This window comes from Nesoenas mayeri (genome assembly GCF_963082525.1).
Source record: "Nesoenas mayeri genome assembly, chromosome: 12".
NCBI lineage: Eukaryota > Metazoa > Chordata > Aves > Columbiformes > Columbidae > Nesoenas > Nesoenas mayeri.
The window spans coordinates 23,336,202-23,480,380 of NC_137547.1; the positions used below are offsets into that span (position 1 = coordinate 23,336,202).

Below are 144,179 nucleotides of genomic sequence, written 5' to 3' on the forward strand. Positions count from 1 at the left end.
GAGAAGGCAGCTTGGAAAAAAAAAAATGTAGAAGTCGATAGTCCTACAGATAAAAGGTTTAGAGGAAAAAGTCTACATAATTTAGCAAAGCTGACCTTCTCTGGGTGCTGACATTTCTTTTGCTTAAAGGTGTATCTCACAGATACAAATATTGGCCAAAAAAATCAGTCTCACCATTATAACTAAATAATTGGACCTCCTTCAACCCGAGATGTCTGAGTCATTTTGTATACTGACATTGTCCAAGACACCCATGTCAAAGACTCGTGAGGAAACTCCAAACCTGCTGCATTAGGGCACCTAGCCTGCGACATCTATAAACTTCTTGGAGATAGTAGAGCTGACAAAAGTTGTCGAACTCTTCTGAGAACAAGACTCAGATGTCATCATGCTAGTTTAGGCCAATTTCTCAGTTAAATTTTGCAATTTAAAATGAACACTTGATGTTCCGTTTAAAATCAGAAATGACTCGAAATGCAATACCCCAAATCTGAGTTACTGGATTAAAATAGAATTTGGATGCTACTTTTGCAGGCTGAGGGCATCTCCACAGGTTACTTGTACCAAAATAAAACAAAATAAGAAACCTTAGCTAGGTCTAGATATCTCTGCTAAGCCAAAGGAAGAGGCTAGAGTTTTTCTTGTGTTGAACTCTTACTTATTAGCACAAAGACATGGATTTGATTCATACTGCTTGGTTTGCCATTGAAAACAAAACAGACAGTAGCAAAATAAAAATCCAGCTGCTCTTTTAGTCAGCAGGTCCCATAGTCCAGTGTTCAAATAACCATTCTTTCCAAAAGGACAATTAAAATACGCCAGGTTTAATATTGTCTCAGTTGCCATACCAGGAATGTGGAATAAAACTAATCTCCATCATTGCCTGATGGATCATATACATCCTCAGGGAGAAGCGGAGATTTCTCATCTCTCAGTCACTGACTAACACAGATGGTGCGGTGGCCACTTCAAGTACTCGAACTGAATGAGGTAAATGAGCCTTTCTGCAGCAAGGAAAACTCCCATGCTTTTTATTAGATTTGTTTGGGCTTTTTTGTTTGTTTATTTGGGGTTTTTTGTTTGTTTTGGTTTGGTTTTGTTTTCTTTTTTTTTTTTTTAATAAATGCTAAACATGTTACGAATGGACACAACTTCCATTAATGTCACTGGGAAACTGACGTTATGAATGTCATATCTCTAGCAGTCTCTTTAGCTACTTCTAAGAGCCTTCTGAATTTTGAAAGAAAATAAGGATGTGCTCAATATACTGACGTGACATTTCTCAGTACATGCTGTAGAAATAGGAGTGGAACTGTGCAGTTAAATGTTGCTAATTTTTCCACATTGCAAAATGTGTTATTTATGCGTCCCCTGGCAACTCCATGAAGTTTCGTATTTAAACACACGCTTCCAGGAAGAAGCTTGTTTTTCCCTGAATTGATACACTTCAACAAAAGGTCTCTTAAACAGATCTTGCCAGATATTCAGCGTATCACCATGACCAAACATGAATAGAGATAGTCAGTAGTACCACTCTGTAGTGGCCTGTTTGCCTGCATACCACTGCTAGGCCTAATATACTTTTTAGTGCATCTCAATTTAGCCGCCCCCAGGTTGCCCTCTGCACGCCCTAGCCACTTCGGATGTTTTGGACCATAAGAACAATGAAACCCATCCCGGTGACGTGGGAAAGAGTCCTGAATAGCCAGAGGGAGCACCTGGAGGCACCAGAAGTGATGTAGAATTCCCAGGCACAGAGAACAGCAATGATAATTAGCTACTAATTATCTACAGGGTAATTAGCTAGTAATTACCTGCAGGGTTTCTATAGGCCAGCAGTGACTGCCACTCAGGTCTGCAGCTCCTCTGCTGAGTATTAATACCACCTCTGGAAGGAAGACTCCTGTTTTCTCAAGACTGTGACTGTGTTTTTGAGGTTTCTGCCTAGTGCAACTTTTGATGTGGTTAAAATTGAGTCTCACATGTCCCAGAGCTCCCTCCCAGACGGTGAAGTTCTCAGGAAAGCATAGTGCTGCATGCCAGCAGTGTCCATCTGTGGTGAGTTGTTTATCTTTTAATGCTTTATCTCTTTGGAAGTACCGGTTGTCATCTGAGGCTTGTAAAGAGCTATTTGCCTTGCTGTTCCTTAAGAAAACAAACACTGCTTCTCACTGTCTTACCCTCTTTGGTGCTTGGAGGACTTATGATTTTGGGATTTTGGTTATTCTTTGAGGGAGGAAGCACTAAGTAAACTCCAGTTTTGCTTGAGTAGTAAGTTGCCTCCAGGAAGCTTGTGGGCTTTTGTTTTGAGTGGCCATATTACAGTTACAAGTTCTTGCTGAAACCAGATTTTAGAGAGGAGCCTGGAGTTTTCAGATTTGGAAGGGACAGGGTCTGCTCAAGGCTACTGCCAGCAGTACGATTTCCTAAGCAATACAGAACTCAGCAGAGAAGACGACGACTCAAGCTTTTCGATGTGCTAAACAGTCTGCAAGAAGAGGAGAAACTGCAGAATATATGTGCTGTAACCTCACATGACTTTATTTTAGGATTTCTTAATCTATAGTTATGCTGTGATAAGTTAAGGGGACTTGAATTTTTATTCTAACTCCTGATACGCAGTAGGTCTCATTGAATGAATGTAAATTCCAAGGCACTCTGGCACAACAACTATATTTACCCTATGGAACTTTCCAGCAATTAAAAAACTTGACAATATCAATGTCCACGCACTCTTGAATGGGAGCATGACTAGAGGCTGTGCCCAGAGTTACTCACCTCCTTACTCTATTAACAAAACATTTCATGCTGCTATAGGTGAAAGCAAAACTGTTTCATATTTTGAGAACAGAGTGGAAGCTGCTGTTAGAAATTTAACTCAGCAAATGGGGCTGTTTGAGTTCGGGCATAGGTTGCTTGAGCAAGAGGCACTTCAGTACATATACCCTTGTGCCATTCTAAAACGGATTATCCATATGGACATGTTAACTGGTGGTCTTAGAGCTCTGAACTAGGACTGTGTTCTTTAATCAGTTCTAATACCTTGTACGCAGCTGCAGACTTTCTCAAAAAGTTTATTTAAAGAAGAAAAGCATAGTATCTATGTAGGAAAAATATAACCTTAATTTTTCCTGCAGTGTTCATTCTTTGAGAACATCTATGATATTTCAGCATAAAATATACTTTGAGACTAGACACAAAGCAAACAGCAAGTGCAAAGGTCACCTTCTAATTGTTTACGTAAAAAGACATGAGAGGTAATTTTCTAATTGGCTGCATTTACTAACTGCTTGTATGACACAATTAGTAAAAATGCTTTTCTGAAAAATGGTATCAATAGCATCTTTCACCATGGAACTAGTGTGAGTGGTTAGTATGGGGGAAACATGGTTCTGCTGGTATTTGAGGAGAATGAATTTACCAAGTTAAGCAATTGTGCTAATGTTACTGATGAATTTGCACTAATAGGTGGTTATTCCTTCATCTTCCCTCCACCCGAAATGCTACATTAAAAGAGAAAGTGGAGGGGACTCCTGCTGCTTTTCAGTTTTCTTTTGTACTGACAAATGGCATTTGCTAGAGACGTGTTATCTGTGAGTCTAATTCCAGATATTTAAATAGATACTAGACGCAGACCTCTAGTTACTTACAGTGACTGGTTGGACAAGAACATCTGTGAAAACATTGACTGCTAGGAGCCAGATTTCTCATTCCTCTTTCCTCCTTCATCCACTACCTTTTGCTTTTTACAGTTGGAGGAGAAGACCCCGATGCAGTCCATATAAAGACCCATAAGAATACCCAGAATTTAAGGACTTCATTGTTACTTGAACACCTTTGGGGTCCTCCAAGGATTCTTCTATGGCAGTTACAGGAGGATGGGGGAAATCTGACGGCATGTCTCAATTTGGAATACGGCTAATGATAGCTGTTACTGACCTGGCTAAAAGTGTGTATAAGCAGTGTTTTTCACCATAAATGAGGCACGGAGATGTCTTGTTGTGCACTCCACCTTTTTAGGCTGTGGTGAATGTTTGTCATATGACTATTTGTGTATCAACAAGTCTGAGACTGTAAATGAGCATTTATCCTCCTCTCCTGTCAGCCTGGGCGAGCTGAGGTTCATGGCTGGGGCTGTTACCCAAGCGCACGGCTCTGCGCTGAAGCGGCGCTCTGCGGTCCCGGCCTGCGGGGGAGCCCAGGGCGAGGACGGGGACGCTTTACGCTTGGGGTGGCGCCGACTTTCATGTCCGAATCACCGCGGGCGCCCCCGCCCCGTCGCGCCCCGCCGTGTCTCCTCCAGCCCACAGCGCACGGGGCTCCGGGGTTGAGGGGCGGGGCCGGCGGGAGCGGCGCGGCGCCTCCGGCGGGGCCGGGCGGCCGCCAGGAGGGCGCGTGGAGGCTCGCGCCTCCCGCCTCCCGCCTCCCGCCTCCCGCCTCCCGCTTCCCGCCTCCCGCAGTACGTCGCGCCCCGGCCGCAGCTTTTCTGACGTAGGAGCGGTTCTGGAATCGGAGCTAGCTGTGTGTGAAGTCGCTGGCCAGTAAGTCTTTTCGACTTCGTGTGGAAGCATGTAATTTATTGACCTAAGAAAATAATGTAGGGAGTTAATACTGTTGACAATCCCAGCTCTAATTTTCTTGACTACTTGAGGTGATTTTCAATCTGGATCTAAAAGCTTTTACGTATGACATCACAGAAGCATCTTGTAGTGGCTTAGATTCATTTTTCATAAATTCCTGTTGTGTTCATGCGGTAACTTCGATCGTTCAGGAGACTGAAACGGTGCCGTGCCCCCGGCCCCGCAGGCTGCAAGTTCCCACCCCCGCATTTCACCACTGCCAGTTTTCTGGTGAGGCTGTTTTCCTGGGAACACCCTTGAAGCCAGATCACTAAAGTCATCAGAGTTGAACAAAAATGACATTTTGGGAGGGCTGCGGTCTGCGGAGGATGCGTGAGACAATGACCTGCAAGCCTGCTCTATAGACATAACAAATCCTGGAATGTGGCCTGGGTTCCCTACTGTGTACTGACAGAGATGCTTACAGTATAGTTTTTTCCATTTGTTTTAAGGCACTGAGTAAATTTAGCCTCATCATGAGTGCACCTATAGTAAGAAGGCATAGCTACAAGCCTCAAAAGGGTGTTCCTTGTGTTCTCCAAACAAATATTTTAAGTCCCAGCCTATGGAACTCAGTGCAATAAGGTGCAGAAGTTTGGTTTAAAGGTAAGTGTTCTCTGAATTGCAGTATGCTCAGGGACGTGTAAATTATATGGACACCAGAACATACAAATCCTCTTATGGCAAAAACAAACTAGTAGATGATAGGGTCTAATGGGAAGAAACAAATCCCATAACTGCCACTGTGATGTCTGTCATTTTTGCCACTGATGACTGATGGGATATCTTAAATTAGGAGTACTGGTATGTTCTGCAGCAGGGAAGTTTTTCAAACAGTATTAGCTTGTTTTTGTATATTACTAGTTCAGGCTACTATGTATTGGTCTGCCATGCTACTTACTGTTTTGGCCACTCTGTAAATATTTCAGTTGGAAGGCAGTTGGTTTTCTATTGGAAGGAATGTATCTCTCACTTTCTCTGCTGTCTCTTCTTAAGTGGTACCAATAGTTTTTGTTGAGAATAATACATTATCTAATATTGATCATGATCCAGCTAAGGAGTTGGTGGTTCTTTAAACATCTCCCAAACTTTAAATTGCTTTCTAAGGTTTTGCTTTAAATGTTTGTTCCAAGTTCATATTTATACATCTAGAAATAACAATTACTTAGGAATGACATTACTAAAAACAATAAATTAGCCAATTATATACTCACAACAGGAGTATATTTTACTACTAAAAACATGCCTTTTTTTCTTTTTTTTTTTTCAAATTGTTGGTGGATCTTGGCTGTAGACTGAAGTGTAACTGTTATGGAAAATTCCAGGAAAAGGTGTAAAATTGAGTGAAAAATGTCAAGGGTGATGTGTTTAATGTGATTTCATTCATATATTTATATCAGAAAATATTTCTTTAGACCATCTGGGAGTTGTACTGTTGAGTCATGTTAGCCCTTTTTCACATTTACTCCATTTTGTTTGTACTTCCCAAATCTATTTTATTTTTCTCATTTTCTTTTACCCTGCTGGTTTGTTCTTTCTTGGCTTTATTTTTAATTAGTTAAACATAAGTGGCCTTTGACATAGCAAAGATTATGAAAACAGTGGGACATTGGCTGCTGCTTTGAAAGAGTAAGGCAAATATTTTTGTGTTTGTTCTCTTCTGTCTGTTACCTCTCTCCTGGGGCTGTGTTGTCAGAGAGTGAAGTAAGAGAGCCAATTGAAGAGAGGAAAGGGAGTTTATTTAGAATCTTAGTTTTCTGTGTGTTATAGCTATCTTAGTTCCGTTCTGCTATGCAAAGCTACGAATGTGTAATGAGAGCCTCCAAAGCATGAAGCATTATGATGGACCAGACCTGGCAGGGAGAGAATATTTTAATTTTATGCATGCAGACCAACAAGCAAAGATTTGAAGCCAGCATCTAATCGTGTTTAAGATCTCTTGAGAAATCTGTCCTCATTCAATGGAAGCTTCTATATGGAGGCTAGCCACTGGAAGTCTCGCCTTTTATAGTCATTTCAAGGTCACAGGGCAAGTACAAGGATTCAGAGGTAATGAGCTTATTTACTGGCCCTGTTCATTCCAGAGCCTTTATCCAATTCACGTACCTGGATTTCATATTTCAGCACAATAAGTTTTTTGCTTCTGTTTTTCAAATAATGGCAAGAGAAAAGTGCCACTTTATCTTACTGAACTGGCAGAGAAGGCTCCCATTTAGTTTCTGTATGAAAACGTGATCAGTTCTTGCCTTAAACCTGTATCAGTCATGAGAGGAAGGGTGGGTGAAACTCAGGGCAAGGAAGGCTAAGAAGTTAAGTGATAATGATATTTTTCATTGGCATATTTAAAGAAAGAAATTAATTTTTATGACATTTGCGGAGACTGTAGAGGCTTCTTAAACTATTTTAGAAGATCACTGCTGTGGTTTCCCTTTTGGGAATTTAATCTATACTCAGTTCATTGTTTTATGACCAATAATGAAAGGCTTATTGTAATATTGAATGTAAATGACATTAAACTAATACTTTTGTCAGGAAGACACTGGGAAAACAAACGCAGATAAACAAATAATGAATTCAGTACCATTCTTACTTCCAGTACATATGCTTGTTTCACATATCCTTGTAATACAGTTTCTGCAGTATCTTTATATCTTATGGGCACCTGAGTGCCCATTTTAACCTAATAAATTAAAATGTCTGGAGTGAGGAGCCACTCCACAAGGTTTCCTGTCTACACCATTTAAGGTACTTAAATATTGTACCAGCAACTTGAAAGGTGTGTGAATGATGGAAATAAACACAATGTTTCAACTTTACCACTTAAGTGATGTTGCTAAAAGGAAGGTAAGAGTGAAGGTCAGACTCAACAGAAACATGTCTAACCCAAAACTAAACTTACTCAGCGCAGTGGAAGACTCATTCAGTTTTCTCTCTTCTGCTGCTCCAATGTAGAGGAACCGCTAAGGAAAAGGAAAGAAACATAATTATGAAGGGTGGGTTATTCTGAGAAATACCACCCATTTGTTTAGAGGTTTTGTTTCTTTTCCATCATCAGGGTCAAACCTCTGCTGAGCCGAAATGCATAGTCCATCGCAGAATATTTAATAAAATTAGTAATTTGTGAGTTTTGAAAAATAGTAACTGCATTCATATGTGTGAGCATTGTACATGAGAAGGGTAAGGAGGAGTTTGGCTTGCTTTACTGGGGTCTTATCCTGACCTAGGCAGCTATTATCAACAGCGAAAGACCTTACCAAAGCCCCGTTTGGTATTTTATTTCCCTTTTTCCTGTTCTGCTAAAGTGAGTGCATTAAGATTTCTTTTTAAATAAGTTTATTGATGATTACATGATTTTAAATTCTGATTCTAGATGAAAGATACAGATGTCTGTTCTGTACTCCACACCCAAGTATAATTTCAGTTTGCATTAATAAGATATGTGTGCATATATGTGGACATAGTACTTCAAATCTGTTATGAGTTAAAAGATACCACATGAAAGGCTATTATTTCTGACTTAGCTGCAATGATATTTTTAAGGCAGTGTTTCTCAAACTTTGATCCATAGATTAATAGCTGTGTTTTGATAACTTCTTGGGTTTGTCTGCTAAGTTACCGGGTAAGATTTTAAAACCCTTTGGTTTGGCATAGTTTCCTTGCTGTTGTTGGGACAGGAAGCTGTATTGTTACAAATGGGCATGTAGCTGGTTCCCAGTTCTAACTATATGAAAAGATTTGAGAGTCCCTGCTGTATAAAGGTCAGTATGAAATGTCTTCCCTTGGTGATGAAAAGCCTGTGTTCAATGATCTGAAGCTTCCCATTGATGAAACTGGGATCAAAACTAGGCATGTCCTCCAAGTCCTGATAAACAGTCTCATTGGAAAGTACCCTCTTGCCAGAACTGTTGTCTAGGGATGGAGGGGATGCAGGGAAGGTCAGTCTATGGAAGCTGTGTTACAGAGTCTGGGAATATTCAAGTGTGCTAAATTGACTGGCAAAACAGAAGAGTCTATGAGTGGTAGAATATGGTAGACAAGAAGAAAATGTAGTGGAGAGATCTGAATGGGAAAACAAAGTGAATGTAGCAGTAGGCAAATAGTTGGTGTTCATGCACACGTCTTGAACATGCTGAGGAAAGTGAGATGAGAACTGAAGTGAGACAGCAGTGTCCTGGCATCTTCAGAAGAGACTGTTGGGAGGGTCTATGTGAGTCGTAGATGAGAATGGCAGAAGACTGGCCATCTGGAAGTGCAGAGTAAAATATACACTGATGGTGAGGCATCTCACTGAGTGGAATCAGTGGAAGGGATCAGAATCAAATCTTGACATCCATCCTCTGATTTCTTTGGAAGAGAAGGGGTGCTGAGTTTGTACCTTCCCTCAGTTTCTGTACAATAAGCACTATGGCCTCTGCCTCTGAAATAATCTTAAAAATATGTAGCGATCATGTTCTAGTGCCATGTCATAGTTCTAGTTCTGTCTGGAACTGTACATAACTGGCTGTAGGGTCCCTGAAGTGAAAGCTGTGTAACTTTGAGTATCTTTCTGGCAAACTCAATTAGTCTCTTTCTTGAAGGAAAAAAAGCAAAGCTTGTAGCGTGCCTTCTGCACAGACTGAGGGGAGAACAGGGGCTGACAGAGACATTCAGGCATGAACGAGGAACAGTCTGTGCCTACAATGTGATGGAGGGAAGGCCATTCAGGCCTATTTAGCAAAGAAGAAGCTGTAACTGTATCCCTGCTTTATGCTGTTTCTCCCTTGATACTACTATCCCCTACCTTTCCACAGTGTTTGGAAGCCAACATAGCTGTGCTGCACTGTAGATGCGAGTGCTCTACGGTTATAAGGGGAACGGATATAGATAGAGATTAATAACTTCTATGGAACACTCTTTTGCACACACTGATTAATTGTGCTGTGTCAATGGCCTTGAAATGCAGCTGGAGACGCTGTGGTGCCTGCAGGTTTTCCCGGCAGCTTTAGTCTCTGTGTCATGGGAAGATTAATGCTGTGAGACACATGGCAGAAGAATATAAGCTGACCTCATATGCCCCATGATGACTTTTGGAATTGGTAGATAAAGCTGTTCTCCAGCTTTCTTATTTTTAATGAGCTATTATCTTCCTTTAGGGTCCTGCAAATAGTGCAGTGACTTCTCAGTAATGCATAGAAGCTAAAAAGATGTCCTATTATGGTAATCTTTTAGATGTGATACAGTTTCCAGTGAGGAGTTAATGTTAGAAAACTGTTACTGCTACAGTGGATCACACAGGCAAGTTTACTTTTTTGCCTTTGGTTATAAAATCTAGAGGAGAAAAAAACACTTGAAGCAAAGGTCCTGATGACATTAGCACCTACATGACCTACTAATGACAGGGAAAAGGGAGTGTCAGCCTGTTCCTTCAGCCAGAAAGAAGTGAATACAGCAGCTGTAATAGATTTTCTTCCTTGTATTTTCAGAAGGCCTGATCCAGCCTGAACCCTCCAGGGCCAAAGTTTTGGAACTTTGAATGTTCACCTTTAACTAGAAGGCAAGGAAGATGCAGCTTTTTCTTTGGAAGGCCCTCTTGGTATACTAATGAAATCCTTCTTTAGGTGCCATCAGTAGTTTTCTTTGCTTAGTTTTCTCTGCTTCTTCCTGTTGCCTTTTGAAGGAGTGCTTTTAGAGACGCTTAAGTGTCTCCTTCAAGAATAAGTATTCTGAAAACTAAGGTATATTTTCTGGGAGCCTTATCTATCTATTTCAATACAAATCTGTAGCTTCCCTTTGTGGTGTGGTATGTTTGTTTTGGTGTGTGTGGTGGTTGGTTGGTTGTTTAAGAGCGAATGGGTGGAAAGGAAAGGGTTTGGAGAACTAGTCACAAATCAGCATGTTTTACACTGTCCTAGAATGGCTTCCTCCAACAGACCTATTTACAGTCTGTGGTTTAACAGATAACAGTATAAATTACTTTTTTTTTTTTCAGAAGGTGAAACTGCCAGTTACAACTCTAGTTGCTATATAGTATGCAGCGGATTCTGCTTATAAAGACTCGTAAAACTGAGGAAAGCTTCAATATGAGGGGACCAAAAGTTGAAAAATAATTTTTAATTCAGAGTGCACTTTTGTCTTGTTTAAACCCATATCTTTTTGCATTATTTTTTCTTTTGACTTCATTTTGAACAAAATCAACCTGAAGTAGCAAGGTTTTTGCATAGTTTTATGTGCATTTTTAGAGCCATCACATTCCTTTGGTGCAAAAGTGCTTCCATATTAATATGAGGATGTAAGAAGAAATAAGACTTTCTTCATTCAAAAACATATTACAAAAGACTTGAAGGATATGGATTGCTATCCATTTTTACATGTCATGTGGCTTTGCAAATCTTATGACATCACTTGATTAGATTCTGTCTTCAAGGATATAGTGTTAAAAGTTCTTTTCAGAACTAAATTGTATATCGTGGGGACGTATTCTGAGGCTTCTCATTTAAGCCAGGAGAGTTGTTAATACAGTTTGTTAGGAAATAGCTGATTATTGACCCAGTCCTCCTGTTCAGCTCCACTCTGGCAGATGATAAGCTATCAGGAATTGAGAGCCTCAGTAAAACTGAGGCAAATTAATCCCTGAGGTAACTCCATTGAAGTCAGCGGGTTACAATAGCATTTGGCACCAAATTCCTTTCAGTGTACCTAACAAGTTTTATTAAAGAGGTAGATTAATGGGATATAATTTTTCTAAATTGATAGCTTAAGGGATATGTCCAGATCACTGCAAACAGAAATATATATAGTTCTGGCTTTTAAATAAATCAAACTCTACTGTGTTTCAGGCTCACCAAGGGAAAATACTAAGTGATTGAGGCTTGTGCACGGAGGAGGAAACTATGATGTGCTGTAGGAACATTAGATCTGGATGGGGTGATATACACCGATACTTTACTGAACACCTGTATGTCCAGACACTTCAAGCTGTGTGCATTCCGTTCCTTTTTAGTCTTTGGAATTTGAGGAGCAATGCTTAAGCTGAACCAAGCACAGATGGAATTTGTAAAGATCAGCCCCACTGGCTTTCTAAAAGTTTTAGTTATAATTACTGTTTTTCATTGCTGTTTAAGTGTGTAAAGTTATAAGCTTGTTCCATGTGAAAGTACATGTTACAAAACTGAATTACTTCTAAGTTTTTCCCAGAGTGCAAAATGCTTATTTCCTATCTATCTGCATTTTACTTAACTGTAATTATGTTAAACATACTTTTTAATGTATTTCATTGCTTCTGAGTGATTCTAATATTTGTATAAGTTTATTAGGCTTAAAATTACTTTTGGTTTTACTTATGTCATTCTGGAGCCAGCTGTTTTCTACAGCTGAACCAAAGTTAGAAGTAGGCTGTGTAAGTTGAGTAGGCTTGCACTGGGGAAAAAATAAGGTTAACAAACCTATTATAAGTTATTTGCAAATGTATGGAAAATATTAATGTTTATCATCTTTGGTTGTATGAGAGGGAAAAGCAGTATTATCCAAGTAGAAGGCTGCTACTGAAATGAATTGGGGATAGCAGCTGCGTATAGTGTATTAACAAGAAAGATGAGAAATTTTATTAAATTAACTGTTTTTCCTTTGGAGGTATCATAGAACTTTGATGAATAAGCTTATTTCTGAGAGGGAATTAAATACCACAGCATTCACTTTATAGGGGAAGAATGAGGTGTGGCAGGGTTACCTAAACCTGTGCTGTGAGTCTGAATGTATCTTCAGGTAATGTTATAGACCCTGGTGATGGACACCTAAAATTGCATAATACTTATTCCACATTAAAAAATAAATTAAAAAAAAATCTTTGTGCTGTTAGGTACTTCAGAGTCTTATTTAACACCAAACTTTGGTATGGGTGGGTAATGCTAGAGAGATGTGCTTCCTGTAGCTAAAAGTACTTATTTATTATTGCTAAAGAGCTCGTGCTGCCTCTAGATGTTGTTGTCTAAATAGTTCTTGTAATAAAAAGCCCAGTAGGTCATGTTAGGCTTGTTTATCATCATTAGGCATAACATTTCTTTGCCTGGCTTTCATAAAAATAACACCAGTGTCACAAAAAAGCTGTGGAGACCTATGGTGCTAAGAAACCCTGAAAATGAGTCAGCCTTAAATAATTTGGAACAGACAACAATTGCTCTGTTTTCCAAATATGTAAAAACTATTAGCAGCTGCTACGCAAATTAATTTTACATTTAATTGCATGGTATTTGTCTGTGAGCCAGAAAACATATAGAGCAAGCTTTGTTTATTGCCATGTCCCAAAATCACGTGTGTATCAGTTTAACCCTAGGATAAATACCAAGTTCTCCAGCAATGACGTTTCATTTGGTCCCCAAACCTACTCTATGGTGGAACTGCAACATTTATAAAGTTTTGCTGCATAGGAAACAACATGTGACTTGGTTTACTTATAGTTGGCAAAACATGGGGAAAAGGATGTATGAGTTGAAGTAAAACTGTGTATTGTGTTATTTTTGCCATGTGGATGTGTTTTTAGGCATCTGTGGCACTGTGCCTTAGGAGACAGTAGTCATAATGTTTGTGTATCTTGCACCCTGGTGTAAAGCAAATATATGTGTTGTGAGATAGGTTCTAATAGCAGATGTGAAGTTAGTGCTTTTCCTCCTGGTCTAGTGATGTCGCTTGTACCCCACAAGAGCTTATGATGGAGCCTGATTTGAAGATAGAATTACTGCCAGTGCTCCTTTTTGGGGCAGCAAAACAATTCTGTAGCTCAGCATGGCCCTTGGTAGTTCAGTTGTTTTCATATCTGCATGCAAGTCTTATTTTTTTCAGAAGGGAGTGGGCATTTTGTTTTACAGGTTACAGTTCTTCTTGTGCTTCAGATTTGCTTGCCAGCTCAGAGGCCTGAAATTCTTTGTCCATGTATAGCAGGAGCACAGTTTCTTTCTTTGTTTCTAAACCCTTTAAACATTTTAATCTGGTGACTCGGGAACAATTAATAATGTTTTGGTAATGAATTTTGATAGATATTTGACAAGGAAAGTGCTATTTATAGGGATTGTATTGCATATCCCATAGTAAACCTTGTTTGTAAATGGCTGAGGCTTTTTTCTTAGAGAATGCAGTCTAATATTACCAAGATGGGAAAAGGAAAGCTTCCTCTTAGAAGTGTAATAATACTGTATAAGATGAAAAACAAACAAACAAAATCCCAAGCCACAAACAAATATAAAACTAACTAAAAGAACCCAACTTAAAAATAATTCTAGAAACAACTAATGAAAAACTTTTATCTGTTTGTTAGCAAAATTATATGTCAATAACTGGATGCTGGTGTAATCCTGGAGATGTTTTTCTAAGAGTTTATATATACTTCAATTTGAGTGAGGTCATGAGAGGAGTCCATTTGCTTTCTCAGGGAAAAGGACAGGAAAAGGGTCATCTCTCTTTCAGAAACAGCAAAATAGGGTGCTTGATTCCCCAGAGTTGGGAAAATATTTTCACTAAAAACACAGAATAAACTACAGATGTTGTTTTGCTGCCTCAGCTGCCAAGCCAACAGTACAAGTTTGTTTACTATTTTATAATAGAATAGAAGGCAAAATATAGCCACATTTAGTGTGAACCATAGGAGTAACTGTGGGTTTAGATTAAATATTCAGAAATTCATTTGCTGTCTTATTGAATTGATGCCTTTTTCATGTAAAAATTTTTGTGTAAAATATACATTTTTATAATTCATAACTTTTAAACAAAACAACAGGTCCAAACAGAACAGAGTCTAAAGTTCTTCATAGTTAATAGAAAAGCATAATCATTGTGAACTGTTGGAAGCTCTGCTCGTCTGCTTCATATATTAGGCTGCAAAACATAGCTGTCAAGCTGTTAGTGACTCACAAAACAACTCCTCCACCCTTCCTTTTATTCCTGGTATGAAACTTGTGTTAAACAGATAAAATCCTTGAATTAATTTACTGTTCTAATTTCTAATTATGCTTTTCTAAATTTTAAAGTTATTTGTTGAAATGCTTAATGCAAATGTATGCTTATTTATCTGTACCGCTCAGGGGTACTTGTGCTCCCAGATTGTCCATATCAGAAGATACGTCTGCAAACAGTGCTTGTCTACACATCCAGCTTTTTCAAGAGAGGTGATGCTGGGTAAAGTAAAATTTGGTAGGATGCTATTCCATATAAAATGTGAACCTATCATACCATAACTGAGACATAAATAAAGGGTCTTACTGGTGAAGAACAAAGACAAAGATTCCAGGAAGGAATTCAGCCTATTAAAGATCTGAATCTTTGCTGCTGTATGGTGATGCATTTTTCCTGTAGAGGTTGTCTAAATGTGTATACATTAGTATTTGAATTCAGGTCAGGATGTGTTTTTAACACACATTTCTTATTTATGTCTCCTCATATGTTTTTGCTTGCATGGAGTGATACTGGAGCACTCTTCAGTGCGCCTTACTTTCTTTGGTGGTGTCTGCAGGACGTCGTGATCACAGCGTTTCCAGTAACATATTAGATATTTGCCTTTTCCTGTGACTTTAAAGTAATTAAAAAAATAATAATAATGAAGGCAACAAAGTCATCTAAGCTTGTAACGGCACTTGTGCCGAGGTGCGTGATTGCACAGCTTTGTGATCCTAAATTATTCTGTAGGAGTTTAACATATCCTATGGGTAGAATGGAAATTAGCCCCTCGGGAGCTTCTTTCAGTCTTTGAGTGAAAAAACTTGCATGTTTGCAGAGACTTGTCCGTTCAGAATTTCACGTTGAATTCCAGTAGGTATTCTGCAAGATGTTCTGCTGTATTTCTTCTGCCCAAAATTTTTCCCTGTCTTTGTGACCGTTTCAAAGGAGACTGGCTGTTTGGTGAATGACCAAGCCTGAGAATTTTCTGCACGTCTTCTGAATGGCTTTTGCTAAACAGATACGGATATGTTCACAGTTGAATCTGTTTATTTCGGGGTTGATATTTTCATGGAAGTATTGCTGCTGTGGAAATGTTAGGAAATAATGAAAGCCTCTTTTTTATAAATTATGGTCAATGGCTTTCAGTTTAGTTTATTATAGCCAGGTTGAATATAAGAATTGTCTCTTGCAGTAAACATACATCAATCTAGTTGCCACTGGGTGGGCACACTAAGTACGTAAACAAGAAATAAGGAGGCATCTATAACTCTGCATACTTGAATCACGATAGGGACAGGATTGGAGTTAAGTGTTCTCTGAGATTTGGTGAAAGCTGGAACAGCAACTGAGAGATATATATTTTTTTAAGTTCATGTTTCGTGGAAGTTCTCTGGTAAAGAAGCTTTCTATAAAACTGCACATTGCATTGCTTGACATCAGGCTATTCTGTTGTATTTTGTGTGGTGTATGAGTAGGTACAAGCTATATGAATGATAATTGTATAGAAAAAACACACTGCAGGGACTTGCTTTCTTGGATATTTACCTTAAATTTGGGATGGTATCTAATATGTATAAATTATGGGAAGGGCTTTTCTGGAAGTTTGTACAATAATCAAAATAGTGTACTTGCACACACTTTTCCTTGCTGGAAGTTGTTCGACAGGTTTTTATACGGCCTGAAAACATTCAAATAAGATCAAGTGCAAGTTTTTGAGCATGGTAGCTTTTAGATCGGGAACCAGACAGATTAATGTTTTGTGAATTAGATTAGAGTTGAAATTGTCTGAATGAGTTTGATACCAGACAGCTAAACAAAACTTTTTTTCCACTTGAATTGGATTAAACCTTTGTAGTAACAGCAATTAGGCTGTGGTTTGTGGCCAGTTTACTGATTTATTAGTTAAATACATTTTAAGGAATTTAAGTTTGACCTTTTGTAACATCAGGTAGCAGCAGGAGTTTGGAAGGAAACCAACTGACTGAAGAACTGTTGAAGTGCCAGATTTTCTCAAGCATATAATAATTATTAAAGATGGATTGTATGAAAACTGCAGAAGATCTTTGAAACCTCCCAAATAATTTGAAGGGATGTTTTTCTGATTTTTAGTGTTTAGTTCATATCAGTTTTTCTTTATTGGTATGTTGGAAATGAAGCTTTGGAAATTAAGAAATACTGGATGGTAATTGATACGCCAAATACTTTGATATCCTCCCGATACATTTGTTCTAGGCAGGTAGTAACTACTTATTCTGCTTGCATAGAAAAACTTTTAAGTAACCTTCTCCAGAAATAAAGGAAGGAAATCCCTAGGAATATCTAACAGTCTTTGTGGAACTCTCATCATTTTGACTCAAAATGGAAATATGGCAGGTAGAGATTTAAAAAGGGATTATGCAAACCTGAATTGTGAGTACAGAGTTGTTTCAAATACAGTACAAGTAGAGGAAGAAAAATCAGTGAAGCTAATAGCAATAAATTTCCACCAATTTTGTGCATACAGGATCAAAATCTGTATGGAACAGTTTTTAATATGTGCAATCTAACAAACATCCTTTTAGGTGGTCATTTCACTTTTGGCCCAGAAATGGGAATGTAGTGTGCATTAAAGGAGCCCAGTATCCAGTCAAAGTCATTTAAATTTCTCTCTCATCTGTACTTACTCTGCGTAACATATTCTGGTCTTCTTAAATATATGAGCAAAAGTTAGCTATTCAATATACGTAAAAGGGCTATTTTTGCTGAAATTGTAGCAAAATGTTATATACAAAGCAGTAAATAATCTCTTGCACACTTGGTAAAGAAGAATTTTTGGAAACAAAATTTTGTGAGGGCTAGCTTGGTTCTCTTGACAGAAGCTTTAACTTCTTGCCTAAAAGTACCAGTCCGTCTTTTATAAAACATTTAGCTTATCCATTTTTGTTAGACTGAGGCCCTCATTCCATTCTTGTTTTAATCTTATGGAGACTAGAGTTGCTAACAAGAAAATAATCCCAAAAGTCTGTTTGGTGCAGCTACGGTGCACATAGCTGGGACGAAGATATACCTGGCAATAGTTTGTGTTGCTGGTAGGTGCTAATGAAAACTAGCAGTGATAACTCATTCATCATGGACTAGAATTCAAAGCCCAGCGAAAAATGAAATGTCTCCTTAAAATATGAAACTGAAGTATCTCAGAAGTCTTTGGGACAGGCTCTATATAATGCCTAAAAAGATGTTTTGAGGCCTATTATAATACTTAAAGCAAAACATGTAGAAGAGGTGGTAAGTTTTGTCATACGCAGGATTCCTATGTCTGGGAAAAAACCCAAACCCAAAGGCACAGACCAGAGCCTGAACTGACCTCTTTCTGACCTGAACTTGCCTGCTGTGCTCATCTGTATTGGGAGGACGTCGGAGCAGATATATCTCCAACAGGGCTCTGCACAGAAGGGGTGAATGGGAGCAGAGCTGGTTGATCGTTTTTCCTTTTTTCTTTTTAGTTGCCTAATGTATCTTAGCTTTGTATGCAGTGACTTTTCTGTGCCACCTCATTCTTGATGACAACAACCTCATGTACTTAAAGGGTAATGTCACTTGAGCTTCAGAAAGCATCGAAAAGCCAGTGGGAAATGTGAACTACTGAACTGACATATTGCAAGGACAAAATCCTCAAGTCAGATGAGTAGAAAACAGCTCATTCTGTTATTGGATAACAAAGAATATTCTCTGTGCCTAGGAGGGACACTAATATTTCAGGTTTAATTTTTAAATAAATTTAAAAACAAAGAACAAAATAGGTCGAGGGATTCAGGGTCAGTTCAATGGGTGCACTCAATTATTTGCTATTTAACATGCTTAAGAAAAAGCAAAATAGCAAAATAGTGATTTAAAGACACAGTTTTAAATATCTGGGCTTCTTAAGTGTTTCACACTAGAGCAAGTTTGATGTGGGCTTCTAGCCTTTCTGTGCAAGGGCACTGGCACTCAATCAGCACCCAAGCTTTGCTTGCCGTTCTTTTGGATAAGTAGCAATTGAAAACCAGTTTGTTCTTTTCCCAAAATGGGAAATCAAAGTTCTTACATGGTCACTTATCAGCCGTATTTACAATCCCAACAGGAATGGAGCCACTGAACTGCACTGAAACAGGAAGCCAAATTTAATATTCACATGATAAATAAAATCAGTTTTTACTCACATTCAAACTACATAGTTTCCAAATGCAGAACCTTATTTGTTTCTTTAGGTTATGGAATGCTTTATGGAAAACTTAATGCTCGATTCAATTTCAAATGGGTAGCAGGTTACCTTTCTCTCCTAGGACTGCTCTATTACTTGTACTGGACCAAATGAGCTACAAATGGTTTAAATAGCATAGCTGACTTGAATGCTTCTGAGTAAAGAGGGTTTGGCCACCCATACACAGGTTGTGGAGCTGGCAAACCTGAGGTGACAGGAAAGTCAAGGCAGGAAACCTGCAGCCTGGGGCAGGGCAGCTGGGGGACAGTGTTGGTGGCAGCTAGCAGAGCTGATGCCAGGCAGCCTGTGCCGTGCCCCTACTTCGTTAATGCTATATGTTCATTTACAGGGCTTTGCTTTCACTATGTAAAACTCTTGGTCATCTGCGATTCTCACCACGCTACTCTATAATGCCTCTGTCCCCTTTGGAATTTTCATTACTGATGGTGAAAGCTTAGTGACAGCAGAATTAAAAATGGCCTGTAAAGTTAAATCAATGTACTCTTTACAATCAGGTTTAATTAACTTCAGGGTTTGAAAGTAGAAGCTTAAGGGAAGCTGTCAGTGACTTCTCAGCAGTACATGGAAGGCTTAATGTTGTTCAGATCTCAGGAGCAAAGTTCTGATGAAGACAGTAGATGGCAGAAAAATCAATCAGTTCTAGGAACTAAAGACAGGATGAGATCCATTATCCTGCAGTCAGCGTCTGCTTCACCTCAGGCTCAAAAATTCTGGTCTGTGGTTTTCTAATCTGTGTTCTGGAAAGAAGTCAGGAAATGGTCTAGATACAAGTGTATTTGGCTGCAAGCAAATCACCAATATTTACTTTCAGCATCGATTAAAGATAAGCTTCCCTTCTTGGGGAGGGAGGATTTAGCCTTAGTTAAGTATATATTGAATAGATAGCCTTTTTTTTTTGGTCCCTTGCATTGCACTTGCAGAAGGAACGTAAACTTTCTGTATAATTGGGCCACCTGTACTCAGAATATCCTTTGAGTCAGGTGTTCTGAGAGAACTACTTTAATTCTGTCTTTGTTTTGGTGACTCTTGCACCATAAACAGAGTAGGATTTTTGTAGGGAACTTTTCACATCAGCCTCCTAGGATTGTCTCATGCATGGTGGTTAACAGCCGTAAGGAAATCTTTGGTCATTTATTTTAGATTGGTGCAATTGTCTTGGAAGACTTTGTCAGTAGCTTCTACTTTATCTTACTGACTTGAAATGTCTTTTGCAAGATGCTTGTTTTGTTGTCAATTTCTTTCATCTGCCAAAGAAGAAAATAATTATTTGCAGGAAGAAAACATTGGTTTTCAGAAAGAAAAAAAAATATCCTTAAACACTACTATATTTATACCTAGGCAGTCCCTATTAGAACTTCTGTGGTAAAAGATCAGAAGTAAAATACCCAGAGTTGTTATAGTCAAGCTTAGAAGGATGTGTAGGACAGCTTTCTTAGTTGTAAAATCTTACTAGTTTAGATAGACATGTTCGTATTTTTAAGGTGGGCCAGCTGTTCATAAGCAACAGTTTCTCAGCTGCAATCACTGATGAGAAAAGATACATACTTGGCGAGAAAAGGAGTGCTGTTGGCACATATATCATCTGCAGATCAGGTGCTTCACTTGCTCTAGCACAGGTTTTATATGCAGGTAAACTGTGAGTAACAGGTAATTTAAATTAAGTGTGGTCAGCAGTAGTCAGGCAGCTTTGCCTGTGGAGGTGAGCTGCTTCAGGCCTTTTAAAAGGTTGTGCCAAATTTTGACAGTACTAGAACACGAGTAAGTGGCTTCTGCTTTTCCAATATATCAAATAATATTGGAAAGAAGAATAGTATGTGAGTTGGAGGAAAATGAATTCTGTAGCAAGATTATTTTGCGAAAGTAATTCTGAACATAATCTAGCACAATAATTTCTTTAGTCATGGCACCAACCGTGTGTGTTTGTCACATCTCGTCACATTCTGTTTGTACATCTGCCCACAACCGATGTTTTCCAATCTGAAGTAAAAGCAGCTGTGCAGATTATGCTTGCATTTGGCAGCTCTAGAATGTGCCCATTTATTTTGAATGTGCAAGTGGAAGATATGATGGCTGTTCCCTTCAGCAACTTATTAGTATATGCTTATGTAAATGATATTGTTCCTTTAACTGGGTCCATGCTGGCTCCAGATTTTCATTGTTGGCTGAGGTGGATAGTTAAAACTAATGAGCTTTGTGTAAGACTAGAAGATTGGTTCATTGTCCCATTACTCTGAAATCTGAGAGAACTGGGCCTCAATACTAAATGTTGTCTGATATCTAGAATAATTTTGTGGAAAATACTCAATATCTGGATGTACGTGCTGCCTGGGCCTATAAACTTATGATATTCTGTTATTTCTGTATTCTGAAGGAATACAGTGGCACTAACCTATTCTGCTGTGCCAAAGAATTATGAGTGTTGTAGTAAGAGTATAAATATGACTTTATGGGACATGGTTAGACTATTAACGGTGATAATATAGAGAAAGATTGTACTGATATGAGAAGAAAACTGTGGTAATCACTCTAAATGTGTGTGACTCTCTAAATCTCGAATTGGCACAGCACTTCCAATACGGAGGGGCACGTCTCAACTTGCATCTAGAAGCATAATGAGAAACAACACAATATAACTTGGCAGCTGCAGTGGTGTACTAGCTGAAGGGTTATGGCCAGCCGTTCTTTCCCTAGTCTGTTTTACACCGTGACTTTGCAGGTCTGTCACTGTCCTTGTGAGAGAAGTTCTCTTTTGCAACTTTGGCCGAGTTTGAGGGCAGAACCCTTGAGGGGGCTTGGCATCCCAAGACACAGTTCTTCAGTTCTTGACTCTCAGACCAGAACCCACCTCCTCAGAGAGGGAAGCCTCTGAGAGATGATGCAGTTCAGAGGTTATGGGCCACAGCATGTCCAAGGTGTCTCGTGGAAGAGGACCTTTGCCTGTGACTTCTCTAAGTGTCACCAATACCACGCTCTCATGAGAATGGTAGGAAGAGAAAGGCAGAAGTAGGCTACTTGATTGCTTTCAGAAGGATACTAAAACCCCCACAAAATTCATAGGTGACTGAAAACAGTGCTTGAAGAAAATGGGAGAAGCAGGCACTGTAATTTCATTCCTGAAAGGAGTTCAAATGTGGGTTAATCTGTTCACCGCACCCACTGGAGGCCAAGCAGATGTGAACTATCTCACGAAGGCTGAGAGCTGTACAGGGTTCCTGCTTTTGATTTCAGTTGTCTGCTGGCCTTTGCTGCCCCAGGCCGGCTGGCAGAGGCCCTTTCTGCATTTCCATCAGGCACCCTGCTCCAGAAACGCCTGTCCCTGGGGCCAAGCGTGCCACCCTGGGCACATCCTGCACCGCCAAGGACACACTGGCGCCATGGAGCTGTAGCTGGGAATAGTTATTGACAACAAGCAAAACTTTCATTTCAGCTTTTAATTGACTGTCATAATTAAATTCTTGGTACATAAGACTTTATACTCTTATGTGCATATTTGTCAGATTTTATTTAAATAATTTTATACACAATATTGGAATAATCTGTTACGTTAATGCACAGCTTAAAACAGTTCTTATTTACACTGATCACAGAAAGACAGAGGAATGAGGACAAATACTTTACATTCACCATCTTTATCAGCAGTTTAAGTATAGTTAACCAGCACACATCACACATATCCATATCCATAATGATAAGAAATGTAGTTGTTTCTAATTATACACATGGGAATCTAGGTGTCTCCCTTTAAAAAAAAAAAAAAAAAAAAAAATTGAAATGCCATTGCCCCCAGATAACCCAAAAAGGCAAATGGACCTGCAGATTGGACAGTTAATGGATCAGGCATGGAAACAGAGTGGCTGTGTTGGGACACTTCTGGTCGCTGGGGCACTGTGGAGAGTATTTTTACTAGTGGCAAGCTTTAAACTCCCGCGATAACTTATTCCTGAAAAGCTGCGATTTGATCTCTTGCTTTGCAAGTACACCAACTGGACAATAACATATTTGGTTTCATGTTAAGTCAACTAACAACACAAAATTGCAGCCAAAGGATGTTCTGGATTTTTTTTTTAAGAATATAAATTAAAAACACATTACTTCTTTCTATGACATTAAGGCAGCAATGGAGAATATTGTGCTACAATGTGCATTAGCTGTAGATAATGTTCTATTCTCCTTGATCACATTTTTACATTTATAATCAAAGCCCAACATATTACTGAACTGTCTGACTACAAAATCTTATAACGGAGAAATAGGTCTTGTGTGATAAGCTTGTTACATCAAAATTGAATTTCTCGCCTTACAATATACACTTATATTATATGAAAATTAAAAAAAACTGGTAAAAATATTAAAATATTTCCTATACAGAGGTATCCTTATCTAAGGTAAAGTAGTCACTGCTATAAAAAGGCAATAAAAACTAAGTAAAACATTGGTGTAAAACAAGTAAATGCTCACTATAAAGCTTTTATTTGTAAGGCAAATCTTCATCAGACCTATTACGAGTTATTTTTAAAACGTACTATTTGGAGATTCTCCCTTTGTAACTGATAGCAAACAAAAGCTGAGTCTTGCAGATAGATTCACAGAGAGTGCAACATAAACTGCAAATGCAGGTCATCTGAAAGTTTGAGGCCTCTCGGAGTGACCAAGGAACAACATGACACCTTTAAAAGAGCTAGCTTAAGCCTTAGTAATTTCCTTAGTTCACTGAATTTATTCTGTTCCCTTATTAGAGAAATGAAGCAGCTTTTGTTTATTATGGCAGCTAAAGGAAAGGAGGAAAGCAACGCACACAAGTAGTCCAATCTCGCCACCAGTGCTTGGGCAAAAAAGCCTCACTGTTCTCAACATGAAAGCTGATGGCAGGAATGGTTAAATCCCATGAAGGCTGTGCTGATGTACTCAGACTTAAGCCTTCTTCCCTGATCTCGGCTCCCCTCACTACTCGCATCTAGGCACCTACATGTTCTTCTGAGGACAGTTTCATGGAATACAGTCATGGTATCTGTGTTATAGTCTTCTGGCTGTCTGCCATTTCTTTTGAGTGTTTCTGCTAGGTTGGTTATCCAGTGACTGCAATTTGTCTAAATGTATTCTATTTTTAAATGGTGAAGGAAAATGGATTAAATTCTATACCTAAAAGCAGCTACATTACACTGCTACATTTTTCTCCTGGTTGAAATGTCATTATCAGCCATCTAGTTCTCTAAGGTAGTCTAGGAGTCTCTGATGCACATAGGTATATCTAAATTCAGTCTCAGGCAGTGAACAGTACCACCCTGCAAATTCATCACCATCTGAGGATATGGGTCCTATATTGATTTAATTTGTATTAGGAACGATGTGCAAAAATCTGGATTTTCTTGGCCTAGGAAAAGTTTTTCTGTGCATGGCATGGCTTGCAAGTCTTGTCATTCCACAGTTAAGCTTAAGCAGGCAAAACCAAGTAAATGTAAGTGTAATCACAGCTAAGGACCACATGTGTGCCAGCCTGCTGAGTCTGAGTGGGCTTGGCTGTCAGCAAAAACTGCCCTTCGAGAACATGGATTACACGGGGGCAAGCGCTTGGTGAAATGTTGCGATTGAAGGCTGAGTTACTACAGACTGAACAAAAACCTGTTTTCCACAGCAGAGAAATACTCAAATATGGACGTTTGAGTTATCACTATTCCCTGCATATGATCCTCTCTGAAACTCACTGTTGTGAGGTCACAGATATAACAGGGCTTAACTGAACATTTTACTGCTGTAAATTAAGTTCTAATTTTTTTTTTTTTCAGGCTGTTTTGCAGTATCCTGTACTCTAGTGTACCTTTTCATAAGGAAGCCAGAGTGTGGCTGGCTTTCTTATGTATCAGCTAATATTAGTTTCATAAATGAAGAACTGTAGTAATTCAGGTGCCCAAGCAGATCACAGGTTCAGTTGTGTATGGTGATTTCTGGCCAGCTTTGTTTAAAATAGTGCAGCTTGTGTATAGATACAAACCTGGTAAGGTCACTTCAAGGGCCTGTTCCTGACTTCTGTAATGCATTATAAACATTTTCACTTCATATTCTAACAGTTCAACTTTCCTCTGCTGAGCTAAGTGAGCCCGCAAGTCACCAACAGGAACATGGGAAGGTAGAGCGGAGAAACGTTTTCCTTTGGAGGACACTTTCTGGAAGTGCTTCCAGAAGATCTGCCTCCCCGTACTATAGCTAAGACTGCAGACTTAAGAGTCTTATCTGAAACACCATGTTGGCCTTTAAATTAAGGAGTCTGAGTTCTTGCATGAGCTGATCTGTGGACGGACCACAAATATTCTTAGCCCTGAAAAAATAAAGTGTATTAGAACAAACATATCCTATTTTACTGCTCTGAGAGATTCAGAATGGACACAAAATTTCTGTAGATAGATTCTATGCTGTCATTTGATGAGCTGTCACAACTGTCTTATGTCTGAGCCCTTCAGAGGCCCACCTTAAAGTGTTTTAATGGGGCACTGAAATAAAACTTCCATCAGTCTCATCTCCTTTGAAATTGCTGATTTATGGTTAAAATTTGATTCTTAGGAAGCAAATTCTTAAATGTTTGCCTCATAAAACACAGTGAATCAGTCCACAATGTGAATGAAAGCTATCTATTTCCATAAAAGCACGTATCCACTAATTGTCACATGAATGGGAAGAACTGCGAAAGAACTTTCTATGTGGCTTCCTACAACCTAACAGTACAAAAGAAACTTAATTAAATGTTAAAACAATAGTATAAGAAGTGGATGTATATACAAAATGTTTGGATTTGACCTTTTAAAATAATAGCATTTCAATAGTATTTTGCTGAGAAGAAATGACCACTTATGTGGAATTTCCTCTGGGAAAATTGCATACAACACACATTGCATGTGCAGTTAGGGAACATGTACAATAGTAACAGCCAAGTATTTCTCCTACATTCTGTATTTAAAATACCATGTTTGATCCTGGATTTCCTGCAAAATCCCTCACTATGGTAAGATGTCTTTCAAGTGGTGCCAGGGTGTTTGCCTGAGGACATGACAGAACACAAGAAGGACTGACAAAACCATGCAGTTCAAACGGGGGCTGAACACTAAATAGCACTGGTGCTTTTTCAGGTGTTGCCTATGAAAGACCCACTGTTTCTACCAGAAGTCTAAATCTCTGGAGATTTAGTAATGTAGCTTTAGAACAGTACCAAGTATATGAAGATTATTCTGCTGAATGACAACAGGAGTACAAAGAAAATGGAGAATCTCTTTCCTTGGTGCTAACTAACTTTCTATAGCTTGACAAAAAAATATGGATTACAGGCAGGTATTTTTCACTGATGGGAAGGTCAGAAGAGAGATGCTAATGTATGACAGCTCCTTCCTTTATCAGATTACAAAAAGGCTTTCAAGAAAATGGTTTCTAGAACTGTCAAATGACCTATTTAATTGCTTCACTCAATTCTCCCCACCTGCTTGTTATCAAAAAGCCAACATAATTAGGAAGCAGATGATCTTGCATCTTAAAAAAGCATGTATCAACAATTTTCTTATTTTGGAAGTGGGCTGCCTACTCCATCAGCATGTACTAATACTTGCCATCCCATGGGGACATCTGGGAGAGCACCAGTCCCAGAGCAGGTCTGTTCCCGCAACAGGTATAGCTGAGGGAGAGGGTGACCTGCTTGGCTGAAAATTCAAGACAGGATTAGAGGCAGACTTGCAGTTAAACCACGGGGGTGATAAGGACCTGACTGGGGGATGTTTTTTTTTTAAACTACCAGTGGTTGAACAGAAGGGAGATGAGTATCTCAGTGGCATTTGATATTTTCCATATTGAGAATGTACTAGGCAGTTCAAAGCAGGTGTCTAAGAGGAGCTGGATGTTAAGCTGTGGGTTCTTATTGGACTGTCTGTACCATATCACTGAGTTGAGGAAAATAATATAATATTCAGAAAGGTATTTATCATTTGAATGGATGCTTAAGGGCATTATTTGTTGTCTAAGAGGCATGAGGTAGTTGAGCATCTTATTCTGTGGAGAATTGAACACATTGTTCTTCATTTCTGGGACAGAAGTTGTATTATTTGTGGGGAGACTTCCTTTGGGCAACATCTTGACCTTAAAGCCTAGCTGTGCAGTCATGCAATGCACATTATCTTTCTTTTTCATTTGGGCTATTCCTAGTAATAAGATTCCTGCTTTTCTCTGATTTGCCTAGTGTCTTCTGTATAGATTGCACGTTCTTTGACCATAAAACCTCAGAACAAGGGGGCAGTAGTGCAATGGAGCCCTGAGCTATAAATACTACACTAAACCTAAGAAATTACACAGTGATAGAAATAAAAAAAATGTAGTAGGTAATTGCCACAGGAGTTTGTATTAAAAATGCAATCAAACCCTCACATGCTGGATGAAGCTGATTTCACTCCATGTGAAGATCCTTCGCTCCTGTTTCGGAGCTGGGTGGTGGCGATGCGCGGGTGGTGGTGATGGGCTGTGTCGCAAGGGAACATTGCTGGTTGTTAGCATTTCCGATCATGAGTAAGCCGAACAATGTGTAATGTGACATTAACGCTCCGTGTTAAAGAGCCCCCAAGAGCTACAAAACTTGTTAATTATCTGTGCTAAGAAGCTTTCGAGCCATGCCAAGCCAGTGACTGAAGCAGCCGTGTTACTGAAGGGTAAGATTTAAAACAATGAAAAGATTCATGTGTAGTTTAGCAAACAATTAAAGTGGGATTAACTATAAAGTTGGTGAGATGGCTTTTTTGAAGCCTTCAACATATTTTCATTGTTTGGTTTCCTGTGTTATTACAGAACTAGAATAGCAACATTTGAAATTCCTTTATTATTGAAAAATATCAACAGGGTTTAAACAGCTATTGGCCATCAGCTGGGCCAGAAAATGACTTCCTTTATAATTAGAAGGAAGTATCCTTTGGTTTTAAAACCCTGTTTAAATAAAACTACTGTTCGTCAAAGAGAGTCTTTAAGAAAAGGATGATACTTGATACGTTCCAAAGTATTGATTATGTTAGAGGAAAAGGATAGACATATACATTTCCCTTCCATTATTTTGAAAATAAATCAATGATAAAGAGTAATGAAAAGACCCAAATCATTTGGGACTTTTAAATTGGGCTATTTTAAAAAAGAAAAAAAAAAAGTATTGTAAATAATAAAGCTCCATCCTTTTAAATAGGCTTTTGAAAAAGAAGCAGCACTACATATGTATAAAAGACAAGCTGAATTGAATGTACAAAGGCAAAAAAAAGCAGAGGTAAGGTCCAGAGGTGAACTCTGGGCTGGATTCAGCTGAGAAGCTACTGCCTCTGCAAGCTACTGCAAGTTACAACTAGTGATAAATAAGTACAAGAAATAACTCAAAGCTACCAAATCTAGTCATCACTGGGAAGATACTACAGTGATAAGTGACCACAGAATAAGAACAGCACCCAAATGCAGAGCTTGTTCTGTATTTTTCACCTTGCATAATGCTACCAGAGAGAAGAGCTGGAACAGGCTTAGAGAGCTGAGTGTGCCTAAAAGGACCTTCTGCGTTATTCACCACAATCTTACAGTGGCTTGGTAGGTGAATCCAGGTTAGATTATAATAGCATGTTCACAGCAGGAGAACGAAGCCTAAGTTTGGTGTTTTGGTGCCTCCGGGTAGATTATGTAGTTCTAAAAAATAATTCTCTCTTCCTATGTATTTTGCATTCTTTATTTGCAACAGAATATAACAACAGGTGAAAATCTGTCTATTTGTATGTAACTTCCATACTTAGCTCAAAAAGTCTGTGGAGTATGGATTGTATGATAAAGCCATTTTAATTCTTGCTGTAAGGGAATATATTTTTTTCATTAAGGACACTGTAGTGTTAAACAGTATTCTGTATTTAGCTATAACAGGAATTCTGTTCCTGCTGTTCTTCAGCTTGTATAAGTTAACTGGACAGAAAATGGCAGGGACGTATACAGACAGCAAAGACAACCTTCTTCACCGAAAGAAGAAACTAGTAACAAACCACTGAAAATGAAGAACTGAGTCTTCACTTCAGAAGGATGCAAACTCATATCCCAAAGGATACTATGGCAAGAAAGCTAATGACATTAGTACATAGTTAAAGTTGCTCTTTCCTCATAATTGAGTTGTACTGCTTCCTTAGATCTAAGAATGTTCAGGTGTTGTTGGTTTGAAATAAGTCATGGCATGAATATCTGAAGTAATTATTACTGTCAGAAAAATCTAATTTGCTTCTTCACAATAAAAGAGCATTTAACTTATGTTGATTGCTTTTTTTTTTCCTCTGCTCCTCCCTCCTCCACTTCTGCCAATAGCAAAACTCACAAGTTTTGGTCACGTAGGGATCTCATGGCACCAAAGGATATAAGAAAAATTAAACCAAGTCTTTAAAGACTGTTTGAAGCCAAGTAATAGAAGGGAGGCATTGAGAATGAGAGCAGTTGTCTTCCCTCAAAGAGTCAGTGCACAAACTCTGAGCCAGCCTGGTCCAAGCATAGTTGAGGGAGCTTTGAACTTTTCTGTATTCCCAGTTTACCTTAACGTATTGGCTTTTCCTCAGCCTGTTGGTTGTCATATTGTTAGCCAGTGTTGAAGCTGTAAGGAAACAGAAGTAGTTGTTTAATAACATTATTGATTCAAATGACTATAGTGAGGGATGGCATAAATACATTAGTTGACAAATTTAGAGCTACAAAGAGGTTTCAACATAACTGCTAGATTATAACTATATTTCTGTGCATTCCAGTCTGCAGTGACAAATGTGCTCAACATGCAGGTTATTCAGTCAGCTCTCAGTTCGGTTTAGAAATTCAGAATGGCTGAACATACCTGAGAAGAACATTTTAATACTTGTTTGATTACAGTAGTCAGTGTTTTGTTTACAAACTGAAACATCATGAACAAATCGCTAACTATGCTTTAGCAATAACAAAGCTATTCCTAGCTGTTTGTTGAAGACAGCAACAAATTACTATGCCCTAGTGTTTTTCATGGTTTGAAGTATCATTAAGAATTTACTTCTGAGTATAATCTTTTCTAATCTAAGTGATATTATTTTTTTTCCTTTTAGCCATTATAGATTTTGGTTCAGATGAGTGGTACAGTGTAGGAATGGCTGTTTATAGCCTACTCACACAGGAACATCTGCCTCTGGAAAAATCAAGTTATTACAGGTGGAATATTAAATCTTCAGACAAGTGAGGGCAGGAGAGAAAAGGCAGGAAGAGGTGCTGTTTTGCTACATACTCTTGGCCACATCAAATAAGCTGTGATCATGAAACAGGAATCCTTTTCTTCCTGCTTCCATTCTGTGTCCCATAAATCTACACTTGCTTTAAAATTCAAAACTATACTTCAAACATTATTTTTCAGAGTAAGCAAAAGGCAAATTTCTTTTTTCAATATCAACATACAAACCACCACCATAAAATCTGGGTCGTGTTTTGAGGTGATATGCATAATTCTAGTTGCTTTCAACTTTGAAGACAAAGTGGTCTGGCATGAATGCTGATAAGTGTAATAAGCTTAATATTTGCATCCTTTTTATGTTCGACAAAAAGGACTTTAGTTCAATAAGCTCATTTTATTTGCTAAAAGGAAAGCAGTGTTTGGAATCCTATAGCACATTTTTCATGGCTGCTTAAGAAGTCTCCAGCAGTGTTTTCAATCAATTGTAGGCCTGTGGGGAAAGCCTCTTCCATATAACCTAGCACACTATTTCATTGCAGACATTATGTCTAAGCTCCGACACTGGATATTTGTTTTGCTGTTTACCATGTTTTGTGGTATGTAATTGGTGTTTAGGAAACATGATTTCAGATTGTTGTGCAATAAGTGAGGGAGAGGCTATGACCTGTTCAAATGCACATGATAGTTTGGAAATACCTTTACCTCTTGGTGAGATGTTACTGTATTCAGATAGAATCTAAAATACTGGATCTAGGTGACCTGTAACATTGTGGGTTCTGCTTAGTTGAGGAAGGAAGGTGTCAAAAGTCTTCCAACTGGGCTGATGACCCTCCTGCATCTTAACATGCTGGTGGGGGTGAGGGGGAAGAAGGAACAACAGACCTGCAAAGGTACCCGATACGAGATTGATGCAAACCTGTAGTTGTTACTAAAAACAGGAAAAGGTTGGTATCAGGACAGGAAGCATGGTGAAAGGTGTACAAACCTTAAACTGCTTGACATTTCCTTGTGCCACGAGTTGGTGCTCATTTTCAGGTGTGATGCAGTAAGCTAGTCTCTAAACCAGGTGGGAAGAAGAGGAAAAAGTCAGCCATATGAAGTGGGATTACCTCTGTAATCCCCAATCTGTAATGGGGAAGTAGCATGAACTTTGTTTGAAATGGTAACTTAAATCTTTAATATCACTGCATCAGGTGCCTTCAGCTTGGTCACTGAGAGAACAAACTTACTATAAGCCCCTTGGTATTAGCCTGTAATATAAGAAACAACAGTACAAAGTTTATGCAAATACTAAGTCCAAATACTGAGCAAGTACATATGGAAAAGAACATCAGGAACAAGCTGGCATCACAGGCCTTGCATCCCCTAAACTGACACTTTTCTGTTAGTGCTGTAATGAGGTTGACGAGTTCCAGTGCGAGAGGGAGGAGGTACTGCCTGTTTCCCAGCTCATCTCCCGTGTCTACCCTACGCTGTGCCATTTGGGATCACGTGTAGATTTTGGTTTATCGTGAACTTTCAACCAACTTAAGGAGTTCCCATTAGACTAAGAGCATACCTTTCCCCATACTTTCAAGAGCCACAATTTAGGGCATCATGTCTTACAACAAATACCTGGATGTAATAGACTAGCCTTTTGGTATATTTCTCATGCGGAGACTGAAAAAAGCAGTAAAAGACAAACCAGAACTTGCCAACACCTAAAAATGAATGAGCAAATGTGTTTGTGACCAAAGGTTTCTACATCCCCATATCAGTGGCAAAAGCCTGTTGGGCCAGTATAAATTACTCTTTGACACTTAGGTGCCACTAGAAAATGGCTTTGTAAACCCCCGGGAATGAAACAAAGCAAAGGGCTTATGGAATTGGTGAAAATCAAAGCTAGAAATTGTGCACAACATTGAGATGTTAGAACTGACAATAAATAGGGTGGGTGAAGAGGAATCTCTACTTTGGGGTGCTCTTCTGAGGTGAAGATCAAGTGAGGTGCTTGTAACATTTCAGAAACAAGGTGTGTGTCTCTGTAGGCCTGCCAGGTCAGAGTGAGGGGATGCACCCTATCTAGGTAAGGCATGAGATCCTATTTTCTGCTTAATTCTCTGTAGTGGTGGTGGTTCAGTGATTGGCTTTAGCGCGTCAGTGTCTTGCCACACCACTGTGTAAGTCTAGCTGTAGGAAGGAGAGCAGTAGAACTAGGTTATAAAATTATGACATCGCAGGACAAAAGTTGATGCTGTGCAGTGGCGAGGAGTCTTACTCCTGAGCACCACTAGAGGTTTGAAGACTCTAGATAACTTACTACGGCAGTCACGGTAAAATTAATATGTACAATGAATCTTAATCCTGTGCCATTTTGAACTGATAAACAAAGAAAAGTACAAGAGGTTGAACTGTAAGGTAGTATGGATGCATTTTTCCCATAGAAACAGGTTCGTTTAAATAGAATTAATATATTAATATTACACATGAGTGCTCTTTTAGCTTCATTTATATGTTTAAGGTTGCAAAGTTAAACTTCTTGCTTTTAGGCAAAACATTAAAATAAGCTTGTCAGAAATTGTTTCTACCTCAGTTTCTGCTTTATTCAGTGCACAGACCAGGCATATTATGCATGAAGTGGGTCATTCAGTGCAAAATGCTGCTCTCAAGTACTCAGGTTCTTTTACTGAAGTAGTTAGAAAGCAACAGGCTAGATGAGAGCATAAGCGCTGCCTATATCAGAATTTTCTTGATTTCCAGATCTATTTCAGCACCTTGGTCTATCTTGAATATTAAGTTTCTTCAAGCATTCTGACATTAGTGATAAACACAATAGAAAGTTCTGCATTAATTCTAGCCTGGGGAGAATGGTGAAATAAGTCCAGTAAACAGAGGATAAGGATACATACTGGGCAGAGAAAATCAAATACGAACTGGCTGCTGTTAAAGACAGAATATTGGGCTAAATGGATTTATTACTGTGACCTGGTAAGGCGTTTCTTCTGTCGTTGCGGGATGCTCATTAAATGAACAACAGCTATCCTGAACACAGGGCTACCCTGGGGGCAAATCCCACCCCCCAGCATGTGGATGTATGTTTAGAGACTCTTATAATGCTAATATAGGAGAGGTCTGAATAACCTTTGCGCATATAACCATTTACAACACTCCACTACAGAGTGAATAAAGCATCCTTTGGCTTGAACGCTGTTTAGGTAGAACTGTGTGAAGACCATAACTCAAAACTGAATATGAAAATACCATAATTTGTACTTTTTTGTTAATAGGGAAAAAAATAATCTCTTCAATCGGATTAATTACATGCATCAAAAATAACTTTTCAGAATTATTATGGTACTTTCTGGAAAGCTAATTTCTTTCTAGAAACTCAAATAGCATGCAGTAATCCTACCTCAAAACTCCAGTCCATCTGACAGTTGGATCCAAAAGGTCACTTATAAGTAGTAAGTTTCAGGAGTAAGAGAAACTGCCAACTTAGATCCAGTAATTTCATTTTGTAGCAACGTTTCATGACATTTTATTAGTGTTTCACTTACTTCTTTAAAGGTCCCACGCACATTCATAAATTTATAGATAATATAGGCAGGCACAAGTATCATTGAGGATAATGCTATTCCCCAGCCAATGCGATTTGCCCAGAGAGGGAAGGTGTAGTCATCGTAGGTCAAAGGTTTGAAATTTATTATGCTGACTATCACGACAAACTAGGGAAGAAAGAATAAAATGAACCACAGTTTTGAGATGAATAATCTTAGCGGAAAACTGATATAATGTGTTTTCTTAGGCAACTACCCTAAGGTATATTTCAATGCAGCTTTACCTTCTACCTTCATCCTGTTTCATTTGTGCCTCTTACTGCTTAAACTGTTGAAGTTCGTGATGCATTTCTGAGCACTCAGTTCATTTTTGATACTTCAGCCACAGATTATTTGACATTTTGTTGGGAAGATGAGGCAGTTGTGTGCTACGGCCTCATTTAAGCTAGTGTTACAGATATAAAAAAGAGATTCTGTAGTTAAGAAAAAACTCCGCAGGATCTATTGTTATTCCCTTCTGTGTTTCCCAGAGGCATTAGGCTTCATTTGGAAGTTTTGTATCATTTCTGGGCGAGAGGCGTGATGCAAACTCCAGCACGATACAATTACTGAGGAAAGGTCAATCAGACTCAAGATCTGGCAAACAAAGTGGTGTGTTTTGGTGTGGTGGTGAGGTTTGGGGGCTTTTTGGTTTGGGTTTTGTTTGTTTTCTCCTGCTGTTGCACCGTCCCAAACTAGATACAAAGAGTGGGTACCACCCTGTTTCCCTTCTGTGAAATCCATAGGGATTGCGTAATATGGAGAGGCTGTTGATTTGGTTCTCTGGGCCTATACATTCTGCTCCATATACTAATTTCAAATTGCAGTATTTTGAGCCTAGGATTTCAAAGGCTGCACAAGGAGAGTAATGATGTGGGTTAAAGGAAACTGACAGTGTAAAATGCAGTTAGAAAAATACTAATTCCATGTTGTGATTTTTCTTGAGATGATCTACATAGCTGCAGACAGTAGGGGCAAAAAGCTTCAAGGAGATATTTCTTGATATCATGTACCTGACCAGCCTCAACTTAGCTTTATCTTACAGAGAATTGTATTCATCCCTAGGAACGGCTGTAATACATTACCAGTCCCAAACAGAGGCCACTTTGCACTAAGCATGCATGGGATCGTTAGAGCAAGGATTGTACTGAAGTATGACAATTCCGTAGCCTTTTCCAAATGATCCTAAAGGATACATATCAAAGAAACTATAGCTGATTTTTCTTTTTTTTTTTTTAATTTGTATTTACTGTGCTTATGGTCTTAGTCTCTTCTGGTGGGGCAGTTTGTATGCTTCATCCATGTGATGTAAAAATGCTGTTTCTTAGATTAAGCGACCTAATTTAGAGAATTTGTAGTTTTAAATTCTGCAGGCTAATGATGAACTATCTTATTCATGCAAGTGGCCATCTGTATAGCTTTCATGTATAAATTACTAAGTTAAAGCATTTTGGTCAGTTTAACATAATTTGGTTTATTTTCTTAATGTATTGAATAAAGAACCCAAAAGATAAGCTGTAAGAAGGTAAATCTTATTTACTTTCCCTCTCTAAATCGGGATTGTAATGTACATTATGCCTTTTAGAAAATCAAGAAAATGTGCAGCTATGGCAAAACTGCCCAGTGTCCCCTGCCCAGTGTGATATAATTTCCATGGGTTTTAAAAAGAAATCGTTACCCAGTAATTAATTTGATATGTTCCAAGTTTAGCCCTTGCAGCTGGAAAAAAATGAGTGTATTGTGATGGCTGAAAGATGCGTTACCTGCAGATCCATTCTGACCCTCATGTTTATAGGCTTTGGTAGGAAAGTATCTGAGCCATTTCACCAAGCACTGTTAAGCTCCCTGCGGGCTACCCTGGCAGTAACTGTTTCAGGCGAGCTCGCTAGAACTCTGCTCTTTGTGAAATTTAAATTTTCAGCAGTCTCCTGGTGTGCAAAACCTATGGATGCAGCCTTTTCTATTCTACTTGAGTCAGCCTGTTGGAAGTACTGCAGGATATAGTTCCATACAAGCTTTGCTATAGAACAGCGTTTAAAAGGATAATTAATACGTGCTTGGTAGGTACTTACTGATGAATTTGGGCCAGAAACTTATATATAAAAGAAAAAAAGTGGACGTGAAGGCTGTTGTAAAAGCTTACCCAGTGTACCTTTGGAATACCAGTACTGTTCTAAGAATGCACAGCTTTAATGCAATGAATAGTCTCCGGAAATCATAGCCAGATCAAATTTCATATTATTCATTCTGACCTTTTGATTTCCAAATCTGGATAGGAAAAGGTCCCAATCTAAAACTGTAGTTTAGATCTGAATCTAACCTTTACACAAAGCAATCAAATTCACACTGTGGGATTTTTTTTCCCCCAAATGTAATGAGGCACTTGTTTTTCACATCAAGCAGCTCACAAGGTGTATTTAATACATCTATTCAGTGTTTCACGTAACTAATTTACTGGGTATAGGTGCATATTAGTTATTCTAAGGTGTCACTGCACAATTCAGGAATCTTGGTATCCTCCAGTGAAAAGTAAATTCTTGCTAACACAATCCTTTTATTCCTGGTTAGTATATTTTCCCAACAGAATTATTTATATTTAATATGCATGGATGCTGGGGGGACACGGAGAAGACTGCCTAGGTATTCTGTGTTCCCCAAGCAAAGCTGCTTTCTTGAAATCCTGCTGAGGAAGATGACCACAGCTACAACTAGCTTCTCTTTCACAACTGAAATGTATGATACAAAATACAACCAATGCCACTGAGGAGAAAAAATGATTAAATTGGAGTACTCGTCTTGTATTCATCCTGACAAGAGCAGGTATAGCAATGAGTATCTTGTTCTTGGTACCTTTTGTATATTCTAGAAAAGAGCATACTGTCATTCTTTCCGCGATGAAGTAATTATCAACACTTACCAGTAAAAAAGCAGGGCTAACAAATTTCCAGCACAGTCGCCAGTAGAGTCCTGGCTTGAAGCCCATCATTTGCTGGATATCTTCACTGAATCTGTCCACACCTAGAAGGGATGTGAACATCGGATTGGCATAATTCTAAACTGATGAGATGCTGGCATAGCCCAAAACATCTGCTTTCTCAGCAGACAATAATGACTTCCAAGTCATGAGACACATAACAACATGGATCTCTTCTCAATGACTAGATGTGTCTTTGACATCCAAGATTTAAATGCCTATGAGCACTTAAGGTCTGTTGCAAATAGCATTACCATCAAAAAGTGGCATTTCACAAATATATAGAATTTGGACTATGAATAGGACACATTTTTTTAATAGCTGTGAACTGTTGTAACCAACTTGCTCAATACTGTTAAGAGTACACTGAAGGAGAACCCAGACCCTCACACAAGCTGCTTGCTGATAGGGAGGCTGATTTGTATGATTCTTAATTTGTCAAAGGAGGCTTATTTGTTCCATTTAATGGCATGCTGTACTTTCAGTGTTTCACTGAATACCACAGATGTTCATTATATCTGACTATGTCATTTCACCTTTTATCACCTTCCCAAGGAACTGGGTAGATGCTGCTTCTGTTTGGTGTAAGTACGTACAAAAGTACAGTAGCTACACACAGGTGGCCTTTTTTAGAATATTCTTTGTGGTTTTGGAAATAATAATACCTAGAATTTTCTAAAATTGTTACCTCTACATGCATCTAAATACCTAGTAATGTAGCTGTTGTAGATACCTTAAAAGTTACATGGTTTGTTCATGTGAGTAAAAGCCAAGAATAGTCAGACACTTTACTTGCTGGAGTGCTTAAGACAGCAGAGAATAACAAGAAAATCATTAGATGAAGACATAGATCAAAGATAAGTCCCGCTACTTGTATGAGGAATATACAGTATGGGTTTAGAAACACGGATGGCTTGATTGCTTGTTTATTATCAAAACCTCGAGAGTAACATAAAATACTTCAGTGTAAGACTTTGCATATTAGCATGCCAGAAGTAATGTGCAAGATATCTGTTGTCAGGAAAACTATATAACAGTATTCTGTTCAAAACCAGTCCCTCAAATGGTGAGCTACCTGCAGTGGGATTCACCCACCAGAACAAGTGTTTAGTGGCATCATGGCCAGAGGGGAGAAGAACGGCATGCAACATTTTGTTTGTTTGTTTCTGTTTTTCTCTAGTACTATTAATTCACATTAACCTGCATGCTGTGGACTTTCTGCAATATTATAGTCTTCAGTGGAACATTTTCTGTCTTCAGTATTTATTGGAACACTTGTTTTTCATTAAGTAACTTACTGTAATTTACTATCCAAAGCAAACATACATTTTAATGGTAACTGTAGAACATCCATTTGAATGGTAGCTCCTTCCCGGTTTTTTTAATTGATTCTATTTTGGTTGGACTTACCAGTGAGAGGTATCTTGCAAAGGTTTAATCTAAGACCATGCTGTTTTCCACACTGTATTTTAGAATGGGATTATTATTGCTGATATAAAACCAGGGAAAAAAATGTCCTTCTCCTTTTTCTTTGAAAAGGAAACAGTGTGTAACTTTATGCCTTAGACACATTGGCTCAGAGAGAAATAGTTCTCTTAGTACAATCTGTCATGTCTTTCTACTAATTTGTAATTCATTATACTTGATGTGTTCAGGAAGTTTTCTTTTAATCCTGAACCCTATTAGGTAAACAGCAGAAATGCAGCTTTTTGCCATGTGTATTTGTTTGTTAGGGAGGATGTATAGTTTACCATAATAATTGTTTCTCTTCATGTGGATCAGTTCAGCAGGATTTATTTAATGTAAATAATTAGGATAGCTTGAGTTAGTCTTTTACATGCAGTCAGGATGTAATGTATTTACAAGGTCTCGATATTTGAGTGTAAACTTGTCTTTGATTTCCTCCCATCCTCCTCCTCCCCTTGTTATGTACAGGTGAAGCAAAGTAGCCAAAAGGATCTGCAAATGCTCTTTAAAGTTCACAGAAGGCATTGCAAATAGAATTAGATTAAATTTAAAGTGACTGAATTTCAACTGCTATAAATACTGAGTGAAATTTATCATTGTGCAGAAGGTCAAAGACGAGGACTAGATAGCTCCAAAAATTTTAGTTATTGGTTTCCAGATAGACATACCCAGAGCTCAAATAGAGCTTTGTGTTATAATTTCTACTGAAAATGTGGTGTAAGTAGGCCATGCTCTTAGGCAGCCTGTTCAACAGCGTGCCTTTTCAATACTGTATGTCTTCAAATAATCAGTCTAAGAATCAACCTGTAAAGTAGAACATAGCGATAGCTACAGGCCACGCTACCTGTAGGGCTTGGTTTTTTTCCACTTCTTGAAAGCGTTTACTTTTTTTTTTTTTTTTTTTTTGCGATTCTGTAGGATAAACCAAAACTGTGGGTGACTTGTTTAAATACAGGAAGGAACTGGTGTACCGCAAACATAACTTGAGATTGCTTGCTGGAGATCTGGTGCTTAATATTGAAATAATCTCCTTGCTTTTCCAGGGAAAAATCAAGAGATACGGCAAAGAGCAGTTGGTGTCAGTGAGACAAGTGTCTGGCCTTTCTTAGACTCTGCATCAGAGGGATGATGTCAGGGTTGTGCAAGAGGAGAAGTGGTAACAAGCTAGCAGTCATAACTAAAATACTTGCATATAGTCAAATGAACTAGCTCTCCCTTCTCTTACACACAAGTGGACTTTTCCAGAAGAAACTTCACAGCAAATGGTCACAGATATAATTTGAACTAAATTTCCACATTTTTGGTCTGTGCCAAAATGTCAATGCTTGCCTTCAGGTTGGCTTAATATTCAAGTGGGTCATTAAGGCAACTGGGGTCTATCAGAAAAAAGAGGTAGACAAGACAATGCCAGATTGAATAAATTCAAGTGGAACCTGGGGCTGTAATAAGGTCTTTATAAAGCAACAGGTCACGCTGTGTCAGTAAAAACATCTGTCAGCTGTTTAGGACAAAATAGTAGATATTTTTTCTGGTTATGGGGAGGCAGGAGGGAGAAAGGAAAGGATGATGGACACCAGGTGCAACAAATGAACAAAATTGTACTTGCCCTGGCTTAGTCTGTGAACCACATACACAGCCTAGCTACTGTAAAGTGTAGTAAATCCTATTTTAGTAGCAGCAGATAATAACTTGCCCTTACTAACTGCAGAATATGTTATGCCTCTGCTTCCAAGCTAAGCTGTGATCACATTTGTGCATTCAGCTCTTTTACAGGGGTGAAATCTAGTGTCTCTCCTATTTTGAGAGAGAATAGCATATGAGGTGCTAGGTTCGTACCCATGTTGGGGGACAGAATTAGTACATTAAAGCTAAAAGCTATTTCTTTAGTAGATTAGACAGCTTTACATGTAAATGCCATTCTTTCACCTCATTCACTCATCAACAGTTTTTAACTGCAAGAGGGAGTTTGACGAGAGGAATACGGTGGCACAGCATGGATGGACAAATAAATGACTGAGGGTGGTATACGGCAGTGAGAATGATAATGTCTAAGAACCTGCTGAATCCTATGTTGCCTATAAACACTGTCTCCAAATAGAAATGAAGGATGACTTTAGGGGGAAGAACACTCATACTGGGAATCAGGGCAGCCAGTTCAATACAGACTTTATAGGAAAGAGATTTGCAGGCTGCTGTGGCATTGAAACCTGGTAATAATGGAGAGCTCAAGAAACTTGATTAATCTAGCAATGAGCAATTTCAGATAGAATTGATAGTTAGCACTATTGCAGTGAGACGACTGGTATAAGACCTGAGATGCAGAATGTTTTTGCTTTATTTAGAGAAAAGAAGATACTCATTTTGGGATCCTTGTAATTTTACTAGCCTGTCTGTGACAAGGAACTGACAGCATTCTCCCCCAAAGCAAGATATGCCTAATTCAGATTAAATTCTGACTTTTTTTTCCGCCCGCGTTTGATTTGGTGACTTAACAGCACTTTGTAATTTCTGCTCTTCTGAAGGTGGCATCTTTTCCAGTGAATAAGCTATGAATTGCCTGACCTTCCCACGTGATAGGGGAAATTTTGAACTCTGGGTCAGTGATAGAACATGAGAAGAACTCCTCTAGAATGGGGACACAGAGGAGAGAGGAAATATTTGGAACACTGATTTCAGATATTTAAAAACACCTCATCTCTCAAATGCTGCATTAGGGTTGTGAGGAACTGCCCCAGGCCAGGTAATCTCTCATAACTTTATAATCAGAGGTTAGCAGGCTGTGCATATAATCAAATATTCAAGTATTGCTACTGTATGCAATATTCAGTTTAAGCTTTATTTCGCTTTGAGAGTAGCAGTAAACTTCATCACTTAGAGCAGAGGATTTTCTTTTCTTGGTGAAGTTAGACAATATAGGACACTTCACAAGACTGGAGCTCCTGCGGGCTGAACTGAGCTCGGGCACACTCAGTATCCTGTTATGCTGGCAAAGTCAGTGTTGTGGCGGAAAACACAACTTCAGTTTGTTGGGTTTTTCCCAGTTAAGGTCATCCAAGTGCATTCACGTGGGTTTAGAGCAGTGAATGTGGCTGTTTGCCATCACCATGGTCATTTATATAGTGGGAAAGAAAGAGATGTTTTTCTTCATTTTTATGAAACGTGTGTATCAAGTGTCTTGCTTTTTATTTATTTAAATTTAGTGAGGAGAAATATATTAAAGACCAAATAAAGCCAGGCAAATATATAAATAAGCCGGGCACATCTTCTGAGACCTGACTTAAACTGTGAGCCACGTTTTTGTCAGAGTGCCGTAGCGTACCCTGCGCCGTGGCTGGCATACAGTGACTGCAGTGGCAGAGGGAAGCTGTGCACTCCCAAAGCCTGCCGTGTTGGGGATAAAGCAAATTACTGCACCCTTTTTCTGGCATAAGTTAGTATGAAATACCAGAAACGCTACTATTGCTGGTGTCTAGGGTGTTGGGTATTCCATACCGTGCTATAAAATAAATTTTACATTTAAGTAGAATATTGTCTCAAACAAAAGGGACTAATGTATGAATTACTGCAGCTCTCTAAAGACAAAGGACCTTTACTTGTATTGCATGGGGGGATCTTGAGATTGGCCCAGGGGAGATAATGGAAAGGAGGAAACAGTGAGTCTGTATTTAGGTTAATCTACTTTCTGTGAAACTACCGGGTATAAACTTGTTACTGCAAGTCATCCCTTCTGTTAACAGCTGTGAAGCACTGGCAAAAGTAGTAACATTTCCATCCCACTGTGGTCTCCTTCACAGGGCAGTTTTCTTTGGTTTTGTGCAGGGTTTCAAAGTTTGGCCCACTGAACATCTGCGTTCCTGTCACTATCCATAAATCAGATTAAAATCACGGTACGAAACCTGGCTGGTCATGGTTTCACGTGTACAAGGCTATGCTGTCTTCCCTTAACAATGTGTGCGCAAGCCCGTCATGAGCACTTGGAATTTTAGAAGAGATTTTGCAGGTGCAAAATGAAGTGCTTACCATAAAACCAGGAAACTCCAATTGCCTCCATCAGAACAGCAAACAGTATTGAAGTCCCAGCTGCAAATGTGTCCAGAAGTGTGAGCACATAGATTCCACCCTGGCATCGGGGAGTTAAAAGGTGCAACAAAACAAAGTCACAAATAGAATAATCTCAGTAGTTTAGTATCTAATTAACAGAAATCTGCTTTACTGGAAATGTTACCTTAACCCAAGTATTTTAATATGGAGCCTATGCTGCAGACACAGGTTCATATTTGCCTACAAAATAGTGGAATCAGACTTGCCACTCTTTTAAAGATGCTTCTTTTCACCTGTGTCCCCACTGAACTGGGAAACTGAAGCTCCAACTTAGCGGGATTAGTAAGTGCTCTGACGGCACTGGCCGTTCAGGAGAATGCTCAGCAGCTGTCGGACAGGGCCTGTCCACAGCAGTTAACGAACATCTCCTAAATGACTGGCAGGAATGGAGTGCTGCAACTTTCCACAAGCCATTCTCACTCTGTTCCTAAGGCAAATTATTCCGTAGTCAAGTGCACCTGCAGCCTTAGGCTGCTGTCTGCTTTCCCAGAGTGCCTGGATCCCCGTTTCCAATGTCCGTGCAAAGGGAACAGCTCTGTAAAGTCTCTGTTACCACCCCAGCACGGACGCAGCTTTTCCCTGTTCAGTGTCTTTACTGTGGCATTAGCAAGGCTTTGCTCAGTGGAGAGAGCGAACGAGATCATCTTCCTCTGCAACAGCACATTTCTGTTCCTCAGTGGTGCATGACTGAGGACTTTTTAGCTGCAATTTGTCCCATTTTACAATGTGGTATGAATTTGTGTAAATTACTGCTCATTTTATTTGGTTCAGGCTAATGAGTAATGGAAGACCATGATATATTCACGTGTTTCAAGATGAACGTGAACAGAGTGTTCCAGGACTTTCTTTGTCACGTGTAAACAATGGATGTCTTTGCGGTTGCCCCAGATTTTCGTTAAAATATTTTTTTACAACCAAACTTAATCTATGTCTGCTCACAAAAGGAGGAACATACAAATTATTTTCCATGTTTTACCGATGGTATAAATAATACTTGTACTATTTAGATCTCTAGGTGATTGTAATCTCTGCAATCCATCAGTTCTCTTTTTTTCTTATAAAAAGATGTTGTTTTGAAACAGCTGTGTGTATTTACGAAAATAGAGAGAACAGTACTTAGGCCTTGTCTAGGTTTTTAATTCTGTGGGGACTAGTCCGGAAACGGAATGAACTCTGGCTGTTGTGTTAGAAAGAAAACGTTGCTTATTGAATGACATTTGTGTTTGACCTCTTGTTTGTGCTCCACACCTGCTCTAAATGAACGCCTCTGCTAGCAGACTTTGTAAAGTGAATGACAAATACAGTTTTGTAAGAAACGTGTTTTGAAAACACAGCCTTAAAATTTCAGAGGACAAAATCAAACAGATTAATTCAATGTGATGGTATCACAAGGGTTTTTCTTTGTATTTTGTACACACTAGAAATGTTCTTCTGCTATGCAAACCAACACATTTGGCCGGGTTTGGCCAGTTTTGTGCATTCCAGCTGCTGGAGCGACCTGGAGTCTAAACAGGTGCTGTGATTGAAAAGCTAGAGCTAGCTTGTTGTCTTGAACGGCTTTAGCTCGCTTGAGGGCAGTGGAGTTGCACCCACTGGCACCCGTTTAGGTTTTTAACCACGGAGTTCCTTCTGATCTTGTATTTCAGGAAATGTTATTCCAGTTGAAACTTTGAATAAGGAAGGAGCATGTTCACTTTAGGTAACAATGGAGAGAGCGTGGTGTTAAAAGGACAGGTATTTTAAATGATATGTCTATTTTTAGTGTCTCAAATGTTTTCCAGGTTGAGGAAACTAGGGTATTCTTTGAGCGTAAAAAGAGCTCTGCTACTTATAAACGTGCCATTTCAGTCATGTTGATAGATCTGAAAAGGATTTCTAGGGACGGGGAGAGGTTCGGCACATCTGCTTTCATGGATGCCTCAAATGACAGTTGTTTCCTGACGCTTTTGGCATATTTGCTTACAGGGCTTGCTTTCTGTTTTGTCAAAAAAGAAAATAAAGTTCTCTCCAACCTAGAACACTGTGATTCTCATCTTTTAATTAGCTGTTGAATCCTAGTGAGGCAAATCATTTAGGCCGATGGTAGTAATAAATACAGGTTACTGAATGTTCAGGGTAAATTATCTGTGTGCTTTCTATGGTGCTGAGATAAGATCTGGGTACATGAAAGAACATGAAGACATACACGGTGGAGAGGTCGTTATTCCAAACTCCTTTCCCAAGAAGTGAGTGTTGCTTCTTTGTTTGGAGAGTGGCCAGATGACTAAGGGTCTGGGCACTTAAAGTTCTTAGTTCCTCACACAGGAATAAGCACTCAACACAGTTCCATTCCATGTGATTTAAACAAACAAACAACACCACCCCTACGCTCCCCCAACAAACCAACACACACAAATAAACACCAAACAAACAAAACCAACCAGAAACCCAAACAAAACAAGTAGTTCGACAGTTCTTCTGGAACAAAGGCTTGTAGGTTTGGTTGATAGCTCATGATCTCGTGCAAAAAAGCAGAGAAGTGGCATGCAGATCAGACTAAAAGTAACGTTCTGACCATGACTTGTTTAAGAATTAAAATTTATAACAAAAAGTCACCTGAGCCTATTGACACTTCTGTCTGATCAGGTTAAGTGCATTTTTAAGGTAGCTTGTTGATGGAAACTTTAGTTGTACTTACATTGGTGATGCAAAAAAGGGCAAGTAGGAAAGTGCCAAAAGAAACCCCAAAAGTGAAGAGCTTTCTGTGCTGCTTCAGAATTTGGAAATCATCTGCCAAGCCGGTGATGACGGCCTCCATCCCGCCCATCTGAGGAGGACAAGGCAAGAGGCCTGGTTAAATGCTGCTGACTGCTCTAAAGGCAGACCAGAGAGTGCAAAGCAGCTTCGATAATTAATTCACAACCACTGCATGATTTCTGACATTTCAGCGCTGGCGTTCTGAGGTAGAATTTATTTTCTTGTGCTAGAGACCTGAGTCAGGCAACTGGGTATCAATTGTCATGGTTGTTGTCTCAATAGTCAAATCCTCTGCAGGACCTTTGACTCACCGGGGTAGTGAGACTGTACTTTGGGGAAAATAATATACATTTTAATATACTTTGGAGCAAAAGCTGGTAGCTTAAATAAACAAACTCCTTAACAGATGTCCAGTACAAAGACAGATACAACAAGCATTTAGGGGAAGTGTACTGAACAAAGATTCAATTTAGGCATTGTTTAACCAAATATAGTTTCACAAAAACCTGCACAGACCTGGAAGAATCACAACAGAGGAAGCTTGATGTAATTTTTTTCTTGTTGTTGACAACATGAAAGAATTCAATCCTTCCTTCTAGAAGTTAATGGTGAATGTTAGCCATTGTTTTGCAATATACGAAAGGTACTTTTCAAGCTTTCCTTGAAACTGCTGGGTCATATAGGTGGTTATGAGTTTTTAATTCCTTTCACCAAAGAAAGCGCTCTGCCTCCCCCTCCACCAAGAAGCTGGAAAATGAATTCCAGTCTCCTCTCATAATAAATACATTTATTTAATATTTTGGGGAGGCCAGATTCCATTCTTTTTCAGATGCTGAAAGAATATGGCAAAACCTAGAGTGTTTGGTGCAAGACAATAGTTGGTTAGCAGGTGCTGACACAGCCTGTCCCTTTTGCATAAGAATCTGATAAATCACCATCTCTGGTTGGAACTGGCAGCAGAGGATCAGTTCCTGTCGAGAGCCAAACTGCTGGGGCAGTGGACCTCCCTCCTTTTTGTTTTCTTTTTAAATGTAACTCATGTTGACAAGTAAAATGTCCCTAAACCTAGTGTAGGCTTGTAGTTCCTCGTGTCTTGGGAGAGCATCAGTGAGTGCCCTGCAGTTAAGAGGGTTTAATATTTGATGTTCCCTGAAGTTGTTACCGTGTTGGCACTTAAATGGTCTTGAAGAAGTTGAAAATGGAAAGAGACGGCTTGGATTATTTTGGCTAGGGACTACTTCTTAATGCGTCATGATTTATTCCCGTTGTTAATTCTGTATGCCAAGCTTGATGCTCCTCCAAAAGAAATGTTTGCAAACATGTGTTGCGTTTTCTGTCATTCTCATTGTTGCTTGCTTAAAATTGCATGATCAGATTTCTCTTTGCTTAAATATTTTGACACTTCTGTTTCTGTACAGATGTCTGTATTTCTGTGCCAGTGCAGACTTACATGCATGGATCAGAGGATTCATATATATTTTTTCCTCTATAACTATGACTTATTTGATTTTTAGCTTTAAAAATTTTGATTTTCCCTTCAGTCAAATGTAGAGGGAGAGTTGAGAAGACCACCATAAAAAATACTGCATGACCTGAGTTTTCTTATCTGAATGATGCAAAACCCCGAACAAAACGTGAACAAGCAGTTCCTTCAGCTTTTAGAAAGAAGAGCTAAGCTTGGCTGCAGTTTATCAGTTCAAAGTATTTTAATTAGCTCTATAAGAAAGAGCCTTCTCCACTGCAGGAAAAGTGGGATCTGCAGTCTAAAGCCCTGTGTCTTTGTCACTCAAATGTTTCTTTGCATTGCCTTAAATTATGTCTGTGTTGCAAAGTTAACTGTTTTGGATCTAGACACTTTTGAACATGTATTTTCTTCTTAATTCTTCCCTGTTCATGCCCTTTCACTGTGCTGAACCCTTCCTTTCCATCCTTCATGTCTGCTTACAGCTGAAACAATGGCCAGGCTATAAACTCAGATGTAATTTGGTCTCAACCTTTTGAATAAGGATCCAGATCTTAGTGTATAAAGATAAACCTATTTGAACCTGAGCTGGAATCCAAAAATCCAAACACTTTGGAAACATTTAGACCTGAATGTGACCTTTACAGCTCAGAGCTCACTCCACAGGATCTCATTGAGCTGTTTGCCAATGATTATCAAAGCTTCCTGCTGCAACCTCATTTCTTGTAGTTTTATTCTCAGTGTCAGTTCATTCCTTCCCTTTCTTGTCCTTGAAAATGAATGAAGTTTTCTGAAGTTGTAAGCAATGGAAACACTTGTTTTGCCATTGTACATTCAGAACGACGAAAGAGAGTTTTATGCTTTAGAATAGTAAGGAAACCCCTACCCTACTAAAAGTGATGACTTTTTGTTCATGGTTCACTGTTCCTTAAAGACTCTCTGTTTTTTCCCAGAAATTACTCAACTTTTAGCCTAAATATAACAGGCTGTCTTGATGCCTCTTTGGCAAGAACAAAGCAGTACAAATGACTTGGGATATTTTCTGGGCCGAAGTTTCTGTGATCCTGAATATCAAGGTACAGTAAAAGTCATCACATTATGGAAAGAGCAAATACACTCATTAGAGCAGACGTTTTGCAGTAAGATAGTAGTAAAATAAAACCACTATGGGAATATTCTGGTGTGATTTTACAATTGACTAAATTTACAGAAGATTCTGTAGCACTGCTTGCAGAAGAAATCAGACTGCCTTTAGATATTGTCTGTCTTTCAGCGCATGTAAAAACGTCATCCAGAAACTGCCCTACTGAATGTTTTACTGTGGCTTGTGTTTTGCAAGTTGGGTTCCAAAACCTTCTTGCAGCTTGGTGGTAGTAATAGTTCTTAGCGGTGATGTTTGGTCATACCTTTAAATTGCAATAACGATGATGGACAGCCCCTCTCTAGGGGCATTCTGTAAGGTCATTAAAAAAACCCCAGCAGTGAGTAGCTATTTGTTGGCTTAGAAAAGATTTCGTCTTTTCCTAAACATCTTAAATATTGTGAGTCTTCAAATATACTGCCAGGTGTAATACTATTGGTATGCTGGCTGTGACTGTGGAAACAGATTCAGAGAAGGTGCAGAACATTCACTTGAAACATAATAAAACCCCTGTTTAAGCGCTTCAGTTACAGAATATAAAAGTAAAGGAAAAATGTCAGGGCTAGAAAGAGAAAATACTCACAGAACTGTCAATGCCAAGAGTAAGGAGCATGATGAAGAATACCACAGCCCAAAATGAAGATCCTGAAAGAGTTGAAATTGCCTCTGGATACAGGATGAAAACTAAACCAGCTCCTGAAATAGAAAAAGAGAAAATAATGTATTACTAAATGAGGTTTCTTATCTTGAAAAAAGTGTTAATTTTAAGATAAATCACGAGTAAGCTGACTTTTACATCAGTCCACATCACACTGAGTAGCTGAACTTGTGAGGGGCAGGATGCTGGGAAACCTCAATTCAGTGGAGGTGGGATGGATCAATACCATTTGGAGTTCACATTTCAGCAAGGCATTTATGCACAGAGTTATAGTTCCAAGTAATTCAATTCACGTCACTTCCATGAGATTTTCAGACACTTGTTTAAAACAAATATAAACACATTTGCCAAGAAATGGTGGACAAAAGGGGGTAAAACTAGTGTAAAATTAACTTCTTACCTTCAGTGGCTACATCCTCAATTTTAACTTTGTGCTCATGAGCCATGTAGCCCAAGATGGAGAAAATTGCGAATCCTGAGACGAAGCTTGTGACACAGTTAATGGTACTAGTCAGCAAAGCATCCCTAATGATGGAGAGAAGAACAGCCCAGTAACAACCACCACAAACCAACGAAAATCCAAAACCAAGCCAAGAAAAAACAACCACCAAACTAAACACCGCTTTAAGAACTAAATGAGGGTTGTCTTATAGGAAGGTTCTTGTGGAAATGCTAATTGTGCAATTATCCTGATGACCAAAAGCTCATATCAGCATACTATGCTAGAAAATGACATATTTTTACTATTTTGATTTAAAACCGAGTTCTGTTCAAAAAAATCAACAAAGCTATATTAAAAAGTAATGTCATCACCCTTGCTGGTATCCATAACATAGAAAGAGAGTGGCCTGAAGTGAAAGAGCCTTACTATTCATTAGTTCACGTGCGCGGTTGTTCAGGAGCGTTTTCAGACGCCTCCAGGAGGGCACATTTCAGCAAGCTGTGCTGCCATCCAGATGGCAGTGGATAGCCATCCTTAACCTGTGTGGAGGCTCCTTCATCTGTGCAGTCAGCTGCGCTTTTCTGAGCAAACACAGCTCTTGTTCATCAGATTGTTACAATAGTGAATTTAGTTTAAAGGTTAAATATCATACAATGTGCATCATATAGCGATGATTGTACACAATTCTGGGGTTTAATCTGCCATGGTATTGCGATAGATGTGTGGGTTTCCATGGGTGTTCCTGGTAAACAGCTGTTAGCAAACCCAGCTGTAAGACAAGTGGACCCATCCGTCTTTAGATGTGTGGTATGTAATCTTTTGCTGCATCTGACCTTTAAAATAGAGGACATGGCTTTGTGAACATCAGTGATATTTAATAAGCAGAAAGTCAATATTATTTCCTTTATCAGTTACACTACCCAAAATCATAGGTGCCATACGGCAAACTTTATCCTTTTCTTTATATTACTTTATTTTGATAGCCCTGAAGAATTTATGTCCTGCAATTCTTAAAGTGTGTTCCTGGGGGAAGTCTGCAGGATCAAGAGAGACTGGATTGGACTCATAAACTCAGATTCTTTTCATTTATTAAAGAAGAAAATTGCTAGATATTTGTCACTGATAAGATGGCAATGGTATTTCTTGTTTCCCACAATTTAAAAAGGTTCTTAGGCAAGTGAATAATGCTTCTTTCGTCTAGTCAATAACTGGATTAAGTGATGTTTATCTCCTTAAAAACTGAGCTGAGCTAGCTCTCAGTATTTTGCATGTAAAACCGGATCATAATTTAAGTACAGATTCTCATATCTTGTGGCCCTGATTTTCAGGATTGTTACCCTACCTTACATTACTGACACTATTCCTCTCAAGGAAGGTGTGCTGAAGCATAGATGGGAGAGCATAGTGCTGAGTTATGGCCTTCATTTGGCAACAGTACTATCTCAATTTGTTCTGTTTCAAGAAAGCATTTTGAACAACATATGTCAGCACATCATAGAGTTATTTGACCAAAAGAAGGATATTTGTAAGTCTTGTAAATGCTACTGAATTGGAACTTGCTTTTCGGGTTAGACTAAAACACAGTTTTAATGAAACTACAGATTACTCTTATAGGGAAGGCAAGACTTATGAAGCAAAACTGAAAAATATAGTAAGCTAAGAACTAAAACGTGATTTCACATACAGTCTGTGGTGTTTTCTTAGTTTCAAGTGGATTTTTTCTATTTCAGAGCAAAACGAGAATACAGAAGCAAAACAATTATAGAGGGAGTTACTATGAGATTAATGCAAAATTATTTGCAGAAGACAATAAATGATATTCTGGCAGACTGCTATGGCCAGCATTCCGAGAGGCTCTCAAAGCTGGTAACATTGCCTACTGCAAATCTGCTGGCAACCCAAGGTTGGTCTGGGTTAAGTATAAAGTTAGTGGCAGTATTCCACAGTTTTGGCTTTCAATCTGTTTAGAGCAATTCAAATCTATATATTTTCTTGTAGCTTTTCACTTTTTTTTTTTTTCTGCCATCCTTCAGTTCACAATGTATTTCTAATACACGTTGTTTCTGAACTTATATTTCATGGGAAATTTTTAAGTGATGCTTGTTTTTATTTCAAAATGGAATGTTAACAAAACCTCTAAACGTTGGGAGTTCTCAGGAGGTGCAGAGCAGTTCTGGTTTAATTTCTATGGTGGTGATTCAGCAAAACACAAGCAGACTTAAGTGCTTTCTTGAATTGGAGCTCAACATAAAATACCAGAAATGTAATGCTAAGGCACAGAAACGCTTCTGGAAACTGGAATCCTTCTGGTTTTAGTTCTTGGAGCAATGAGATTTCATCCAAGTCTTGCTCTTAACAGTACTTTTGAAAGGCAAACAGAAGCACAGTTTATACAGCTGTCTATAAAGTCCAAACCTAATCCCATTCTGTTTTGCTGTAGAACAGATATCTTGGCAGGTTCCTGTTGCTAAAATTGCAGTAGGGAGGATAGTGTTTTGAGATTTGAGTTTGTTCCCATGTCTGCACGAGACCAACCAGCATGAATAAATGACTGAAGATAAAAAGGTAGCATAGTACTTATTCCAGCTGCAGTTAGAGTAAACAAGTATCATTCTGAAGCGGTAATGAAATAATAGGCTGTCTCACCTGTAACAGTTGTTGTCAAACTTATTGTAACTGGCAAATGCAATTAAAACGCCGAACCCAGCTCCTAAGGAGTAAAATATCTGAGTAGCTGCATCAATCCATACCTGCATAATGACACCAACATTGTCAGTTCAGTCCAAAAGACACATCAGGGAAATGCAAGAGTGTACAAGGCAACTGGCTTGTGAGAAGTGACCAGCACTCCCGCTTAGGGGAGTGTGAGCTCCGCAGCCCCACGAGAGGTCGCGGCGCGGGGCGGCCTGGCCCGAAGCGGCAGCGGCCGGAGCAGCGAGCGGGTTCCCAGCGCACACGGCTGCCCTGGGGGTCTGGGCTTCTGAGCTTTTACTGAACACTGACATGGTTACTTTATTTTTCTCCTGGGTGAGAGAAATACACTGGCAATAGTTTCTGTTCCAAGTCAGTTTGGAATGTACAACTAGAAAACTAAAAATAGTTAATGGGTCAAGTGTTAGAGGACACTTTGTTTCCCATAAGAGAGCTTGCTTCATGAGACGGTTAGTGCACTGCATCTCATACTTTGTGGTTTCAGAAGCCGAAGCACGACTGACATACTGTGGATAGAACCATGCAGATTATCTGTCACCTTTCCCACTTAGCTGGAGATGGAGTTATTCCTGTGATAGTCATTAAATTTCAGTGTAGATGCAGTTTAGTAATTTTAAGAATTGTCCACTAGGGAAAACAAGTTTTTAATGCCCTAACATTTCCTAAGTGCCTCTGGAGCCCAACATCCACTCTAGCTGCGCAGGCAGGGTCAGGAACGATGCCGCAGTGCTGGGCTCCTGAATCAGAAGCCTGGGGCGTGAGGGCTTCTTCAACAAGGGTGATGAAATCAATGGAGTGAATAATGCTCAGTATATCTCAAAATGAGATTTTCAATGTTTGATTAAATCTAACAAGAGCTCCAGACTATGTAAAGCACTGGATTTCATATCCATGGGCCTCTACAAAATCAGGTCTAATGTATCTATTCAGCAGCAGCTTTCTCACAGATCTAAGCACCTTATCAGTTCCTTCTACACTGGGATTTTAATGCTAAGCTTTCACAGTTGGCCCAGTGGAAGGAGAGTGCCTTATCCCACCATAACATGATATATGAAAGCACTTATCCTAGTCATCTATTTTTTTCTCAGCAAAGATGATAGATACTTTCAACTACTGCTTGCTGAAGACTGAACCATTTTATTGAGCTCTGGATTTGTAGGGAAACTTAATTTTGTGAACTGTTGAGAGTTAATTACTTGAGAGGTAATATGAAGAACAATGTATGTTGTGTTTATTGCAAAACAATAGATGGGTAGATATGATTTTTCTCAAATTGCATTTCATACAGGGCTTTTGGATATCATGGATTTATTTTAATAAATAGCAAAGCAATCTTGTAAAATTAGTTCCTTGTTCATTCCTTTTATAGACCATATACTATATACATATATATACACACTATATACTATATACATACATACTATATACCATATCTTGATGTTCTATCTCCACACAAAGTTTGAGAACAAATAGGGTTATATTCTCTGAAGGGCATATATGTGGATAAAAGCGCAGAAGGAGAGATGCAAAGCCTCCTATAATTTTTCTTGTTTTATAAAACTTGCCATGACTTGTCTTGTTAGTGAAGTGCCTGAAATTTTTTTAAATTAATTTTGCCTGAACTATAACTAGGTCTACATGTTGTCACCATAAGGCACTTGGTTTTTGTGGTTCTCTAGTGCTTTTGAGCCAGGAGAGTTTTACTCTTTCTACTTCCCCTTTCGTACCATTCAAGCACTGTTAAGCATCTGCTTAGGTCCCATTGATTCAAATAAGAGATCAGCACCTGCTGCGTACCAAAGGAGTTATGCATATGCTTGTGTATCTGTTGAGTAAGAGTCTTGGCTCATAGTAGCTCATTAGAAAACAAATTTAAAAGATCAAGGTGAAAGGAAAAAAGAGCAGAAATCAGAAATTCCTTTAGAACCAGGATTAAGTGCAAAACATTCCCTTTGTTATAACAAAGCAGGATGTGAAACAGACAGTGGGGCTGGCTCCTCTGCAGTTTATGCTCATGTTCTCTGTTCACTTCAGCTGAACAGCTTCTGATTGATGCATAGGCTTACATCTTTTATGGTAGGATATTGGTTTTATATGTATAAAAAATGAAAAAAACAGAAGCGTTTTACAGGAGGCAGTCATTAATCTTTCCAGCTTTCTTCATGGTTGTCTATGCCATTATAACTTTTGGGCATATTTTTTCTTGTATATGTGGACTGTGCTGTGTGGAGAGGAAACGTGTGCACCTTAGATGTTATATCATCTCCAGAAAACTTGTTAAGGTGTATGACAGAGGGAGAGTCTTCCTCATGTGTGATTTAACTGTGTGTTTAATGCCAATTCCTTTAGCAGAACAGAAGTGTAGCTGCTGTTTACCTAGATGTTTAATGTATCGATACATGCAGTGGAGATGAGTATTAGTGGCTTTGTAGCTTCTGGACTTTAGGCAAGGAACATAGTTAGGCATTGGTCTAGTTAAGAGGTCCTCAGATGAATATTTTTCTCATCTTTACAGACACTCTCTTTGTGGATTCAGTATTCCTGAAAATGAGGAGTCTCGGGGCTTGCTCAGTGCTGTGCAGTGTGTGGCCATATAAAATAAGGCAGACGCTGACACTGATCGGGGTGTTCTAAGGTCTTTTAGAAGAGCATTGGCAGAGCCTTCTGTAGGTCATTACTGCTGTGACTTCTGTTTTTTTGCTAGATTCTTCATTTGGGAGAAAAACAAATCTGAAAAATTCGACATAGAACTGAAGCAGGAGTTTATTCTTGGGAGCCTGAGGACAAAGACTAAACACACAGGGCCTATTGTAGTGGCAGGTATCCCACTCTCGGTGCACGAGAGGGGCTGACATGACAAAGTAGTTTGTGAAACTTTGCCTCTTAACTGATCTTTAGTCTTTTTTTTATTCTAGAATATCTTTTTTGTTGTCTGAAAAATTTAGTCATAAAACCAAATAACTTTAGGGTCATCCAAACAGCAGCTGCAGAAATATTCAGCCAAGAACGAGCAGTGCACAGAATAGCCTTCCAAAAGCAGAAGGCAGCTATGATTATAGAGGCCCAGATTCTGAGCTGATGCAAGCTGGCACAGCTCCATAGACATCTAGTGGAACTTGTGATGCTTTTTTCCAAACAGTGCTTAAAATATGTAAGAAAAATTTAAATACCTCCTTTGTTCATCCTTGCACCTTTGTATTTATGTATGCGTGAACCACTGAGGTGCTCAACAAACTGTCTTGGTTTGGGTGTATTTACTGATGAAGACTTGCAATACTGTTAAATGATACAGTGAAATGTACATTCATTTCAACAGCAGGTTAAGAACACTATACTATTTAATATCTCATTTTTATGAAGGACCATGATTAAGTGAGTTAGTCCTGACTTTGTATGTTTAGTAGGGTTTTCTTCAGCCAGGATCATTGTTTACCAGATTAGTGTTTAACCCAGTGATTCAAAAAGCCGTGTGTTCCTTTTGTTCTTGAGGGAATTCTTAGCCTTTTGAGAACTCAATTTTTGTATGACTCAATGTTCACATATAAAGGATACCACAGTTCACAGAGTGTACAGGCAAAGCATGGACTTCAAGGGACTGCCACAACTGAAACTACCCTCATAGAGGTTCTTTTTGCGATCAGAACAGTTTTGGTTCAGGCTGCGATACTCCTGTTACGGACAGGGCTGTAAAGTCAGACTGCTGGGGACAGTGGACTGGTGCTTATGCAAAAGCTGAAGTGTGGCTCTATAATTTCAGAAATTAGATCTGATATTTTCAGTTTTAGTAGCAATAGCAACAGGCTTAATAATAACAAGGGAATAAGGGCGGAAGAGTACACTTACTGTGGCTTCTTTTAGTCTTCTGAAATCTATGTGCAGGTATGCATTTATTCCATTGTATGCACCAGGCAGGGTTATTCCATGTATTAACAAGACAAATAATACAACATAAGGCAAAGTGGCTGTTATCCAAACAACCTGTAGACAACAGAGATCCAAAAGGTTAATCAGCTGTTACAGAAGACTTAAGAATGTACGAAAAGTACAGCTGGCACTTTCCTGGTGTTTTCCATTCAGTTCGATGGAGCAGCTCTTTACAGAATGTCTTGGGGGAAAATGCTGTTATGTGTCATGCATCTTTATGGATGGATGTTTACAGATACTAGTAGGAGACAGTTTTGACAAACAGAAGACTTGGACTGCTTATACATTACCAGCGTGTGTTAGCTGATTAGCTGTTCGACTATATATTTTATTACTAAATTAGTGCAGTTATTGCTTGATGTTAGGTGATGCTCTCATGAAAAGGTACAAAAAGCTCTCAGATGTATCCAGCCCTAGAATTTCTGTTGAGGTGTTTTCTGAGGGTTGTCAAAGAGTTATTTCAAATTAGTTTAATAAGATATTTCTCTTGTCATGGTATTTTATATAATAAAACCTAAGCATCTTAACCAATTGAAACATTAGTACATTTGGCTAAGAATAGGAGACATGTTTAAGACAATTCAAAGTATTTAAAAATATTTTCTGGATAAGACCACTAATGTTGAATTGAAAATATGCTAATAGCATTTCCAGTTAGAACATCGCACAAGCAAAACTTGTAAATAAAATAAAGGCCGAATCAGGACTGTGGATTTCCACTGTACGTATATGAAAGCCTCGCACATGGTTTGGTCCCGAGGATCCCTCAGAGGCAGTGTTTTAGTCTTTTGCTTTCTAAAATTAGAAGACTTCTTAAAGGAGACAAAGAATGTAGTTGAGATAGAAGGACAATATTAGCTCTACCTTTCCTGAAGTCTTCACGCCTTTCCACAGACTAAAGAAAAGAATGATTACCACCACCAAGAGGCAGAGGGAAAGTTGCCAGCGAGGCAAGCCAAGGTCATGGATCCCACGGCTTTCGTGCAGGTGCAGGACTCCTCGCCTACATACCAGACACACAGAAACAAAGCGAAGTCACGGGGGGAGAAGGGCTTGGGCACACCTGCTGCTGGGGCCGCGCTGTCAGAGGCCGCGCTGCAGCTGCCGCGGCCGGCAGGCAGTGCAGTCGCGGGGAAGCCGTGCGCTGTGCTGCTTCCCACAGTGCCTTCGTGGGCTTGCGGGCCCATCACTGTCTGTTTAGCACCATAGTGCCATAATGATCACGCTCGCCCCACTGGAAGACACTTTGAATTCCTTTTTGAAAAGGCTATTGTGAGGCTGCCAAAAATGTGGTTAGGTAGGAGAAGCAGCAGTTGGAAAACATAAATTTGATATAGTGCTCTGTGTTGTTCACTGAGACAGCAGAGTGATAGCAGAGGGAATTCTGTTGCTTATCAGGGCAGGCTGGTTCTTTTGAGATCTACACAATTAAATGGACTGAGGTGTAGAAAAGTGTCCTCGTGACTGGTGATAGCCACAATTAGAGTTGCTAAAACACATGGTGTGCCACATGCACAGGGATATGCGAGAGATGTTATAGTGGATCTCCCTGCTTTAACTCAGTTTTATGCTACTGAAGTGTCTCTTGCTGCTTTTACAAATCTAAAAAATGCGAAAATATTTTGCTTTACTGAAAGCAGTATTTGCAGAGGAATGGCGTGTGCCTGGAGCCCTGCACGAGAGGAGAAGTGCAGAACCACCTGCTCACTCTGATATGGATCTACGGGATGCCGGCTAAGGGGTTCCGCTCCTTAGTGTTTCACTGCCCATCCAGATAAAATGGTTATGACCTTCCTTGTCTCCTCCCCGTTCTCTATTCCCTTCTGTTTGCCATGCACTGCTTGGGTAAAATAGAGAGCTCATCTCTGTTGGCTTCTTTTTGCACCATGGCAGTATAATAGAAACAAATCAAAGAAGCCCTTTTCACTGGAGGACCTCGGCATGTTTTATGAAGATAACTACACTTTAGAGAAACTGAAGTACTGAGTGATTTGCCCTGAGTGACTGCAGACATTAGAGATTAAAGCCTAAGGAATCTCATTCCAGCTCCATGGGCTGTGCCCATACAATCTCTTATCAGATAGACGGTGCTTCCGAATTAGCTTAAGCACTTGTCTTATCAAGTCAGAGACAAGTGAGATAGTTGAATAAGTTCCAAGATAGTGCAATGCTGTGCAACTTAAATAGGGGAAACTGAAAAATGTCTCTGTGCTGCTTAAATTGTTGAAACATGCTGGGAAAATTAAGGCCCGTTAGAATGATCCATCTAGTAATATGAAAGAGTTGCGTACAATCCCCTTTTGATCCCTAAAGCATCAAAATATGATTTTCTAAGAGTTGTAATAGTTCTGCTTCTGTAGTTCCTCATGTTTAATAAGAAATGCTGTATTTTTTTAATTGTTTCTATGATTAATATCAGGTTGGATAAAAGACACCTGTAGAAAGCATCCTTCTAAATTAAGCAAATGATCTGTTTCTGCTGCATTGTAAGGCTAACAACAAGTGAGGCATTAACAGGGTAGTGACCATGTGTATATGGCATATTTTCCAGAACGTTCCTATTTAGAAAATATGAGGTGATTTCAACTCTTACTATACAATGCAGCTGTATAACAATATAGCTGTTACCTGTGGAAACAGTAAAACATAGAGACAGACTTCTTGATCTCTCATCTAAAAACCTATTATATTTCATTTAATGTAAATACATAGGTATGTCTCATTCAACTTGTTTGGAGTGTGAATGGAAGCTGCTTGCATTTCTGCTAACAAAGTATAATTTGCCAAAGGACCCACCGTTAGGGATTGGAAGGGACCTCAGTTGTAAGTTAATCCTGGGCAGGAGTGCCTGAATCCATTCTAAACTCGGGCAGTGGTAAGTACAGCCGGGCAGGAGCTTCACAGGCTTCTGATCAGAACATTTGTCCAGCATCTTGGGAGGGTTTTGGCAATCTGTACTATCACGCTTAGAGTGCTATCACTGTTGGAACTGGATGTTTTAAAGAAAATCCTTTGGATTATGATATGTAGATGTCTGCTCAGGAAGACAATCTGAAATTGCATTCTTTCTGCCCATTTAACTTTTTGTTCTTCTTGCCCAAATATTCTTCTGGATTTGTAAAGAAGCCTGCTTCCCTTGTGTGTTTGCTTTCCAAGAAGCAGCCAGCAATGTGTCTTACTGGTTGGAATGCTTGCCAGAGCTGCCATTGCAAATGTGGGATTCCCAGCATTTTCAGGAGAATCTCCATTCCAAGTGTTCTGCTCCCTTAATTAGGATAAGGGATTGTAAAACAGGAAGAGGAAATTATTCTTATAACCACTCAAAACAGCTGTGTAACTGGGCAGCTAAACAAGGAAATCTTCATAGACAGCTGCTGTTTCTGAGCTGTAATTCTGGTGGGTTTTGCTTCCTTTTCCTTTTTTCTTTTTCTTTGTGACCTCTGAAGAAAAGGCATAGAAGCTTTCCTAAATATACCCATTATGAGGGTTTCTGGGAAGTAGTTAGTGAATGTTTATGTATTAGAAGCTAGATTTCTGTTCCAGTAGCACCATCAGGTGTAAAAGATCTAGTGCTAGACTGATTTAGGTTGTGTGCTGACATCTGAAGAGAGGGAGAAGAGAAGCAGCAGCAAAAGTGTTAGACTAAACCTTCTTGATTTTAGGGATGTAGCTCTGTAATGTTCTTCAAAAACCAGTCATTTTTTGGAGCAGGGCAAATTTGAAAAGAGCTTTGCATTCATCATGTTCTTTCAAGTTAGCATACACCAGTGATGCTATAGAAAATCCAGTTAGCTCAATTATGCCCCAAGTATTCTTGTTTCACATCAAGGAGTAGTCATGTCAGGAGCAGCCGAGGCCGTTTTTAGCCTGTCTCTGTTAAGGCAGGTTGAACGATAAATACCTGGCTGGCTGTCACTTGTAAGGGTCACGAAAAGTACAATGTGAAGAGATACTGCGAGATTCTCCATTCAGGAACCTCTGCGGTCAAAACACCTGAATTTCCAGCCTTTTGATATTATAGCAGAATAGTGGAACGTGGCCAACATCTGTTCCTGAAATGAGGATGCCTTTGCTAGCTGCAAGATTGTCCCATTTCCCAAGGCAAATCATAGACATAATGGCATAAACTGATCTCCCTTAAATCCCTGAGCTAGGGAACCAGAAGAGATACAGGGCTAACTAGTATCAGCCTCTGTTGTCTGTCAGCTTCCTTAAATTATGTCCAAAGCTACTGAGAATGTCTTAGGTAAAAGCTCCTGGAAGTGATTCTTGTTTCTTAAGTATATGGATTTGTCCAATTCTGCTAACAAAAGAAACCCTCATAATTCACAACCCTGAGTCAGACAAAGAAAAAACAGGGGCAGTAAGAAAACTAGAATTAGTATTTTGCCTGCAGATTGTTGTTATTGAGAAAAGAATGAAAGTAGATGAGAAATATATGCAAAAAGGAGAAGAAAATATTATGGGGAAAAGATTGAGAATAAACATTAACAGATGGAACTGACAGAAAGTAAACCAGGGACCTGTTATGCTGAGCAAAAATACAAGAGGAGCTAATAAATTGTTTAAGCTTTCTGCCAATCTAGTCAGAGCTCCAGCAATATTTCGTTTGTAAAGCACCAAGAATCAAAAGACGTGGACTAGAGATAAGAAATTAACTTTTTTTTTCTTAAATCAGGCTTGTACAAAGGAGCCTGATTTGCGCTAAGACTGCTGTCCGTGTAAGGGAGGGTAAATTACGTGTGCAATGAGCTGGAGGCTGTACGTCACTGTAAAGAGGGGTCACAGGAGTCTTTCTGCCTGTCTGCAAGAGGAGCAGGAATGTGAAGGGATTGTGGGTTGAAGCTACATTCAGTGATTCTGATTTCTGTGTTTGGGAGATTTTATTCCAGTCCCCTCCTTCCCTGTGCTCTCTGCTGGGAAAATTCCCCATGCCACCTAATAACTGGCACCAATTCTGGCCTGACTTCCACCCTGCATTCAACTGAAGGGAAATAGTTTGCCTCTGTTGAAATCAGCAGTGATTTGTTTGCTGGTACCACTGTCTTCTGTTTTGTCTTTGTGCAGCACTTGGGTCCTCTTTAGTGTCAGATGACAAAGAGGCAACAAGAGGGCGATCTGTTTGGTGTTCACACATAAACCCTCCTAAAGACAAACTATTGGGGAGGTGGGAGGGCAGCTGCTCAGCGGGACTCAGTAAATGAAGGACCCAGTCATAGTTCTAATAGTGGGTAATGTTGCAACCAGAAAATTATTCTCTGCACCTTAGTGTTTCCATCTGTAAAATAAGGACTATTATAAATCTTTGCTTCGTCTCCACTCTGAGCAATTCAGAACATATTCCTTCTGGAAGTGGTGAGTATCTGAGTGTAAACAGGGGAACCAAACCAAAGGGAAAAAAGGGCCAAGTAATCTGAAAATTACTCTGTATCTTGTTCACTCCAAAACGTTTACTCCTTAGCCAGAAGACAGGAGGTAAGAGGTTTGGGTGTAGGATGCTCCTAGACATTTTGTCAGACTGGTACTTTCTAAGGAGCCTTTTGTGTTATTCACCCTTAGGGAGATTTACATAATTGTATTTTTGAATTTTAGGAGGTTCTGTACAAGCAGATTAAGTTAAAGGTCTTGGAGTAGGCGTTTGTTTTTTTTTTTTTCCCCCAATCCTAAATCAATTACAATCTTAGTTTTCAATCCAAACATGATTACATAGCTCTACAGGCTCATTCTCTGTTTCTTGCCTAAATCTAATGTGATCAATAGAAGGGTGTAATTCATCTAAAGAATTTTTAGATGTTGTATCAGATTTGTTCAAATTGCAAAAATGCTGTTAACTTGTCGGCAAATTAGTATGTTAACTAGCAAACCTATTTGTTAGTTAACACATTAAGTACTTCTGAAAACTTAAGTACCTCTAACAACTTCCAGGTGCTTCTGAAAGTTAGTAGCCACTTTTACGAGATCAAACCCAAATGGCTCACATAGAGTAAGTATCAGCAGATATAAATAGATGCAGTCCTGCTCTCCTGAGCTCTGTTCCCTGTTCTGGTAGTTACACTTTTGTTTTTTGGTTTTTTTTTTATGATTTAAAATGTCATGCAAATTGTAGATTGAAGATGCTAAAAGGACTGTCAGTGTATATCGTGTGCAATCTATAGAAATCAAATTACTCGATTTAGAAGGCAATTTGAAGCGTGATAATTGTACACAATTGGAAGGCTGTCCTACATGCATCTCTTGCGTTATATATTTGGGCAACCATAGTTCAGTTGTCATTGCTGACAGTTTCCTTTGGAGTATAAAATACAGTTAGTTCTTTTATCTATGGAAGGTTAGGTTATCTGGAGTTTGCCAGGCTCCAGGTATTTTTACATGAGGTACAGCACTGCTTAGATTCAGCTGTACTGTTTGCACAGTAGTTTGTGTCTACAAGGTGCATACCCACAGCTTCGTGTGGGGCAGTTTACGGTACAAACCCTGCAGACGTGAGTTGGCCCGTGCAGACGCCCCGCGGGTGCAGCAGGGCTGGCTGGCTCAGACCCCGTCCCGAGGCGCTGCCGCGGTTCAGCCGGGCGCACGCGCTGCGGCTCTGGATGCTGCGCTGTCTTTCGACAACGCCTTTGCTGTCCGGCTTTTTCTGTTTCTCAGGGCATTTATTTCAGCTCTCTCTGATGTTGGAGTATGGAGCTACGTAATGAACTTAAAGAGAAAGATAATTTACCAGTGGCACCCTGGTTGGCATATTTATTGTTTGTATTGAACGAAATGGTATTTCTTTTTGAATCATGGTAATCCTGACATTATACGTGGCTGCTAGGACTAAGCTCTTCATTCACTGAGAATGTTTATCTTAACTCACTCAAGTCTTTAACCAGCTTAATTCTTCCATTGACTTAAGAACTTCACCTTGAGGGTGCCAGAGCACTGGAACAGGCTGTGGAGTCTCCTTCTCTGGAGATATTCTAAGACCTGCCTGGACACATTCCTGTACAGTCTATTCTAGGTGTACCTGCTTTAGCAGGTGGCTTGGACTAGATGATCTCCAGAAGTCCCTTTCAACCCCAACCATTCTGTGATTCTTTGAATTGTGACCTCTTTTGCTGTTTGTGCCACACTTCAGCACATTCTCAAGTCTGCACAGCGCTCTGACAAAAAGAGTTTTTCAAAATCTGCTTTTGAACCCATTATATTGGGCAATGAAGATGATTAAGGGAGTGGAGCACCTCCCTTATGAAGAAAGGCTGAGGGAGCTGGGTCTCTTTAGTTTGGAGAAGAGGAGACTGAGGGGTGACCTTATTAATGTTTATAAATATATAAAGGGTGAGTGCCACGAGGATGGAGCCAGGCTCTTCTCGGTGGCAAACAATGACAGGACAAGGGGTAATGGGATCAAGCTGGAACACAAGAGGTTCCACTTAAATTTGAGAAGAAGCTTCTTCTCAGTGAGGGTGGCAGAGCCTGGCCCAGGCTGCCCAGGGGTTGTGGAGTCTCCTTCTCTGCAGACGTTCCAACCCACCTGGACATGTTCCTGTGCGACCTCACCTGGGCGTTCCTTCTCCGGGGGGATTGCACTGGATGAGCTTTTGAGGTCCCTTCCAATCCCAAACATACTGTGATACTGTGATATTGAGATTTGCAGATAAAATGCAAATGCTTGAATTTCACCCCTCTGTAGATCTAATGAATACTGAACTCCTGGAAAAAAAAAAAGTTTGAGTATATGTGGCAAAGCAGTCAGAGCACATGCGCTCCCAGCTGCCCCAGCCCTCAGCGAGTCCAGTGGTGGTTCAGTCGGCATGGCCAGTGGGCCATGCACTGCCCTGCACCAGGAGGGCCATCGAAGAAGAGCCCCAGGCTCTCCAAAGGAGCTGTTGAGCTTCCATGAAGCTTTACTGATTTCAGAGGAGCTGCACTGAAAGACACGATGTTGCCAGAAGAAAGTCAACCACAGGAATAGGCCCACATGCCACAAGCTGAGGACTGCTGACATTTAAACAAATGAATGGTCACTCTGTGGTTTCACATCTGTTATAATCCTTTACACAGTGAGGTTAAGTTTGTAACCTTCTCATGGACTAATGCTTAGATGTGGTATTATAGCTTTGGATGAGCAAACACTTCATCTACAGGGAGCAACATGTAAGACACTCGTGGTGATACTATGTCAGTACTGTGTCAGTGAGAGCACTTGGTGAGAAACAGGTGAATAGAAATAAACGAGTGTTTAGTCCTGTGCAACACCTTTATCGGCTTTGCCTTGAGCAATATGTGCTGTTCAACAGAGAAAGGCTCTGTTACTGCTTGCCAGGATTTCACATGCAAGGTAATGAAGAGGAGGGGCTGCAGCACTGACCTCAGCTGCTGTACTTATTGATCAGAGCCTGGTACCACTACCAAACTACACAAGGTTCTATATGTAAAGAAAAGCAGTTAGAATTCCTCCTACAAGTTAGCACAGAGCAATACAATTGCACGTAGCATAACGTGCAGCTCCTGACATCTGCAATATCTCACAACTCCCCCTGCAAATGCAAGTTTGCAAAGTGGTCACTCTTCCAGCCTTTTGGACTTACCACACAAGGGCCTGTTGTGGTTTAGGAGTCATTTCCATAAAGCTGTCCAAAGCCTAAGAACATGTGTACACACTTAGATGGACTGATGCAATTCCTACACAAAATCTTGGGTCAAGTTCAGCAGTCGTTCAAGCAATCATGCAATATTGTATAAGGACACCCAGTATTCTTAAAAGAATATTCAGCCTTTACTTAAACGGATGTTCAGAGGGAATGCAGCCAGTCCAGACCCTTACTTGAACTATTACTTAACAACACACTGTGTCCAAAAATGGTGTGTCATTCTGTAAACCCACTACCCTGATGCAAATGTAGCATTACATCATCACTTCTGTTTCCTGACCTCAGCTCTCCCTGTTGTATAAAGACCTTGGGAATCATAGAATACCAGGCCGGAAGGGACCACAAGGATCCTCTGGTCCAGCCTTTCTCGGCAAAAGCACGGTCTAGAAAGATGGCCCAGCTGAAGCTTAAAATTGCCCAGTGTTGGGGAATCCACCATTTCACTGGGGAGATTATTCCAATGGCTGATTGTTCTCACCATGAATGAGTTTGGTTATTTGATATAAGAGAAGAAACACTGTTCTCTGAATTGGGCTGTCTTTACTAGGTTGGATTTGAATGCGCTAATACTTTACACAATTTTGGGTCCATACCTGAGCTGTACAGCTGTACTTGATAAGCTAAGCCAGATACTGGATAAGTGAACATAATGCCCCACGTGATTCTCTGTTTTTACAGCTGGGGAAGCAGATGTTATAGATTGTGTTACTTGTGTGGTTATTCTCATTTTTGCAGTATAATCTAACTGCACCTTGAATGTATGTCATGGTAAGGACAGAACCCTAACATTTCAAGTTTCAGTGCACAGACAGAATCACAAATTGAGCTGTTCCTCAGATCAGTGGAACTAAATCCAAACATTGTGAATAGATGCTACTACTACCTCACCCAGTACAAATTCAAAACCATAGCCCAAGCATGATGCGATAACAGAAAATGTGTAGAACCACGTTAAATCATAAAGCAGCAAAGCAAGAATATGGAGATTGTATGATGCTTTACAAAGGCTTAAGCACAAGAAAATGAAAAAGAAAACCTTCAAATGCTATTCACATGAAAGTTCTGTAATAATGCAGTTAAGATGTTGAATGTATAACTTCTTACATGTCACTTCAAAGTCAGGTTCTACATGGGTATATAGCCTTATTTTGTTATTATTAACGCATCATATATTGCCTTGGTAAGGGCAGCAGATTTCCTAGCTGTCATTATTTGCCATTGTAGTGAGTTCCAATGAACTCAACCTCCCTTATTGATTTCAAAGCACTGAGTTTACCCAAACCCCTGCCGGCAGTTTGTATATCACTACTGATCCTTCACCGTTCTGTCTTCAGAGCAGAAATAGCAGCCGTAAATGTTGCAGAGCTATAAACACAGACCTCAGGATCCCTGATGCAGCCAGGCGTGGTGTAACACACACTAGGCTTTTTATGGGAACAGTGGTGTCCCTTTGTTTCTACAGAGTAGAACTTGCTGCTCAGCAAGTGTGTGCCCTGATCTCCTTCTATTCCGAGCACAGGAATATTCACTGATTATTCAGATTAATTCAACAGCTGATTTCATTAGCCTGATGCCCACCCTCCTTTCTTTCTCCCAATCCAATCCCCTTTTCCCCTGAAGGTCAGTAATGCCCGTTTTTTGACAACTGTGGCTCTCTTCTCCCTGCTCAGTGCTTTATTTCACTTCATTGAACTATCGAAGCAGCTGAGCAAACAGAGGTCTGCTCTGAGGTATTTTGCAAGTGGAGACACAGGCCAAGCCTGCTGAACAAATGATTATTTTAAAGCCTTGAAGTCAGCTCCATTTGGCATGCAGTGGTCTTTGTCAGAATATCACTGTGTTTCCCTGCCCTGGCAAAGTTGGTGCAAACAGAAATGGAACATCAGGGAAGATCTGTGTCTTGTCCATTCCATGTTGCTCAGTGGCAAGTATTGCATTTGTACTGGAAAAAAACGAAAGCCTGCAGAGACAGCAGTCTTAATCACATAGGAGTACAGATCAACATTGCAACTGCATTTTAATCTTAGTCTTATGCTTATTTTAGAGGCTGGAGGCTAAGCTGTTTTACCTTTCAGAGGAAACACTCTTAGACATAGAATTTTGAAAAAATAGCAAAGTCAAGTCAACACTTACTCATAAAATTCAGCTGCAGGAGTGAGCTTGTACTTCGAGTATTTGGTACCGTTGCCAAGCATTGATGCATTGAAGAGTTTGGGATCTGTACAGTTTGGGCTGTTCCAACTGTTGTCACAGTTTGTCCAGGGGAGCTCAAATGTGAATGATGAAAATAGATAATACAGAGACCAAGCTATGATAACGTTGTAGTAGAAACCCACGTAAAGAGCTATGAGTATCACTGCATAGCCTACACCTAAAGACAAAGGAAAACTAGATTATACATTGCATTTTACATGCAACAGTATATGCAAATACTGCAGTTAAACTCAGCCATACATGGTTGTAAATTCATTTTAGTTCTTCAGACCAATAAAAGGAATTTGACATTTACTCATACACATGTGGACACAGTGTCACTGGACTTAAAACAAAAAATTACAGTAATGATTTTGGAAAATGACTGGCTTTTAGCAAATCCAGTTGTTTGCCAGAAAAAGAAATTAGGCAGTGCAATGTAGAAATTTGCTCTTGTGCAACTCCCTTGCTGATTTGCTTCCAATGCAGAAGATTGCAAGCCCATATTAAGAGGGAAACTCACTTCATTTTCATAATGCCAGAGCCCCTGGCAACTTCTATTGGAAAAGTGAAGCTCAAGACTTCAGTGAAGTTTCCATATGCCTCACATTTCCACCCTGAGGTAGTTTGGAACAGACACTGATCCCTCTCCCGTTTCTTTCTCGTTGTTACTGTCCAAGTTGGCTTCTGTCAGTGTGTAACTAGGTCTAAAACATGCATGAAACCGCCTGTGCTGTTCCGCTGAGGAGCTCCAAGCGGTTCTTGGGCATGCCAGTGAATCTTGGTGAAGATCAAGCTATATGGGCTATATGGTGTGTGGACCTTCAAACCATGTTGTTACCTCCCCAGGATTACAGGATCCCCACTGGAAGCATTCTGTTCTGACTTGGAACATGTGGTTTTTATTTCTGCCTGCTGTGAAGTGTGCTTGGAGGTGCCTGCAATGAGGGCGCCCAGAGGGTGCATGTTCTCCTCGTGAAAATGGTCCTTTTTCCAACGGCTTAAGAATAAGCTTTGGTACTAATGTCAGAGCAGAACACTAGTTTGTTGCCAGAATTGTTTGGGAAGCTTACTTTACCTTGGCTTATATTAATCTCATTTTACTCTGCATGCTGTACTGTTCTCTGAATCCTACCCAAAAGTGGTATGTATCACATAGAACAGGTAGAGACTACAGCTGTTTTACGGTTATCATCACTGTCAGCACCTAAATGTAAACTTCTGTTTTTCTTCAGTGTAGTTTTTTGGAGATCCTGCATTGGAGGCCTAGCAGCTGGAGATGATTAGGCTTTCATATTTCTTGATAAAGCAAGGAAGTAGCATACATTTTGAGTATTAATCCTTGGTTTTAAAATTTGCCTAAGGAACAGATGCTGACCTTGAAGGAGTTAGCAGTTAGAAGACTTAATATACAAGAGTTACTCTTTGCTCTTCAGGAGACTTTAAATACATTGACCAGTCTGCTCATGGACCAGTAAAGGTGGAACTGTATTTTCAAATCCTTGGTGCCTAAATGAATCCAGTTCATTAACACTCAAACTCTAGTGATACGTTATGATCAATGCGGGGGTGGGGGAGGAGGAATCACCCAAGAGGATAATTCTTAAATATTAAATGTTAAAATATTAAGTATGAATAATATATGTTTTACTGAAGTTGGATGATTACCGTTTAAAAAAAGTGCTCCTAGAATTCCTCCAGTTCAGGATGACAATGATAGATATTTAGTATCAAGATTCTAAAATACTGGATCAAATGTGTCTTAAGTGTTACTTCTCTGAAATAATAAGAATGTTCAGGGATGACTTTGCTCTTCTGTTTCTAGGTCTGGCTTTTCTTAAAAGTAACACTGTACCAGCCACACTCTAAAACAGACCTTGGAAAATGCGGAGCTGAAAACAGACTGTTGCAAAGGTTATACAGGGTGTATTTTTAATTGCATGCATTGTAAGAGCATCTCATAGTAGAATCCTTAGAGTTCATAGCAATAATATTCATAGCTAAAATTTAGAGAAGCTGTTCTAAATTTGTGTAGACTGTGTACTTTTCATTTGAGAGATTTGAGTTATCCCAGAAACAACTCAAAAGCATCATGAGTTTAGCAGTAAAATGTGTTTGTATGTTTTCAAAAGATTTGGTCAAAACTTTAAAAGGACTGAGTTTCTACTCATGCCAAGATGCAAATACATCTCAATGCTGATTACTTTTGAGAATCAAATAACTTATGCTACTCTATATCCTAGTAATAAGAACACTTACAAATCAACAGTCATGTATGTTTAGTCCGCCTTGAAAATGTCAGCTTAAAAACACTACTGGAATGTCAACACGACGAGACACGAAATAAGCTCTATTCTCCTTTCTCATCATCTTTTCAGTTCTGGAGTCAACAGACAGAGTACCTCTGAGCCGCCGGGGTGTTTGGCTCCAGCACTTCGAGATCTTTCACATCTAAGTTTTGCAGTTTGGTTTTCAAAATCCTCATTGTCATCCAGAGATATTAACTGACACCAGCAAGAATTTTGAGCAAGGGGCTTTGGATTCCCGGGTGCTGGGATGAATTTTGCAGAAGGGCCAGGTAAATCTATATGAATTAATTTTAAAATATTGGGGCACGTATTTTATTAGCTCTCTTGTTTTTTGTTATATCTCTCTAATTTTGCTGTGAACTCTGGGTTTGGCTGATAAGAAAAAAAGCTGCAGTTTTCCTCTTCTGTGACAGTAGCCTCCTTGAAGAGGAAAGCTGTATTTTGAGCAAGAAGACTAACATTTACTTAGTGTAACCTATACCCAAGCACTGGATCTGCTAAGTTTGGATTGCTGTTGTTAAGCTCTTCAGCTTTTGACAGTCATGGGTTGAACATGATCTGAATTTTAAGCTTCTAGGATCAGCTGAGCTTGAGTGGTTTCATTTCAGATAGCTGTGTTGAAAGGGCTTGTACATCAGATTTTAGATATAATCTGGTATAGATGTAGGGGAGCTATTTTTTTTTCTCTCGTTCTGGTAAGCAATGCTTAAGAAAATTCTTGACAATCCTTAAGGAATAGTTGTTTCACGTACAGAAAACATACAGCTTCTTTCACCCAGGGAGATCCCTTTATCCCTGATCAATGCCAAACGCCCTGACTGGTATCCAAACACGTAACCTTGGCTATTTCTTCCTTGCAGAATGATTTCAATTCAGTGCACAACACTCCACAGCCCTTTATTCGGTGACAATGGAGAGTTAACCCCAGTGGAAAACACTCAGTAGTATTAATCATGCTTAAGTTTTAGTAAGTGCTTTTCATTGCTAGGTTTGAAAAACACTTTACAAAGTCTGTCAGAATCATTGCTCCTGTTCCATAGTCAGGACAATGAGGTACAGAGCCACAGGTAACTTGTGTGATGTCCCAAGCCTTGTGACTGAACTGCAGCCTTCCCAGCTCCATCTGAGTGTTCCAGGCACTGTGGAACGTGGCCTTGTGCAGAGACTAGAGTCTGTGCTTATCTCGGTCGCTGGGGGAGACGGGGCTCAATGACCTGATGGGATTTGCTATTTCTAAATGTCGGCATTGCCGATCTCTCCCTCCAGCTAGACGTACCCAGTTCCTTCCGCCCCCTAGTATGCAGGTGAAAGGGAGAACAGGGCTGAACCGCTCACTGCACTCCTCAGCAATAAACCTGAAGGAGATTTTTGTGGCTTTTCCCATTTTGTGCTCCACCTGTGATAACAAAAAGGCTTGTGATTTCAAGGGCCGGGGAAAGGTTAGCAAATAGCACGCTGTGTGTGGGAAGAGGAGAGACCTTTACTTAGTGATTGTGGGCGTGTGGCACCCTCACGGTGCTATGCAAGCGGGCAGGGGGATGGCCACTCACCTTTGAAAACTGGACAGATTTTCCATACAGTGGCAGCCCCTTCTCGGTTATACTGTCCCAGTGCTAGTTCCATATAGAACAGGGGCATTCCAGCAATGATTAAGAAGAGGATGTAGGGAATAAGAAAAGCACCTGAAAAGAGAATAATTAGAAATTGTAGTCTGTGTTTTGGTTATATTTTCCTTTCTCTGTTTCTTACCCGTACTGGCTAAAGACAAAGCCTTTGGGAAGTAGAAAGGAAATATCAGGAAGGAAGAACCTGTGTTCTCTTCTCCCTTTCCTGTATTTTTTTTAAGGTCTCAGAGACAGAACCCCTGGAAAAAAGCTGTAGAGCATAGCTTTTATTTCCCCCTAATGTTTCCTTTCTGCTTTTTGGATCCAAAGGGAAAAATATGTTTCCTTGAAAATTAAACCCTAACTGAAGAAGAAATGATGCTGAACACACTTGCAGAGCTAAAAGGGAAAGGGACTATGAAAAATTTTATTCTTTTTTTCGTGTAGTATGTTCCAAAGTGAGCATGGGGGCCAGAAACAGAGGAAAAAAAGTGTGTGAGTTCCTTTAAGTGCGGTTTAAATTCTACTGGGTAAGGTGTCTGCAGGAACCTCTGACTTGAAAAGGAATTGTACTGGTCAGTCATACAGAATTTGGGCTTCCACGGCATGTTTTAGGTTTTGCTGTAATAAATTCCCTTATTCTTAAGAAATGTGTTAGACAGTGCACCCCTTCTCCACCCCAGTGCTACTCAGCACCATTCATGTAGAATCAGTACTAGGACTGGTCTGGTTTTAGTGCTGGGCTCACGTACAGCTTCTCTGCATTGCAGCAGGACCGTGCTGGGGCTGCTGGCACCTTCCTAGAGTACATAACATCTACTTGATTGAGGGGTCTCCTGCAAGTTCATTCCACAGAAATGGTCAGCTATGGAAAAGTCCTGATGTATCAGTGCTTCTATCATAAAAAGTATTGCCAAGTGAAATACAAAAGGATCATCTAATGTAGAAACTATCTGAAAAGTTCTAAACTATTTTATATGATCCAGATCACAGAAAGCAGACTCCCCCACTGCATGACTACATATGATACTGTAAGACAACTCAAGTTGGTGTCATGTTTAATAACTGGATCCTCTGTCAGTCCTCTGCTTTGTGGTACCTGTAAAGTGTAGTTTTTACTTTACTGCATAGCTTACTTGGTCCAGAACAGTTCAACTCATGTAAAATTTGTATAAACAATTATTAGATTGATTTGATAGATAAGGAGCTGACAGAGTAACTACATGTTCTGAATGACAGCTCTCCTTAGGACAGCTGTACTGGTTTAGTAACTTGGAAACTTCCCTTGTAAAAGGAAATACCGTTGCACTGCTTCTACATGTATAAACTTAGAGAAGGTATGTGTAGTCTATATAAGTAGTCTATCAGTATGGCTGTATCTATCTCAAACATGCCAGTAAGCAGAGTGAACTGCGTACTTAACAGTGATCTCAGAAGTACTTTTTGTACATTTAAAGCTCTGAATAGTTGTTGCTTCTTTACCTTCCATGTTTGCTTTCCACAGAAATTACCAGTGTGAGCTGCCTAGCAACACTGTTCAGAGGGGGAATTTTCAATATACACTGGAGAATAAGAATGGAAAACCAAACTGTTGTCTTAGTCATACCACGGATTGACTTCTAGAGGTAACATGCTGTAACACAATGGTGAAGACAACATATTGAGCATGCAGTCCTAAGTTTCAGCATTTGAAAGCTGAAATCTTGCAATGAAACAGAGAGACAAGATGTGTCAACAGAAATAAAGAATAGCTCAGAACTTTGCAAATGTATTCTAAAACCTGAAATATATTGAAATATCACTTTGGGGGCACGAATCTTCTTATTTATGCTGTTCATATGGAGTGTAGTGTGAAGGCAACCTGCATTCACATAAGCTACTACAGTACCAGTGATAAATGTTTTAGTAATATTTGTGTCATACATAAGCTGCTTTCTATGACTTTCATGTTGAACTGTCATATGTTGGAATATTGTAGAGAAAAATGAAATGTATTCAACAAATATTTGCTACTCTGCAGTTCTGAGCTCTCCTCAATGTTGAAACATAGCTGAATCAGTCTGGGATACTACATTTTCCTTTTGCTATATCGAGTATCTAGAAAAATTACTTTAGTTGGTTTTACTGTCAGATTTCTTGCAAGTGACAGCCTTTGAAGTGCTATACTTATCTTTCTTCAATAGCATTAGTGTGTGGGGCTGACTCACAGACCTAGCTTGTCTCGGGGAGGTGTAGAGTCTGCAAAGCGCTGTTTGAATATGTCAAGAGACTGTGGAAAACGTGATGCCACAAGCTGAATGGGGAAAGTTTTGTTAGAGTTAATCCTGGAGATGTGTAGTGGACATGCCTACTAAATGCTAGCTTAAAATGCGTGTCTTCTAAGTATGACTAATACCGTGGTGAACTGTGAAGTGCACTTAGGCACACTGGCTTAAGCATCATCTTTTTGGCTGCGAGTCATTCCAGGGTTTAGTTAAAAGAGGTTTCTTTCTATTTTTTTTCTTCCCCCGTCCTACCCCCGCAAGGGTTTAATAAGATGTGGTGTAATTTTCAGCAAAGAGCAGTTAGTGTGGCAGGGTTTTATACCTGGATTACTTTTTGGGTAACTAAATGATTGAAGTGTTTTGATACCCAGATAAATATCAAAGTAAGGGTGCTTAGTCACATTAAGTTGACTTAATGTTTTGGAGATTTCTGGAAATGTCTGGTTGAGCAGCCTCTGATTAGGTAAAAAAATACCAAAAGTCAGGTATTTTGTAAATGTCTTGATATTTGCTCTTCTCCTCCTAGCAAATATCCAGAATCAAACTTCAGGGTGTTCACTGAACCCTTTTGAGATCATGAGCACTTCAGCAGAAAATAAACAATGGTCAAAGTATAATTCAAATTGCTGCAAATTAGAATGGCATGCAAATGCTGATGAACAGCATACGTGTGATATATGATCAGCCTCACTCTGTGATTGCACAGGAGCTCCCTCACAGGACTGGTTTGTGTATGGGATCTTAGGAACGAGGTGTTGTTTGGAAGGAGACTTCACGCTGTCCTGCGTGTGTGTGATTCTAATGTCTGTGGGCCAGCAGGTACGCAAACCCGTGTCCTGGTGGGCCTCTTGCTTTAGGTCTGCTGGTATGAATTTGAACATTGTACCAGACTTCTCTGCAGGAACAGCCGCGCTGTGCCTGCCCGTGCTCGCAGGGTGACGCAGCGCCAGCTGTGCCACTGCCCACAGAACCTGCTCTGCTTCAGTCACCTGGATCCGCGGGGCCCGCCGGGTTCGTAAGGCCCAGACAGCTGAACCCCTGCAGAGCTCGCAGCTTGGCCAACGTTTCAGACTGGTTTGCCGAGATGTACCTGCCCCTCGGAGACGCAGCAATGCAATCTGTGGAACTGCTGCATTGGCAGCAACGTGCTGCCAACGATTCCACTCCTCCTGTGCGATGGGATGGGGCTGAGGACACAGCTGCATCCCTCGAGGGAATAATGGTCTCAGCAATCCCTGATGGTTCCTCATTTCCCTTTAGAGCTAAAATTCTGGAGTAATTAACATCTGTAATACAGCCCTGGTGTAAGAACTGTACTTGACTTGCTACTGAGCCACATGCAGCTTAAAAGCCACAAGTTGGGCTTTGACTGTTGCAGACTGCTACATCTCTCTGAAAACAGATCTCTAGATCCATACACATCCCTTAAGGTACCAATGTGTACATGGAATTAAGACAGGCATGTGTTTTACACAAAACTGGATTAGGTCAAACCCTCAGCTTCTACAAAAACCATCTGTGTGAAACTTTGAGTGGAAACTCTGGGGGGTGGGAAGCAAAGGGGAAAATGGATCCTCCCGGCCTACAAGGAGGTCTTGTTTCACTTTTAAATAACAGAAAGAAAGAAGCACTGATTTACTAATGACTGAGAAAAGGTCATTTAAACAGCTGCTGTCATCTTAAAAGGATTTGTTGATGGGCAACAAAGATAATTAAGGGAGTGGAGCATCTCCCTTATGAAGAAAGGCTGAGGGAGCTGGGTCTCTTTAGTTTGGAGAAGGGGAGGCTAAGGGGGGGACCTTATTAATGTCTGTAAGTATATAAAAGGTGAGTGCCACGAGGATGGAGCCAGGCTCCATTTGAGAAGAAACAACTTCTCGGTGAGGGTGTCAGAGCCTGGCCCAGGCTGCCCAGGGGGTTGTGGAGTCTCCTTCTGTGCAGATGTTCCAACCCGCCTGGACACCTTCCTGTGTGACCTCACCTGGGTGTTCCTGCTCCAGGGGGATTGCACTGGATGAGCTTCTGAGGCCCCTTCCAATCCCAAATGTACTGTGATACTGTGAAGCAGGGCAGGGGTAGTTGAAACAACTTTGAACTATTTGTGCTGGTTAGCCTTCTGCATTTGTTACCATGGCTATTCTAGTCAAAATGTTAACTGGCAGGGAAGTCTGCTAAAACAACAAACTTTGAGCAAATATCGCAGCATATTTTCAGATAGGAGTGGTTCAGTATTTGTGCGGGAAAAGGGTCTAAAAACAAGGATCTCTTAACTTGTGAACTGAAATAGAAGCTAGTCTCTGTAACTGATCAACACTGCTTGTTTTTTTCATACAGAATAAATAGTACTTCAAATAATATCAGCAAGCAGTTGATAGAATGCCAGTAATTTTGCTTGAACAATGAGCAATATTGGTGGAAACTCTGAACTTTCTGCAGAATCTTGTGAATAAAAAAACAGAAGTCCCTAATGCAGAGTTCTTGAAATGTAGATTGTGCAAGATCACCATAAGTAGAAAAACTAGGCAGTTTGAAAGGCAGGCATTTCTTAGTGCATGAACATCAGAGCTGCTCTGCTTTGCAGAAGGCACCTCTGACAGAGGCGACGTTGGGGCTGCTGCCCATTCCTGGGAAGAAGGGATGGAAGGGTCGACCTAAGTCTTCAATGACCAGAGGTGAAAAGCAATAAGCGTTTCTGTGGTACAGCAAAGAGAAGCCAGAGATGCAAAAGAGCGCGATGTAACCTCCGTGTCAAAGCCAGGCGGATGGTTTTAACAGCAGTTGTATGATGGTGCTGAGCCCAGCCAGCAAGAGATTATAGTACTCAAAACCAACATTTTTGTGCAAAACAAATCTCATGACATACTGTAAAATCTTCAGCATCAATTTGCACATATAAAATACGGCAAGTGTGCCATAAAATCTCCCAAGTGTACAACCGTTTTCATGGAAACTATTTCTGAATCATAAAACCAGTGGAGCTATACCATTGTGAGTGACATGTTTCTTTTGAAGCCCTTATTTAGTTACACCCTTTAACAAACCATTGCTAGATTTAAACCTATTTATATTTCTACTCTTAATTTGGGCTCAGAGTCTTCAGTTTTTCCAGAATTTGAATTTTAATAGTGTTCCCTACACTCAGAAGAAAGTGAGAACAGACAGTTTCCAGAAATGGTTCAATGCTGTTCATGGGTTGATGCCAGCTGAAGCCTGCGTTTTCTGTCTTAAGCTGTTAACCTGTTACTCCCTTGAAGTCATTTGAAGTGACCTGAAGTGCAGTGTATTTATAAGCTGATCACTGGGTTGTAGCAGAAAGGGTTACCCAAGCCCTTTCATGCAAACCCAGTCATCTCTTTGGCTTTTGGTTACAAGAGTAATGATCTAAAGAAACCCATTAGTAGCTATTTTCAACAAATTAATGAGAGTTAAATATACCCAGCCACGCAGAGCAGCATGATTCATTCATAAATAACACCCAAGTCATTGGCTAAGGTCCTATTTACGTAAATTAATGAAAGGGTCACGTTTACAGCAGTGTGTAGTTTAAAGATAATCACAGGAACATACAAGAAAAGAAGCCTGGCCTGTGTTGTTTGATAGGAAATTAAAGAATAAGTAAAGAGACATGGTGAGTTTGAGAGAATCTAAATCAGGTTGGTCTGAGATGGTCAGTGTGGCAGTGGGAGACCTGGAGCTTTGCAGGGGGTTCCTGCTGCTGACCTTCCAATACTCTCACTGCTGCTCACTTAGGAAATGAAGCCATTCCCAACTACTGGCATAAGCGTGACTGTAGAAAGTGCAAATATCTGCTTATGAAGGTTGCAGTGATTGCTCTTGTTTGTACATCGTGCCTGCTTAGAGCAGAGTTGCTACTGGAGCTGCCTCCTTTGTTTCTAAAAAATTTAAGTGGCATCAAGGTGAGTTTTGACAGTAGCTTGGTATGTAAATAACCTGGAGTTTGTAAGAACAGGGAAGTCTCGCTACTAACATTCCTGCCCAAATCCATTGTGTTGATTTTGTGGATTTTTCTTTTTTAACTACCTGGCTGGTTTACACAGGAAATGGGAGAGTAAGTGAGCTGGAATGTGGAGCCATCTTGCAGGCCGTTGTGTTACGTGATTTATGAGCCCTGTTACTAAGGTTCAGCAGGTTGTAGGAGTTGTGGTATCCTTTCCTGGAACAGCTGGCGCTGTTGGGAGCCGCTGGCAAGCTCCTCGGTTCGCAGGCCCGTCAGGGAGCGCTGCTGCTGCGCGGCGGGCGCCCTGCGCGCTCAGGGAGCTGAACGGAGAGCAAAACATACCATTCTATCATTTTATTAGAAGGAGCGTGCTGTTAGTGTTTTTCCCCAACCTTGCGATTAATAAGGGTGACACAAGGAATATATTCACCTGCAACTTAATATCAACAAACCATCCAGGTAAGGTGTAGGCTGTACTTGATATGTACAAAGTCAAGTGTCTGTCAAAATTTACCCTGATTTATTCGTGGCAAAACATCCATGGCCAAAAATATTTGAGTGAAGACATCAGAAGCTCTTTGCTGTGAGATTGCGGGTCAAGATAAGCAGGTTTTGCTGGATTCCAGCACTAGAAAGATCCATAACAACTCACGTGATAAGTTTTCTTCGAAATGTGTGAACTGAAAAGATTTCTGTAATGTACAGAATATAGTAATGTACACAAAGGGAAATACTATTTCATCAGCATTTGTTGTCTCTGAAATGTAGGGAAGTCCTTGCTTGGTGCCAGGGAGATTTTGGCAACTACAGTTTTACTTCAGTTCAGATACAGACTGTTAGTCATAGTTTTGTCTCCCTTCTCAGACAACTTATCTTCATTTGTGTTTGTTTTGGCTCAGTCAGCTGTAAATGAAAATGAATGTTTTCAAAATTCATGGATCCATCTGATTTTGATGCCACAACGGATTGTTAGATACTTTGATCTAACTTCCTGTCTAACATAAACCAGAGTTTCAAACAGATACAATCCTGATTTGAAGCTACCAAGCAGATACTTTGCTTTTTTTGGTAGTTTATTTCATAGGTTAATAACTTTGGTGTTAAAAAATATTTTTTAAAATAATTATTTCTAGTGGGAATATATCTGACATGGATGGTGGCAGTTTTCCATGATGAATTAAAATACTTTGCAATACTTTCTGTTTTCCTCCTATGAAGATGCTTAAGTGCTGCAAGCAAGTGTTTTGGTCTTTTTATAATCTGAAGATGCTGAGTGAATTACAATGCAGTAGTGATTCCTGCTTTTCTGTCTAAAATTGCCGTCTCGCAGGTATTTCTTGGTGTAGCAGGTTCACATACTGAAAGGCTGACGAGCTATGTGGGCGCTTTCAGTAGCCACATTAAGTTACGGTACCCGCTTTCTGAGCTTCAGGAACGCCAAGTTTATATGCCTGAGATGTTCCTCCACCTTACTGGAAAAGAGCCTGGGTTGAGTCCTCTGGGTTTCAGCCCCTCGTTTAGGCACTGTCAGTCCTTGCTTTGGTCTCAGATTTCTAACACCCTCGGGGTTGCCCTTGTGGGCGCTGCTCACTGTTTGGTGTACATTGTTCAGGGTACACAGGGGGAGGCTCATCTCTGAGTTATGCCACCTGCGTTGGGTGCCTAAAGTGAGGTGACAGGACTGCCCTGGCAGAGCTAATTGGAGCCACAGTAGCAGTTACTGTACACAGAGAGACAAGTCGTGTTCAATGTGCTTTGTAATTACTGGCTCACAACACAACCTCAGGCAGAGGGTGTTTCTCTTAAAGACTGCTTTTTCAAAAAACAGCCCCGAAGTCAAGCATGCTCTGGAGAGGAGCCAGTACCTATTTTAGGCAGCATGAGGTTCGTGACTGTGCCAGGGTGAAACAAAATGCTTAAGACATCTTAAATCCGTTCTAGACAAGCGCCAGGCAGCTTTCAAGAGGATTAATGTACAAACCAATAGGAGGTAAATGCCTTGAAATTCTGCTAGAGAAGAATTGACTATAAACACTGTGAGGTGCGCTTAAAACTTGCATTACCATTTAGTGATTAATCAAATTTTAAGTTGTAGCTCCAATTTTTGGACTTAATTACCAAAGTGAAGCATTCCTTTTCCTTCTAGGCTTTATTAGAGATTTATTTGTAATAGCATAATACTGTATTATCTTAACATTTACAAACTCTTGCACAACAGAATCCTCTAAATTCTTCCTGTCAATAAAGGGTTATGTTCCATCACAGAAGTATGAGACAGTCATACGTTCCTCTCTATAAGAATTCTTAGCAAATCAAAGCTTTACTCTGTCATTATAAATGGAGCCTTCAGGACGAATGTTCTTTCTGATGCCACTGCAGGAAGCAGAATAACCGTACTGTAAACTCCATGTAACACATGTTTATACAGGGCTTTAAAGCAGAAGGCAAACAGTTACATACATTATCAAGCCATTCTTCATCTATGTTTTCTGTTAACACTACTGGGATGTGTTCTTTATGCAACATTTTCTGGTACATCTATATTTCTTAGACGTGCTATGTAAACTATAGAGTACACATTTCACATTTGAAGTGGATAGTATGCTATCAAGCCATAAAAACCAGTTTCTTATACAAGACAAATGTTGCATCAATTTAATTTATTTGTAAACCTTTATGGCTATGTGTCATGCTCTTAGCAACAATTTTGGCAAATTTACCATTACAGTGATGGCTACTACTGCATTACTGCTTAGAACAACACAAACCCCTCTACTCTTATCAAAGATTGTAGTTGCTATCAGATCGTGCTAAAATTTTAGAAGGTGTGGGCAAGAGTAGCTTCCAAATGGCTGTGGCTTCTTTACTTTGTGCCTTTCTGTTAGCACTGACCACAAGGATTTCAGGAAAACTGTCACAGCATTCTTCACAGAAAACCTTTCCATTTGGAAAACAATCTGTGTTTGGCCAAGGGTAGTGCTGATAATATTCTGTATGCAATGCAAAGCCGTCCGGCGCGGTCTCTTTGTGGGCACAAAGCAAAACTTTTCGGTAGCACCCCTGCAATGGGAGGACTATCAGAACAGCTTCTCCTGAAGTTCCCTTGCTCCAAAGGGTAAACCGAGCCTCGCGTAGCCCAGTATGAGACCACAGCAGCGCTGCAGCAATCTGGCTGCACTGGCCAGCACCGCCCGTCCTTCGCTTTCTGCCCCACTGCTCTCCCTCTTCTGTGGGGATTCTTTCAGACAAGAGTTTTTATTTGTGTTTGAAACCTGAGCTTTATGTTTGTTCCTGTTTAGTGGACTATCTTCCTAACAGGCTTCAAGCAACAAAGCCCGTTTTCCCCTCAGCGCAAGCTGTCCGGTGCATACGTCACCGCTGCTGCTCTGCACGGGGCCTCCTGGCTTGAAATGTCCTACAGGACTGTGGAGACGACCTCAGGCCCGTCTGAGCTCATTGCCAAGAGGGACCAGAGGCCTTTAACAGTGCGAAGCAAAATCCTTTTTGATCACAGTGCAGACTTTCGCTAGGGCAGGTTGTGGGGCAATTTTGTTCACTGATTACTCAGACCTTATGATAAATCAGTGTGGCTCAGCTTAGTGTTTTCAACACATCACACAGCTACATATTTTTTCATATTTCTAAACAGCTTCTAAATATATAATACCTCATGACTATAAAACAGGATTTAGAAGAAAAAATGTAGATGATTTTGAAGATATCCAAATCTCTTAATTTAGGGTTAGAGACCGTGGCATTGTCATCAGCCTCTGTATGTGTCAATGAAGGACTAACCTGCAATTTAAGAAGAGCCTGGTGACTGTTTTCTGTCACTTCCTGTTAGAGAAGAGTTAATGACAGTAAACGAAGCCAGCTATTTTCCTCCAGCCGTCACGAAAAGTTCAAAAACCATGGGTTAGGCCCCAGAATAATTTAAAACGTCTTAAAATGTAATATCTTCTAATCCAATCCTTTTATTTGCCTGCTAGCTTTTAGTCTTGTACTTGCTTTGTATTTTCCCACCTTTTTAATTTAGCCTTGAGAGCTAGAAGGAGATTCTTGGTTAAACATTTGCCTCTATGAAACGGTGAGAATAAAAAGCACTTCTTAAAATAGTACTTTGTTTCATTGCTTGAGCCCTACACCGGAGAATGCGGAGGTCATGGTTTAATTCTCGCTGAGTAAATTCGATTTGTGTAACAATGACCATCACCTATGTAAGTCCTGACATTTTGCTCATTAGGTGAAGTACTGAGCTATTGCATTGAGTGAACTTAGTCAGTGGAAGTCTTCTACATCAGTTTAGTCTGAATAGTTTTTTATTACTTTAGTCTGTTTTCCTTCTCACATAATTCTCAGTCTGGAAATTCTGTCTACTTGTGAGCCCTTAAGAGAGAGACGTCTGTTATTTGGGCTGAAATCCTGACTCTGGTGACGTCAATGGAAAAAAAGCACCCATTTGACTTCAGCTGGGTCAGGATTTCTCCCTTGTGGTTTATGAATCTATTCATTTTAACTCAGGCTGTGGAGCCACACATAAAAGAGAAACAAACTGCAGAAACGGAGCAGTTCCCCAAAACAAAATCCTGGAGTATCTCCGGTCTCACCAACACCTGCCTCGTGATCTCATTGACACATCTGCCTTTCTCTTTAGAGAGGAGACAAAAGCACTGCACGGCACAATCTGCTCCTTAGTGTTTCGGTAATTCTTATAAATAAGATCCCTGTGTACGGCTACAATCATCCCTTAGCTGGGGGCACCAGCTTCTGAGCCTTCTTCTAGCATCGGTGTCATCGGGCATCTGTTGACAGATTGTCCTGCATGCTGACAAAGAGTCATGTAGCAAAGATACTTTTGAGTAGCTTCTAAGCTGTGAATTTGATGTTTTGATAATACTTGGCCTTGAACTTTCTAATATCATAGTTCAATATAATTAATTGTTCTTGCTCGCTGAAACTCTCTGCTTTTCGTTGCTGTTGTGAAATAGCGAGGCCGTGCCAAGAGGCGACGCACCGAGAGCTGCTGGGGGGCGCGCTACGTAATGGAAGAGGAAAAGGAAAAAAGGCATGGCTTGCTACTGTAGCGTGGTAGCGGAGGTCTGTGTGGAGCTTGTGTGTTTCCAAAGGTAAACCTTTTGAGAGGACTACAGAGAACAACCTCCTAAAACTACGATTTCAGGAATTACTTCCTCCTGTATCATTCCTTGTGGGGGAGACTGTATCTCCATTTTCATGTGGCACTTGTTTAAAAAAATGGTATGTTCAGGGGGTAGTATCTTGTTATCAAGGGACTGTCTCCTTGCTGTCATCATGAGCATGCTGACAAGTGAGCTCTTGATGTGAACTGACATACTAAAATCTGCCTCTCATATGATGTCCTAACAGATGAAATGCATCAGGAAATCCAGGAAGGTTCTGCTTGGGAGCAATCGTTGCTATTAGTGGGCAGCTCTGTATTTGAAAGTCATGAGCCACTCTGTTAGGTCCTCCAGTAATTATTTTTTTTTTCTATAAATGCAGAAGGTTGCTGTTACATTAATGAGCAGGTTAGGATCTACTAAGATCTGTAAGGATCTACTGCTCCACCTTGTGGTCTGAAAAAGGTTCTGTTATTCTGCTCCAGAGGGGTGTGTCGGAAGTCCAGCCTCTCCCCCTTCCAGCTGGAATTTGACTGGAGTCAGTATAATATTACTTTTTCTCAAGCTATGGATCTTAAGGGCAAGAAATGTGTTGCCACCTTTGGCATGTTTCATTACAGAAGGGGAAAAGAGAGTGAGCAAAGTAAAATCAGTGAAGAGTGCTATTTAGTACACGTAGTTCACAAGGTGCAGAGTAACTTACAAATAGCTGGCAAAAAACAAGATACGCAATACTCAGCTGCTTTTTTCAGTACATACATTAGGCCCGTTGTACCAGCTTGTTCGCATGGCCAGTAAGGCAACCAGATAGTGTATATTCTTCCATGCTGCTGATGGGCCAGAAAATCAGTGGTTTCCCACCATTCTGCAGACTTGAGTAAAGGTGAATATTACACAATTACCTGGCCACAATCCTTCCTATTCATCAGTGCCACAAAAGGTGCTTCTCAAACTAACAAGACTGCTGCTATAGCAAGATGTGGCTTTTTACTCTATCACAAACTTCAGAGCTTGCAAATCATACAACATTTTTCTCCAGCTTTGAAGCAAAGACTGTAAAGGAGTAATATTCTTCTGTGGAAATCACAGCTCCTGTGGGGTGGCATCAAACTGGTACTGCTCTCCTGAAGCTGCATTTCTTCTAGGGAAGCAGTTTGTAACAAAGCAGTCCAAGACAACTTTATACTTGCGTAGTCTAACACCACCGGTCTGGTAGTCTATCCTATTTTGGACATTTAAATTAGCATATATCCTTAAACAATAGCCGAACAATAGCAACCAATTAAGACCTACATTAAGAGCGCAGCTTCTGCAAACATTCGTACTTTGGAAGTGAGTGGTTGTGCTCATGAAGCCTTAAAGAGTAGGAGCACCGGAAAAATTACCATCCTCTATAAAAAGGCTTATTGTATAATAAGGGCAGCTTGTCTTACTGCATACCAGCAGTTGGAACGCTAGTCATAAAAAACATTTATGGACTGGCAAAAGACAACTGCCTGCCCAGTCCTGTCTGAGTTTAGCAGTATTTCATCACGGAATTCCGGACGCTGGCAAGGTGGTGGTGTGCTTTGGGTGACTATGAGTGTAAAGAAGTACGTGGCTGACGTGGCCAGACCTCCCTGCTGACAGTTTCTGCTCCTGAATGGTAGACCCTGGCTCTCAAAGTGAGGGACTCTGCCGTCACCTTTGTCACGCTTCAGGACACAGATTGCAAAACTTGTTTAAGTAGAGAATAGGGGGAAAGAGAAGGAAGAGTGAAAATAAAACAAAGGATAGCTTTGATAAGTAGTTTAGAGGTTCTTTCCTATGGTCTTTGTGAAAAATATGTCACAAGGCAAGGAACTTAACTGTTTCCCTTCCATTCCTCCATCTCCTTCCCCTTTCTTTATGGATTAAAGGTTTCAAAATCTGTATGGCTAAAACTAAGTATGTTGAATCTATATAGAAGCTAAGATGCTGTATTATACTACAGTTATTTGTTCAGAGTTTTCATGAGAACGGGGATTGTTCAGCATTACTGGAGGTCTATGCACTTTTGGTGCTGATTTCCAGAAGGACTCAGATGTCCTTCTTTAGGAAGTCATTTTGAGTATCAGTGAAGCTTTTCATTTGAAACCATTCTGACTTGGCACCAGTGCATAAGATCTACACAGTTAGGACGAAATCTTGCCACGAAAGGTTCAAGACTTGATTTGGAGGCAGGAAGAAAGACAGAGGAAGACTAAGAAGCTGTAGTTGCAGGAGGGAATTCTATGTTGTCAAGACATGAATAACAGAATACTAACATGGATCCTTTGTCTCCAAATGCCCCGAGGAGGGAAACTGAAGGTTTATAATCAGTGTGATATTCCTGGAATCTTTACATAGTTTTCATTGAAACTGGATTGGTGCAGTGGAGGTGTCCTGAATACAACTTCTTTCAACTTGAATAATAATGATTTCTGGTTGTCAGATGTCAAGTCAAGAAATCAAGAGTTAGTTGCAAATTAATGATAGCACCTGTCTTTTTCAGTGCAAGATTCCCCCAAATCCATTATCATGGGTTTGTATAATTTACATGAAGGATATATACAGAGGGAATGGAAAGTACGAAGAGCAAGGTAGTACTAGAAGGTCTAGAACTGTATTATAAAGATAATCTACTTAAGTTTGTCTCCTGCCTCCTGAATCACAATATTTTTACATAAATATATCTCTTAAGTATAGAGTTCATTTGGTTATGTTTTTTTGTTTTGTAACAGTGCTGAGAGCAGCTAGGTACAACATCGTTTAATAATTACCATGTGCAGTTTACAGTGCAAACTGATATTAGAGAGGCATGCTACAGATTTTAACTATTTAATCAATTGTTTGACCTGGGACAAAGTCTTTAGAACTGGGAGTTGCTGATGTGCTTCGCATTAGGCGTAGCAAAAATGAAGGCATGAGATATTTGATGTTACTCCTCAGAAGAGCTCAAAATTCTTTAAGCCATTTGTTTCCATTTTAATTTACAGCAAGAGGTTCAGTAATTTGTGGACTGATTGAATCAACATTTTCCTCACAGACATTGGCTAAAGCTGTACGTTCCCTCTGAACTTATGTGTAAGTAGTTGTATTAGCATTCTGTTTCATATTGGTGTAAGTGTCCAGAGTATCTATCTTGAAATAACATCTTTAGGCCACTGGAGCTGTAGTCACATATCCACTGAACTGACAGAGAGGTTTGTGATATTTTGCCGAAAGATGAAAGGCAAATTCTGCCCCCAAACCATGTAGACCACGTCTCAGCATCCTTACAGATATTTTGGTTCCTTCAGTAAAGAAGGGCTGTTGGCTGCTATGCTCTTAAGATGGCCTTTCTATATTCCATTGCTCCCAGCAAATTTGCTACTTTCAGAATGTACTTGTTCGGGAAGGATATGTATCCTATTTGAACAACTATGGATATTTCAGTACTTCAGTCTTGAAATAACTGAGAAGGGCATACAGGAATGAAGGAGACAGTGGTGATGAGGAAGAGCTTAAGCAGAGATCTTTCATTTCCAAACAGTGGAACTAAGTTTACCATAATAGTTATTGCCTTTTCTGCCTCTTACTTCAGAATAAAGTGCTTCTGAGTGATAATCAAAAGGTGTTCATTCAGCGTGCTTAGAAAGAGCTAGCACTGCTTTTGTGAGAACAGCTCATTAGGTTCACAGCAGGTTTTTTACTGTCCTGGTATTGTGGCGGAGCTGAGGTAGAAAAGCAATTTTGGTGATTGATTGGAGCACCCCTTAGATCAGTTCTGAATGTCTCACATTAATCACAGGATGGTCTTCTTAAAATGTAACCTCAAGATAAATACTATGAATCTTGTCTAGAGCCTTTCTGTGTTCGTATATCTCTAGGACCTTTGTAAAACTGTCAATCTCAGGGTTGCTAGAATTGTTCAGGGACAAATAACTTCTCCACCCAGCCACGTATTTAGCTAGGAGTCCATCTAGTGTACCACTTTTACACTGTTTCCTGACATGTTACCCCAGAATCAGACACTAGAATTTTAGAACTAACGAAAGGTTTGAGTGAGAAAGATTCAGTTCTTCCTTCTCAACTATTCATAATGCTTCACATGTAGCAGGTCTATGACATAGGATCTTACAACCCTGCAGACATTATAGTCCCAAAGATGTATTTTGCAGAGCCAACAAGACATATAGAACAGGGAATTTCAGACAAGCAGCTGGTAAGTGGTGTGTGAGCTACCGTGCTAGTGAACGCGGGTGAGTCCATGCTCTGTATACAGCGGTGGTTAATGGCTGCCCAAGGAGAGGAAGGAGCAGCGATGGAAGCCATGCGGGAACAGGGAGAGAGCAACGCGGCTGTGAGCTGGCCACCGAATCCAGCTCTGGGGAAGGAGGTGCTGTCACACCCCGCGACTGAACAACGTCCCCAATGTCACACAATGCCCAGCAGCCCAGAGCTCATGGCCACAGAGTGGAGATCAGCATAACAGTTTAACCTGTCTGAGGTCACTGGTTCGGTGTGCTAATGGGAACTGAAACCCTCTTATTAGGAAACCAAAATCACTAGATTTGCATCCAAGCTTTGACTGATTGATGAGTCAAACTCTTGGCGTAGGCTTTGCAGTCAGATTTCTTCAAAGTTGGTTTATTATTATCACCGTGAATGCTATTTTGGAATGTAAACTCTGATATTACAAGGCAAAGGTCATCCACCTTTGAAGTGTAAAGTGCCAGATGATATTCTTTCTCAAAAGAGATGAAACTTGCTGGCAGACACTTGGCAGCAGGCAGGGGGCAGAGCCCCGCGGAAAGGCAAGGTGCTGCGGGGCGGCGCGGCACGGCACGGCGTGCTCTGGGTGAGGAGGTGGCGCTTTCGCACGGCTCGTTCTTGGTCTGCGACAGCTCTCAGCTCCTGCCTTTGTGGTGGCCCTGTCTGGGGATGTCCACATTTGGTTGTGTGCTGTCTTTGGTACCTATGGTGTGGATTGCTCACTACTGCATTACAGGTTATGGAAGTACTGATTGCTAGTGAACTGTTCTTTGAAACAAACTCTTCTAGAAACACTGTGGTCTAAAAACACATTAAAAATGCTTCCGAGTGGATTAAAGGTGTATATTCTGATAGCTAGAGAACTGTTAACATATTTATCTGCAGCTATTTGTAAATTCATGAAAAGCTTAATCTGATTCTTATGATACACTAAGTCTCCAGTGACTAATCCGACAATGACATGCTTCCTAATGAGTACTGTGAACATGACTGACCTGGCAAGTATTCTGTCTCACCAAAAAAATAACTTTATGTTGTTAAAGAATTTTTCCACAAATTTCAACTGGAGATATTAGTTTTACCTATGCAGGAAAACAAAACAAAAATGAACATCAATACTAAAAGTATCTTGTCCAAAAACTACAATAGTTTTATTAACTAAGACTGAGCATCATCCTCCCCCACTGTGAGCACATCAGTTAATCATACCAGGCATTACTCAACTTCATTTAGCATCAGTAAAATTTTAGATGTAATTCAAATATCAGGGCAGAACTTGCTGTAAGTTGATGAGAGTCTAATTTTAATACTCTTCTTACTCGTTAATTCAACATAGCCTCCTATAGAACTGGGGAGCACTTGAAAGGTTGGCTATGTTTAATGACTTGTTTTGAGTACGTTGATGTTGATCACTTACAGCCGGACTCATGCAGCTAGGGAGTCTCTCTTTAAAAAAAAAAAAGAGAGAGAAATGGGCTCTTGCCAGAAACGAGTTATAATGAGGATATAGCACTTATGAGAACAGCCAGTAGAAATGACAGTAGTTGATGATTTCTCCATACCCCACTCCTTGAAACTCTCACAAATGGATTGCACAAAAAGTACTTGATTTGCTACAAACAGTGCTCTTCCTTTGTGTTGTGAGGAGCAGTCAGATACATGTGAGCTGTGGTGTTTATTGATCAGCCAAACTGACAAGGCGATGTTTGAGAATTCCCCCTTCTGTAGTGTTGCCTCATCTGCTCAATGAGAGCTTGCAAAATTTTACCATCTGTACAGAGTCTCCCCGTCACTTTTGAAGCAGTTTAGAGCACACAGTGGGCATATCCTGCTTCCAAGAAGTCAGTGAGGGTGAGATCTCATCCAGTCTGTTCATACTAAACTGTTCTGAAAGTTCTCTGTGGCCCGTTTCATATTATAATATAGCCATGGGATCTGCCTCTGTCCTTGTAAGGCAGGCAAGTCCTATGGAAATAGGTAACTGATAAAAAAATAAACGCTCTGGCTTTTCAGATCTTACTAAGGATTGGGGATTTTTTTTGTTTAATAGCAGAAGAATGTTTCCCAAAACCACAGTAACTCACAGAAGGGTTACATTCTGCCATCTATCTTTGTGCAGAAGTCCCATTGGGGTCTCTCAGCAGGCTACTCCCAAAACACAGATGTTTCTGGCTGTTCATTCAGCATTTTAGTGCTGCTGGATGATTCTTACTCTCTAGCTTTTACTATTTACTGGGAGCTTGCTAAAATACAATTTTTGTTAGTTTGGTTGGTTTTTTGTTAACACCATCGGTGCCGTTTCCAATGTTCCTAATGTTAAGAATCTATATAACTACCACAGGGTGGTGTACGCAAAACTCACCAAAGTAAACTACTGGGCGTTTTCTGTGTGTGGAACTTGGAGATCTAACCCAAAAGCCTGTACGTCTAGTTTTTAACCAGGAAATGTCCCTGGAGCTTATCAAAGAAAGCAACTCAAGGATTTGACTAGTAAGGTGGGGGTGTATACACATCCACGTCCTTGTAAAATTCATCTTTGAGGGAATACAGACAACAGGGTGTATTTATACTTTCTTTCTGAGTTCCTGTAAGTTCTCACGCTTTATTGAGAACCACCTATTTTTACAAGCATGGAAAGGCCCTTAGTGCTTGCATCTTGAGTTAATCACAGCCAGCCTGAGGAGCGTGACAGTCCATGTCACCCACGTCACTTTTTTCAGATGTAAAAGGGGATGCCATTTTCTGCTGCTTCTATGTTCTTAACGCTGTTGTTCAACATATTTAAGAACATTTGTGGTTGTAGATTTTGTGGGTGTAGATTTTGGAAGGATAACAGAATTTCTGTTTGCTAGATGGCACAAGCTATTCTGAAAACAAGTGTTAAATACCTTAGTGGCCTAGGACTTGTGGCATTGCAATATGCTCTCTTTTCACTGCCTATTTGGTATCCATCTGTTGAAGATAAACAAGTTTGTAACCAACATCTGACTGTCTTTGTCTAAAGTCAGCTCTAGTTAAATTGCTGAGGCTGAGTAATTGCTGAGGCTTTCAGAATAAAGAGAAGCTGAGGGAGGAAAAAGAAAGGAAACCTTTTTCCTTCTGCTGGTTTACTTTATACGCGCAACTTAATTCAAGTTAAATCTCTTTTGGTGCTTTTTTTGCTTTATCGAGTATCTCCTTTTGAGATAGCAAAACTTGATGTAGTGCTAAAAAGGTTCCTCCTGCAGTAGCAGTGTGCAGAAAAAAATGTTTAACAATATCTGTGATTTTGGGCTGGAAGGATAGCGATGAAATGTGACAGTATCCCCTGCACATTGCCTCATGTTCTTTGCTCTTGTAGGAACATTTACCTAAGCAAACAAGCTCCCAAACCCAGTTTGACAGAGAAAAGAGACCGAGTAGGCTTGAAACTCAGTACTTTTAGAGCATCAGTCTCTTACAGGAGATTCTGCAAAACAGAATGGATAAATATATATAAATATATGTCAAACATGAGAGGCAATGAATGGAAAATTTTTAAAGATAGTATAAACACAAGTTTTGTAAAGCGAAAGAAGAGCTGTTATCTAGTCCCTGGCTGTATTTCCATTCCCTGCTTCTCAGTGCAAGGTCTGTCCTGGAAATTCTGTTATATACTGGTAGACACACTCTAACAAACAGCATAGAGATAGAAAAATAATCTCTATATGTAGAGCTGATTAACCTTCGTTAAGCCAAACACAACCACGTTGTAAAAATTAGTTTGTCCACTTATTAGGCACAGCTGTGCATCTTTGTCCAACTCAGCTGGCTGATGTCCTCTGTGAGAACACCTCCCTAGGAAAAGCCCTTTGCTGATGGCTTTTGGCCATTGGGATTATCCCATCTTTCATTCTATGGTAAAATAAGACTTAAGTGCCAGTAAAGGATGTTGTGATATTGGGTATGTGTTTGGGAACATATGTATGTCCTAGGTTTTGATTGAGATGCTTCATACTGCAGTTTGTTTTCTTTTGAAGAGCAGAGTAAATGAATGTTTTATAATCTATGTATCCGCAAGCAGATCTCAGTCATCCTATAGACTTTGATGGCACAGGGCCTCCCCACCTTTGCTTGTAAAGGTCTGATTTCACTTTGATAGCATGTAAGAATTGGTGCAAACTTTTGACTGAAAGGGCGCCTGTTTTAGCTGTGAAGTAGTTAGCGCTCTCTCCACTTCAGTTTGCAAGTATTTTAATTACAAGATGCTAATGAAAACCCGGGTTTCTGTAGCTGAACTAACAAAAGGTTACACATAGAGACTAAACAAAATGAGAGTTGCAGACTGCTACCTCCTGTGCTTGAGCTAGCAGCAAATAATAAAGGAAGCAGGTTGGGAAATGAAGTCACCCAAAATATGATTGAAAAGAGTTCATGCACTCTAGCTGTCACCTTAGGGAATATATCTCTTTCCCTAAAATTTGCCAGGTGACCTGGAGATCTGGCAATGGTGCATATGTACTGAGGGGTGTGGATGCTGCTACACCTGCACCTGACACAGTGGAAGCCTGTGGGGTTCATGATGCATTGTGCTGCTGCAGAGTGAATTGCTAGAATTGGTTTTGGACATAAAGAAATAAGGATGGGAGCAATTTTTCAGTATTAACTACTATCTCCCCTGCCTGGTTGGTGAGCAGAGAGATTTTCTGGCTGCCTCCCAAAGTTTTGGAGGTACTAAACAAGACCAAGTGTTTCAGTATCAGCCTGGTGGCCTATTAAGTTCCAAGACCAGGTGTAATTCCATGTTAATTGATAGGGATTTTCCCATTCTGCATTCCTCTTTTGACAGAAAGCAAGTATTTTATGCTACAAGTGTGAACCATTAGCCTTTATCACCAGGCAGCCACGTTCTCATGACATACATAACTATCTTACAGAGCGTGCTTTCTCTCTAGCAGTTCTTCTATCTGTGTCCTTCACCATTCACACGCACAGTCCTCCATCTGCTAGGCAGGGTCTGTTCTTGCTAGGTGTGATTTGAAAGCACCCCGGGCACCTGCCCGGCTTGCAGATGGTGTTACTCCATCACAGTGTGGAGTCATCGCTGGCAACACAGCGTATTTCAGGGAGATGAAAGGGGATGATGGAGTTAAGGTCTTACTGAGAATGTGCCAGACAATCTGAGCTAACTGTAATTATTGAATGTCCTTTGTTGTTGTTGTTGTTGCTGTCATAGCCAAACTGTGCAGGAGGTAAGGTTTTGTTTGTAACAAGTCTCCTACTTTTACTTGGTGGGGTGGAAGAAGCCCCAAACTGCAGAACGGAGGGCAGAAATCCGGATCCTACATTAAAACTGCCCCCAAGAAACCTTTCACTGGGGTCCGGCGCTAACTTTTTAGATGCCGTTTTTCTGCTGAAGTGTGTTTGGCTTATTTTTTCTTTCCCCCTCTTGATGCCATTTTTTGCGAACGAAAAAAAACCCAAACCTGTTAAACAGGCTCAAGTGACAGCAAAAGGCAGATACTCCTGTGCTCAAAACTAAGTTAAACTCCGAGGGCTGTGCGAGCAATCTTTACCGTGATACCGTGACGGCTTTGCGCGGCAGGGCGGGGAGCGGCGACCCGGACCGAAGCGCTCCCGGGGCCCGGCGGTGCCCGCGGTGCGGGCTGGCGAAGCGGGCAGTGCCGGGGCAGTGCCGCCGCCAGCCCGAGCCGCTCCGCAGCACGGCGGGGGCAGCCCCGGCGCTTGGCTTTCCCCCTGAAACTCCGGGAAGAAAGAGGGGATGCCGCCCCTGCGGCGGCGCGGCTTTGGGGGTTCGGGACCGGGGAAGAAAGACCTCGCAAGCACTGCTCTTACCCCCTCCATTTTTGTAGCAGAGGTAGGGAAATCGCCAGACGTTGGCCAGGTCCACGGCGAAGCCGATGACGGAGAGGAGAAAGTCGATCTTCTTGCCCCAGGTCTCCCTGTCCTGGGCGCCGTAGCGCGGCGCGGAGGCGGCGGGCAGGAGGCTGCTGCTGGTGTACTGCACCCCGTTGTGCTCCTTCACCAGGATCAGCTCCACGTCCTTCTTCGGGGGCGGCGGCCCCGGGCGCTCCGGCAAGGGGGCCACCACCGACACTTTGCGGTCGGGCTGGATCTGTTTGTTCATCCTCGCCTTGAACATCCAGAGAGAGCGAGCTGAGGAGGGGGAGCGGGCGAGGCGGGGAGCGCGGATAACGGAAGTGCACTTCCCGCTGGAGGCGACTCCGCGCTCCAGCCCGCCGGTGTCAGCGCGGCAGGAGCGAGGCACGGCCGTAATAAGAGCCATGCAAATGAGGCGGGAGAGGGGGGACCGCGGCGCCCGCCGGGGTGCCCCGGGGAGCGGGGCTTCCCGCGCCCTTCCTCTGCGGGGGAGCGGCCGGCAGCCGGGCGCGGGCGCACCTGGGGCAGCGGACACCGAGCTGGAGCCTCCCGAGCCGTGAGCCGGCCGGAGCCCCGCACTGTCCGGCCTCGCACCTTGTCCCCCGGCGGCAGCTCCACCTTAGACAGGTAGGGATGTCCTGCCGCAGGCTGCGGGCCGCTCGGAGCTGCTCCTTCCCGCCAGGCACAGTGCGCACCGCCGGTCAAGCAACCTGACAGTGCCGTCAGCAAGTAACAGGTAGAGCTAGTTTGGACTGGCCACTTCCCTTCTTTCCTGGCCAGTCTGCATTACAGAGACAGCTTTCCTCTGTCTGATACTGTGGCTTTAGTTAAATAGTAGAATTTGGCTTTTGACACCAGAACCTGGTGGGGTGCAAGTTGAATGATAGAGCTGGACACCACTAATGCTGCTACACCAGGACTGATGGATGCCTGTTTTTTTTCTTTCCTAGAAATTGTGTGGCTCGTAGGATGCAGTTGTTAGGTTGAAGTATTTGCGGAACATTGACAGTTTGCTGCCATTCCCGATGGGACTTGGGTCTTTTATGTGTAAAATGAGGAAAGAATTAGCTGGCAGAACAACAGTGATTGGTGCCAGAAGTTGGTAAATACAGCTGCAGAAGGGGGTTTTCAGGGGCTCTCCCTGTTACAGCTGTGAGCAGTAACTGCAAGTTCAGCATCTGTTCAGGAAGTAAAATTTCAGCATGAAAAGCCGATACTTGCTCCCCCTCCCCAATGTTAAATAGCTTTCCTTTTGCCTGGCGTCAGTGCGAATAGGTCAGATTGCAGAGGATTCTCAGTGGTGTTACAGCCTATTGTTCTTATTTGCTCTGCTAAGGCCGGTAATACAGTATTAAAGTTGTAATATATGAAGGGGTGCTGGTCAGAGTTGGCAAGGAATACCAGGTTCCTCTGCAAACTTGGAATGTGAAAAAGCGTTCCAACCCAGAGTTAAAGCTTGCATATCGGCATCTTCTCCTGCTCTCTTTAGGCCACAGGCTACAAGGATACTAGTAAGAGAGCTATTGACAATCTGTAGATTTTCTGCCTTCACAGAGAGCTCTTGGTTCAAGCCCTAAGATCCAAGTCGTGACTTATTAATAGATCCTAAAGCTCTCGTCTGGGTGAAGTGTTTGAGCAGTGGCTATGCTGTTTCAGAGCAATTGCATGCTTAGAACATGCAGCTCATAAGTTGTCTTTCAGTTACTCGGTGGCTTCCTGCCCTCATCTTCTCCAGATATATCTCATAAAGGCATTTTCTCTATTCTTTTTGACACCTCATGCCATACATGCTGCAAGTATTTCCCCTGTGCACAGTCATTCCGTAGTGCCCTGTAAACACTCACTGTTCTCTCATGCAGAACAACGCACGATTTTACACTCGTGCACAGCTACACTGCTGTCCCCTCTTCGTACCACCCATCAGTCCCAGCCACCAAATGCATCAAATACAAAGGTGCAGTGCCCCCGCTCCCCGCGCTTCAGGGAGCCTGCACGCCCGCTCTCCCGTAGCAAATAAAGGACAAGCTCTGTTCTGGACATAAGGAGAGCCTGCTCCCAGCTGCAGAGCCCTGCAGACTCACCAGGTAGCACTGGGGATGTCTCTGTCCCATTCCCTGGTACCTGTGGGGAGGGGGAAGATGACTGAAGCGGGATTTCTCCTTCTTGCTTCCACCACTCTGGGACTGCAGTCTCTCTGGGAGCTAAAGCTGTAGCGTAGCCAGTAAGGAGCTTTTTAAACCTGGTTCTTTTCTCTCCACGTGACTATTACTGCCTTAATAATCTGCACAGACTTCCTACGCTAGACAACAGCACTCCCATATTGCTTCTGGAACAATAAGGCCTTGCTAAGGAACGCCCTTTTCCCCACAAGGTCTCAATTAGCTGAGCCTGATCATGATGTCTATGGTGGGAGGAATCTAGAAAGCCCCCGCTTATTTCCTAAGAGAATTAAGTCACCATGCATATATTTATGTGTGTATATATATATATATATATATGTGCCTTTAGTACTTGCATGGAAAGTGTGCACAATCTGGTTAATGTAATCTCTGCTGCACCCTCAAGGTAAGAAAGTCCTCAATTGGATTTTATAAAAAAGTTGCTTAATCTTGACTCTGTCTGGATCTTGTTATGCCTAATAGAGCCTGACAGCGGGTAGAGTTGAAGTCAGAAAAGGGAATATTGTATTTAGAAAGCTCAATGGAGCCAGGCAAGATGGCAGGCTGTTAGTGATATTCCACTGTTGACTGGGAAACAGGCTATGATTTACTTTAGGAAATAGTCAGGTGTTGCTAGGTTAGTCATTCAAATTCTTGTCTGCCATCCTCTTTGCAAGGTATAGGAGAATATACTGTATGCTGTAACAGTAAACTGGGATTGTCGCTCTCATGTGTTGGTGTCTATGAAGAAAAAACCACCCCAATGAATAACAATTTAGTGTGTGCTTCCAGATCTCCATTTGCGGCTGGCATGAAGACGTGCTGTGCTTGTTGGCAGCAGGGTTTGAATTCTCCGCCTTCAGCAGCACAGCCCTCTGCCACTGATATCACCGAACTACAGGAGCTGGCTGCTGTCCTCCCGTGAGCCAGCTTTTGAAAAGGCCTGTACCAAACAGCATTTAGATATGTTGGAACTCATTTACAGTTGGTGTGTCTGAAAGAGTCTGCCTTCATGTTATGCCTGATACACTTGAGGAAAGAACTTGGCAGTTGAGCCAAACAAAACAGTGACTCAGAGGGGATATGATTGCTTTATAAATAAATTGAGGTAACTGTCACTGAGAAAAAATCACACCACCACCACCATTTAAACCGAAGGACCAGAAGAATAATGATAAACTTAGCTGATAAATGAGTTCTAACTATCAAAGCAGCGAATACAGTGGGAACTAAAGGCCTGGCTTTTAGGGTATTGTTTTACAAGCAGGCTTGTATGCCAAAGTTGCTTGTGAGAGCTGGGATTTGGACTTGAAGACCCAGGACACCAAGTTTTTATTATAATCCAGTATATAATGAAAATAATAGAAAGGGGTAGGGGATATACACGCCAGCTATTTAATTTCCTATCCTGGTACATCCACAGAAACTCCAAGCTCATTCTGGCCTTGAGGCTCACCGGCACTGAAAGACTAAACATTTTTCAAATGAAATACATAAACCGAATGAAGTTAGGTTTGGTTATTCCATGATAAAAGAAGCTCAAGGAATAGCCAGTTGCTGTAGGAACTAGGAACAAAGTAGAGAACAGCCTTCTGACTGAATCAATGTTAAAACAATTTCCCAGTGACAGGAACATGGCAGTGGCGGGGCTGCCCTTCTTTCTAGGTTAGCAGGTAAAGGACACCATGCTGCAGACTGTACCAGACACCTTTGGATGACAGTAGGTACATCACCTCCAGCCTCCTGGACCAATACAAGTGGGTTGGGCAGTTTTGCTTCATGGTATCTCTGAAATCATACTGCCGTTCCAAAAGTAGTGTTTCTTCAGTATTTAAAGATTGGTGGTGTGTTGTTAGCAGGCTGTTGTCATAGTATCTCTTTCCTAGAGCCAAATAAATGCATCTCTTTCACAGGGAGGGCCCATGGGGGTTGGTCCAGCCCTGCATTTTGACAGTCATTGTCTGTCATGCTACAAACTGTCTTCAGACTGAGAATAAATACTAGAAAAGCACTCCAAAAGTTTTGCTCTTCCATTTATCCAAGAACGCCAAGTCGTAGGGGAAGACAAGATATCTCCCTGTTTCTTACGATAATAGCATTTGTATCTTTCTTAGTAAGTTGCTTGAGATGTCACAAATACATGTCTCCCAAGCTCATTTTACCTAGAATCTGCTACCCCTGGTATCAGGTGACCTTCTTCAAGAGAACCATCTGTGTTACCCAAGCAAGCTATCCTCTGGCATCTGTATTGTTTTGTCATATATAAAATATTTGTGTGTGTGTGGAGAGAGGACGATGTGGAAGTCTAGGAGGTTAATCTGTCATTTCAATACTGCTCCCTCTCTATAGGCACACCCTCTTTACCTCACTTTGGCCTCTTCCTAGCTTACTAGCACTTATATTTTAAAGATTATAAATATACTTTGGAACATTTCACACCAGAAATGGTGAAGTTTCAGCTTCAACAATATTCTTTCTCGATATCTGTTTTGAATTACTAGCTCTTTAACATCAGCTTTATTCTACCTCAGAGGTACTTGTACGAGAGCAAATTGCAAAGCTGAGTGTAAGGAGCGTGAAACTGTGAGCGATCCCAATTTAATCCTGCCTGTGCGTGAGGTGCACCCTGTCCTCCTCCCCTCGGCCTGCGGGGGAGGGAACCCAGGTGCAGGGTCCAGAATGGATCAAGGGCACACACTGACGCGGTCCATACTTGGTACAGTCAGAGAATCAGAACGCTTGGGCCTACTATCATCCATCCTCTCGGTTCATCATGTCATATGTGCGTGTAATCTTTGTCTTTAGCTGGACTAAACATTTCCTGAACAAAAATGGCATAGATTTCAGATGAAGTCTTAACAATATTTAGTGAAACAATAATCATTCCTAGGATTAACAACCAAGACTTAAATGCGAAGGCGATCTCGCTTGCCTTTTCCACACCTGTATTAAATGTTTGTCCACAGACAGGTTATAAACCCCCGAGTTTTTCTGCTCTGTGATTTCTAGATGGTGATCTGCAGTTTACAGAACGAATTTTTGTTTCTCCAACCCTTAAAGACCAGATTTAACATGTTTTCTGTTCTCTTCCATCCTGTTTCTGTTACTCTAGGATTCCTTTTCTTTTCCTATGTGAGTCCCATTCTTCACTGATTTAGTATTGCCTGCCAACTTCATAATCTCTAAATTTCATTAGCAAACACAAACCTTTGGGTGCATATTATTAGCACAGATATTTAATAAACTAATTCCCAATAACAGATCATTCAGGATGGGTAATCTCACTCCAAGCCTGTAATTATCCTTCTAGCACAACATGGTCTTATATCCTCTTTAGTCAATTCCTTTCCTGTCTTAACAATTCTATTTATCTCCATCTCCTCTGCTCAGACTAACAATTACAAGTGTCATTGTAGCAACTGCTTTTGTGAAGTCGTGATAGATTAATATCTACCACATTTTCCTTGCTTTTATAAAAGGCAGTTATCAGAACAAAGTACCGGAGTATTCTGGCTTCCTCTGGGAAGCTCCTTTTCAGTGTCGCAGTCTTCTGTGCTGATGTGCCTATGGGTAGAATTAGTGGAATGTGTTTTAACTTGGGAACTCCGTGTGGTCATAGGATTATATGCATCTCCATAAATCAAGGCTTTTGTAAGATATGTCATCATTTCTGTTTTCTGCAGACCCTGAACAAGGCACCACATGTCCAAAGCTAGACTGAGGGATGACCCAAATTACAAGACATGAAAACTCACTGAATTTCAGATGATTCTAAGATGCGATTCTTTTTTACTGCACTGCTGATTGCAAGGTGCTGGATATTATTTTCCTCCTGTTGAAAAGTCTAAACAAAAAACCTGAAGCAATCTGTCCTTGCTTGCTGAGGGGACCTGTCCTTTCTCTTGGTGCCAGTCTCTTGCTGATCTCTCTGCTTGTACAGCAAGTAAAATACGTCCAATTGTGCAGGCTGTAAAAAAAGACTGAGAATGAGCACTGCTATCTTGCTTAATTAGAAATAGGCACCTTAACACATGGGCTTCTGATCTTAAGTTTACTGTGTACTACGCTGATTATTGAGCATATTCAAAGCTGATCTTTATGTAGCCTCATCACCTATATCTGAAGACACAATAGGGCTGATTGTTCTTCCAAATGTAAAGCAGCTTGATTTCACTGATTACATGGAAACCCAAATAGTGAGAACATCAATATTTTTCACTGTTGGTGTTTTCTGCTAGGCTTTTTATTAACATTTGAGACCAAATTGTTTCCTTTGGTATAGAAACAGAGCTCCCTTTGTGGCCAGTGAGAATGGTATGCACAGATTTGGAGAGGAGATGTGGAAGCCTCAGTTATCTAAGTTCTGATTGTCATTTTTGGCTTTTCTAAGAGTACTCGTAAACAAATGTAACTTAAAACCATTGTCCTTTCCATAAGGGAAGTCACACGAGGAGCAGCTCACACTACTGTTGCCCAAGGCTTACACTGCAGTTGTATCTGAATCAGAGTTCTGTTGTGCTGGACGCTGAACATGCATAAGCACGGAAAAAAGATTCATGTTGTCTGTCTAGAAGCAATTAGCTTTCCATTGCTGGTAGCTGGAGAGAAAGGAACCACCATGTCTGTCAGTGGTCCTAAGGCAACTGATTTCCTTAAGGTTTCGATATTGTAATTCCATCTCTTTAAGACAGAAGGAGGGGAAAAAACCAGTGGCTAATTGAAGGTAGTCTCCTACAAAGCAGCGAACAAGACCAGTTCTTTATTTCTTTCAAAAACCAAGTGAATCTGTAAAAAGAGAAACATTCAAATGGATCCAAGTCCCATCACAGGTATTAGTTGAAGAGCCAGAAATAATGTATTCTCAAAGTTTAAGAACTTTTGTGGATGTTTTGCCTTAGGTAATTTTGCACATTCGTCTTAAAGGTATTTTCATGTGGTCACCTCATGTACAGGTTTGAATGAGTTTGACTTGCTTCACTGTCCAAAGCCTTTGCAGTTCCACAGCAACAAGTCTGTGTAAATATTTGAAGTTGTGAACTGTTTTAGTACTTGGAAACCTCCAGCTGCCCTCGGTTGTAGCATTTATCCGAGTGCAGCACCAAGTAGCAAATTAGCTTCCCAGCTAACATTGACTAGTTTGGACAGTTAAAAGTAAATTGGTTTTTGTTGAGCTGATTGTTTTAAAATTAAGCCTCCGAGCACGGAAAGAATCAGCAATGCTGGAGGAGATTCAGCCCGTCTTCAAAGTTATGACAAGTCAGGCACTTGGCAGTTTTTACAATGACCTATATTTTAATATGGGCTATTGGATTATTTCTAAAGAGGCTTCTTAGCCATAAAAGAATTATGCTCATTGGCTGGGCTGTGGCAAAAATACAATTGAATTAAGGACTGAAATAATTTAGGATCCAGCTGGACAAGTTGTCCCTGCGGCTGAGCAGTAACAGATGTATTAAGCATTGGAAATTGCACAGAAAAAAAGATATAATTGATCTAAGGTAACCTCACTACTTTGTATTAAATAAATCAATGCTGATAAGCTGAAAGGTTAGAAGCAAGACGCTGAATTGAAGGAAGGTGGAGCTGGGAAAAAACAAGTCTAGGTAAAAGAAGTTAACTTTTAGGTCCTAAATGTGGTAGGGACTGTGGACACTTGAGCTCCGTAAGTACACGGGCTACGAGTTTCCACATCGGCAGGAGCGATGGGGAGTGTTGGGGAAGAGCGGAGGAGAGAATATCAAACTGCACATCCTTGCAGAAGAGACACATCTGCTGAGGAAAAAAGTCATAATTAACCACCTCTATGTTCATTTGTGCAGCTAAAATAATTTGTCACTGAGAACCATAAGTGACCACAGTCCGCACTGCCTCACACACATACGTACCTGTCAGTACCAGGGAAGGCTGCGCTGTGACAACCACGTTACACAGAGCAGTTGATGTCTTAGGAGTGCAGCGTGTGTGTGTGGACAAAATTTACGCAGTGACAGCAACTTCACATAAACTCGTGTATGTATTTAATGTAGATGAGTAGTAGAAGACAGGGTTTCCCCGTAGTTACTCACTTAACTTCTGATGCCTTTTCTGTATTTTCAGGCTAGGCAGAAATGGTTTCATAGACATTAACTTTGTTTCGCAAAGAATGAAAACGTATGGAAAAAACACTTGCATAATTGCTTTGAGTGCACTTAAGAGTGAGCGTGTGCTTCCATGACTACTGGAGCTGAGAGAGGCACATACTGGGCAGGGGCAGCGTTGCCCCGAGGCGGGTGCAGCAGCGAGTTCTGCTGCCGTGTGTCCCGCGGAGCGGATCCGGGTGCCGGGATGGGGCGGCGTTTGCCCAGCTCGGGGCTCCCGAGGACGCGTCTGGAGAGGAAAACTGCAGCGCTGGGGCTGCGCTGCCCGGGTGGCCGTGCCCTTCGGGCGGGCGGGTGCCCTGCCGGGCGGCGGGGCGTGCCGGGGGAGCCCCCCCGGGCAGGCAGGGGCTGCGGCAGTGCGGTGGCAATGGGCTGCGGCAACGGGTGCCAATGGGGTGCGGCAGGGTCCCCGGGGAACGGGGCCGGGCCCTCCCCGCGCGCCTGCCTTGCCGTACAGCGCCACCTGCCGGCCCCGCGGGGGGCTCACGGCAGCGGGGTGTCCGCTCTGCTGAGCCCCGAACCCCGGGGGGGCGATTCAGGGGAAAGCGGATTTTGGCTTCCGTGCCTGTTCTCGTACTCCTGGCAAATAACTGGAGGCCTCGGAATAGTCTAGATCTCAGTGGCTATCTGCAGAAATTAAACACACCTGCTTTGAAAGTAAAGAGACAAACTTCCTTCATGATGCAGCAAATATGCTGATTTAAAGCATATATTTGAGACTGGTGAATGTCAATATTAAAAGCCAGTCCTGGCTGCAAAGTCAAGCAATCAGAGTTTAGGAAATGTCAAGGTAGCGTTTCAGTTAAGATTTTGCCGTTGGCATAGGAGAACGGCAGAGCCGACGTCGGAGCGTGGCGGCGCCCTGCCCGCCAGCCTTTGCGCGCACCAGGCATCTGCTGCCTTTGCCTTTTCCAGGAACTGAAACTTTTCTCACCTACTGATTCCATGTGGATTTCCTAAAGCCAATACCAAATTTTGCCCGATTGCTTCTTGTCCTGAGCAGACAAGAATCTCGGATGTAAAAGGAAGTGGAATGAAAATGCCGATTTTGAAGTTAGATGTAGATTTTAAGAATTGGTTGTTTCTTTGTTAATTTCTTACCCCCATTCCTTTTTCTCTCTTCTGAGTTGATCTCAGTGAAACACGGTTCCAGTCCCTGCTCTTGGGTCTCTGTACCCCCTATGGGGAGAAGGAGAAAGTGGGTCAGAGCTGCAGGGGCAGCAGCAGGACACGGTGTTACTGGAATGAGTAGGAGGCCGGGAACAGCAGTGCTGGAAGCTTCGTGCTGTGCTTCTGTGGTACAATAACACAGCTCTGATGGCCCACTAATTCAGTTTTTTTACTTTTAGGAACCACTAAGGCAGTACTGATGCTTCCTTAACTGTGCTAGTTCATTATCATACAATGTAATTATCCGATTCTGGTATACAGTTTGTAGGAGCTGTTTTCTGGGGCCTGTTTCTTGACAGATATACCTGATAATTCAGCTTCCAGAAATGTACATTGAAAGGTCTGATTCCTGTGCTGAATAAATGATTACTTGTATTTTGGTGGGGTCTGGGACCCTGTTACGATATGGTCTGTGACATGTCTAATATAAGGCCAGTCCAAGCCCTAAAGAATCCAAGTTTTTTTTAAAACAAACAGAAAAAAACCCCCAAGCAAACAACTAAAAACCTACAAAAATAAACAAACCAAGCACAAAAAAACCCAAACAAACCAAAAACAAACAAGAAAAAAACAACCAACCAACCAACCCAAACCACCGAAAAACCCCAAACAGATACGAATATGTAATAGACTCCAGTCAAAGTCCTAACCTCTTTGGAGGAATTTGGATGTAAGCTGGAATTTGGCAGCTCTGGAGGCTTTATAATTGAAAATACCAAATACGACCCTGGTAGGAGCTTTACCCTGTCATTGCTGAAATTAACGTTAGGCTGCATCACTGGGATTGACAGAGGCTTTCTGCCTTCTTGTTTAATGATGTATTTCCTCTTAGAGGAAAACTGTGGTGGTAAAACTCAGCAAAGCCAACAATGTGTTTCATAAACAAATTCACTTCCTTCTTCAAACATTGCTTCATTCAAGAGCAATACTTTCAAAATTCCTTTTAGTGCTGGATCTTTAATTGGTTCCTTTTGCGGGAACGAAGCAGCCGTGCTTTTAATCCCCCTTGAAGTCTGCTGAATTTGTTAAAATCTACCGCGTTGTCTCCTGTTGGGAATGCATCCTTTACTGAACTGCAGCGAGGGAGCGACCTCCATAACATACACCATGTAGGACTTAATTGGGAGTTTATTAGGAAAACCCCACATGTTTGGCCTTTAATGGTGAGCATTTGCCTGTAATATGTAAAAAAAAATCACCCTTAGAGGGATGCAGTTGAGTTTCAGGATTGTTTAATGGTTTTTAAAACAAACAAATGAGGGAGACCTGTTCCCGGAGTGAGGAGACCTCATGTCATTGGTCTCTGGGAAAGCCTCAGCGGCTCTGCTTCTCCCAGCAGCTCATGTAGTGAGACCCGAGGAAGGGGTAAGAGGGCACTTCCATTTGTTTGACATTCAGCATAGCTGTTGCTGCATTTCTTGATTTCTTGATTTTTTTGCTTTTCACATTCTACTGTGATGTACAGATGCAATTTGAATACAGTTCTTTTTATTGAGACGATACAATCTCTTTGCTTCCAGTTAGTAAGTGTAGTTATTTGAAATGAAAATGTGTCTGTGTTACTTCGAGTGTTTAGTGTTCTTTACTGAGAATAGACAGAAATGGAGCGGGTGAAGGTACAGGAGAAGCAATATGATCTAAATGATTCTGCGGCTTAAGACTGAGCACTCACTAACTACATCTGAGAGGAACGCGCACCCGTTTGTGAAGTGTTTCAGCAACTGAAAGAACTAAGTTCTGTTTATTATATTCTGTAGGAACAGCTGAAATTCAGATTGCTAGTTGCCACATATTCATTGAAAGAGTTATGCAACAAAAGTTACCGTGATTTTAGAATTAATATTGCCTGGAAAAGCATTAATATTTCCTGCGGTTTAGGCTAGCAGTTTGTTCTCCCTCTCTTTTTGATATGGCTTAGAATTTTTGTAAATATTTTTCTGCAGTCAGGGAGCAGAGGACACAGCACATGATTGCGACTGTAAAGCAGGAGCGGTCCGGCTAAAGCTGCGGAAGAAAGTCTGTGGTGTAAGCCAGGGCTGAGTGTGTGCAATTAAAACTATTCATTAAGTGGTCTCTCATTTTACATGACCGGTGTGGTATCTTCCCAAGGGACTGAGGCACATTCTAAGGAGGGAGGACATTGTCCTCGTCGCACCGACAGTCCTTTCTTGGTACATTGTGACATCCTTTCTGTGGACTGTGTTTGTCACTGTGCTGTGTGAGAGATGTGTGCGTAATGAATCCAGTGGAAATAAACAGTGTTTTCCCCCTTATGAATATTTGATTTATGATTTATTTATCCACCCAGACTTAGACTAATAGCATGTCAAATGCTGCCTGTTTGTTTTCCTGTTGACATATTTCCATCAGCACTGCCTTCTGTATTATGGACAGGAAAATATTAGCAGACTTATAAAACAGTGGCTTGACGAGCCCAGTTCTTTGATGTGAGCTAGATGGACTCCGCTTGGGACAATAATACGAGATTAGGTGAAGGGGAGGGGGCTTTTGTCTACTGTGAAATTGTTCACATTAGACTGGAAGAAGAGTAAATTGAGACTGACCGACTCCAGCAGAAGGTCAGAACTGACCGGTGCTGCCGGGGCAGAGTTGTCTGTGTCACTGTGTCACTGTACGGGGACCTGAGTTCTCCTTCCTTTGCGCCTCAGCATGCACCAAATCATGGTGGAAGGAATCAGGCTTGATATCACTGGAAATACCTAGTTGACAGCAGGCAAGTCAAAGATTGCTGCAGATAAGAAGTACAAATACAGGGAAAAAGATGCTGGAAAAGTCTAAATGCACCATCTTGCCATAAATGATGAAATCTGTTTAATCTGTGCTTTTTTGTGATCTGATGTTGAGTTCACCATCTCGCATCTGGAGAAAAAAAAATAATCAGTGGCAGTGTTAAAGCAAAGAATCTCAAATTTGATTATGAGGTTTGGGACACCACGAGCACCCAGGAGTAGTTCAGTTAATGAGGAGTCAGAACCCTTGTATTTCTCTCTCTGCTGTGCTGGTACCCTCCTGTGTAACTTGTGGCAAGCTTTCCTATTGCCTTGTGTATTTACAAACCGGGAAATATCCAGGAAAGCCAGACACTCATAATCTGTGCTTTATAGAATGCTTTGCTAGCTGTTTCTTCTGTGAGAGCTGTGAAATCCATTGTAATAAAATGAATTATACTGGAGAGTTTTGTCAAAGGTGTCTCCTGTTACTTGTTACCGTATGAAGGGCTGGTTCTCTTTGGTCCACATAGTATCTTTTCTACTAAAAGAGAAGTTTCCTCTATATGAAGCATAGGCGTTTGCCTTTAAAATTGTCAATAGCAAAAGTAGAAAGGATGGCTCCTGCTCCTTATTTCAGAGGTTGTTTTACATTTAGTGTAGCTTTGAGTTAATAGTAGTTCAAACCTGCATTCAAACTGCATAGGTGAAAATGCTGCTGCTTCACTCTCCCCAGTGTATATTGACAATACACTTTTCTGCTTACAAGAGACAGGCTGTCAAAGACATATGATTGAATAGCATTATGGAGGTTGGCATGTTTTCATTCAAAAGACCAGCATACAGAATCTAAACATTTGAAATGATTTCTGCTTTGAATGGCTGCTGTAGTTCATGGCGGGTTATCTCCCCTTTCAAAGGCTTCCGGCGGTGGGGAAACCAGCTTTCCGAAAACCTGCTGACGGTTCTGCTGTGACTCCTTCGAGTCTGCTACACTTTTTCCTGTTCATTTCTTCTTTACGTTTTAAGAAAACATTTTGAATTTTCCTGCAATCTTTGATATCAGGAGATGTGAGCAGAAGCACAGACTTCGGTATCTAATTGTGCACTTGGCCTTATCTTTGTCTGCAAGGCTGATGTTTACCTTTGAAAAGGAAATTATTCTTTTTGAACAGTCAGCTTCTGAGCTTTCATCATGAGTCTCTAATTCGTAGTGCTTTGCTCCTAGTGCACTGTCAGATGCTTAGTGAAGTTTTACAAAGATAATGTCCTTAACAAAGGGGAAGTACTTTATTTTTTAGAAGAAGAAAGCTCTTTTTAACAATAAACTGATCAAAATGTTCTCGATAAACTGGGCTTTTAAACTCAGCAAAGATAAAGCTAAGACACTGCTGTAGGTTGGAATGAGCAGTTATAGGAAGAGAGAAAGGGGAAAGCTGGTTAAGGAGCAGTTCTTTAGAAGGGGATCTAGGGCTTAGAGATCAGCGACAGCTGTATGTGAGCGGGCAATACCGTGTTGTTCCAGAAAAACCAAGCCTTATGCTGGATTTGTATGCAGGAATATTGACTGCAAACTATACAAGCCTTCTAATCTACTGGGAATGGTAGGACCGGAGCTGAAACGCTGCCTCATGCTTACAGGAAAATAAACACAAGTCCAGTAAGTGCAACCCATGAGGAAAGAACGGAAGAGGTTTTGCTTTTGGTTTAAGAAAGGCGGGCTGGGAGATGCAAGAGTGGAACAGGCGGGATGATAAGCTCTGGGTACATGTATGTACAGATATAAGTAGTTACCCTGCAGATAAGTAGAAATGAATTGGTTCTCCTTGAGTGCGGTGACTCCAGCAGCAGAGGTATACAGGTTCTACCAGTAGAAATCGTCAAGCAATGGACTAGACTGTACGGCAAGACTGGGCAGTCATCCGTGGCACAGGCCTTTAACAACAGGTTTAATCTAATGAATTGTCACTGTTGGGTATTCTTGCTAATAACGAATCCACAATGAGACATGAGCTAAGTAGCATTCTCAAAATGCCTCAGTTTTGCTAGTGATTCCTAGAAAATACAGATCTCCAGTCTCCTGTAAAAAACCCATAACTGGTTTGGATCACTCCTGTTGTAGTACTGTTGCACTGCTAAACTGAGTCTCATGCAGCCATTATCAAGAGATAACACGCTCAGGGAGACTTCTAGAAACCAGGGAAACTTGCTCACTTTTACCTATGCCCAGTTTAGAACAAAGCAACGAGCATGAAGGTGTAGCTTCAAAGGTGAGCCGCATGTAAATCTCATTTTAACATGCAAAAGAAGATTTTCAACAGAATGTTTTCTAGGTAGTTTAATAAAAACTGATGAAGAAAGTTTAATATAATTTCCTTTTAGCACATGAAAATGTGTAATAGCATGGAAATGTAGAATAATCATGATGTGAGGCTAGAGGAAGGGCATATATTTACTTTCAACCTGTTGTGGGGCTTACGAAAGGGGGCTTACAGAAAGACAGCAGTAGGTAGTGCCTAGTGAAGGTAATGAAGTATTTCCTGTTATAATATTGTAATGTGTCTCTAATTACTAGTATTATTGCGTGCTTTTAATAAGGACCCAGTATCTGATTGATGCCCAGCAGATTAAGCATACACTTCAGTGCTTAGCAGAGTTGGGTCCTTAAACGACCCTTCTCTATTTCCTTTGTCGTGGCACTAAAACCTGCCGCGCTTCTTGAACTTTATCTGGGTAAGTGCCGCATACCGTATTTATATCAGACACATTTTTTTGTTTGCATTTTGGCTTTATGAAATGTCAGAATCAATCTTATACTAATGAAATGTCCAAATTTCATCTCAGCTATGAACATAGCTGCTAATCCTATAAGGTGTTTACTTTCTGCCTCTCTGGCTATGTATAGTAACAGAGAGTCTGCCAACTTAAGCACTGCTGACAAACGTCTCCCTGCTGCTAGTCAATCTAATAAATGTTATTTCCTTGAGTAAAGATTTGAAATAAATTAATTAAATGTCATTAAAATCCCTTGCAACCTTTGACAAGTTTGCTCTTACTGCAGGCCAGTAAAAGTAGGTATCTGAATACAGCATGTGCCCCCTGAATCCCACCCAATTTTTGTTTTAATCTTACAATTTCTTAACTTTAATCGTAGTGGAATGCAACTTGCGATGCTGGTGCCTGCACAGGTATGCTGCTCCAAGGGATGCATGACTGAGAGGGAAAGTGTGAGCCAAAGGACACTGATCGGAGTCCAGCCTTCCTAGCAAACCATACAGAGTATGTGATCACTTGTAGTTACAAACCTCCCAAACCTTTCTTAAAAATCAGTCTTAAAATTTTTCCTGTGGCATTCTCAAAGTGAGAGTCGTGTAATTCTCAGCCTGAAATCCTCACTGGAGTCTGTGGCCAAACCGTGCACAGGCAGACTGTCCAAAGGGCGTGGGTGTGTTTATATATGTAATGACAGACTTCTACATTAAGTTTCTGAGCCTCAGGCCCTGATTTTTCACATCCATACATTCTGAGTAGGTCTTGGCACCTATGCAACCACCACTAGAAGCCTGCTCAGGCAGAACGGTATGTTTATTTGCGCTAACATCGCCCCTGAAGAATTACCCAGGAACAGGGCTTTCCTTGGTGTGCTGACTGCCACAGGAAAAAACCATTTTAACAGATCTGTGGTACCCAAAGAACACTGTATGTTGGATGGGAATTGCTGGGCTGGGGACAGATGTGGCCGAGCAGCCGTTCCCCTGTGCAGCGGTCATTAGGGGTTGAACAGGCAGGGCACACAGTCGTCTTGCAAACTGTTTGGGAACTGCTGAATGTTCCCTGTCCCCACGTTATGGAGCAAACTGACAAGGGAGAGCACTTAACGCTTACAGGAATGTTGTGGGAATATGATTTGGTGCATTACTTTTTCTGGCGTAGGCGAGTGTGGTACCTCTGACTGATGCTACACAGCAGTTGGCTGTGGAAATAGGAGATCAGTTTTCAGATGTTTCTGGAAGCGTTACTGTTCCTCACAGTTCTACTGGTGGACAACAACCAGCCAGAACTATGTGGTTTTGGCAGTTTAGAGCCAGGTCTCACAGCAGCATGATCTGACACGAAATCTGGATGTGTTCTATCTATTTCTGCTTTTATTTAGGCAGTGCCACCGATACAGTGAAGGAAGTACAAATACAGTTGTAACTTGGAGCAGAAGACCTTTGCCTCAGAAATGGACCTCTGCTGTGGCCAGCGGCGGCCTTCCTTAAACAAATTGATCAGGACTTACCATATTCGTATCTTCCTTGTTCCGGGGTGAACATGGACGGTCCACTGCCCTAGGTGACCTGCCGTGGCCTTTCATGTGTTCAGAAACAGGAGTTTAGCTTTTAAAAACTGTGAATGAGATTTATTCACAGTGTATGTGCAAACTTAGCAGAAAACATGAAAAACAGCAGCTCACGGGCCTCTGTTCTTGAGAGTTAGTTGCTTCCCTCTTTTAATAGACTTGTCCGCATCTGATTCTCACCCTTGTACAGTTAAGATTGCTGCAGTTTCTATGTGCTTTACAGTGTCTTATTTTGGTATATGCGAAGGATTTATCATAAAATCCATATTACAGCTTGACAGAGGAGTACCAGTTAAATAGATGATGTTTCCTATGGTGACATGGGACCCAATATACCTTTCTAGCTCTACCATGCACGACTCAAAGTGATCCTTAAGCATCCCATTGAACTGAGAACTCGCACCTCAGGAAGTCTCAGGCAGAAAGGTGTCATCCCTCAATGCCCGATTGAGAACCATTTTCTGTTTAGTATTTTTAACCTTCTCCTTCTGTTTAGTTCCTGCTCTGCCACTTAATGTGATGCCTGTTTATTGCAGGCTGCTTTTAGTTTGGTCCTTTTAAAGGCTCCCTGAGGCACAATGATGCCTAGAAATTAATGTATTCCCTTCCCGCACATCAAGCAGATGTGTGTATATTGAGTTAGTGTCTCTAACGCTTAGCTGATTTCTTTTCAGAGCATAGTTGAATCACTGCTATATACCAAACCCCTTTGTTTGTGGCCTTTGCTCCTTAAACTATTGGAGTATGTAGATTTATATACACAATATTTTTAGCTTTAATTACACAGCGCTTGCGTGACTTGCAGGTTTTTATAAAATCACTAGTTCTGAATATGCTGTGCTGTTGGGCACCGTAGTGCTGCAGTTGTTGAATGTGGCTGGATTCAACAGGACCACGAGTGAGGCACCCTTGGCATTCCGAGGACTTGAAGTGATTGTCATGTTCAACCACCTATAGTTTTCTTACTGGTTGGAATAGAAATTGTCTTTGAAAAGGTTACTGCTGGCTGAAAAGCTGAGGACTTTGGTTAACATGCTGGGCAAAAGCATCCTGCCGAGGAATTAATATGTATTCCAGCGAACTGTACAGCCGGATTAGGGTAGCTCCTCCTTCTCCTTCTCTAAAGTGAGAGAAAACGCTCTCCTAATGTTCATGTTACACAAAGCCGTTACTTCTCAGCTGTGGTTGAGGTCACTCATTTTACCTGTAAATAGCAATGCTTTGTTTTCTGTCAGAAGACGCTGGCATCTGTCCACATACCTATGAATCTTCGTTGTGTTGTATGCCCTCTTGCTGAGTTAGTCAGCACAAGTGACTCTTTGGAAGAGGGAGTCCTGTCCTGCTTTTCTGCTCTTACCATAAGCAGAAGTGCCATCACACTCAGAACTAGAAACGCCAGCTGCAGGTGGCCTTGTGTTTACCAAGGTAAGAGGTCATCAGCACGATTTCCTGGAAATCCCCCCAGCCCCTCAAGGTAGCCAGAGTACCCTGCCCACTGTACTGAAAAGATTCAGCTGTTCATGTGAAGTCTGTTAAAAATATAGATTTATTTTAAACGTGTGAAACATCAGCATAGGCACAATTATAAACACAGAAAGATTAAACATGGCAATGAACTTGCAAACAGACAACGCAAGCAATAACTTCAGAGGCAGAGGTTACCATGTCATGTAAGAAACCCACTGAAAATTGGTTACTTTTGGTACTAGACATTCTAGACTTTGCTCATCTTAGTTTTAAGCTGAAAATATCCTGTCATTCCACCCCTTCCCATTTTTTATTGACAAGTTACTTGCGTAAACATTTATATATTTTAAATACTATATAAAGTGCATTCAGGTGAAGGATGGAACAAGGTCAAGGCCCAATTTGCAGTGCACTAGAGGGGACAGAGGCAAAACATACTCAAATCATCGACTAGAAAGAGCTTGGCTTTGAATCAGATTCTAAGAACATATTGAGTAATGACACATAATGCAAAATGGTTTCCAGGAGACAACTTCAGAGTAGATACTAACTGCTAGAACTATGGCTTGACAGCATATTTGCCTTCTAAGTTTTGCAGAGCAAGGTCACATTCCTCTGTTGATAATTACTAGAATAAAAATATGCTTGTTTGAAATAGTCCTCCGAATGTGATCCTGAACAGTTGTTACTGTAAACAACATTCTGTTTATTTTCAAATAGTTCATTAATTCTTGGTTCTTACTGTATGCAATTTCCTGTAGAATGTGAGGTGCATGTTGGAATTCCAATTAGAGTTTTGTTGTTAGAAGTGCAGCCATTTCCATCTTTAACTAGCCTTCAAGCCTACAGCTGTTTCTCTTAACAGCATCAGCATGTCTTGTTCAAAAGCTTAGTCTTTATAGTTCACAAGTAGTTAAGGGAAATCTAAGGGCAGTTAAAAGAAAACACCAACTTCAACTCTCAGCTTCTTCTAACTCATTTGTGTCTCTCAGAAACCTGAGGAAGGCTAAGGGATATTGTAAATTAAAACCCTGTGGTTTTTTTCTCCCTTAAGAGCTGTTTGGGAGGTAGAGGAACTGAGCAGCACCAAAAATTCCTCTTGTTTTTCACAAGTGGACTCCTCAGTCTCCTTTCTGAGATGTGACTGCAGAGCCTCTTGCTCCTCTTAGCACATCTGTTACTTTTGTGGAAGTATGAACTTGGAAGACATGAACAACATTCCCAGTATTGGGATACTGACATCAAGGACAGAATAGTTACAGTGTTTTTTCCCTTACACTCAAACAGGAATAACTCCTCCTGATAGGAAACTTTTTTTTTTTAATTGTAACTTCCATCTCTTTTTTATATCAATTGTGCTTATGAATAGCTAGGAAAAAAATCGTGCGGAATTCAAGAGCTGGATTCTTTAACTCTTCTCAGTCATCTTTTTTGTCAGAGGTACTTGAGTTATCCTCGTCATTGCTTTCAGGGCAGACTTTATTTCTTGCAATCGGTGTTGTTTCTGAGACTGGGATGGCACTCTTTGTAACTGGGCTGTCATTTGACTCAATGCCATCTTCGTCCAGCATACCTGAGTGGTATCTCTGTAGCTCTAGGTATGTAGTAAACAACTTGGCATATACTGGATGCGTGAGCGCATAGTTCTTGAACTCATCTGAAAAATATATTAAAAAAATACAGATACTATAGTGCAGCAACAAAATAAAAGAAAATTTCAGTGCCTGATCCTTTTCCTGAAGCTGATCTGCAGTTAATTTCATCTGAAGCATCTCAGGCAAGTCACACAAATTACCTATGTCTATGCTTCAACAGTGTTCCCCAGAAACAGGGTATGAGAACCGTCAGATAATTTCAGGGAGAAAAAAGGTAGGAAACTCTCACTGTCAAAATGACTATTAGTACTCTTCACTGGAAAGGATGTAACTTACCATAGGACAGCTTCTTAGTTTCATCTGCATCTATTTCTTTAAAGAGCATAGAAACATCAAGGTCGGGCACCCCCAGAGCCGCTTGAATGATATGAGCAAACTCTTCTTCCGTTACAGTGCCATCCTCATCTGCATCAAAGAGCTGGGAAAGACATGACGTGTGGAAATACTTCAGCATCAGTTTGCCCATGAACCTTCTGTGCACATCACCCACCCATGTTAGGTTTCTAGTATTCAAGAGGCAATCTGCAAACAGTGCCTGGGATTTGAAGAGACTGGCTGCATCTCAGCTACTTTCTCTTGCAAAAGATTTCCTGTATTTTCTCCAGAATAAGACTAAGCAGACACTTAGCAAAGCAATGTACATGCTATGGTTGGGATATATCCTCTAATAGGAAAAGAGTGTAGTAAACCTGCAGCAACAAACAAACCTCATAGCATTAGTGCAGTAATAAAACTCAGACAAAACTGACAGAAACAAAACATAAACAAAGGTTTATGTTAATTACCACCATGAGCTATGTGAAGGGCCTGCTGGATTCAGCCACTGTATACTGGAACGTCTTGGGTTTTAGTCTGCATTTTCATTATGGTACATCTGCCATCAAATTAGACGTGCCATAGTTCATGCTCTGATGTAAAATACCTAATTTTTAGTACATGTGATCTGTCACGCACTAAGGAATTATTGCAATTAACAAGGAATTAACTGGCACGCAGGCAGTAGATGTACGCGGATCATCCCATCCTTCTCAGCAGTGTGACAGTGAAGCACCTGCTGTGAATCCGCCCCTGGAGAAACATGGGAGGCGGGCGGCTGCACTCCTCAGGTTCATGCAGCTTCCCCGGTGCGAGGAAAGTACATTTAGCTGCAGAGATGAAAAGTAGCAAAAGGAAAACCATAGCTCCATTTCAGACTGAAACAGGCTTTTACCAGCTGAACAAGTCGTTTCCTGCTGAAGCTGGGAATTAAAGCAAATTACTAACTCTAGAATCAGTGCAACTGTTAAGATACTGACGAGTATAGTCTAAAACATAGAACAATCTGTAGTGATAAAATATCCCCGAAACAGTCAAAGTCCCTTCAAACAGCTGTAGCGCTTATCTGTTAAGCAGCCAGTGGATATAATGGGTTGCCACAAAAATTCTGGTACTTCCTGAGAACGCATCGGTACTAACAGGCATCCAGTTGAAGATGAGCATGATCTCAAGATATTGTTCAATATGGTTCCTAAGAACAGATTAGTTGGTAAAGTATCTGAATCTATGTCAAAGATCTACTAAAAAAAAGTCACTCAAGCGTGTTCCTACTCAGGGATTCACAACCTGGGCACCCTGGTCACATACTAGCTGCTTGTACCCGAGATCCGAAAGGAGCTACTGCTTCTCGCCCGCTTGTACCATCAGGACACCACAGTACAGGCCAAGAGATGATCCTGGGGCAGTCCAGTTTTGGATGTGCCAGTCCCAAATAGCCCTTCTTGATTTTTTTTTATTCCCCTCTCCCCTTTGTTAACAACAGTGACCCACAAAGAGGATGTTGCTCCATCTATTGTCGACTTGTGACATTGAAGAATCACAGCAGAAAAAAACCTCAGGCAAAAAAACCGCAAATGCTGCTGAATCATTTCTGGAGTTAGCCTGCCAAGTTACATATTCATTAGTGCCTTCACATGGCTTTTGAAACCCTTTTCTGTGAAGCTGATGCCTGCAATTTTCTCCCTCCCCTTCACACACTAAATGTCAATTGGTTTAAGAGTATTACTCACGTTTGCATAACAGATTGAAGCTATAAACTTATGATTTGAAAGCTAACAGATTTACAGTCAGTCTTGATTTGTCAGGTTTGTAGATTTACACTAAATTGAACTTACCTTAAATGCCATCCGAATAGTTTCTTCTGTGTTGGCTGGGTTACAAAGAATAGACAAACCAATTACATACTCTCTGAAGTCAATGGTGCCATCTCCATTCTGTAACCAAAATATGTATGGCAGTAGAGTTAATATAGCAAATCACTTTGAAAGCTGTTCTATAAATCTACTACACAACATTCACTAAGCCAGTGTACAACACTAGAGGTTTTTTTTTTCTAACTGCTTACTAAATATATGTAGTACTAGGGCTGAAGTAGAAATATGCATATTTTCAATAGCTAGAATTTGGGTATCAATTTCTATATTATAAACAACCAAACAAGATTTAAAACAACGTACAGGTTGTTCTTTAGTACATGTCCTCTCAGAAGTCTCTAACAAGAATTGGAATAGATGTATTTAAGGCACCTGCAAGAATTCATGTAGCACTGACTGAAGTTCAGAGACCAATGCAACATCTTCTAATAAACAGGCCAACAGTGAGGCTGTTGCCTTGAGTTAATTCTTCCTAAGAACCTTCAGTGATAAAATATATGCCAGTGAACGTTCAGCCTGAAGAAGCAGTAAATCTACGTGGTCTGTCTGAAGCCTTTCTTTGAAGCAAATGCATTGCCCTACGTGCTATTTTGAAGCCAATACACTGCCCTACCTTTTAAGCCAGAAATGCGATGAATTAATTATAACTGCCTTTCTGATAATATCAGTTTTGATCTGAGCAAACATTTTAATACGTTTAATTCAAAGCTACATCAACAAAATGTTTGAAGCTTGCTTTGATGGGATTCGTGATTAATTCTATGTAAGCTGTATTATATTTGCAGATAGAGAAAATGGCAGATGCCGATTGAAATATATGCTTAAGTTAGTAGCGTTCCTGTGATCAGACTAGAAAGTTTCTTTAGGGTTTTGGGAAACATCTGGTCTGGGGAACAACCTGCATATAAGCATGAGGTGAAGGGACATGGAATAGTTAATGAAAGCATAGTAGAAATTACTAGCAGCTCATATTTGGGAACATTCACAATAACGGCATTCATCAGAAACATTTTAAAAGCAAACAGAAGAGTAAAACTGATTTCCTTTTTGGATAATGTGTTGTGCAGTTCAAGAAAAAGATTTCTGAAACAGTGGACTCCCTGGGTCTGGGGACAGCACAGAACCCTTCGGGCCTGGAGAGAGCTGGGGACAGCACAGAACCCTTCGGGCCTGGAGAGAGCTGGGGACAGCACAGAACCCTTCGGGCCTGGAGAGAGCTGGGCACAGCACAGAACCCTTCGGGCCTGGAGAGAGCTGGGGACAGCACAGAACCCTTCGGGCCTGGAGAGAGCTGGGCACAGCACAGAACCCTTCGGGCCTGGAGAGAGCTGGGCACAGCACAGAACCCTTCGGGCCTAGAGAGAGCTGGGGACAGCACAGAACCCTTCGGGCCTGGAGAGAGCTGGGGACAGCACAGAACCCTTCGGGCCTGGAGAGAGCTGGGGACAGCACAGAACCCTTCGGGCCTGGAGAGAGCTGGGCACAGCACAGAACCCTTCGGGCCTGGAGAGAGCTGGGCACAGCACAGAACCCTTCGGGCCTGGAGAGAGCTGGGGACAGCACAGAACCCTTCGGGCCTGGAGAGAGCTGGGCACAGCACAGAACCCTTCGGGCCTGGAGAGAGAGCTGGGGACAGCACAGAACCCTTCGGGCCTGGAGAGAGCTGGGCACAGCACAGAACCCTTCGGGCCTGGAGAGAGCTGGGCACAGCACAGAACCCTTCGGGCCTGGAGAGAGAGCTGGGGACAGCACAGAACCCTTCGGGCCTGGAGAGAGCTGGGCTCCTGGGGACACATCACAATTCTGTTTGGCGCTCTCCTGGCCACTCCTAATGCCCCTGAGCACACCGACCGTAACGTTCCTAGTTTGGGCTTTCCGCGGCTGAACAGCGGAAGATGAGCTTGTCAGTGCAGAAATGCTCATGCTGTTTGTAGAACACATTGAAAATCCTGGATTCTATAAAGTAGGAATTTCTGTTACTGAATTTATGCCTAAAGATAGTCCTTTTTAAACAAAACATATGTAATATGAGTTCAGTACTAACATTTCTTTATCAAGCTATCTGTCAGCATTCAAAACTGCTAAAATACAATTTTCTTTAGCTTTCAAAACCAATTCAGGACTGGTTTGCATGGACAACTTACTTTCTCTATATTGATAGTCTAACCAATCTTTTTTGAAGACTTGCAATCCTCGAACATCTTGTACTTTAAATGCCTGTGAATTTTAAGGAAACTTTTAGCAAAAATATGAATAGTCTCTAACTTACTTACATGTGTGTAAGACGTATAACTTTTGACATTTTTTAATTACTAGAAAAGGACAATGTTCTATTATAAATGCTATTTTATTTACAAATCTGTGGTCTGACTGTGCTGCCGAGTTTGACTTTATTTTGGCTACATCATAGTTCTCATAACAATAATAGATCTCACTTTAATAATGCACCATTATAAACCTAAACTCCTTAAACAACTGAAGCAAGAGTGTAGATAATAATTTTTCAGAGTTCCATGGGATATTATTTTTGGACAGTTTTATATAAAGTATTCTTAGCAAAGGATTGTTTGATGCCATTACAATATTTTTTAAATGTATTTTTAAAGTTAAGAATAAGTATCACAGGAAAAGAATTGGGAAGTAAACATTACATAAGATAGGCTCATTTAAAAAAAATTTGGAAATCAGTTAACACAGCTTTGGCTGTACATGGTCATATTACTTTCATTAAAGTGCTAAAACCCACTAATCAAACCCAAGTGCAATCTGACGCAGAGAACTCCAGCCACCTGAGCAGGAAATAAACTCACTATACTCGCGAGAGCACGTGTGACTGGCCGTGCTGGCCGGGACGCCGGCAGTCCTCCAGGTGCTCTGGCACCCCGATGCAGGGCTGTTGCTTGCAAAGAGATGGGGCTTAAACTGAAAATGCACTAAAGCCTCCAGTGCTCCTGTGGCACCGCTGCAAACAAGCACTTGCTATAGGCTTTCTATGCAGATCTGGCTGTGTTTGCAGCCTGTGCACCCAAAAATATTTTAAGGAAGCAATATATGAGCTGAGCTCGTATAGCAAATAGCAAAGTAGAACATCAATATTTATCTATTGGTATTTGTTACACAAAATAACCAAAACATAGTGTAACCTCAACAGCCCTTGTTTTCTTTAAGGTTTTTCTGTTACTATTTTCACTATAGCATGCTATGGTAACTAGGGTGGTGGTTTTTTTATATGATATAGTAAATCTCACATTTAGGGAAACAAGAAAGTTTGCATTGTAGTGAACAGTCTCCATTTAGCGTTGCACAAGGAGACAGGGCGAGATAACCTGACTTACGCAGCTGGCAAAGCTTTCTGCAAGACAGACACAGTCAATAAGGTTTGAAGTGCTACTGCCCCAAAACCTTTTTCTCACTGTGTAAAGTAACAGGAAAAATCACGTGTGTGTGTGCGGGCACCGGTCATTCCTGTTCTGTCTGCTGACGAAAACCCTGAGTCACAGTCCACAGAGCAGCCACAACTGGACTTCTTGAGGAAGAACTGCAGATGCACCTCTCTTGTTCCTGGCTCATCATCTGAGAGGCTATTTCTGTAACTCCAAAATTTCCACCGTCTGTTGCTACATGCAAGTTCTAACTAGTCAGAAAGGGAAATTCTGCAACAAACCTGATAGGATGGTGCTCACCTAGAGGTATCGCACTTCCCTCGTGCTCTGTTTTCTATTACTCAGAGCCCAAATGCCACTCTGTGCTTTTCCATTGAATAACTGGGAGAGGGGTGAATGCTTTTAGGAAGGAATTTACCTCTTTTGGGCCAATATGAATATTTTTACTGTTTCTGTCACTCAGTTTGGTATTCAACAGAGAGCAGAAGGGAAAAAAGTCTGGGCAAAAATTGTAAGTTACTTTTCCCAAGTTGCAAGTAAAAGGTTTCTGCAAGTATACGAGGGAGGAGAACTCATCAGTTTCGAAAACACTGTTTGCCAAGCGTACCTGAAACATTTAGAAATCAGAGCTATGGAAAATTAGAAACAAACCCAAACCATAGTACCCCATTAATACTCAGCTGCCCTGCAGGCGTCCTGTGGTTCTTCGCAGTGAGTCCCCGTGCGGGCTCTCGCTGCCGCGAGCGTTCTGCAGGCTGCCCCTCCGCCCCGCGCTGCGTTCCAGCCAGCACACACCCTAGATCATTTTCTTTTAAAGCAGCACAGCCCTGCAGAGAAATCTGCCTTCTTTCTTTGCAGTGCAAGAACTGTTTTCTTCAACTATGTAAACCTTAATTCAGAGAAATGTACCTTTGACAGTTCATGTTATTCCTTTTACTCAAAAATTGACATACTGGACAGAACTGCAAAACTAGCTTGAGTGGGGTGCTGCACCCTGATAAAATTTAACTCGGATAGCCAGAGGTTGATTTTGGCTGTCTGTCTGCTATGTGACTGCAGTATTATGGCAAGCTTCTCTAAATATAAATGTAGTGTTTTAAGTTGTTTTCATTACAACTACAATAAGGCTTCAAGGAAGGAAAAAAGATTAGTTAATAGAACTGTAGGAAGGAGAAAAGGGCTGTGTAAGTAGCCTTATCTAAGTCTTCAGTTTTGTCCTGGCCAGCAGGTGGAACTGACCACTGAGGTTTTGCTTCAGCAGACAAGCATGAAAAAGCAGAAGTAGGAAGAAATTAAATGTGATTATGTAAATTCATTGATCATTATAGTTATCACGACTCTCATGGTTTTCCCCTTGTTAGAAATAACTGCACAACTGCCTTCACTAGTGATTGCCTTCAGGCAGGCAGAGCTTTATTCCAGCTTAGTGAATGCTGACAAATCAGAACAGTAACATCACAAAGCAACACCAAACTTAGGAGCTTTTTATAGAACAGTTGTATACAAGCCAACGTACGTGAAGAAATAACTCAGCTTTGATTGTTCAACGTATTCTTTTCACTTTGGAGTCTAGAGATCGTTTTCTGAGACAGATGTAAGCAGCTGTCCGACTGACAACTTACAGAAACCCTTCCAAAAAGCAGAGTGAGGCATGCACAAGAGCAATCACAACGCTTCAGGCTGAGCTGTCTACCAGTAGCTACCTCTGCCCTAGAACAAAAGATTACAGTTCTATAGTACGGGATCATAGGTGTCCATGTGTATCTTCCAGATGAAACTCATTCTTCTCTGTTATGCCTTCACGAATACATGGTCAGCTGCAGCCAGTCTTCGATGGTCACTTTGATCTGTCCATTTCCATCTCGGTCCAGGGACTTGAAAGCCCGGAACATGCCGTCCAGTCGTACCAAGCAGCTGATGAAGCTGTTGAAATCCATGCTGCCATCCTCATCGGCATACCTGCGCACGATGACCCGGCAGAGCTGTTCGTTCAGGTGGAACCCTGCAGCCTTCAAGGCATCTGGCAGCTGAGCTCTCCCAACAGTGCCTGACTGATTGGTATCGTACTGCTTGTACACACCTTGCCATTTCTTGATGTTGTTCCACAGGTACTTAAACTCTTCAAAGCCCAGTTTGCCATTGGTATCAGTGTCCATGACGGCTACCATGCTACGGCATGTGTCTAAGCTGAAGCCATTGGTCTTCAAGTCTTGATGTCTGGAAACCACTTTGTTCAGGATGTCCCTTAGCTCTGTGGCACACACTTCCATATCATCTCCAGCCAGCTGGGCAAAAAGGCGACGAAACCGTCTGATCTCCTCGCTCTCACAGGCTTCCACATTTGTAAAATGACTGTGGGGAGCTGGAGGTGGCTCTGGATTATACTGAGCTGCTGCTTCACTTATAAGATTGACGAGACCTCCAACAAGTCCTCCAAGATTCCCTCCCTGTCCGCCTCCTGTTAGAAGACCTCCAAGGCCACGTGCAAGGCTCCCTCCACCGCCACTGCCACTTGCTCCACTCAGCAAAGCTTTCGCGAGGAACATCGCAGATTGTTTGCAGGAGTTACTCAGAGATCTAGTGCTGCTTTAACTCTCCGAAGCAGTGTTGTGTCTGAGCTGGGTGTGGGCAAAACACAGCTTATATCTGCATGCTTGGGCTTCACCTTGTCTGTGCATGTCTCCAGCTGCCAGAGTTACCTCACATCTCAGTAGTTTCTCTTTATTGTTAATACGCCTCTCTTTCTTCTCTGCATAGTTAGCTTGATGTGATTTGAGGAGTCTCAAATCTCAAAAAAATAACAATGAGGCTGAAAGCCACAGAGCAAAAGTCTCAAAATACCTGTGCTCCTAATTAAAGCAATTTGAAGAGAGCCCAGCCACATTAGTGTGACTCTTCCTCAGTTAGGCTCATCTCCTTAAAGATGAATGCAGTGAAAGGTTGCTAGAGCCTTGTCTGTTCTTGCAGTCTTTTATGCCTTCAACTTCTTAGTGAATTGAGTATTACATTCCTAATTGGAGTGACTGACATTGTTGTGCCAGATAGGGAAAGTGAAAGGAATTTTGGTTGCCACACCATATTTCTGTTGCATGTACTTCGCTTCAGAACTTGGACTACATGTTAATAGGAGGCAGTGATGCAAGGCGGGGAGGTGAGAATGAAGAAAGAATGAGTACCTAGCTCTGCTAGGGCTTCAATGCATGCAGCAACTAAGAAAATATATTTGATTCCTCTATTGTAGAGCTTGTAAAACCTTTTTATGTGGAAAAATCCTGGAACGGTTTTAATCAGCATCTACAAGACAATGACATCCCAAGGACGGGTGTGCTGCTGAAGCTAACTTGATCAGGAAGCGTGATGCTGAGTTGGGAGAGCTCCTATGTTAAAAAACAACCTCCGGTTCACAAGCCCTTGCAGTACAATGTACTGCTCGCGCTGGAGCACATATTGCTTGCCTAGAAGTAAGATAATTCTATGCTGTGCTCTAGTTACTGACACTTCTGGAATAGCCAGAGGGCCACATCCACAAAGCAGTTTTTCACATCTTCAGAGAGAAGTAGAAAATGGGAGAGATCACCACTGACTATGGAGGAAACCCTAAATGATCAGATTAGCACAGAGCCTCCTTTATGGCTGGAGATAGGCAAGAGGTGAATCCTTCTAGTGTCTCATAGCACCCTTCACAAACACTGCAGGAGCATACACTCTTGTCAGCTTCAATCTGCCTTACATTATTTTCTTACAACTATATCAGTTAATTAGGCTGTCAGAGTGTACATAAGATCAAAATCTGGGGTAGGCAGAAGGAAATGTTCAGCCATTACCAGCATGAAGATAATCATCTGATGGTGGTACAGCAACATGGCCCAAGAGATGACTGCCAGCTAACAAGTTAAAAACTGACCAACCTTCATCAAAACTTAAGAAGGAAACTTTAAGACTCGCCTATATTGCCTATAGGAATTGCTAACCAAGAAGCATTTACCAAGGTGGACATAATGAATTCAATACACTTTTCGGATGTGATTCTTAATAAAACATTGTCAACAAGATTTCCAGTCAGTTAACGAACTACTTACCCTGTCAAAGAGTAGAAACAGCTCCCTGAGGACATCTGAAATAGGCAGCTTTAAGTACTCTGCAAATTCCTCAATTCCAATTCTTCCCCCTTTGGAAGCACTTGCAATAGCGGCAAAGGTATCCAGCTGCTCTCTGACATGATTCCATTTTAGGCTACACAAACATGAGGGAGAGGAAATATTTCTGTACAGCAGATCTTGGACAGACGGAATTTCAGCAGAAGTTATTACAGTGTTCAGGGACAAAAATAGCAAAATAGAGCATAGGCATACAGCATTAGAAATGCTGTGTTTCCAGCCTGAAATGTTACATGAAATCAACAACTAAGGACTGCTCCTCCCGGTTATTAATATTAAAAACAGGCAGTTGTATGCGTGGGTATGTCAGACTTCCTTAGAGTAACTTCCCAAACCTAGATTCATCTGTCCAGTAACTAAGCTAGTCTAACAGAGGGCTTTTCATTGCCATAAATCCACATCATGCTCTGCGGTGAATATTTCCTAACTCAAGAAGGGAATAGGTCTCAGCTCTATTAGCTAACTCTCTACCCAAACGCTACTGTTGCTACAGCCTGAGAAGTCTCTGATCTCTCTGCAGAAATACACCACTGCACCTCAGTAAGAATCATTAGAATTGCCATGTAACTACTGAAGATTGCTCCAGACAGAGTTCTATAAATGGATATATAGCAGGTACGTAATAAGTCAAGATACACTGCGCATATCCTTCAGATTTGGCTACAGCCATGCCAGGTTATTTGACAGAGTTACTGTGTTAAGTGGTTCAGTCCTCAGATTCCATTGTATCCACACCGAAAAAGTCGACACCACTAGGGAAACATGGCTGCACAGTACAACTAAGACCCGTAAACCACCAGCTGAATTCTCAGGCTGGAAAGAAGTTGTGGGTTTTTTACTTCTTACCACATATTTCCTGTGCGTCTACCTGAAAGGAATTTAAATTGGGCCCCAAGATTACCATCAAGTGCCTAAAACAGACACTGCTCTACCACCCTCACCTTTTGGTGAGACAATTCCATAAGATTAGAAACGTGCATTTTTTCCTGTTGTAACACTGCCCACAAAAATTACTTGGGATTAATTCTTACTGGGATTTTCCTAATCTCTGATTTCCATATAGTTTATATATGTAGACTGTATGCATTAATACACCGCATTACATGTGGCCAAGTCAGTTATCGGGTTAGTCATCCTTTTGCAGACAGCCATCAACACCTGCAGCACTACAGTAATTATGCTGTTATACCAACAGCTAAACTTCCCTTACTTGAGTTTCTTGCTAATTTTGGTGAACTCCACCAGCCCAGCTTCCATGGGTAGAGTCAGCTGCCCCGCTGAAATCATCAGCCTGCAATCTTCAAAAGTGTGGTCAGTGACCGGCACATTCAGAGCACTGAAACAACATTAAGAAAAAACAAAAAATCAATTCTTACATTAAATTACTTTTAGGTGGCTGTTTCCTTTCTCTGTCTCAGTTTGGCTTTAAGGCTAATACACAAAACAAGTGATAATTCATTCTGGCACTGCTGCAAGTAGGATAAAGCAATATATACTGTTTTGTGAACCTGTGGAACCATACTGTGAAACTACATTATGGTAGCGTTGTGGTGGTTTAAGATTTCCAGTCTCACAAATGCAGCCCAGTAACCTTGGAGAACAAACCACCCACTTATGCTTGCCAAGCAAATAAGGGAGCAATTTATTGCAGCTTTCCATGAATTGAGCATAACATGTTCCAATGTAGACATGTAAAGCGTGTAAAAACAATCAGGGTGTCTTAGTATAGGAATTTGACACCTCTTAGTGAAAATCTAGAGAAATTCTTACATATAGTACCCGGGACTTGACTAAACTGTACTTTATGGCTAGGATATTTATATGGAATTGCTGGATATAAAAGTTCTCCAAGATGTTATTCATGACTGATTACATACGTTGCCATGGTTTGCCGGACTCTATCAGCAAAAATAATGGGATCGTTCTTTTCTTCCTCAGTAGGAACATGAACAGGCAGAAACTGAAAAAGATGAGTTATTCAATCAGTGCAATAGCCACCACTTTATTAGCAATATGGACAAAATCTTGTTACTGCTTGGAATAGGGGAAAAACAGGAGAAAAAAACAGCTATGCAATGAAGGAACTGGACACTAGAGGTCTCAGCAGCCTTAGGAGCCGCTCGGGCTCTTCTGCCCCAGCCACACAAATGAGCTTTAGTCCAAACCTGCTTCTTAAAGATTGGTAGAAGCTGCTTTAATATGAAAAATCAAACCACGAAGAAGGAAGGTATAATAAATGCATACTTAGTTAGAAAACTAAATGCTACACTGGTAATAATGTGAGTCTGAAATCCTGTCCACTCCTTTTCAAAGATCCTTTGTAAGTGATGTCAGATAATGGAATAGTGTGTGTAAGATATTTAAGGCTTTTAAATATACACTTGCAGTCCCACCTCATACCTGTTAATTGTTTTTGTCAGCATGTGACTGATAAGTTTCCTGTATGATAAAAATGTTAAGGAATCTTAGTTCTGACTTTTAAGTAGAGCACTAACCAGATACAAATGCTGTAAAATTCTGGAACTCCAAACAGAGAGTAAAAAACCCCAACAAAACAACCCCCTCTCCTCCCAAGCCCTAGAAAACACCCCGGATATCCAAATGGCAACACATTTACTATTGAGGATTTATTCAGTGTTAATATGTAGGAAGCTCAAGTAACATTACAGTAAAAATGTACGATAGATGAATTATGATCTAACATGGCATGAATCAGCATCTGCTTGTTTGCAAAGTGTGTGTGGAGGAGTATTTTGTGCTTTCTACTCTAGTCTCCAGTGTTCGTGTGCAGCTCCGTTTACCTTGCCTTTTCTCTGTTATGGTTATGATTCATCTCAGTTCTGCTGCTCCCCACCCAGAAATCTTGCCCTTAAATCCTAGAACCCAGCAACCCTAGAATGCAGTCCCTCCTGAGCAGCATTTTTATGTTTGTTTTTAAGAAATTGTGCTTCTTTATGATTAAAACCAGTAAGTTTATGGAATCGGTTATCTGACAAATAGCCATAGTAGTTTTCTGTTTATAGCTAAAAGTCTTCTCCCTTGTAAGGACAGCAGGAGTCACATGAAGGTTTGAGGTTTCATTCCTTCTCTAAGCAGCTGCCAGCTCTGTTCAAGTCTGACATACGTCCCTGCTTATTACAGCTCCCCTTCAGATGTCGCTGACCCTTCAGTTGAGGAAGCAGGGGCACAATGTGCAGACACAGAAAACTGTGTCATCACTGCCTGAGATGAAGTCACAACTCTGAGCAGTTTATCTATGCAAACATGGATCATGGTCTTGAAAGCGGTCATTACATCATTTGGGGCTGAGGTCTTGCTCAGGCAGAAACCTCAATTTCTAGCAGGTTAAACACCACCTCTGTCCCCTTCAAAAACCCCACCTACAATTAATTATTCATACAACCAGTTTGCCAGAAACCACAGCTGGGGATGAAGACTTTGGCTTCCTGGCCTCCTGGGGTGGCACGCACCATCTCACACACACCCAGCTGCTTATCTGGTGAAGACTAGTAAGTACAGCTTCCCTGTCAAATTGCAGTCCTGTAAGAGAAATTCTTCACAGCTCTTCAGGAGCAAAAATACTCCTCTGATCTGCTTCGAACACGAAATCTATTTTAACAGGCAAGTTTGAGTTCTGTTCGGAAGCAGGGGAAACTAAACCTTCCACTGGAAGGGCTACATTAACTATTCTTGCTCCCATGCTTGTAAATTACATAGCTATGTTCTTCTGTACAAAATCTTCAGGAGAATTAGCTTTTTGGTACACCTATAAATATCTGTCTACTGCGTGTGCTATACAGTAAACAAGGTGCTCCCTTAAAATTAATTTCATTGTTTCAAAACAAAGACCATATTGCTAATTGTTAGTAGGAGCAGCACTGCGTGTGTTCACAAAGCTTTGCACAACTTTGCTGAAGTCTGTGTTTTGCAAATAATCAGCAAAACCTGTCTGAATTTCTCTGATTTCTCAGGTCCTTAAACCAACTTAGTCTACACTGACAAACCTTGGTGGTCTGGCAGGGAATGTGGAGCACAACACTGACGCTGCTGGCACCTCGGGTACCTGGCTCCTCACTGCTGTGCTTTGAGACAGGGAGCAGTTACTTATGTTGCTTCAGTTGTCCTTCAGCTGTCTTTGTGCTGTACAGCTGATTTTAAGGGGTCGAGGGAACTGTTTCGTTATACAAGGCTCAGTACTAGAGTCCTTAAGTAAGCTCATAGGTGCAGAAACCTTTCAGAGTTCAGCCTGGGAAGATGGTGAGGAAGACAAGTAGATTTTGAAGGATCAGGAAAATGAAAAGGTGGAGGAAGGAGAGAAGTTGTTAGCTTTAACAGAGCATATTAGAATTCTCAGTTTTAACATCTTTAAAATGTATATGGGGATTTTAGCAATGGGTTTACAATGCTTTAAAAATAAAGGTATCTGTGACCGCTTTCTTTTAGGAACGCATCAGATTAAGTGATACATAGATACGGACAACAAATGTAAACACATTACTCACCGTGATTCTGTTCTTGTTTCTGAGGCATTTATTGTTCACTAACAGTGACTAACAATGTGAATAATGCATTTAAAGTATAAGTTCCCTGGTTGCTGAATCATAGTACAACAATATTTCTCATTCTTACCTCAACTTCTACTCTTGTGTAGAGCTGACACAGCGTCATTAATAAAAGCTCTGTTCTGCAGGCAAGGAACAAGGAGGAAGAAAAAGATATTTTATTTACTTAAAAATGAAGTATTTGTATTTCAGCAGATGAAACTTATTAAAGCACTGACAAAAAAACCCAGACAATACTGAGAAAAGTTTTTAAGTACTTTGCAGTGAAGTTCCTTTAAATGTTGCTTTTAACATTTCTTCTGTGGGTACCTGCTGCTTGCTCATTGGGCAGGTGTTCTCATGCATATTAACAATACTATACAGTTCTTTGGCTAGCAATGTGTATATATGTTCCTTTACCTTTAAAGAGGTGAGTACCTACTGGATTTTAAAGGTTTAAGAGCTTCAATTCTGATAAATAGCTTTACTTTATCTTTTATTCTCTCATCTGCAAAATGGGACCAGTAACTTCCCTCTGCAGAACTGAAGCAAGGATTTGTTAGTACTCGCTACCCATTTTGCAAGTTATGGTAGTGTTTACACAAATGTGTTAATGAAGTGTCAGTATGTCTGAGACCTTCAGTGCTTTTAGAAAAAGTCACAAATTTTAGTATAAACAAGTAAGGGGGAGGAAGAAAGTGCAAAAAAGGATAAGCATAATCACTTCCACTTCTGACTTGTTCTCACTGTGATTTTTAAGAGAAATGCACATTTGCTCTTTACTTTAAAATCAGGTAAACACTAATAGAACACCTTCAAGCAGTCTTTCTTCTGTTCTTGCTTTGGACAAAGTTAAGAGAAAAGAAAGGAGAAGAACTAAGGGATCCTTTCTACTTTCTGCAGGAATCCACTCTTAACACTTGAGTTTCTAACACGTAACATTAGGTTTTCCTCCCAGAAAGGCACAAAAGTAAGAAAGAAGTAGTAAGTATAAGCAGAAACTAGGCCAGGAGGTTTCTGAGGAGCAGAGCGGTGCCGTCCCATCCTGGCCGCCACACCGAGGAAGTTTCACAAACGGTAGTTCTGCGTTCTGTGGTTTGCGTGGGGGATGTTCTCCCCATTTCCCGTTATTTTCCTTAAGAATCTCTAGATTCTACCCCATCCATCCCTTCTCTTCCCATGCTTTTGCCAAGCTGTTCCTTTCACAGGAATGCCTCTGATTTAATTTCTTTCTTCACCTATTCACCATCTCTCGTAACTGAAGACATAACTCCTTTTTACTCTTCCAGCATAAATCCTTCATAGGGGAAATTTGTAGCAGGCTACTGAATCTGCAATATTCATTACTCTCAGTATGCTGATAACTCTAACAGCGATAATAATAATAATAACAAAAAAATATTGGGAAACTAAATGAGATGGACATTTTCATTTAGGTCACCTCTCCCAACGTCCACTCTGCAAGTGTGCAGGTGCTAGGATCAGCTAATGAGAGCTTAAAAAGCACTTAGTATGTGCTCCGTTAGTTCAGACGTGTTGCAAAATTACTGCCTTAAATATTTTAGTCACTTAGTAAATCAGTAGTACTGTGTTTAGATACACTACATATTCCATATGACAATGTGGTACACGGATTCTGCAAATCCACATTTTAATGAATATTTATAAGGTGAAAAGTATTTTCCAGATGTTTTTTCAGTGCATTTGTAAAGGTTTTTTAATACTTTAATAAAATATTTTATCATATTAGGAGGCTATCTGTCTTGAGAAATGAACACGGATCCGTTACTGAAAGATTTTCATTCTTTCAGTGTCAGACACTATATATACAGCTTGTTCCCTGGGATCTCAGAACAATGGCTTTTGTTGAGTCAGGCAAAAATAGAAATCTAAAGAATTCTAGATGTAAGACTGGGGAGAGATGGGAACATTAGTACTTGTTTTGCCCATTTTCTTGATTTAGTCTCATATGACTCTTCAAATGAGATGGAGGAATGAATAAAAAGAAGGGATAAAATAACATTTATTTTTTCTTCTTTGTATACCATGTAGGAAACAGTAAACATCTATGGATTTTGATGACTATGATTGTTTCCCAAAGAAAAAGAATTTCAGATCTTTCTTTTGCTCTAGTGTAACATGCAAAATGTAGGAGAAAATGAAACAAAACAGTGGCAGAGCTGGAAATAAGTCTTCCTAATTTGCAAACCCTTTCTCTAGCTATTCAGATGTGAAACCTACTGCAAGACAGCAATATCCCTAAGTATTTCCCTCTCATAAGAACAGATCTAGAAGAACATGTGTCTTGGCTTAACTGAATCTGTTTGGCAGACTGTTGAGCACTGGGGCAGAAAAATTCTGTATGTAATTCTCAGTAGGATTAAGAAACTTACCCTGAATAGCCCTGCCATGTCCAGGTCACCGTATCCTAAGGAAAAAACAAACCACAGAAATGTCTGACAAAGTCAGGTGGGCGTTAGAGAGCAGGTAAGTTGCAATATCAAACAGGCACAAGTTTAGTAAAAGCAGCTAATGGTTTTATAGTCCTGTAGTGGAAATAAGTAAAGGTGTCAAGGCGACTGGGATTCCTTGCCTTAAAAAATTCAAAATAAGCATTGCAGACTTTTGATAATTTCAACAATGGGGAATACAATTTAGATAGTTATTTAGATATTTTAAATCACTCATTCTGATCCAAAAAACAGAAGTAGATTTTTCTGGAGGACTTCACCAGTCTCTTCAGAAAGGCATCCTCATAAAATACGTTTGATTTCGGTTTTAAGGACATTTCTGTGTATTACTTCCTATGTATAATTTTTACAATGTTTACTGCTGATCCTTAAATCCTATCAGTGAAATGCAATATCAGTCCCCCTTAGTGGTTCACTTCAATGCTTTCAAATTGATTTGTAAAAGGATTTAACGAAGGAATCTTTGTAAATAACAACGACAACAATAGTAATTTGTTTATCATTTAAAAACCATTAGGAAAGTTTGGTCTTTTCTGTATTTGTTTGATGACCACATAATAAAAGTCAGCAGGTTGCCTGGCTCATGTGGCAGCATTCCAGCTGCCGGTGAAGCAGAGCGGTGTGTGCACCCCGCACCTGGCAGAGAGTGTGCACGTGTACTCAGCAAAACAAGGGAAGGCTGCAAGAAAGAACCATCTGTGAAGCTGCTGTCCTGAGGTGCCCGGAGGAGGCTGCGTTAGAGGTCACGCTTGGCTTTGCTTTTGCTCAGAAACTTTGCAAGCCCCTTTGCAGTAAGACTATTTTGAGCTCAAACAAAAAAATGACTTGTAGGGAAGTTGCACGCATTTTAGACTGCAAAGTACAGGCTCTGTGGCTTTGCAGGAAGTTTCTGACTTCCGCTGCAATACTTCCCCATGCTCCCTCTTACTTTAATTATGGCTAGGAACGCCAGCATTAATTTTTTCACAATCAGAATAGATGGTGATGCCTGGGAAGCCCAGCTGCTTCCAGGAGCTCTGCAATGCTAAGGCTCAGGACAACAGATTCTCCAGTGACAATGAAAAATATTTATCATAGGTACCATTATAAATCAGGATTTTGACTTCATATTACTAGTTAGTGATAGAAGAACATTCTGCTTACCACTCTGTTGGGATATCGGAGCAACACAGGTTGTACAGGGACTCCTGGAAGAAAAGCACCTGCAACCACAAATTAGAATTGATTGTTAAGACTAAGCTTAATTCAGCAGTTGGGAATTTTAAGTGATGTCATGTAAGACATGCTATCTGGAAGGAGAAATTTTTTAAAAGACGGGAAAAATGGGAATTGATCCTTTTTCTTGCGTGTGGTGCATTTGTTTGTTGGTTTTGTTTTTTGAATCAGCAGGGCAACTAGCAAGATGTCAGAACAGAAAAGGGCTAGTTTCCACTTCAAGGAGAAAGGTGCCTAAGATTCCTGGACTGTTCAAACTGATTTTCTGTGTGTTATCTCCACATTGACTGGCTTTCATTTCAAAGGACTAAATGTTCACAAGGCTGTTGAACACTTCCCAAACCCTTCTCTGTTCTGATCACCTTCGTAGGTGATATGGATCTGAGCATGTAGTACTGGTTTTGTAACGTTGCTACCCAGGACACTGCACGGCAGTAAGAAAGCAGAGCAGCATGGCTTAACAGAAGTGCAGCACAACAATCTAATGATCAGTGATGCTATCAAGGGCCTTTCTGTGTTAAAAATAATCTATTTTCCTGCCTTGCTAAGCACTATGCAGAGATGTTTTATAGATTGGTTGCTAAGTCTTGCATGGCAAAGTGTACAGGAATCTAAGATAACATGACTATAAGCTGAGCTAGAAGAGCATAATAAGTAGCATGTATTTTGGTAGTTCATCTCATAATAATCACAGTCAGGTTTCTGGGTAAATAAATTAGATGAAAACTGTACTCAGAAAAATATACAACCCACTAACAATATACATCATAGGTATTTTGCATCCTACAAAATACCAAAAATTAGAAAATTAAACTGACTAATATAAAATCGTGGGTTTAATGCCACTGAAACTTTAATGATGTAAGACAGTACATAAGTGCTGTTATGGATGATGTATGTGCAGAAGTATAGAACTAGAACTACCAAATTAATATTTCACACATTATTTCCCAACAACGTGACAAAGTCTCTCACCTTGTTTAAATGTGATCAGACAAGAACGGTTTGTACAGGTGCCTTCTGGAAAAATCAGTATCTTGGATTTAAAGAGAAAGAAATACATATATACACACATATTTCATAGAAAGATTATATTTCAGCATCAGTTACATACTTTTTATACACACTTTGTGACATATTGCCCTGCATCACAAGAACATCATTGCTGTTTCTAAAGGAAATGAACAACTAAGTTAGGGATGCTCACAGTAATATTAACCTGTTAACCTGATCCATCTTCATTTGGAAACAAGTGCTTTGTAAGAGAGGGGTTCTGTGGAAAGGCCTTCATCACTTCAGAAATATGGCACAAAAGACTGAGTATTTCACTTGATATGTTTGTTGTTGGTTATGATATTTGTTTCTCTGCCAGCAGCTCCTTATTGAACTGCTGGGTCTATAAACATCAAGAGTCTGGGCTGACATGAAGTGCACGAGGTACTCGAGCCTTTACAGGCACAGCTGCTGTCAGCACGAGTTGAGATCACAGCTCGAGGGGCAGCAGCAAAGGCAGAAACAGTATGTGCATCTGTGCCGCAGCCTCTGAAGGCGATACACACTGCTCCACAGCCTCTGACACACCGAACACCCAGAAGGTTTCTGGATTAGTGTCTGAAAGATACAGATTAGGTGTGCAGTGAGCTGCAATGTGACACACCAAATGCAGCCCCCCCATGGAATACAATAAAGCTTTGTGTTTCTCATATCACTACAGGATCACAGGCAGTATTCCAAAAAAAGCTCAGCACAAGAACTGGTCTGGATCAGAAGTGTTCAAGGTGTGCCCCTACCGCAGTCCAAATGAACAGGTCAAGGCCAGATGGAATAGGGCAGTGTTAGGGCACACCCAAGAGAGACAGGCTGTTCTGGGTATGATAAGAGACAGCTGCACACACCATTTTACAGTTAGTCTCTGACTACACATTCTGTAATCAGAAATTGTTTGCTGGTGCTATGGTCACAAAAGTGGGTATGCTTCTGCTTAGCATATGTCGTAAGCCCCAGAAACCAAATTAGTCACTGACCAAAGAGTAAGCAATCATTCCCTACTTCCCCTTTGTTTTTGTACAGAGTTAGGAGAGGCACTAATCAGAACCTCGTGGTGTTATTAATGATAAGCACAAGTGCTGCCCAGCCTGTTGTGTTTTGGTTTCAGGCAGACAGAATGGGGAATGTAGCTGCTCCTCCTTTTCTGCTTTGCTGAGGGGGGGCAGCCCAGGCACTCTGAACAGGGTGTTACAGACAGGGTCTTGTGGTCAAGTTTCTCAAAAACAAAAGAAACAAAGCGCAGGAGGAAGGTGTGGCCAGGGCACAGGACTAGGAATCACCCAGTGACACTCCAGGTGGTACTGCATTGATGTTCACAGTATTGATGTTTACAGTGTTGATGTTTTCAGCTTAAGGACTCTCCATGCTGGAGCCTGGACAGCCTGGGTTACTCATCTCAACTGCTCGTCCCCAGCTGTTGTGCGCACAGCTCTGCAGTAGCTTCTCACACATGAGCTAGCTTGAGAATACCGATTCACACATACCGACGCAAGTCATCTGCCTCACCGAAGGCAGCACGTTAAGGCTTAAAGAAAAGGCCAAGAGTATCTGCATTTTGGACCAGCAGTTGGTACTGGCTAGATTTTAACTGACCCATTTGTCATGACAAAACTCTTCCTGGGCACCAGCCTTTCATCTTCCTTTCCTAACCAGTCGTATACCTGTGAGCTGACTTCATCTTCGTACATCAACAGAATCCTGTTCAGCTGGGCACTTGTAGAATTATGATGCACAGTGAACATGGAATACGAATACATGACAGAAAAGTAGTAGTATATTTATTACCTGTGGCCACTGGCCTCTTGATAATGCCCGCTTAGTTATCTCGGCGGCTGTATTCTTTCGTGAATCAGGGTCTTGACGAGAAACTGATACAGGCTGAACGGAACTTAAAATTGCTGTGAAAAAGAAAAAAGTTCTGTATGTCTTATGCTAGGACTTAGAAAACACAAGGGTTCAAGGCTCCCTTGTAGCAAGAAACTTGTTATTCTCCTATTAGGAGACAGACTCTGCACAAATGGCTTTCGGACTAAATAGATAGCAAGAGTAGTATTATTGTCCCTATTCTGCAAAATGGGAGATATATCTACAGTGCCAGCTGAGGAACACTCATTCAAACACTTTCTGCTAATTTTGTTATCTTTCAATGAGCATTTGTACACAATTCTAAGACAAAGACCTGCTCAGTGGTCGCACTCAGGCCTAACTCATGCAGACTGCAATCAACAACTAGCGGGGCCGTGCTCAACAAGGTGTCACTTTTCAGTTACAAGGCATACACAGCTTGTGTGTAAATTACAGAAGCAAAACCCCTCTCATTTCATCAGAAGTCAACATCAGAATGTGTGGACCTACTGAGATGTGATGAGAAACTCAGGGAAGAATTATCTTCTCTGTCCCACACCTGCGCTTCTAAGAGAAAACCGATGTATTATCAGTCAGTTTATTTCCAACAAAGACACTTTTCTGTGTTTCCTACCAAGTTCAGTTTTGGGTTACTGTTGGCTTATTCTTTTAAGAGCCCTATACAGGGAAGAGACACCCAGCAGAAAGTCTACAGTTGGCTCTAGTAATAATGCAAACAGTAATTATTTTTGTGCCAAAAGGAGGAGAAAATAATTGAAGCATGAGTCATCTGATCTTTTCCATTCTCCGCATTTCCTTTTTGAGTTGCTTCTCTTTTATTCCTTCCTGGTTTGACTCCCATTAAAAAAAAATAATCTGTAACAATGCCTGCAAATTTAAACTTATAAATATGGTATTTTCCAGACTGCTGTAGTCTGGCTCTGTTTTGAAATAACCTTCACTAATCTGTGTTCTGCATTTGTGGGCCACACTGTTAAAAGACAGCAGTCGAACAGACTTCTCAAGCCACCTACTGGGAGAATTTTAAGAGAAAGCTTCTAGCCTGAGCAGTTCTGAAACATGTTTTCAGTGTAAAGCAAATTTAAAGTAATATTGTATTTCATACTGAAAAGGAACAACATATTTTTAGACATTTTGACTAATTCAGAAAGATAACTTGTCCCGGGGATTTCACTGGAGGTAATCTGTCAAAATCTTGAGAATCTAAAGATATAAAAAAGTCTGCCCCTAAATCAGAGATAAGATTTTTGGCCTCATGTCAAATTGCTGACTTCTAACATTTTACTTTTTCATAAATACTTACTGCCAAATACCGGAGTTGACAGGTTCTCTGCTCTCGACACTACTGATGGCATTCTCGTTAGGGCAGAAATAATGGCATCAAAAAAGCTTGAATGAGGAGCTGCAACAACGACCGGGGCTTCCAGCAGACTTGCTATTTTCCCTTTCACTTTAACTTGGAAGCCCATTACGAAGAACAAGGTACGAGTTAGGCATGAGAGGGTTGTCTGGATCATCCTCCTTGTAAACAGAAACACAAAAATGTCATCCATCTAACAGTGTTTCTTTTGTACTTTAAAAGAGATGCCCATGAAAGACTTCCCAGTTCTCAGCAGCACTGGGGCCAGGCACAGAGGAGCCATACCGCTCCCTGGGAGAGTACAGGGCTGAAGGGGGAGAAGTACGGAAGGGAACATCACCTTTCCACGTTGAAACCAGATTATAATTTTAAAGATAAGGCAATGTAAAGCACCTTACTCAACCTTCCTCCCAGGTAAACTATTTCTCTTGACATAGCATAACTCTCGTTACAGCGTAACACTATTGCAAGGGGAGGGTGGGCAATTGGCAGATTCCATCTCCTTTTTGTAAGAACTTAAGTAACTTTGATACTGTTCGTTTGCTATCAGTTTTAACAAGTAAGATTAGCTGACAATGTTCCATTGCAGGAACACGGTCCCTCAGCAGGGGCTCTCCTTGATGTCCCTGGCAGAGCGCAGGCCCCGCGCCGCAGCGGCGGGAGCGTCAGCACTGAGGTCAGGCGCTGCGTGACCGAATCCCAGAACCCACGGAGGCAGCTTCAAGGGCAACACAGCTAAGAGAAAGCTAATTTTCTCATGAATTATAGCACAGCAGGAATTACAAAGGCTACACAGAAACTCAGCCTATGTACTGTTAACAAATACTTTTCTTAATGAGTTTCTTTTCTCAAATATTCTGATTGGGATTATTACTAAAGTAAATCCTGGCTTACAGATTGTCTATAAAGATTTTTATAGATTTGTTTCAGCCTCAAGACAATTGAAAATCTACCTATTTAAAAAGCTCCACTGCTGTAAAATACACTTATCAAAAAGTTGCTTCACCTACATGGATAAAACTAAGACTTGACTGAGGACTTCTCTTTAATTAAAAGGAAAGGAGTAAGTGCGAAAGAAAAAAAAAAAAAAAAAAAGAGAAGCTTTAGACTCTGGTTTTGTGTTATTTAAAGAAAAAAAAAAAAAGCACGGAATTTTCACAAGTATTGGTCACTTTTTACCTTCTCCAGCCTTTAAGCGGCACAGATCCTTTTGCAGGGTGACCGAAAGTTGCAATGGATGCCAACAGCCATGCTAGCAGTACAAGGGATGCAATGCATATGGCACGGGGGGGTAGCAAAATAATCCCCTGAAGAACAGTCTGGAAAAAAGGAGGGGAAGAATCTAAAGAAATGGTATCCACGGGAATGACACTGATATCTGTGTAGTTACATTATACAGACTTCAAAATACTAACATTACTGCTTTTTAGCAAGGAAAGCACTCATGATTCCCATGTGCAAGCCAGTCAGAGCATTTCACTTTCAGTTTTGGGTTCTCATTTCACATAGAACTGGAACATCTGAGTACTGGAGTGTTTGGCTTGGATGTTGTTAGACAGAGGGGTAAACGAAGTTTGGCTTTAGTTTATGCTTAGCCTTGATCTGCAGCATACAGCCAGCTCCTGTGAGGCTGCCCAGCTGACAGTATCTTCACTACAGAGCCTTCTGTAACAAGCTGCCTCTCTAGAGGCCAAGTGGGATGGTTAGCATGACTAAAATGTATTCTTGCTCTTTCAAAATGACTAATGTTGTGTTGAGTCACACTATGGCTGCAAGTGATCCTCACTACTGCCTCCTGGGGTAGTGCACACGCAACACAACTGCATCTCCCCCAGCTCGGACTTGAGCAAAATGGGGTTTTCAGTAAAACGGAACCTGTGGTTAAGGCAAAGGGTCAGACTACACAGTGCTGTTGAAGCTGCCGTAGCAGCTCTTGCCCCATTGCCTTTGGAAGTGGTTTGCTCACAGCCCACAGCAAACATACAGCAGGACCCTTCTGATTATGAAGATCAGCTTGTTGCCTTCTGTTTGAAGCGTCTTGGATATTAACTTCTGTGCTAGGACCTCTTTGCATTTTTCAGAATAAATTGAGAAAAGCTTGGTTTCCTTTCCTTGCCACAAGCAGGAAGCTGTTATTATCTTGCTTTACCTTGAAGCAAAAGAGACTATCGAGAGAGTTCTGCCATGGTTACAGACAGCCAAGCTAGGTAGCAAAACTGGTATAGAACAGATCCAAGCTGACACTGCAGTTCACCACTTCTTCAGTTCTTCATAGGCATTTGTAAAAGCAGTGGAGGGAAGGAGAAACACTAACATGCCCTGCTTGCAAATAATCCTCAAATACCACCTTCAGCCCCACCTAAGGAATTTTGAACTTCCATTTTTTTCGTGCACAGCTCCAGGAAACATGTGAATTGGCACCAGGTTGTTAACGGGCAGCTGTGGTACTGGGCAGGGCAGGAAGAAATCCTCAATTATTATTTTACCGCAGTAAATGAGGTTAGAAACCATATCCCGGAGGTTGGCGTTTCTGGTGCAGCCCCGCGCTCTGTGGATGGCGCCAGCCCAGGCCTGGGGCGCAGCGGTGGGACGCGCAGCCCCGTGCTCCTGGGACACCACTCAGCCCTCGGGCACCTCATCCAGACCAGCCACCGCACAGCGGGGCCTGGCTCAGGGCACCCAGTCGTGGCAAATCTGAAAAAGGTAGCAAGTTAACCCAGCCAAGACTTCTTGCTTTCATCTCTAAATCAGGTTTACCTTTTCTTTTCCACGTGTCCTCTTGTAATATGATACATAGTCTCAGTTCAACATTTCAGCTGCATTCAGTAATGCAGAATGGGCAGCATAAACATAAATTAGTGTTTTGACTTAAAATAACTTTTTCCTTTATGAAAAAAAGAATATTTATGCATTGACCTACAATGAAAAACAAAGGATGCAATTGCAAAAGCAAAACAATCGCTTCCTCAAAACTTTAATAAATTAATTCATCTATTTTAGGCAGATGCGCAAGTGGTACTCATTTGCTGATGCACGCTATTGGCTTTCTAGGTCACTGTGTAATGAGGGAGAGTTGATTTCTGGTCCATCAGCTGTAGAGCAGGGAAAAGAGAAAGGTTAAGGCAGGCTAGAAAAGAAAAAGTATATAAGACAAATATACAGAAGAAAATACAGGTTCAAAGTTTAGTAGCTACTAAATAGGATCAGAGCTGCTGTAGCTTCTGTATACAGTCATCACAAAAAATTATTCTGAGTCATGCAAAGAACCCTTTCCCACATTTGGAGTCGCCTCTGGATGTTCTGTTTAAGGTGTGTGCTGCAACTGCAGAGCCTGTCGCTGCTGCAGTCACACTCCACAGCTCACTGGCCCTTGAGCAATACAGGGGATCACGGTGGCACCGATGGCAGGCACCGGGCAAGGGGAAAAGCAGCTCTTTCAGAAACCCACAGAATCCAGATTGGATTTTGTTCAGCTTCAGCTGCGGAGAAGTTACCCAGGAAGCAGCAGAAGAGCGGGCTGGGGACCAGAATGAAGCCCAGCTCTGGCTGAACTCCTCTGACACCTGAAACTGGGAGCAGGTGGCCGGTCTCCCAAAGCAGCACACACAGAGCAAGACCAGGTCTCCCATCAGCTTCCAGAGCATGTCCCAGCACCCTGCCAGACAGGCTGCTGACTTCCAGGCACAGGGCTGAAAATCATCTCACTTTAAGCATGCTGGTTGTGCCAGTACATAGTGCACCATTACGTAATTCCACTGAGCATCTCTTCTCAATAAAGGAAAATCTAGTCATGACTTAACTAGTATTTGTACTTTGCAGTGCAGTTCAGATGTTTAAGAGGGCAAGTGAGCAATCAAGATGAACAACTAAAACTGAAAAATGAAAAAAAATCCCAACAATGAACTGCAGCCAGCTTCAGTCAGAGGATGGAAACCAGGAGTATTTGAGCAACTGTTTTAAACTCTTGTTTGGCACATGCAGATGTTTAGCATAGCACAACTGATCCTGGTTTTGCACATTCCAAAGAAAGACAAAAATCTCATTGGCTGTTAAACTGTTAGCAATAAAAAGATGGGCAAAAGATTGTAAAATCTCTGCTGGTTTTCCGTCTGGCTACAGCCTATTTTTGTATTTGAAGCTGAATTAAATGCAAAGAACTAGCCTGTCTCATGTTCCAGCTCTGTTCATCAGGGGACAGCAGCCTTTACATTCAAGGAGTTCACCAATATATGAAAATCCAGCTTTGACCTCCCAGACAGGGTTTTGAAATTTTATCTGTTTTTATCAGTATTACTAAAGGAATAGTATAGAATGGGGGGAATATAACAAAACAGTCTGTTAACATGCAAGAATAGAGATACACTACACTTGATTTAAATGGAAAGAGAAGGGATGTTTTCCTTTTTTGAAGCTTATAGTAACACACTGTGGCAAGGCCCCGATTCCCAGCTGGTCTGATACGCAGAGCTGGGCAGGAGTGGAACAGCCATATAGAGGATAAAGCAGACAGTGGGAAGTATCCTGGTCTCCATGACTGTGGGGGAAAAAGAACAGAAGGGAGCACCACACAGTACAAACAGGTTGCATCTCTTGTGTCTTTCTTGTTTAAAATTCTGTAACTGCTGCAATTTTGCCTCAGAGCTCATGAGCACCAGGCCCTGACCTTACTGAGTGCTTTTCCTTCCAGGTGTGTTGTGGGGTTATGTATAGGGTGTATCTTGCTTTAAGACATACTGCGTTTTTCATTTCTTCCTCCTGAAGCAAAAAAGTAGGATATATTTGTCATAGATAAAATGGTAATTGTAGCTTAAAACTGCAGGTTTTGAAAAGTAGTCTGTGCATCCTCTATTAAGGAAGAACAGCCAGCACAGAATGCTGTCCATTTCTGGAACCTCACTAAGAAACTGGAACCTTTACCTTAGGGTTCATGCCTACAGCTACTGATTCATATGCACTTGAAATGTGTTTCAGGCTGCTAGTAAAACATAGGGGATAAAGGGATTTGACATGGTTTTCCAGGTTTCTCACATTTCCTCCACCCAACTACCTTCAGGGCAAACATTGTGTGTAACTTGAGGAAGAGCTATATGAAACATAAAATATTTAGCTGCATATTAGCCTCAGAAAGGTGTAACAATCAGCAGGAAATGCTGTAAGTTCACCTATGCAGTGATGTGCTTGTTGTCCTCACTGAGAAGTCAGTTCTTAATGGGTTCATCAGCTCAATTTTTGAAGAGACTGTTTTTAAAAATCAAAGCCCAGAAACAGTGTTTGCTGTCTTAATTGGAAAAATACATTGGAAGTCCTGTGTGCACACAGAAGCCCAATTCAGTTCACCCAGTGACACCAGTCAGGAACTGCGGATCCTTTGTTGTCCACATTGTAGTATGGAACCAAGAGATTAACTCCCCCTGCTCTGCCCCAAACCAGGCTTAAAATAAGCCTAAAGTGTATTAAGCATCTGAAACAGGATTACTGTAAAAAGTTATTTTCTATTTTAGCTTATCAGATCAGAGAGAAGGTATCATCTTCACTCTAGAGCTGAGGTGTGTGACACGACGGATAGATGGACATTATTTCATTCTTGTGATTCAAACGGTGCAAACTGGAGTAATCAGGACTCCTGGTTTTCTCTAGGAGTAATGTGTCATTTGATCGTGCAAATATTTTCAAAAGCTTGTTGCAAATCTTGTGTTATAAGTTTACATTAGAAATTGACAGGCTTCTGCGTGTGTAGAGCAAACACGCAGTTTGTGGACTCTGAGGAGTGATGGCTTGAGGAATTTCATTTCAAAGAAGGCTGAACACCTTTTGCATCTTTGACCGTTTACACAGCCTGTCGATTTTCTTCTCCCTGTCACTGGACAGGATCAGGAGGCAAGCTGTGCTGCACTTGGGAAGGAGCTGCAGATGTCTGCCGCTGTCCCGCACGGGCTGTAGGCCCCACCAGCGCCCCTGCCAGACGGGGCGGTTTCGGCGGGTTTCAGCCGCATCTGTCCCCCCGTCGCCTCCTCCCGCTGCAGGAGGGCTCTGTGCAGCCACCGCTGACCGCCACACCGCGCGGGTCACAACCCCTTCACTGGGGCCCAAGTGACGCTGCTTTAGACAAGCTGGCAGAAACCCACGCAGCACAGCCGGCGTGCGCGCGGGTGACAGGTGGGTGACAGGTGGGTGACAGGTGGGTGACAGGTGGGTGACAGGTGGGTGACAGCCGCCCCCGCCGCACCGATGCGCATCCCAGCACCGGGGCAGCCCCGGCGCCCCCTCACGCCCGCGCCGCCAGCCTTACCCGCAGCTTGTCGCCGGCGCTCAGAGGCCTCGGGTGGACGAAGGGGTTGGGGACGATGGGGGCGGTGAAGGAGCGCTGCCGGGGCAGTGGCAGCACCCGCTTCGCCATCCCGCCGCTGCCGCCGCTGCCGCTGCCGCTGCTCCCGCCGCGCCGCCACTCCGGGCGATTGCGCATGAGCTGCCGGGGCGGGGGGGCGTGTGTCTCGGCCCGGCCCTGAGCCCGAGCCCGAGCCCGCCCTGCCCTGACCCGGCCCTGCTCCGCCCTCGCGGCGGCGCCTGCGGGCACATGCGGGCGGGCTGCTCGCGCTCGTTCGCGCGCGCTCGTTCGCGCGCGGCTGCGGGTCTCCTGAGGGGCCGGTGCTGAGGCGGCCGCTGCCGGGCGGGAGCTCGCTGTCCGCGGCCCCGGAGCCCTGCCCGCGGCCCCGGAGCCCTGCCCGCGGTCCCGGGAGCCCTGCCCGCGGTCCCGGGAGCCCTGCCCGCGGCCCCGGAGCCCTGCCCGCGGCCCCGGAGCCCTGCCCGCCCCCCCCGCGCTGACCAGAGTCAGTACACCTCCTACAAACACTTCAACGCCGGTCGGTGAGGCGACCACCAAGATGATTAAGGGAGCGCGGCACCTCCCGCATGAGGAAGGGCTGAAGGAGCTGGGTCTCTTTGGCTTGAAGGAGACTGGGGGGCGACCTCATTAATATTTATAAATACGTAAAGGGGGAGTGTCAGGAGGATGGAGCCAGGCTCTTCTCGGTGGCAACCAGTGATAAGACAAGTGGCAATGGGTATAAACTGGAACACAAGAGGTTCCGTTTAAATCTGAGAAGAAACTTGTTCCCGGTGAGGGTGTCAGAGCCTGGCCCAGGCTGCCCAGGGGGTTGTGGAGTCTCCTTCTGTGCAGACATTCCAACCCGCCTGGACACCTTCCTGTGCAACCTCATCTGGGTGTTCCTGCTGTGAAAAATGCAGTTGTGATTCGTGCTAAGATGTTTAATGTTTACAGGTATAACCAAATGAGGCACGGACTCTGAACTTGGAAAAGGAAAATGTGGTTAAGTTCTATGTAAAAAGTTATGAAACTTGTTTAGGAAGTTATATTGATAGAGGGAACTAACACTTTAAGGGTTAAGCAACTATATAATAAGGGCCTACTAACAAGCTAACATTTTAAACCACATTATTAATATCTAGTTTAGAGCTGTATGTAACTAATTGTGCTAAAAAAAGCAGGACTTCATTAAATGCCGAGATAAGAAGTTCTACAGCACCAGCTGCAACCTTGAGGAGACAAGATAGCCAAGATTTACAGCAAAAAGGGGGCGCCAGTGTGGTTTCAGTCGGTTTGGTAGCTTGGGTTCCAGCCAGTTCCTCCTAATGAGCCAAAGGTGAAAAGTCCACTGTGACGAAGCTGAAGGAGCTTCATCCAAAGACCCCTAAAGACCCTTCCTCAAATTCACCAAGTGACACTGCGCAGGCGCAACAGGGGAGGGTCAAGGAGGGGAATATGTAAATGGTTATCTGAGACTCATTTTAATAAGAAGCGGGAAAGGTCATGAATATGTATAGGCATTTCTGGGGTCATTATGAATATGTAATACCATACTGTATTTAAGCACACTTCTTATTGTTAAAAGTGTGCGTGTTGGGCGGAGTGAATCCCCCGCGCACCCAGCGCTGTTTTGCTTATGCTCTAATGAACACGTTTTTACAGAACACAAGGAAATGGATTAAATGTTGTTTATCCATAGAAAAAGCCTAAGTTATTTATTTCACTGCTCCATGGGGGGATTGCACTGGATGAGCTTTACAGGTCCTTCAACCCCTGACACTCTGGGGTTCTGTGAAATGCAGATAAAAGCGTTTATTCATAAAAGCATAAACAGACAATAAAGCTATAAATGCTTATAACAACATATTTTCATTGAAGGACAAGCAATAGTTGGTGTGTTGATGTTAAGGCTTCAGCAGGAAGGCATTTTCTCCCTCAGCTGCAGGTTCAGTCTGTGAGCGCCTTGTGCCCGTGTTGTGCCCCCGCAGCCTCCGGAGCTGGTGAGCAGGGGAGGCTCCGTCACACAGCGCTGGGAGAGCTACCGACTGTTCTTTGGGTTCACGTTCCTTACAACCCCCTCTTTCCTCCTCAGGATCCATGGAGAATTTCCCCTTTGAAGTCTTCTGGGAGCTGCAGACAGATCTTGCCTTGAAAATTACTCTAATGTTTTTAACCAGGAGATAGTTGTGATTAACTGAACTGAGGTTTCTCTTCCTTCAGTGTACCCATGTTTGTTCTTAACTAGTTTGTAAACAAAAATTACTGGAGGGTATACAAGCTCTCTTCCTCCCCCTAGTGACTACTAACGTTTCAGAGAGAGATTTTTTCATCAGACCTTGTCTTGTATATTGATCTGTACATTAACACATGCACTACAAATATCAAACCAAGATCAATACGTGTAGCTCACTACTGGATCTGGGTTGAGACCAGACACAGCAGTAACCGCTGTGAGCCTGAGGCAGCGGAACCTCAGCTTTTTTCTACTAAGCATTGTAACCGTTCCATTATAAGCTGCATTTGTCTGCTGTACCTGAGTAGGATATTTCTGCCAATGCGTTGGAGGCTTCTGCTCGCCTGTGTTTGCGCTGGTGTGCCAGCACCATAGGGACTTACAGCTGTCACCGCTCCGTGTCTTCTCGCAGGCTGACGTACCTGCTTAGTAAATGATTTGTGTAATGCCAGTTAAAGCAACCAGGTACAGGCTCCAGCAGGATTGTGGTAAATGCAGAAAAATCTCTTTAATGACACGTCAGAAAGCTGAGTGTTTGTTGCTCCCAGCTTTCATTGCAGAGATCTGTAACACGAAGGGAGGATCAGGTGTGTGACTAAAGCTGGCTGGATGTCTTCGTGTATGCAGAGGACCGTGCACACCAAACTGGTAACTGCACTGTTTTCACTCGCAACTGGCGGCAATACAGCAGAGCATGTTATTCATGCAACAGACTGTTAATTCAAGTGCTAACTCCCTTGCTTTTATTAAATGCTGGATTGACCTATTCAGTATGTTCCACTCTCCATACAAGTTTTCATTGCAGAACGTCCCCAGCTGTCACGTTCCTGCGGAGGTGTGTGTGGGGAGGTGACTCAGGTCCCCTTAGAAAAGAGTATATGGGGTACTCAAGGACCGTAAACAAACAAACAAACCCCAACACCTTTTCTTTTGCAGCTTGGCCCCATTAGCAGACGATTCCACGGCTGCAGGAAGATTTATGCTATTTAAGCCAAATTGGTGAACAGTTTAACAGCCAAAGGATTTACACAAAGGAGTTTTGTGGCTGTAAGCATTAGGTTATACTGCTTATAGAGGGAGAGGTGAAGAAATAGGGATATAGGAAAGGAAAAGAGAAGGAAAGAAAGAGAACGAAAGGTCAGCCCGCGGCCTTTGTCTGCGGCACCTGGGCTGGTGTTGGGATGTAAATCGTGATTCACCTTCTCCTGAGTGCCCCATTTACTGATGCTGGACACAATGTCCATACAGGATTGTTTTGGGTCTGACAATGGCCCATCACTATGGGATGAGCTGTTGTTGCCATAATGTCTGAGACATAATTCTGTTGAGTCTCTGGCACAGGAGGCAGATGGTGCTTGTCTGAGAAGCCCCCAGTTTCAGTCACTACAAGTGTGTGTGGTTTGTTAACATGAACGTTCTCTCATTCTAAGGGGGAATGTCAACTGACAATCTTGGTGAGATGTGTTACTTGAAAAATCGTGTCATCGGTGAAATCAAGTGCTTCCTCTTATGAAATCTGTGTATATAAGCAAATTAAAGGTATCTGGACAAAACAAAACAATATCCTTAAGAGACCCTCCTGTCTCGGTCATTCTGGCCGGGGTCTGAGTGGCTGGAACATGCGGGTGGGCAGGATCAGGGCAGTGAGCAGCAGGGACACACCACAGGTCCCTTGTCCTTTCTTCTCAGGGCAGCCCCACACTGTGATCGTCTGCAGGGCTCAGAGTCCTGTGATTTGACAGCACAAATTCTTCTATCATGCAACAGTTCCCACATCTGGTATCTTCTCAGCCAGGAACAAGATGGATTTAGGGAGGGGATTGCAGATGTAAAGCGTTACCCGCAGGGTGTGGAAAGAGGATAGCCCAGGGTCATGAACTGGTTGAAAACTGGGAGTCCCCGGTCTGCAGTTGGTGTTCTGTCTGGTAGTTAGACACTGGCGCTAAGTGCTCAAGCAAACTTTCCTTTCCATAGTCAGGCCCACCTGGGAGTTGGTTGAATGCATGAACTGTCTTTAAAGAACACGTAAATTTATCTGATTCTCCTCTGGATTTTTTCCCCCGATAGCTTTATGCCACCAGATTTGTTCCATTAATATGTTACTTACGTAATTCCCTGAAGACCCACCTCTAGAGCCTCTTGTCATGTTACTTACCTGGCACATCCAATGCCTATAAATCTCAGTAACAGTGTGCATCTTTGTACAGCACAAACATGCATGTGTGTGTCTGCACATAAATGTATGTAATTTGGGTCAAATCTTTATTTGCTATATGTAGGTATGATAACACAACTTGCAGAAAAGTACAACCTACCAATGAAAACAAGTTTCATCTCTGCCCGTGGATGTTTTACCCA

General features: G+C 41.3%; 3 protein-coding genes across 3 annotated transcripts; all 3 read right to left on the bottom strand.

The window, feature by feature from the left end:
* Nucleotides 1-29,353: 29,353 nt before the first annotated feature.
* On the bottom strand, nucleotides 29,354-93,486 carry LOC308044858 (sodium-dependent noradrenaline transporter-like; the record flags this gene model as incomplete). Its single annotated transcript, XM_080351778.1, has 15 exons — nucleotides 29,354-29,377; nucleotides 30,957-31,028; nucleotides 33,508-33,675; nucleotides 36,464-36,564; nucleotides 42,008-42,107; nucleotides 44,766-44,894; nucleotides 48,011-48,123; nucleotides 48,486-48,610; nucleotides 51,174-51,277; nucleotides 55,083-55,217; nucleotides 56,028-56,166; nucleotides 65,930-66,167; nucleotides 69,849-69,980; nucleotides 91,331-91,628; nucleotides 93,457-93,486. 15 exons carry the CDS (start codon nucleotides 93,484-93,486, stop codon nucleotides 29,354-29,356), a joined length of 1,908 nt encoding a protein of 635 aa, XP_080207904.1.
* A 16,977-nt stretch (nucleotides 93,487-110,463) lies between these two features.
* Nucleotides 110,464-139,681, bottom strand: LPCAT2 (lysophosphatidylcholine acyltransferase 2). Its single transcript, XM_080352181.1, has 14 exons — nucleotides 139,553-139,681; nucleotides 134,443-134,582; nucleotides 133,207-133,424; nucleotides 131,823-131,935; nucleotides 129,966-130,026; nucleotides 128,919-128,977; nucleotides 127,698-127,732; nucleotides 125,393-125,447; nucleotides 122,641-122,723; nucleotides 121,974-122,099; nucleotides 120,686-120,839; nucleotides 113,185-113,283; nucleotides 111,311-111,452; nucleotides 110,464-111,036 (listed from the first exon to the last, which is right to left on the bottom strand). The coding sequence occupies exons 1-14, from the start codon at nucleotides 139,658-139,660 to the stop codon at nucleotides 110,798-110,800; spliced, it is 1,632 nt and encodes a 543-aa protein (XP_080208307.1). The 5' UTR covers nucleotides 139,661-139,681; the 3' UTR covers nucleotides 110,464-110,797.
* Nucleotides 118,406-119,152, bottom strand: LOC308044965 (calpain small subunit 2-like; the record flags this gene model as incomplete). Its single annotated transcript, XM_080351958.1, has 1 exon — nucleotides 118,406-119,152. The coding sequence occupies one exon, from the start codon at nucleotides 119,150-119,152 to the stop codon at nucleotides 118,406-118,408; it is 747 nt and encodes a 248-aa protein (XP_080208084.1).
* Nucleotides 139,682-144,179: the final 4,498 nt, after the last annotated feature.

Bases quoted from the DNA above. Each gene is read 5' to 3' on its own strand.
- LPCAT2 (XM_080352181.1), bottom strand. From the start codon at position 139,660: ATGGCGAAGCGGGTGCTGCCACTGCCCCGGCAGCGCTCCTTCACCGCC. The intron at 131,936-133,206 runs GTAAGTATTTAT...TCTTTTTCACAG, and splicing joins GTCAACTCCGGTATTTGGCA to CAATTTTAAGTTCCGTTCAG. The intron at 122,100-122,640 runs GTATGTAATCAG...ATGTTGTTTCAG, and splicing joins GTCCGGCAAACCATGGCAAC to TGCTCTGAATGTGCCGGTCA.